At 42.1% G+C, this 124,858-nt stretch overlaps 2 protein-coding genes, 1 long non-coding RNA gene and 1 pseudogene across 3 annotated transcripts; 2 read left to right on the forward strand and 2 right to left on the reverse strand.

The window, feature by feature from the left end:
- Nucleotides 1-3,539: 3,539 nt before the first annotated feature.
- LOC133061819 (uncharacterized) lies at nucleotides 3,540-12,585 on the reverse strand. The gene is made up of 2 exons (XR_009694042.1): nucleotides 10,235-12,585; nucleotides 3,540-6,089 (listed from the first exon to the last, which is right to left on the reverse strand). It is a non-coding gene; the product is annotated as an uncharacterized LOC133061819 (long non-coding RNA).
- Nucleotides 6,342-7,197, forward strand: LOC133061818 (protein SET-like; annotated as a pseudogene).
- A 3,628-nt stretch (nucleotides 12,586-16,213) lies between the features above and the next one.
- Nucleotides 16,214-75,519, forward strand: LOC133061813 (adhesion G protein-coupled receptor E2-like). The gene is made up of 18 exons (XM_061150031.1): nucleotides 16,214-16,324; nucleotides 16,631-16,684; nucleotides 17,000-17,119; nucleotides 17,658-17,813; nucleotides 22,525-22,788; nucleotides 22,875-22,921; nucleotides 23,035-23,112; nucleotides 23,517-23,694; nucleotides 39,882-39,989; nucleotides 40,172-40,392; nucleotides 40,583-40,762; nucleotides 42,366-42,563; nucleotides 42,838-43,073; nucleotides 60,208-60,274; nucleotides 60,540-60,631; nucleotides 61,519-61,687; nucleotides 61,768-61,872; nucleotides 73,572-75,519. The coding sequence occupies exons 1-18, from the start codon at nucleotides 16,258-16,260 to the stop codon at nucleotides 73,578-73,580; spliced, it is 2,349 nt and encodes a 782-aa protein (XP_061006014.1). The 5' UTR covers nucleotides 16,214-16,257; the 3' UTR covers nucleotides 73,581-75,519.
- A 22,032-nt stretch (nucleotides 75,520-97,551) lies between these two features.
- LOC133061817 (zinc finger protein 333-like) lies at nucleotides 97,552-106,161 on the reverse strand. Its single transcript, XM_061150046.1, has 5 exons — nucleotides 105,995-106,161; nucleotides 105,391-105,479; nucleotides 104,021-104,116; nucleotides 103,255-103,331; nucleotides 97,552-102,153 (listed from the first exon to the last, which is right to left on the reverse strand). Exons 3-5 carry the CDS (start codon nucleotides 104,091-104,093, stop codon nucleotides 101,056-101,058), a joined length of 1,248 nt encoding a protein of 415 aa, XP_061006029.1. The 5' UTR covers nucleotides 104,094-104,116; nucleotides 105,391-105,479; nucleotides 105,995-106,161; the 3' UTR covers nucleotides 97,552-101,055.
- Nucleotides 106,162-124,858: the final 18,697 nt, after the last annotated feature.

Here is a 124,858-nt window from a genome sequence, read left to right on the forward strand (position 1 = left end):
AATTTGCTGTCCTGAATGATGAAGAAAATTCTGAACTGTCATCTTTGTGGGGGAAAAAAAGACACTTTTTCATGTTTTTTACAAGTAACTCTTCATGGAACCACTGTGGAAGAAAGCATGAAGGGAATGTCTGATATTCAGATTGCTAGAGAATTTTAGTTTTCTGCTCCACATGGTATGCTCACTTCACTCCCAGCATAATCAAGGACTCATGACCCAATTCCCCAGTTTCCTTGGATTAAATCACTTGCTTCAATCTTTTTTCCTACAAAGTTCCTGTAAATGAAGGTATATGACAAGGAAATTGAGCTTCAGAAGTCTATCTTAAAATGCAGTAAGATAGGAAATAAGGTCAAACCCTACATGGAGGGTAAACAACTAATATGGTTTCCTGAGATTTTTCTGGATTATGTTCTAAAAAAAACTTGAGTCACAGGCAACCTAGGGCAGTTGGTCTGCATACATGCATGCTTCAACTTCACTCTCTATTTTTAAAGATTACTAGCATTTTCATTAGAAATATATATTCTACTATTCACCATGCACTGCACTAAATTAAGAGAGATTAAGATCCTAATTTCACAGAGCTTACATGATAAATAAAATGCTTTATCAGAGCAAAATCAGAACCCTGTGATTCTTACATCTTATAAGCTGAACTGGATAAAGAAATTATATATTGTTACTGCAGTTTTGTTTCATTTACATGTATAACAAATTATTTCTTTCTCAGAATGTTACCTAAGCAAGATCTAAAGCAAAAGATTTCACCTACAATAAATGTCCTACAAACACCCACTGACCCCTTTGTATCTCTTTAAACCAAATGGAAAATGACTGGAAATGATCATAACATAATAAATTTTAAATGCCCTTCAGTTGTTGTTTGTCACTAAGTCGTGTTCAACTCTGTGGACTGCAGCCCACCAGGTTCCTCTGTCCATGGGATTTCCCAGGCAAGAATACTGGAGTGGGTAGCCATTTTCTTCTCTGGGGGATATTCCCATCCCAGGGATCAAACCCATATCTCCAGCATTGGTAGGCAGATTCTTTATCACTGTGCTACCTGGGAAGCCTCATCAATGGGTATATGTTGTTCAATTGATATGTCATGTCTGATTATTTGTGACCCCACTGACTGCACACCTCACCATCTCCTGGAGTCAGAAGATGTCCCTCACCATATCCTGGAGTTTGCCCAAGTTCATATCCATTGAATTGGTGGTGCCATCCACCCGTCTCATCCTCTGGCTTCCTCTGCTCCCTCTGCCATCAATCTTTTCCAGCATCAGGGTCTTTTCCAATGAGTCAGCTCTTCACATCAGGTGACCAAAGTGTTGGAGCTTCAGCTTCAGCATCAGTCCCTTCACCATCAGCATTCAGGGTTGATTTCCTTTAGGATTGACTGGTTTGATCTCCTTGTTTTCCATGGGACTCTCAAGAGTCTTCTCCAGCTCTACGGTTTGAAAGCATCAATTCTTTGGCACTCTACCTACTTTGTTGTCCAGTTCTCACATAGGTACATGACTACTGGGAAGACCATAGCCTTGACTATACACACCTTTGATGGCAAAGTGATGTCTTTGCTTTTCAACATACTGCCTAGCTTTCCTGCCAAGTAGCAGTCGTTGTCTAATTTCATAGCTGCAGTCACTATCCACAGTGATTTTAGAGCCTAAAAAGAGTAAATATGTCACTGCTTCCACCTTTTCCCCTTATATTTGCCATGAAGTGATGGGACTAGATACCATGATCTTAGTTTTATAATATTGAATTGTAAGCCAGCTTTTTCACTCTCCTCCATCACCCTCATCAAGAGACTCTTTAGTTCCTCTTCGCTTTCTGTCATTAGAGTGGGTATCATCCACATATCTTAGGTTGTTGATATTTCTCCCCCAAAACTTAATTCCAGCTTGTAACTCATCCAGCCTGGCATATAGCATGATGTGCTCTGTGTATTATTTAAGAAAACAGAGTGACAATAAGCAGCCTTATAAAATGTTGCAATCCTTTCTCAATCCTGAACCAGTCAGTTGTTCCATACAGAGTTCTAACATTTCCTTCTTGACCCGCATTCAGGTTTCTGAGGAGACAGGTAAGATGGTTCGTTATTTCCATCTCTTGAAGAGTTTTCCAGTTTGTTATGATCCACACAGTCAGAGGCATGGTCAATGAAATAGAGGTAGATGTTTTTCAGGAATGTCCTTGCTTTCTCTATGATCCAGCAAATGTTGGTAATTTGATCTCTGGTCACTCTGCCTTTTCTAAAACCAACTTGAACATCTGGAAATTCTTGGTTCACATAATGCTGAAGCCTAGCTTGGAGGATAGATATTAGTAAAATACCAGCCAATAAATATAGAAGATATGACAGAAATAGATCATGATAACTTTTCTGTATTTTGTAAATGGCCACTAAATGCACTGGGGGAAATTTTCTTGAAAGACAGGTCAATCCCACAAAATTTCCCAAGAGATTACTGATTAATTACAAGGGACAAAGTGATTTTTTTTATAATGTTAGATTAGACAGCCACCAAATGAACTAATGATCAATCTCAACATTAAAAGTATCAGTGTGACATTGAATATTTCCTGATAAGACATGCATTTAAAGCATCTCATTTGTGATAAATAAAGGATTGTGACAAATACATCTATCCTAAAGCTAATCCAGCCTTTACCCCAAGGTTTGGCAAACTACAACTTTCAGGAAAAATCTGGAAAGCTGCCTGTCTCTGTAAATAAACTGTTATTGGATCCTAACCACACCATTCACTGGTTCATTGCCCATAGCTGCTTTCAGGTTACAATATCAAGTTGAGTGCTTGTGAAAGAGAATGCAAGACCACAAAGCCAAAAATATTTACCTTCTGGCCCATTCTAGAAAAAGCTTACAGGAACCTGTTCTTTGAGACCAGGTTTTGAGTATACATGAAATACAGGGGAAAGGCACACAAGCTAAATGACATCATGAGGAAACAATCAGGCAATTACAGATCATAGGAAACTCTTCTAACGTCAGTATCCTTGTAAAAGATTCATAAGGCTATTCTAGACCAAAGTGACAAAAGTGACGTGACAATCAAATTCAATGTCAATTTTAGTAGGACTGGTTTGGATATATGCTATAAAAATATTCTGGCGACAGTTGGGATAACTTGAGTATGCATCAGATATTTAAAGTTACTTATGAAGCTATTGGTTTTTTTGGGTGAAATAACAGTATTATAAGTATATAGAGCATATTCTATAAATTCTTCAATATTTCATGAAGCTGTATTAAAGAATAAAGTGCTGCAATGTCTCCACTGAAAATCAAGTATTAGCGGGAAAATATACATATGTGTATATGTATTGTGAAATATTTCATAATGTGGCACTATGTTGAAAACTGTGGTTTCAAGGTATAGCTTATACAAGATTTTAGTCTGTCATTGTACCAAATTCTCTCCATTTAAAATTGTAAATTAAATCTATCATAAAAATAAACAAATTTATAATCAGTTATTAACTCCTTAAATATATACTCATGAATCTTTTTTTAATGTTTTTTTTTTTATTAGTTGGAGGCTAATTACTTCACAACATTTCAGTGGGTTTTGTCATACATTGATATGAATCAGCCATGGATTTACACGTATTCCCCATCCCGATCCCCGCTCCCACCACCCTCTCCACCCAATTCCTCTGGGTCTTTCTTTTTTAATAGAAAACTAACTTAGTAAATAGATACCTTATAAATATATGCATTTGCATGGCTATATGCTGATGATTTAAAGTTTAAAACTTAGAAATGAAACAAAATTATTAAAATATAGAAGAAAATAGAGAATACTGACATTTCTGGCTAGAAAATAGAAAATGGAAACGGGTAACACCAAACTAGTAATGAGAAATAATCATAGAAACTACAAAGTCATGCCTTTCCTTGAACCCAGAGAGAGCTGATATACAACAAAGAAGCCTAAACTCTAAGAAAAGATCATGCACAAAGATACTATCAGGAACACTGGTTCACATATACAGTGCACACACAAACACACACACACAAATGATATGACTGTTACAGAAATGGTTAAGAGGATTCATCTAAATTTTCTTAATTAAAGAAAGTGCTCTCAGCTTTTCACTGTTGAGTATGGTGCTAACTGTGGGTTTGTCTTACATGGCCTTTTTCACAAAACTAAAACAGAAAAAATTTAATTTGTATGAAATAGCAAAAGCAATCTTGAGAAAGAAAACAGAACTAGAGGGATGAGGGTCCCTGAAATCAGACTATACTAAAAATCTAGTTACTAAAAGCAGTATGCTACTAGCACAAAAACGGAAATATACACCATATTTCTGGGTAGAAAGTCCAGAGATAAACTCACACACACGTGGTTGTGTACTCTATGTCAAAGGAGGCAAAAATATACAATGGAGAAGAGGCAGTCTCTTCAGTAAGTGGTGCTGAGAAACTGGACAGCCACGTGAAAAAAACACCATGCAGAAAAATAAACTCAAGTGGTTTAAACACCTAAATGTAAGGCCAAATAGTATAAGACCCTTAGAGAAAAACATAGGCAGAACACTTCTTGACATAAATTATAGCAATATCTTTTTTGATCCCTGGTAGTCCAGTGGTTAATGCTGGAGAAGTGCGTTCAATCCCTGGTCGGGAAACAATGATTTCACATGCTGGGGGAAACTGAGCCCACGTGCAACTACTGAGCCCACGTTGCAGTGAAATATCCCACATGATGCAATAAAGATCCCACATCCCACCACAAGTTATAAGATCTGACCTAGCCAAATAAACAGACAAATAAACATTTTTCAAAAGAAAGACCATTTCAGAATGGGAGAAAATATTTTCCAAAGAAGCAATCAACAAGGCATTAATCTCCAAAATATTCAAACAGCTCATGCAGCTCAATACTAAAATAAAAGAAAAACAAAAATGGGCAGAAGATCTACATAGCTATTTCTCCAAAGAAGATAAGCTCAGGCACTTCAGTCATGTGGGACTCTTTGCACCCCCATGGACTGCAGCCCACCAGGCTCCTCTCTCCATGGAATTCTCCAGGCAAGAATACTGGAATGGAATGCCCTCCTCCAGGGGATCTTCCCAAATTGGGGAGTGAACCTGGGACTCCTGCATTGCAGGTGCATTCTTTACCCACTGAGCCACCTGGGAAGCCTACCCCACACACCCCACATAGAAATTGCAAAAAAGGATATGAATGATCCTCAACATCACTAATTATTAGAGACATGCAAACCAAAACTATAAAGAAGTATCACCTCACATAGGTCAGGATGGCCATCACCAAAAATTCTACAAACAACAAGTGCTGGAGAGGATGTGTAGAAAAGGGACCCCTCCTACATGTTGGTGGGAATGTAAACTGGTACAGCCACGATGGACAACAGTATGAAGATTTGGGGGTGTCAGTGGCACTAAGGAGCAGCACAGAAGCACTTCATCAGGGGAATGGAGGCCAAGGGAAGAGTGAAGGGAATAGAACATCGGTGTTGTCATGTCCGAGAGATGTAGCGTGAAGAGCTTCACCTTTAGAACTAGAGGACACCAGTGATCACTACCTTTCCACATAGCTGGGAAAGGGTCATATGAGGACACAGTGAGAATGGGGCCAGGTACAAGCCCAGAGAGAGCTTTCATCAGAAACCAGCCCTACCAGTACTTGATCTTGGACATCCAGCCCCAGAACTGTGAGAAAATAAGTTTCAGCTCTTTGAGACACTCGGTCTATATTTTGTTGTGGCAGCTCTAGCAGAATTGATAATCATGGCCATATAGAAAACAGTAAAAGTTAAAAAGTGCAAACAAAGAAAATTATCATAATTCTGTCACACAGACTTCCAGAAAATTTGAGGGATATATTTTTCTTATCTTTAAAAACATATTAAGAATATTCTCTTTCATCATCAAATATGGATCTCAGAATATGTTGAGCTTTGTAGAATAATAAAATCCTTAGTTTTAGACCTGCCATGGTTTAGGGATGCTGGAGTGACATGACGGAAATCTTTGTGGTGTTGGAATACTGAGAGATCTTGGTTGCACTGACAGTTGCAGGAATCTACAAATATGAAAAAGACATGGAATTACACACACACATCGTACCAATGTCAGTTTCTTCATTTAAATATTGGACAATCATTATATAAAAATGTAATCTTTGTGGGGAAATGACTGAAGATTACACAGGACCGCTTGGCACTATTTTGCAACTTCCTCTTAATCTATATTTCAAAATAAAACTTAAAAATAAAAAAGTCTGAGTTCTCTGAGCTTGCAGTACCTCTCTCCTCCCCTGGGAGGATTCTTGGCTTTTTTTTTTCCCAGCATGGCCCCCAAACACCAGTCTTCACTTCCACCACAAGCTAAGAAACCAAAGAAAGCAAGGCGGATTCCTGTCTCCAGGTCAGATGAAGCATCTGCTTCTTCAAATTTGCTGAAGAAAGAAAAAGAATAGCAAGAAGCAAGTGAACATGTTGATGAAGTGCAAAGTGAGATAGACTTAATGAACAAGCCGGTGAGGAGATTTTGAAAGTAGAATAGCAATATAACAAACTCCACCAACCATTTTTTCAAAAGAGGTCAGAATTGATGGCAAAAATCCCAAAATTTGGGGTAACAACATTTGATAACCATCCACAAGTGTCTGCACAGCTTGGGGAGGAGAATGAAGAGGCACTACATTATTTGACAAGAGTCAAAGTGACAGAATTTGAAAACATTAAATCAGGTCACAGAATAGATTTTTACTTTGATGAAAACCCTTACTTTGAAAATAGAATTTTCTCCAAAGAATTTCATTTCAGTGGAGGTGGTGATCCATCTTCAAAGTCCACTGAAACCAAATGGAAACCTGGAAAGGATTTGATGAAACGATCAGATCAACACAGAAAAAGGCCAGCAGGGAGAGACAGCATCAGGAACCAGAAAGCTTCTTCACCTGGTTTACTGATCATTCGGATGCAGGTGCAGATGAGTTAGGAGAGGTAATCCACAGATGATATTTGCCAAATCCATTACAGTACTACTTGGTTCCTGACATGGATGATGAGGAAGAGGAAGGAGAAGAAGACAACAATGATGAAGAGGAAGAAGGATTGGAAGATATTGATGAAGAAGGGGATGAGGATGAAGGTGAAGAAGATAAGGGGGAGGAAGATGAAGAATAAGATAGATGACTAATGAAAGGAACACTAATGGATTCCAACCTTTTTTGATTTTCACCAGTCCTTGGGAGCAAGTTCCAGTCTTTTTTTTTTTTTTTTTTTTTCCTTTTCTCCTCTTGTTCTCTGTCACCCTGTTTTTAAAGTCTCTTTTCTCCTTTATACCACAGTTCACAACTTATTTGGCAGGGGGAATGCCTTGAGCAGAATTCAACGGGTAAAGAATCTCTACCCACTTCTGTTCCAAATTCATTTTTATCCCTTGTTGCCTCAACAAAATCTTTATGAAATCAATACCACCATGCTCTGTGGGAAAAAAACAAAAACCTTCTGCTCCCTTAGCTCTGCCGGAAACTGGAGGGTGCTAGGCTCCTGTGTAGTAATGCATAGAATTCTAGCTTTTTTCCTCCCTTCTCTGTATAATGGGCTCAGAGATTACACTGTGTCTCTATATGAATATGGACAGTTAGCATTTACCAACATGTATCTGTCTACTTTCTCTTGTTTAAAAAAAGAAAAAAATACTTTCAAAATGGGGTTTATAGAAGGTTAGCAAAGGGTGGGTTTTGGACATTTTTTGGCATGTTTAATTGTGATGTTTAATGGAAATCCTTGCAGTTTAAGATGACACTTTCAAAATAAAATTATCTCCCAATGATGACTTGAGCCCTGCCACTTGATGGGAGAATCAGCAGAACCTGTAGGATCTTATTTGCAATTGAAATTCTCTATTGTAATTTTGCTCCTGTTTATTTGTAAACTTTTCTTTCTGTTTCACTGGAAAGGAAAGATGATACTGTTTTAAATGTTAAAAGTGTACAAGTTGCTTGGTTACAATAAAACCAAATGTGTACACGAAAGAAATTTTTTAATCTGTTAATTTTATGCCCGATGTCCGAATCCCTGAGCTCCGGGAAGAGAGAAGGCCTCCAAGACAATGCAACTCGCAGGAAGGGAAGTTTATTACTGACTCGAGCCAGGACTCTCTGCCCGCAACCAACGCAGTGGTGAGAGTCAGAGAGCCCCGAGCCCAGGCTGTTACACAATTTTATAGGGTGAGAAGCGGATTGGTTACACGTTTGCAAAACAATTTCATTGGTCAATACTTTCGCACGCAAGGGACTTTCCTGGGGGTTTCCCCCGGTTCCTAATTTCCTAATTGGCAAACATCGGTGAAAGCTAATTGGTCCTAATTGGCAAACAGTGGTCATTGTTAAGCGAAAACTACCTGATAGTAGGAAGGCCTACTCCTAATTTAAGTTGTGTTACTTCTGCTCGCCTCACATTCCCCCCTGTCTGTTGTTCAAATAGAGGAATCTTCCTCTTTTCCATCTTGGGCCGCTGACACTATAAGTGGACCCAGGAGGGTGGAAATTAAGGTAGTTGAAAACAAGACTCAAACCATCTCTGCTGGGCTTCCCTTTCTCTTTCTAATCAAGACCATCTCAGACAAAGAAGTCAAAGACTTCTCTAAATGACTGATTGATTCTCTTACCACTCTTGTATGGTCTGCATAGAAACCTCACAGACCCTACCCTGTTGAAAAATCAAGTCATCTACAGCAGCTCGTAGGGAGGAAAGCCCTTGGCCTTGCAGAGATAGTAAAGCTTGGTTCACCCATATCTGAGGTACTTGGCCCTGCGGGTTGCGCCACACTCGGATCTACCAAAACCACTGTAGTGCAGTCAGAACCCTTCCATACACCTCTAAATCCAAGTCTCTTGAGGATCTGAGAGGCACTGCTACCCTTCTCCTTATTCAACACAGACACCACGGAATCGGCAAAGCAGGCAAACTTCATGGTATCTGTCTCATCCAAAGAGGAGCAACCCCCTTGTAGAACGCCTTTAAGCCTTCTTCCTTATACATTTTGGGAGCTGCATCCCTCAGAATGTTACCATAACCTGGTTGGGTTTGAATTCGAACTTTAGCAGCTTCCATAGCCTCACTCAGAGCCTCATTAGGGGAGTTCTTGAACCCCTGTGGGAGGCGGGTTCAAGTTAATTGTCAGCAAAGAATTCAGTACTGGCAGAGGCAGCCAAATACAGTGATGTGCGCCACAGATAGGCATTTTCCTCTCTAAGTATGTACTTCATAAAAGCCAAACTTGCAGAGCCCCTGCAGGGAGTAGCCAATGAGGGTTGGGGCCCATCCTTTGGCCAAACCACAGAAACCATTCTCTTTGAGTGTAACTGAAAATCCATTAAGAATACCCTTGTACTTCTGTGGGTCCACCTGCATACGGTATTTCACTAAATCCAGAGGAACAACAGCAGTGTGTGTCAGACCACAACTTAAGACCCCACCAAAGCCACACAATGCACAAAACTTCACGGAGCCATATTCGGCAGCTCCAGCTTTCCTTTGCCCATCTCTTACATAGCGGCTCCCATCGGTGAACCATACTAGCTCACTGTTGTCTAGGGGTACATCAGTTAAGTCTTGTCATGCCGCCAGGGCCTCAGCCAGTATCTTGCTGCAATCATGGAGCTACAAACAGCTGGAATGGCTTATTTGGGTTAGGCAGGGCAAGGGCTGGGGCTTCTAGTAGGGCCCGTCTGAGTGTCTGGAAAGCCTGTTTCATTGGCTCAGTCCAAGTCCAGTTTGGGGTCTCTTTACTTCCCTCATACAAGGGCCGGGCCTTCTCAGAAAACCCCACGATCCACAGTCTGCAATATCCAACAGTCCCCAGAAACTCTCTCACCTGGCGGAGGGTCTTGTGCCTTCATGGCCTGGGTTAGCCACCTTTGCCCCTGCCTGATCTTATACCCCAAACAGGTGACCTCTTGCTGGGCTATTAATTGTGTAGCAGAAGGACCTCTGGGTGGCAGGTCCTCACTCAGAGCCTCTTGAACCTCTTTGGGATTACCGATTGGCCTTCCCCCTCAGTCCACTCAAAGGCAAATATCTCCTGGCTCTGGGCCGCCAGGGGTAGGCTGAAAAAGGCATCTTTCAAGTCCAACACAGTGTGCCAAGTGTACTCAGGCAGCAAACTGCTCAGGAGGGTATACGGGTTAGAGACAGTGGGATGTATGTAACTCACCCATTTGTTGACTTCTCGCAGGTAATCTGTCCCCCCTGGCTTCTTAGTAAGGGGGTGTTCCAAGGGGATTGACACCGCTTGAGAATTCCGGCATCCATGAGACGTCGAATGTGGGGAGTGAATCCCCGCCGAGCTTCCTGGCTCATGGGGTACTGTCTCACCCTCACAGGAGTTGCCTAGGCCTTTAGCTCGATGACAACCGGATGTCTGTTTGGCCAGTCCCATCCCTGCCGTTTCAGCCCAGGCCAATGGGTATTTATTCATCTCTTAAGGCTAGGGATCCAAGTCCATCCATGACTGTCATTCTCCCAGCTCTGTAGGCTTAACTGAATAAAACCCAATGGCCTCTCCTTTCTTCCACAAAATCTTAGCTATGACACAGGAATGGGATCTCATTTCTCTCCATTTCCTGCTTTAACCACTCTCTCCCCAAGAGTGCTCACCTGCTTAAGACCCTCTCTAGAAGGGACAGATGTTTTCACAATATAGCCCACCACTGATCAGCAAGGTAAAGTGCCACAGCTGTGAGTAATCTTCAGCAGAATTTTCCAGTTCCTCATGACTGCAATTCTACTTTTCGTTACCCAGGACTTGGGGAGGGATGCCAAGTCTTGACTCCCCTAGTCACTGTCTTCCCCCGCATATAGAACTCGAGTTCCAGGGGAGATTCTCTCTCTCTTGGTTGTACCTCTCCTCAGGTCCCTCTTAGGGCACTCATTTTTCCAGTGCCCCTGTTCTTTGCAGTAGGCACACTGATCTTTCTTTAGGGCCTGCCTTTTTGGTTTCTGTTTTTCTCCCGTCCAGGGGTCTCGAGGTTCCCTCAATTCTGTTCTTGCTTTTATCCCCGCAAAAAGAATCTGGGCTAGCTCCCTCTGGTTCTTCCGGTTTTCCCTCATTCTATCCTTCCTGATCTTCTCAGCTAATTCCCTTTCCTCCCGTCGAATTCGTTCTTCCCTTTCTTCTGGGGTCTCCCTATTATTAAATACCTTTTCAGCTGCTTTCAATAAATCCTGTAACATCTGTTCTCCCAATCCCTCTATCTTTTGTAATTTCTTCCTAATAGCTGGGGCTGCCTGATTTACAAATGCTAACAGGACTGCAGCACGTGACTCCTCAGCCTGGGGGTCCATAGGTGTATATTGCCTGAAAGCTTCTATCAGCCTCTCTAGGAAGGCTGCCGGGCTCTCAGTGGGCTCTTGCCTCACTAAATCGGCTTTCTTGCTGTGGCCCGCAGGCCAGCCATCAGAGTCTGGTGGTACACTCGGAGACGCTCCCTACCTTCCGCTCGCTCAAAATCCCAGTTAGGCTGCAACAGAGGAAACCCCTTGTCCACGAGATGAGGCTGGGCAGTTGGCCTCCCGTCGGCCCCTGGGACCCGTTTCCGCGCTTCTGCCAGAATTTGCTCCTGCAACAGCTGCTGACAATTGTAGTGAAAGGAGAGTTTCACCTGGTTGGGCTCTAGTTACTGAGGCTCACTTATTGTAGGGCCTTCAGAGTCCGCCAGAGTGTAGCCCTGGCTGGGACTCATCAATTGCCCCACAACCATTCGCCTGTTCACTGAAACTCCTGCCTGCCTGCCTGAAAAGAGTCTAATTAAAAACCAGAGACAATGCCGGCACACACACAAACACGGACAAACACGGAGAGCCGAAGACAAACACACAGACAGACAAACGTCGGCCAACAACACAGCACTGGGTTTTCGGGCCCCCTGACCAGACCAGACTCGGGATCAGGAGAGGAACTCTCCTTCCCACAGAGCCGGCTGCCTTCCAGCGTGCTCACTGGCCTCGGCCTTACGGCGGCTAGAGAAAGCTTTCTCCTGTGCCAGATACCTCCCTGCTTTACAGCAGGGCCCCAGAATTACTCTGGGCTTTTCCTGTGCCAGATACCTTCCTGCTTTGCAGCAGGGCCCCGGAATTACTCTGGGCTTTTCCTGTGCCAGATACCTCCCTGCTTTGCAGCAGAGCCCCGGTTTTACTCTGGACTTCCTGTCCTGCCTGAGACAATGCCGGCACACACACAAACATGGAGAGTCAAAGACAAACACACGAACAGCTGACAACACAGTGCTGGGTTTTCGGGCCCCCTGAGTTTTCCTGAGCACCGGTGCTATTATCTATCCTTCCCCTCTGTCCTGGAAGTGTTCTCTTCCCCCGGTAAAGGGATCCCAGGCGAGCCCCCAAATGTTATGCCCGATGTCCGAATCCCCGAGCTCCGGGAAGAGAGAAGGCCTCCAAGACAATGCAACTCGCAGGAAGGGAAGTTTATTACTGACTCGAGCCAGGACTCTCTGCCCGCAACCAACGCAGTGGTGCGAGTCAGAGAGCCCCGAGCCCAGGCTGTTACACAATTTTATAGGGTGAGAAGCGGATTGGTTACACGTTTGCAAAACAATTTCATTGGTCAATACTTTCGCATGCAAGGGACTTTCCTGGGGGTTTCCCCCGGTTCCTAATTTCCTAATTGGCAAACATCAGTGAAAGCTAATTGGTCCTAATTGGCAAACAGTGGTCATTGTTAAGCGAAAACTACCTGATAGTAGGAAGGCCTACTCCTGATCTAAGTTGTGTTACTTCTGCTCGCCTCACAGTTAATATATAGCAAATAAATAATTCTATATTCACTCTGAACCAAGGTCTTCATACATGCAAAAAGACCAATAAAATGAGTCTTCATGTTTGATATAGGAGGTCTTCATATATCAAAACAGTATAAAAACCACTTTTGAAGAGTCTTGCAGTACAAATACCAGTAATGCTATGCAAATGCTTAGAAATTTAAAAAAAAAAAAAAATGCTTAGAAATTTCAGAGAAGTAATCATCAGGCAAAACAGGGGAAAGAAACATCCAGACCAGTGATTTCCTGTTAGATTATGAAAAGCAGCATGCGTGTGTGCCAAGTAGCTTCAGTCATGTCCCACTCTTTGTGACCCTATGGGCTGTAGCCTGCCAGGCTCCTCTGTCCACAGGATCTTCCCGGCAGGCCATGCCCTCCTCCAGGGAGTCTTCCCAACACAGCTATCGACCCCATGTCTCTTCAGTCTCCTGCATTGGCAGGTAGGTTCTTTACCACTAGTGCCACCCAGAAGAGCCCCGTGAAAAGGAGAAGTCATACTGAAAGCCAGAAGTCCCTCCCCCACACACAGAGGAAGATAAGACATCTTCTGTGGCTGGGCTTGCTGGTCTCTGCATCATGAGAAACAGGTATCTAAGTCTGCTTTCAAGTAAGTAGAATTATAACGATGGAGTTAGACAACTAAAGCTGCCTGAGAATTTTCTCTGTTCTTTACTTTTAGAGGCTTTTGCTTTGTTTCTGGTTTTCCCACTATCTTTACAAAGGAAAGCAAGGAAGGAATTTAAGAAGGGTATTAACTCAATTATGTTAAGTTCTCAAAGGAGAAAATTGGTGAAACTTTTAATTAGTTAATTAATTTATATTTTTGGTTGTGCTGGGACTTCGCTGTTGTACATGGGCTTTCTCTGTTTGCTGTGCACGGGGGCTCCTCTTGGTTGCAGTGCACGGGCTTCTCATTTTTGTGGCAACTCTCTCTTTTTAAAAACTTCTTATTTTGTATTGGCATATAGCTCATTAAGGGATAGGCTAGCCACTCCAGTATTCTTGGGCTTCCATTGTGGCTCAACTGGTAAAGAATCACAAGCAATGTGGGAGACCTGGGTTTGATCCCTGGGTTGGGAAGATTCTCGGGAGAAGGGAAAGGCTACCCACTCCACTATTCTGGCCTGGAGAATGTCAGGGACTGTATAGTCCATGGGGTCCAAAGAGTCGGACACAACTGAGCAACTTTTACTTTTACTTTTACTTTTCATAGCCGATTAAAAATGTTCTGATAGTTTCAGGTGGACAGCAAAGGGACTCAGCCATACATCTATACGAACCCACTCTCCTCCAAACTCTGGTGGCTCCTGTTGTTGCAGAGCATGGGCTCTAGGTGTGTGGGGTTAAGTAGCTGTGGCCCATGGGGTAAAGTTGTTCCACAGCATGTGGGACCTTCTGGACCAGGAATCGAACCTGTATCCCCTGCATTGGGAGGCAGATTCTTGCCTATTGGACTACCAGGAAAGTCCCAAGTTGGTGAAATGTATTCCTAGTGGAACTTAACAAAGATTTCTAATTTTACCACCTGTATTAGCCCAGGTTCTCAAAAGGAACAGAACCAATAGGATGAATCTACACAGGTGAGAAAGGATTTTATTTAAGAAACTGATTCATGAGATTGTGGAGGTTGAAAAGTCCAAAAATCCCAAGGACCAGCAGCACACTGGAAACCCAGGATGACCTGATGTTGCATCTCATGTTTGAGGGCCTCCAGAAGTGATTTTTTTTTTTTCTTCAAAGAGGTCAATTTTTTTTTCCTCTTTGCCCTTCAACTGATTAGATGAAGTTCACCCAGATTATGGAGGATAATGTGCTTTATTCAGAGTCTACTGATTGAAATGTTAACTCAGAAACAGACTCACTGACTTAGGAAATAAGATTATGATTACGGGTGGAAGTGGGGGATGAGAGATAGATTGGGAGTTGGGGATTCACATGTACCCACTGCTATATTTAAAATAAATAATCAACAAGAACCTACTGCATAGCACAGGGAACTCTGCTTAATATTCTGTAATAGCCTAAATGGGAAAAGAATTTGTAAAAGAATAGATACATGTATATGTATAACTGAATCACTTTGCTATACACCTGAAAGTAACACAACATTGTTAATCAACTATGGTCCAATATAAGATAAAGATGAAAGAAATGATTTTTCCTACCAAACGATGCTAGTTCATGTAACACCTTCACAGCAATGTCTAGAATAGTGTGGGACCAAATATGTGGGTACGCCCAGCCTCATTGCTATGTAATATTAACCATAATATCAACTAAACCTTATTAGTCTTCAGTCATCTAAAACTGTAGTAAAGCTCACGCTATTATGCTATTACTGCCATTGCAGTAGACCAAACCAGTCAGTTCTAAAGTATATCAACTCTGAATATTCATTGAAAGGACTGATGCTGAAGCTGAAGCTCCAATACTTAGGCTACCTGATGCAAAGAGCTGACACTCTGGAAAAAAACCCTGATGCTGGGGAAAATTGAGGGCATGAGGAGGAGAGGGCAATAGAAGAGGAAATGGTTAGATAGCATCATCGACTCAGCGGATGTGAGTTTGAGCAAACTCTGGGAGGTAGTGGAGGACAGAGGAGCCTGATGTGCTGCAGTCTACGGGGCCACAAATAGTTGGACCTGACTTATCAACTGAAGAACAACAGCTCATTTTTCATTGGGGAAATTGTGCTTCAAAGGACAGGTGGCATTTCCAAAGACACATGGCCACCAAGTGAAGGTTTGTATGCAGACTTGGGTCTTCAAATCCATTCTCCACCAGGATCCTCTGTCACATAACAGTGTTGAAATGGCAGTACCACCTGAAAGAGGAATTCTTTTTTATCTTTGCCCAAGAAGAAAGATCCTGTAAGGCACACAGCTCTGAAAAGAATTTCTTAGGATTCATCTGCTCACTTGGATGGGATGACAGACTGGGTACTGACTGTAGGGTAGACTTCAACACTTTACAGCCACACTGGTTTCATATCACAAAGCCTACTGCTGCCAGTGATTCATTTCAGGGTTGGACTGAGACAGAGGGGAGGAGCTGTGACCTCAGTGCACTATGGAAAGGTCAGGAGCTCATCTGCAGGGAACCACAGCAGCCACGGCTGCTGAACCTAGAGAGGCCGTTTATCCAGGGGAGACTGGATCTGCCTGCAGAGACCTTAGTTCTCATATCTACCTGTCCTCACCCTCTTCTGATTCCAAGGTTCCATGTCCTGCTGACATCATCATGAGGGAGGGCTTGGACTGTCTAACTCCAAACTTGGACTGTCTAACTGCAATATCCATGCTCTTCCTATGTGTCCTGAAACATGTAACTTCAACAGGAGAAACCATCCTGGAGAGAAATCCAGAGAGATTTCGGCCACTGCCAGAGGACAAAGAACCTGAGTATGGGCAAAGGCACCCCACTCCGAGGACTTTCTTCCCCCTTCAAATGTGTCTCCTCATTTGCGAGAGGTTGGAGTTTCTAAGATGTGTCCTTGTCATCAGCTCTCTGTGTATACTCTGTCCCTTTACATCTAGCACCTGCGGTTCCATGAGGGCTGTGCCTGTCAGTAACTGACTCCTTGGGGGGTCCCAGGAGATGCAGGGGAAAGGCAGAGTTCTCAGTTCTGTGCAAAGCACAAGAACCTTGAGGAAGCTGCTGGAAAGTGGTGGGCAGCAGGGACACCACCATCTCCCCAGGAGGCAATGGCCACATGGAAAGAGTTGAAATCGAAGCTCCATTTTCCTATCTTTGTCATCTCTGTCTTTCTGCCCCAGGACTCTTGGTGCTGCTGCTGTTTCCAATGGGACCTACAGCCCAGAACAGTAAAGGTGAGTTTGGGGGAAGGTGGAGAATGCATGCCAGGGTCTGGGTTCTCTCACCAACAAAGGAGAGAAGGAGACTTATTTTTCAAGTGAGGTTCAGAAATGGTTCTCTGGGAACAAGAGAAGTTATTTTTTTACCCAAGTGCCCAGAGTGTTCTGAGCTCTTCCCCTTTGGATAGCATCATCTCTTCCCCTTCCTCCCTTCTTGCCTCCATTCATGCTTCCTTCCCTTCTTCTGCCCATGGACCCCCAGATGATAGCTTTCTTTCATTCTCTGGAACTTCTGATGATGGTCTCCATCCCCATCTCTGCCCCCCACAGCCTGTGCTCTGCAGTGCCCTCCGAAATCCTCATGTGTCAATGGCAACGCCTGCCGCTGTGATCCAGGATTCATTTCTTCTTCTGGGGAGATCTTCACGGACCCCTTGGAGAGCTGTGATGGTACGGAGACTTGGGGTGGTGGCAGGACATGCAGAGAATGTATGGTACAGCCCGTACCCATGGGAGACATGGGTATTCAATGGGTGCCTCAGGCTTTGTCCTCAGAACTGTCAAGCACAGAAAAAATAAAAACAAAAAGATATAAAGGTGGAGAGATGAGACATGAATAATCCTGGCTTCATGGAGAGGAGCTAGATCTCCAGGAGTCTGAAGTTTGAGCCTTGGTTTGTCCTTTCAGGACTGAGGAGGGAGATACAGAGCTTCTACCCACTCCCCACTTCAGCACTGCCCATTGTGTCCCAATCTGGGGTGCCAGTCAGAGGGCTAGGAAGATCAGAGCTGACTGCACAAGCATCAGGGATGGCTTGTTCCAGCTGCATTCTAGACTCAGCAGTATTGACCAAGAGTCTAAATCTTTCCAAAAAGACATGGATTATGTATCAGGCCCAGTGCTGCAGAGTCAGGTAGGGGATGGGGATCTCTGTCTTGAGGGGACACACATCTTTGGGAGGTGACCCTTTGCCTTGTTGTGTTCCAGACATCAATGAGTGTGGACCACCCTCACCAGTGTACTGTGGAAGTTCAGCAGACTGCCAGAACACAGAAGGGGGGTACCACTGCACATGCAGCCCAGGATTTGAGCCTACTTCTGGGGCAACAATATTCCAGAATGAGAGTGAGAACACATGTCAAGGTAAGAATGATGCTGCATTTTCTGCCTCTCATTCTTGAGGTTTCAGGGCCAAAATGCTGAGTCATATCTGAAGCATCCAGGAAACAGGACCTTGGTTACAGGTGTAGCACCCAGGTCTGAGTTGGGACAGTTTACAGGTACCTGTCCCACCTGCACAGAGAGACAGATGATATGAGCCAGGGACCCAGGTCCTGGCTTTGCCACCTGAGAGCTGCATGTATGACACTGGCCAGGATACTTATTCAGAAATCACTGTTAACATGGGAAATGTGACAATATTATTGTGATTTTCTGTTTCCTTTTTTAGGTATTCCTATCTAGCACAAATAAAACCAAAAGCAGCTTTGTCAAGATCACTATGCGATCTGGACAAGTTACTTCACCTCTCTCTGTGCCCCAGCTTACCTAACTATAATCTCTGTGCCCCAGCTTATCTAACTATAAAAAGTTGGGAGGGAATTATGGTGTTTACCTCATAGAATTGCTGAAAGGTATATGAGGTCACAAAGCACAAAACACTGATGGCTGCTGGGCTTTTAAATTATGGTCATCATGATCTAACACACCCTCTCCAGGATGGGCATCCCTGAGGGCTGTGCCCAGGGTGGGTGCTCAGGAGCAGCTGTCCTGGTCCATCCCCTCCTTCACCAGGACCAGGAGGAGCATGGCCTCCACACATCACCAGGCTTTTCCCCACTTCCAGGGGGAGCAGGCAGGTAGAGAAAGGGGCAGGGGGTCAGAAGTGGGTCAGACAGGACTCCAGAGAGGGGTCCATGAACAGGGATAGACCTGAATACTGCGGATGGGGAGGGGAGGAGAGTGAGGGTGGGAGGTGAGAAGGATGCTGAGCTCAGGGTTCAGAGGACTCTGAAGAGTGTTCTTTGACCCACCCCGCTGCAGGGAGAAGAGCCAGCAACCTTGGGGCCCAGTCCCTTCCCTCCTGCCCTGCAGACAGAGGGCAGTGGAGCCTCCCTGGTGGGAGGGAAGAGGGGACCTGCACCTGTGTGGAGTCTCTGCTAACCCATAGCAGCCTCAGTGGGTGGCTGTTGTGCTTGAACTCGTGACCTGGTCAGAAGACAGAGCCTTCAGTAAATTAGTAAAGGTCTCTCATCTCCAGGCCGACTGTGTGTTTGTGGAATGGAGATTGAGTCGACGTTCTTCCCCCAATTTGCGTCATTGGCCAGATACTCTTGTGCAGTGAGCAACCTGCACAACTGCACGTGGTGATCATTGATCCCACTCAGTGGGTCTGCACTAAGCGGGCTGCTCACCCATTGTTATGAGACCCTCCAGAGACATAGATGTAGAAGACTGAAGTGGGAGGGGACCTCAACAGACCTCAAGGTGGATGACAGGGAGATAGCCGCCTGCTGGTTTGCATCAAAACCTTCTGCCTGAAGACCTAGATCTGAGACAGGCTTAGCTGGATTGTCTTGCACTCCCCACCTAAGCATTCCAGCCCTCGCTGCACCCAAGTACATGTCCATCCATGTCCAGGCTGTGAGGTCTGCTATGAGAAGACCTAGGCTGGGTCCCTGGGCCCCTTGTTCAACTTTTCCAGGCATCAGACGGCTGTCTTGTGTGCGTATCTAGTCTCCCAACCCTCTCTGAACCCCAACACTCAGGACCTCTGCAGAGGGTCTCTTCTGGATGTCCAGAACATCACACTGTCACATGGCATCTTATCTTCTTAAAACAAAAGAGGAAGTGACATTCACACCATACTCAGTGTGGTCACAGCACCGTGTGGTCCAGAACACTATCTGTCCTCATTGCCATTGTTAGTGCTGTCTGGGAGAAGACCTGCTGCCACTGGGGCCTCTGAGACCCTGGGTCATGGTGTCTGGGGCCCCATTCAGAAATGTGAGAGGAGGAAGACTCAAAGAATGCTCCACTGTCCCCAGCCATCAATGACCCTTCAGGAAACTGCCTGGAGAAGATGCCTGCTTGGCACCCTGACGCAACATCTCAACTGCTCAGCTTCCATTTATTTCCCCACCCAAGTCTCCACCTGACCCTCTCCCATAATTTCAGTTCATGGACCTAAGGTAGCTCTGATGACTGGGACCTGGGAGGATGTTGTGTCAGGGGTGTGGCAGGGAGACATCAATCCCCAACCCACTGGAAGAGTCAGGTAAATGAAGAGGTTTCCATCCGGTCTCAATGATAGGTTGTCACCAGAGACCATTTCCTCTACTAAGGAGGTCAACCCAGACTGCACAATGACCCAGACCATGTGAGGAGAGAAGGTGGGGGCTGAGCCCCACCCAGCAGTGTGCACATGTCCACATCTCTAGTGGGAGGCCAAGTGTCAAGATGGCAGAAACACCTGCCACCCTTTGCCCATGAGCACCTGTTCCCTGCTCCAGCCACCCAGCCCTCGCCCATCACAAGCCTTGCTCAGCTGCAGATTCTCATCACTTCCTGCCAGTCTGGGGGACGCCTTCATGGAAATCACATAAAGGCACCTTCACAGCCCTAAAGCTGACTAGCCAGACATCAAACCCACTGTCCAGCACAGCCTGGTGTCCACTGCTCGGGTGGCCTTGGCCTTTTTATCATCATCCGCATTTTCTGTGGAACTGCCCACAAGCCTCATCCTTGAGCTGCATGACTCAGGGGTGGGTCTTTGTCCATGTCCACGGAGCTGGAGTCTCAGAGTTAGCATGGATGGAAGAGCACTGTCCTGCCGGGGTCAGCAGGATTCAAAGAGAACTCAGCTGGCAGCATTCGCTCTGGGGAAGTCAGGAAAAATGCATCACCGGGAGCCAAGATGGGCCCTGCTCAGGGAACACAGCTGTACTTGGTTCCCAAGAAGACCCACCCAGGCCTTTGTCCAAATCTTTAGCCTGGGACACGAGCAGCTGTGATGTCATCATCCCAGCTGGGAGCTTCCCAGGGAGGCTCACAGAGTCAGAGATGGCAGACTGGGTAACTTGGGCCACTTCTGGCCACTTCTAGACAACGGAAATTCCGGGTCACCATGCTCATCCATAGGATACCTCCATATGAATGAGGAATGGCCCCCACTTACCAAAGAAGAGAGATCAGGCCCTTCTGGATGCTTCTATACCAAGAAACGTGGATGACACCCAGGCTGGAAGTCTGTCCACAGCCACAGGCATCCGCAAGGCTCTCCTTCCCCTTGCAGACGTGGACGAATGTCAGCACAGACCCAGAGTCTGTAAAGGCCGCAGCATCTGCATCAACACCCAGGGCAGCTACACCTGCCAGTGCCCACCTGGCTTGGAGTTCAACCCAGAGGACCCGAGGGATTGCACAGGTAAACCCTCGGAAGACAGTGTGAGGTGGGCCTGCAGCTAGGGAAGGAGCTGAGGTGGTTCAGGGACCCCAAGAAAGAAGGAGACAAGACTCAGGTTTCTGTGACACCAAGGGCCTGCCGGGGCCCTGCCCAAGGATTGTCTCCATGAATGGTCCCACCACAGACCAGGGACCTAGTCTGAACATCCCAGAACATCCCAGGCCTCATCCCTTCCTCATCTGTCACATAGGATCAGAGGGAAGTGTCACCTCTGGCTTTCAGAGGGGGAACCTCAGTCCAGGGCTAAGGAGAATGTGAGTAAGAACCTTGATGGGGGAGTTGAGCTTCCATGACTCAGTTTCTATCTTTGCCTCATTTTTCTTCTTAAAAATAGGGACAATGTCCCAGCTGGAGTCATCTTAAGGGTAGCTGCCATGACAAGCTTTGGCAATGAAGAGGCAGCAGCACTATGAGGAGAGGTGTGTCCTCAGTGCAGACAGTGAGGAGCTGGGAGACCTGGACTGGACAGGACTGGTCCTCTGAGTTCTGTTCTAATGAAGGCAGGGATGCAGTTACGGATGGCAGTGGTGCCTCCCCATCACTCACCACATCACCCGTGGGCCATGATCAGTGCTACAGCCTCCCTGGTTAGGAGCCCATCAAACGTGCCCCCACAGAGCCTCCTGCACCAGATGTGAAGGGACTCAGCTTGGTCTGGAATCACACCTGCACCCACAAAGTTGTGCCCTGTCCACCCTGCAGGGAGGATCTGAGCTTATGGAACTTTAGAAAATGCCATCACATATTTGTATCCCAGCAGGCCAGGTAGCTTGCAGAGAGAGGGTGTCCCCAGAGAGCAGTGCTAAGAAATCTGAGAAGGGGTATGAAGAATGGGTGCAGTGAGTGAAGAGGGGTAGCTCTGATCTGGCTTTTTCCTCAGAGAATGAATGCACCTCTGGGAGAAACCCATGCCACTGCTCCGCCCACTGCCTCAGCTTCATGGGCAGCTTTGAGGGCTGCTGCTGCCCCTGCTGGAAGCCTATCCCTGGGTCCCCCAAAGGCCCAAACAACACAGCCTGTAAAGGTCTGGAGATCAGATGCTACACTCTTGGAGACCCACACTCAAAACATCTTGTCACATACTCACTGGTACCCACACAAACCAAACAGAAAGATCACTGGGGGTCCCCTGCTGTGTAAGGTGTTAAGCATTTTGAGGTTAAATGTGAAAAGATCTTGGAGGGGTGGGGGGTCCTAGAGAAGGAGCTGGGGTACCAAGCGGAAGGCTCCCAGGGACCCCAGGCAACAGCTAATTACCAACTGGAAAGAGGATATTTCAGTGTTTTCACAAGCTGTACTTGTCTCATCTGCTGTCTGTCAGAACTCTACACACTTCCTATATATATTCACAGCATCCACTACTCAAGGATATGCTGTTCTTGATTCTAGGAGATGGCATCACCTCCTGGGAGGAAGGAAGCACTAATTGGAAAGTAAGGGGGCACAGCGAGGAGAGGAATCTCATCAGACCGGGGCAGAGCCTGACTCCCTTCTTCGTGTCCCCAGATGTGGACGAGTGCAACTCCGGGAAGCATCAGTGTGACAACTCCACTGTCTGCGTCAACACTGTGGGTTCATACACGTGCCACTGCCGCCAAGGCTGGGTGCCCAAACCTGGATTCCGGGATAAGCAAATGACCACCATCTGCGAAGGTACTTGTCCTGCCCTGATCTAAGACCCGCCCACAGCAAACACAGACGCTGCCACACCTAATGAACTGCTCCCCTGTCCCCTGCAGAGATCCTCTTCCCCACCTGGACTGCTCCTCCTGGAATCAAGAGCCAGGTGAGTGGCTCCAAAGGGACAGGCAGCAGGAAATCTCTCCACAAAGCCCGTTCATTTCCCCCAAGCTCCCACACTCACATGAGGCTCTCTGACCACCTTGTCTTCTCCCCCAGGCACCCTCTCACTTCTTTAAAAGAATCCAGGATCTGGGCAGAAACTTCAGTTCGGCCTCTGTCCTGAACACTGTGCGGGTAAGGGCAGGACCCAAGGGAGGCAGGGGGAAGCATCCCAGAGAAGCCTTGGGAAACTTTGGTCTGGAAGGGGACACCCTAACAACAAAGGTGCTCTTTCCGAGGCTCCGCCCCTCCCACAGGTTGGGTGGGAAGAGTGGACAGGTGTAGTGACTATTGAACACCACGGCACACCTACTAATGCCCTTTCCTTTCCCTATTTCTGAATATTGGGTTTACATCATCCTTGACACTAATGAAAAAGCTTGACTTCTGAGTGGCTGGATTGCAGGGGCAAAAATTACCCAGGGAATCGCATCCCGTACCACCTGTATCACCCAGTCTCTTTAGTCTGTTCTCTGTGACTGGGTCATACCTTCACATGGCCTCTCAGATGCATGGGCTTTGTGTCCCCATCCCCCCAGGACCTCCTACAGGAGATGGGTGATCTGCTGGAGAACCCCAGGGACCTGAAAACCCTGCCCTTATCAGAGCAGCGCTTTGTGGTCACTAACCTGCTCTTTGGCCTGGAAAATGTCCTGAGAGGGGTGAGCAAGGCACTTCCTAAAGGGTCATGGACCTTCAGTTCATCTGCAGGCATAGGTAAGTCAGTACCTGAGCCTGACCCCAAGGTCCTGCTTTGCTTGTTCCCTGCCTCCTTGCTCTTCCAATGTCACTAGAGCAAAGTGACCATGCTTATATCTCCCAGTTAATCTCATAAACAAAATAAAAGGTTAACGGCAAAATAGTTGAGAGGGATTAATAGGGACAAACTTGTAGTTGTAAAATAAATAAAGGGATGTAAGGTACAGAATCTGAAGAAGGAAATGGCAACCCGCTCCAGTATTCTTGTGTGGGAAATTCCATGGACAGATTAGCCTGGAGGGCTACAGTCCAGGGGGTCGCAAAAGTCAGACACGATGTAGTGACTAAACCACCACCCAAAATGTTCAGCATAGGGAATGTAATCAATAATATGTGGAAATGAATGGTAACGAGAGTTAGTGTGGTGATCATTGTATAATGTATGATAATATCAAATCTTTGTATCGTACACCTGAAACTATTATAATATTCTAGTTCAATTGTACTTCAGTGAAAAACAGAGAGAAAAAAAGGTTAAAAAGAAATGAAAAACCAAACTGTCATTGTAAAATGAAGTATCAGCAAAGGAAATAATTATACGGAAGAATTTATGACAAAATATAAATGGCTTCAAAACAAGACCACCTGGTAGCTCAGATGGTAAAGAATCTGCCTGCAATGCAGGATACCTGGATTTGATCCCTGGGTCAGTAATATCCCCTGAAGAAGGAAGTGGTAATTCACTCCCAGTATTCCTGCCTGGAGAATTCCAAGGACAGAAGAGTCTGGTGGGCTACAGTCCATGGGATTGAGTAGAGTCAGACAACTGAGTCACTAACACTTTCACTTTTTTTTTTTTTTTTTCAAAAGAAAACAAGGTATTAAGTTTGGAAGTGTATAAATCTAGTATTATTTGCTATTTAAGTCTGATTTGTTTTATTAAGTTGAAATGCACTTAATATAAATTCACCATTTTAATCAGTGTGTACAATTTGGAGACATGTAGTAGTGTATTCGCAGAGGTGTATAACCTTCACCTCTATTTCTAAAACATTTTCATAATATCAAAGGTATTCTCTGTCCACTAAACAGTCACAAATTTCTCCTTTCCTTCAGCCCTGGCAATCAGTTATTGGTTTTCTGCCCCTATGGGTTTCCATCCTGGATAGTTCTTGTAAATAGGAATAAATATATTATATTTCCTATAAACATTTGGGTTGTTTCTACCTTTTGACTGTTGTGAACAGTGCTACTGTGCATATTGATGTATAAGTATTGGCTTGAATATCTATTTTCATTCATTTGGGTCACAAAGCTAGGAGTGGTATTGCTGAGTTATGTGGTAGTTCTATTTTCAACTTTTTGAAAAACTACCTATTTTCCCAAAGCGGCTATTTTTCTATTTTCCATTGTCAACGGCAATGTACAAGGGTTCCAATCTCCTAATTGTCAGTGACACCTGTTGCTTCCTTTTTTTTTTTTTTTTTCTTTCATTATAGCCGTTCTAGTAGCTGTCAGGAGAGATTGCATCATGGTTTAACCTGCATTTCTCTAATACCTAAGGATGTTTAATATTTTTTTATGTCATTGTTGAACAATTTTGTATCTTTCTTGGAAATATGTCTATCTATTCAAGTCCTTTTGTCTAATTTTTTTTCTTTTGGCCATGACATGCAGCATGCAGGATCTTAATTCCCTGATCAGGGATTGAACCCAGGTCACCATAGTGAAAGTACAAATTATAAGCAATAGATGGCCAGCAACCCTCCATCATTTGCCTATTTTTAAATTTAGTTATTTGGCATTTGTCTGTTGAGCTGTAAGAGTTCTTTATATATATCATATATATATACTCATATATGAGTATATATATATATATGTAAGAATTCTTTATATATAAGACTTCTTTATTTATATAATGTATTTCATATATTCTACTAGTAGACCATGTGATATATGTGAATTGCAGATATGATCTCCCACTCTGTAGATCATCTTTCCACTTACTTCATAGTCTTTTCACTTTGATGGACATATGCTTAAATATACTTTCAATTTTGATAGAGTCCATTTTATTTATTGTTTCTTTTGTTGCTTGTGCATTTTTAACACATCTAATAATCCATTTCCAAATCAAAGATCATGCAGATTTACCCTTATGTTTTCTTCTGTTCTAGTTTTAGCTTATAAATATACATTTTGACCCATTTTGAACTCATTTCTGTGTATTGTGTGAGGTATGGGTCCAACAGCCTTTTTTTCTGGATATATAGCCAGATATTATGGAAGAGACTATTCTTTCTCCCACTGAATGGTTTTGGCATCAATTGTTGAAAATCAGTTAACCATAGACCTATGTGTTTATTCCTGGACTCTCAATTCTATTGTGGTGGTCTGTATGTCTATCTTTATGCCAGTATCATACTGTTTTGAATACTGTAGGTTAGTAGTCAGTTTTCATATCAGGAAGATGAATATTCCAACTTTGTTTTTCATTTTCAAGATTGTTTGAGTATTTGTGTTTCTTCAATACCATACAAATTTGGGGATGAAATTTTCCATTTCTGCAAAAACTAATTAAATGCTGTCATAGCATTATTAGTATTGCATTGAGTTTGCAGATCACTTTGGGGAATATTGCAATCTTCAAATATTATCTTCCCATCCATAAACACTGGATGTCTTTCCACTTATTGAGTGTTTTCAATTTCTTTAAACAATCATTTGTAGTTTTCTGTATACAAGTTTTGAACCTCCTTGAGTAAATTTGTCCTTAATATTTTGTTAAAGATTTTTGCATTTATGCTCATAAGAGATACTGATCTATAGTTTTATTTTCTTGTGATGTCTTTATCTGGTTTTGCTTTCTGGGTAATGGTGGTCTTATGGAATTATTTTGATTGTGTTTTTTCCTCTTCTATTTTTTGTAAGAGTTTGCAAAAATTCATGTTAATTCTTCCTTAAATGCTTCATAGAATTCTAATCTGGGCTTTGCATTTGGGGACATTTTGATTTCTTATTCAGTCTCCCTACTAGTTATAGGTCTGTTCAGATTTTCTGCTTCTTCTTCAGTTACTCTTGTAGTTTGTGTGTCTGTAGGAATGTCCATTTCATCTAGATTGTTGCTTGTGCTGGTCTCACCCTATTGTAATCACTGTTGTGGTTGGACTGGTCCTTGTGGTTCTGTTATCTAACCAGACTTGAGTCACCTCCTCCTCTTGCAGTTAAGCCAACCTACTGAAACTGGATTGCGGTGGAGGAAAATGCAGTGTTTTGGGAGCTTTTTTGTTTTTCTTTTTTACTTTTAGACAGTGAATGATTTTATTGTGTAAGTATACATCATGAAATACTTAGAATATATGTGTGTGTGCTCAGTCATGTCCAACTCTTGTAACCCCATGGACTGTATCCCACCTGGCCCCTCTGTCCATGGGATGTCCCAGGTAAGAATACTGGAGTGGGTTGCCATTTCCTGATCCAGGAGATCTTCCCCACCCAGGGATTGAACCTGTGTCTCCTGCATCGGCAGGCAGGTTCTTTACCCACGGAGCCTCCTGGGAAGCCTACTTAAGTTATATTATACTGTACTTATACTAAAATACTACTTTAGTTTTTTTTTAATTTATTTATTTTAATTGGAGGCTAATTACTTTACAATATTGCAGTGGTTTTTTCCATACATTGGTATGAATATGCCATGGGTGTACATGTGTTCCCCTTCCTGAATGCCCCGCCCACCTCCCTCCCCACCCCATCCCTCTGGGTCATCCCAGTGCACCAGCCCTGAGCACCCTGTCTCATGCATCGAACCTGGACTGGTGATCTGTTTCATATGTGATAATATGTATGTTTCAATGCTATTCTCTCAAATCATCCCACCCTCGCCTTCTCCCACAGAGTCCAAAAGACTGTTCTGTACATCTGCATCTCTGTTGCTGTCTCGCATATAGGGTTATGATTACCATCTTTCTAAGTTTCATATATATGTGTTAGTATGCTGTATTCATGTTTTTCTTTTTTTTTTTAATTTTATTTATTTATTTTATTATTATTATTATTATTTTCCAGTGGGTTTTGTCATACATTGATATGAATCAGCCATGGATTTACATGTATTCCCAATCCCGATCCCCCCTCCCACCTCCCTCTCCACCCGATTCCTCTGGGTCTTCCCAGTGCACCAGGCCAGAGCACTTGTCTCATGCATCCCACCTGGGCTGGTGATCTGTTTCACCATAGATAGTATACATGCTGTTCTTTTGAAATATCCCACCCTCACATTCTCCCACAAAGTTCAAAAGTCTGTTCTGTATTTCTGTGTCTCTTTTTCTGTTCTGCATATAGGGTTATCGTTATCACCTTTCTAAATTCCATATACATGTGTCAGTATGCTGTAATGTTCTTTATCTTTCTGGCTTACTTCACTCTGTATAAGGGGCTCCAGCTTCATCCATCTCATTAGGACTGGTTCAAATGTATTCTTTTTAATGGCTGAGTAATATTCCATTGTGTATATGTACCACACCTTTCTTATCCATTCATCTGCTGATGGACACCTAGGTTGCTTCCATGTCCTGGCTATTATAAACAGTGCTGCGATGAACATTGGGGTACATGTGTCTCTTTCAGTTCTGGTTTCTTCAATGTGTATGCCCAGGAGTGGGATTGCTGGGTCATATGGCAGTTCTATTTCCAGTTTTTAAGGAATCTCCACACTGTTCTCCATAGTGACTGTACTAGTTTGCCTTCCCACCAACAGTGTAAGGGTTCCCTTTTCTCCACACCCTCTTCAGCATTTATTGCTTGTAGACTTTTGGATAGCAGCTATTCTGACTGGCGTCTAATGGTACCTCATTGTGGCTTTGATTTGCATTTCTCTGATCATGAGGGATGTTGAGCATCTTTTCATGTGTTTGTTAGCCATCTGTATGTCTTCTTTGGAGAAATGTCTGTTTAGATCTTTGGCCCATTTTTTGATTGAGTCATTTATTTTTCTGGAATTGAGCTGAAGGAGTTGCTTGTATATTTGAGACTAATTCTTTGTCAGTTGCTTCATTTGCTATTATTTCTTCCCATTCTGAAGGCAGGTCTTTTCACTTTGCTTATAGTTTCCTTCGTTGTGCAAAAGCTTTTAAGTTTAATTATGTCCCATTTCTGTATTTTTGCTTTTATTTCCATTACTCTGGGTGGTTGGGTCATAGAGGATCCTGCTGTGACTTATAGGCATAAAGTGTTTTGCCTATGTTTTCCTCTAGGAGTTTTATAGTTTCTGGTCTTACATTTAGATCTTTACTCCATTTTGAGTTTATTTTTGTGTATGGTGTTAGGAAGTGTTCTACTTTCATTCTTTTACAAGTGGCTGACCAGTTTTCTCAGTACCATTTGTTAAAGAGATTGTCTTTTTTCCTTTGTATATTCTTGCCTACTTTGTCAAACATAAGGTGTCCATAGGGGCATGGATTTATCTCTGGACTTTCTATTTTGTTCCATTGATCTGTCTTTCTGTCTTTCTGCCAGTGCCATACTGTCTTGATGACTGCAGCTTTGTAGTAGAGCCTGAAATCAGGCAGGCTGATTCCTCCAGTTATGTTCTTCTTTCCCAAGATTGTTTTGGCTATTCGAGGTTTTTTGTAGTTCCATACAAATTGTGAAATTATTTCTTCTAGTTCTGTGAAAAATACTGTTGGTAGCTTGATAGGGATTACATTGAATCTATAGATTGCTTTGGGTCGTATACTCATTTTCACTACATTGATTCTGTCAACCCATGAAAATGGTATATTTCTCCATCTATTTGTGTCCTGTTTGATTTCTTTCATCAGTGTTTTATAGTTTTCTATATATAGGTCTTTTGTTTCTTTGTGTAGATTTTTTCCTAAGTATTTTATTCTTTTCATTGCAATGGTGAATGGAATTGTTTCACTAATTTCTCTTTCTGTTTTCTCATTGTTAGTGTATAGGAATGCAAGGAATTTCTGTGTGTTAATTTTATATCCTGCAACTTTACTGTATTCATTGATTAGCTCTAGTAATTTTCTGGTAGAGTCTTTAGGGTTTTCTATGTAAAGGATCATGTCATCTACAAACAGGGAGAGTTTTACTTCTTCTTTTCCAATCTTGATTCCTTTTATTTTTTGAATAGTACTGGTGAGAGTGGGCACCCTTGCTTTGTTCCTGGCTTTAGGAGATATGCTTTCATTTTTCACCATTGAGGATAATGTTTGCTATGGGTCTGTCATATATAGCTTTTATTATGTTGAATATGTTCCTTCTATTCCTGCTTTCTGGAGAGTTTTTTATCATAAATGGATGTTGAATTTTGTCAAAGGCTTTTTCTGAATCTATTGACATAATCATATGTTTTTTTTTTTTCATTTATTTTCATTAGTTGGAGGCTAATTACTTTATAATATTGTAGTGGTTTTTGTCATACACTGACATGAATCAGCCATGGATTTACATGTATTCCCCATCCCTATCCCCGCTCCCACCTCCCTCTCCACCCGATTCCTCAGTGCACCAGCCCTGAGCACTTGTCTCATGCATCCAACCTGGGCTGGTGATCTGTTTCATCATAGATAATATACTTGTTTCAATGCTGTTCTCTCGAAACATCCCACCCTGGCCTTCTCCCACAGAGTCCAAAAGTCTGTTCTGTACATCTGGGTCTCTTTTTCTGTTTTGCATATAGGGTTATCATTACCGTCTTTCTAAATTCCATATATATGCGTTAGTATACTGTATTGGTCTTTATCGTTCTGGCTTACTTCCCTCTGTATAATGGGCTCCAGTTTCATCCATCTCATTAGAACTGATTCAAATGTATTCTTTTTAATGACTGAGTAATATTCCATGGTGTATATGTACCACGGCTTTCTTATCCATTCGTCTGCTGATGGGCATCTAGGTTGCTTCCATGTCCTGGCTATTATAAACAGTGCTGCGATGAACAATGGGGTGCACGTGTCCCTTTCAGATCTGGTTTCCTTAGTGTCTATGCCCAGGAGTGGGATTGCTGGGTCATATGGCAGTTCTATTTCCAGTTTTTTAAGGATTCTCCACACTGTTCTCCATAGCGGCTGTACTAGTTTGCATTCCCACCAACAGTGTAAGAGGGTTCCCTTTTCTCCACACCCTCACCAGCATTTATTGCTTGTAGACTTTTGGATAGCAGCCATCCTGACTGGCATGTAATGGTACCTCATTGAGGTTTTGATTTGCATTTCTCTGATAATGAGTGATGTTGAGCATCTTTTCATGTGTTTGTTAGCCATCTGTATGTCTTCTTTGGGAAAATGTCTGCTTAGTTCTGTGGCCCATTTTTTGACTGGGTCATTTATTTTTCTGTAATTGAACTGCAGGTATTGCTTGTATATTTCTGAGATTAATCCTTTGTCTGTTGCTTCGTTTGGTATCATTTTCTCCCAATCTGAGGGCAGCCTTCTCACCTTGCTTATAGTTTCCTTTGTTGTGCAAAAGCTTTTAAGTTTAATTGGGTTCCATTTGTTTATTTATGCTTTTATTTCCAATACTCTGGGGGGTGGGTCATAGAGGATGCTGCTGTGATTTATGTCGGAGAGTGTTTTGCCTATGTTCTCCTCTAGGAGTTTTATAGTTTCTGGTCTTATATTTAGTTCTTTAATCCATTTTGAGTTTATTTTTGTGTATGGTGTTATAAATTGTTCTAGTGTCATTCTTTTACAAGTGGTTGCCCAGTTTTCCCAACACCACTTGTTAAAGAGGTTGTCTTTGAAAACACAACAACCCAAAATCTATGGGACACTGTAAGAGCAGTGCTAAGGGGAAGGTTCATAGCATTACAGGCTTACCTCAAGAAACAAGAAAATAGTCAAATAAATAACCTAACACTACACCTAAAGCAATTAGAGAAGGAAGAAATGAAGAACCCCAGGGTTAGTCGAATGAAGGAAATCTGAAAAATTAGAGCAGAAATAAATGCAAAAGAAACTAAAGAGACCATAGCAAAAATCAACAAAGCTAAATGCTGGTTTTTTGAAAAAATAAACAAAATTGACAAACCATTAGCAAGACTCACTAAGAAACAAAGGGAGAAGAATCAAATCAACAGAATTAGAAATGAAAATGGAGAGATCACGACAGACAACACTGAAATACAAAGGATCATAAGAGACTACTATCAGCAACGATATGCCAATAAAATGGACAACTTGGAAGAAATGGACAAATTCTTAGAAAAGTATAACTTTCAAAAACTGAACCAGGAAGAAATAGAAGATCTTAACAGACCCATCACAAGCAAGGAAATTGAAACTGTAATCAAAAATCTTCCAACAAACAAAAGCCCAGGACCAGATGGCTTCACAGCTGAATTCTACCAAAAATTTAGAGAAGAGCTAACACCTACCTAACTCAAACTCTTCCAGAAAATTGCAGAAGAAGGTAAACTTCCAAACTCATTCCATGAGGCCACCATCACCTTAATTCCAAAACCAGACAAAGATGCCACAAAAAAAGAAAACTACAGGCCAATATCACTGATGAACATAGGTGCAAAAATCCTTAACAAAATTCTAGCAAACAGAATCCAACAACATATTTTAAAAAATCATACATAATGACCAAGTGGACTTTATCCCAGGAATGCAAGAATTATTTAATATCTGCAAATCAATCAATGTAATACACCACATTAACAAATTGAAAGATAAAAACCATATGATTATCTCAATAGATGCAGAAAAAGCCTTTGACAAAATTCAACATCCATTTATGATTAAAACTCTCTAGAAAGCAGGAATAGAAGGAACATATCTCAACATAATAAAAGCTATATATGACAAACCCACAGCAAGCATTACCCTCAATGGTGAAAAATTGAAAGCATGTCCCCTGAAATCAGGAACAAGACAAGGGTGCCCACTCCCACCACTACTATTCAACATAGTTTTGGAAGTTTTGGCCACAGCAATCAGAGCAGAAAAAGAAGTAAAAGGAATCCAGATATGAAAAGAAGAAGTGAAACTCTCGCTGTTTGCAAATGACATGATCCTCTACATAGAAAACCCTAAAGACTCCAGAAAATTACTAGAGCTAATCAATGAATATAGTAAAGTTGCAGGATATAAAATTCACACACAGAAATCACTTGCTTTCCTATACACTAACAATGAAAAAACAGAAAGAGAAATTAAGGAAACAATACCATTCACCATTGCAACAAAAAGAATAAAATACTTAGGAGTATATCTACCTAAAGAAACAAAAGACCTATACATAGAAAATTATAAAACACTGATGAAAGAAATCAAAGGGGACACAAACAGATGGAGAAATATACCGTGTTCATGGATTGGAAGAATCAATATTGTCAAAATGGCTATTCTACCCAAAGCAGTCTATAGATTCAATGCAATCCCTATCAAGCTACCAACGGTATTTTTCACAGAACTAGAAGAAATAATTTCACAATTTGTATGTAAATACAAAAAACCTCGAATAGCCAAAGTAATCTTGAGAAAGAAGAATGGAACTGGAGGAATCAATCTGCCTAACTTCAGACTCTACTACACAGCCACAGTCATCAAGACAGTATGGTACTGGCACAAAGACAGAAATATATATCAATTGAACAGAATAGAAAGTCCAGAGATAAATCATATGGTTTTTATCTTTCAATTGGTTAATGTGGTGTATCACATTGATTGACTTGTGGATATTGAAGAATCCTTGCATCCCTGGCAGAAAGCCCACTTTATCATGATGTATGATCTTTTCATATGCTGTTGGATTCTGTTTGCTAGCATTTGGTTAAGGATTTTTGCATCTATGTTCATCAGTGATATTGGCCTGTAGTTTTCCTTTTTTGTGGCATCTTTGTCTGGTTTTGGAATTAGGGTGATGGTGGCTTCATAGAATGAGTTTGGAAGTTTACCTTTTTCTGCAATTTTCTGGAAAAGTTTGAGTAGGATAGCTCTTAGCTCTTCTTTAAATTTTTGGTAGAATTCAACTGTGAGGCCATCTGGTCCTGGGCTTTTGTTTGTTAGAAGATTTCTGATTACAGTTGCTATTTCCGTGCTTGTGATGGGTCTATTAAGATCTTCTATTTCTTCCTGGTTCAGTTTTGGAAAGTTATAATTTTCTAAGAATTTGTCCATTTCTTCCAAGTTGTCCATTTTATTGGCATTGTTGCTTATAATAGTGTCTTATAATCCTTTTTATTTCTATGTTTTCTGTTGTGACATCTCCATTTTCATTTCTAATTCTGTTGATTTGATTCTTCTCCCTTTGTTTCTTGATGAGTCTGGCTAATGGTTTGTCCATTTTATTTATCTTTTCAAGGAACCAGCTTTTAGCTTTGTTGATTTTTGCTATGGTCTCTTTAGTTTCTTTTGCATTTATTTCTGCCCTAATTTTTAAGATTTCTTTCCTTTGACTAACCCTGAGGTTCTTCATTTCTTCCTTTTCTTGTTGCTTTAGGTGTACAGTTAGGTTATTTATTTGACTTGTTTCTTGTTTCTTGAGGTAAGCCTGTAATGCTATGAACCTTCCCCTTAGCACTGCCTTTACAGTGCCCCATAGGTTTGGGGTTGTTGTGTTTTCTTTCTTTTTTTTTTTTTTTTTTTTTGGTTTCTATGCAGTGTTTATTTTAAGGTACCATACAAAGAGTCCAGGGCAGCTATTCCTCAAAGAACCTAAATGACACAGCACGCTTGAAGCCACACAGTGAAATTACAAGGGGGAGACAGAGGGGGGCTTGGAGTGCTGCTTTAATTGCCATGGAGGGTGGAGGGTGGGGGCATAGGATTTGGGCGGATCACTCTTTTTTGGTGAATTGAAAACATAAGAGCCAGAATTTAAAGTATGGGTAGAGATAAGAACAAGCAGCATAAGTGGTCAGTTATTGAAGTCAATGAAGATTGCTAAAAAAAGGAGCCTTAGAAGGGGGAGGTGGCCTCTTTATCTAGCCCCCTCCTCCCCTGACCAGCAATGTGTTAACTGTATTTGAAGTGGGTGCCTCTTTGAAAAGAATGTGTGGACAATTTAAAACTTAAGTCAGGCACGGAAAGTGAAAGGGGCTCAGTCATGTCAGACTCTTTGCTTCTCCTGGACTATTCAGTCCATGGAATTCTCTAGGCCAGAATACTGGAGTGGGTAGCTTTTCCCTTCTCCAGGGGATCTTCCCAACCCAGGGATCGAACCCAGGTCTTCCACATTGCAGGCCAATTCTTTACCAAATGAGTCACAAGGGAAGCCCAAATCAGGCACTAGCATTATATATAATTATATATTATATATTATATGTATTATATATTATATAATATATATATTATATATATTATATATTATATAATATATATATATTATATATATATATTATATAGCATTATATATATTTTTTTTTTTCACTGTCAGGGATTATACTATAGTTAAGTAATTTGTTCATAATTTCTCAGTTCAGTTCAGTTCAGTCGCTCAGTCGTGTCTGACTCCTTGCGAACCCATGAAGGCCTCCCTGTCCATTGCAAACTCCCTGAGTTTACTCAAACACATGTCCATTGACTCTGTGATGCCATCCAGCCATCTCATCCTCTGTCGTCCTCTTCTCCTCCTGCCCCCAATCCCTCCCAGCATCAGGGTCTTTTCCAATGAGTCAACTCTTCGCATGAGGTGGCCAAAGTATTGGAGTTTCAACTTCAGCATCAGTCCTTCCAATGAACACCCAGAACTGATCTGCTTTAGGATGGACTGGTTGGATCTCCTTGCAGTCCAAGGGACTCTCAAGAGTCTTCTCCAGCACCTTAGTTCAAAAGCATCAATTTTTTGGTGCTCAGCTTTCTTCACAGTCCAACTCTCACATCCATACATGACCACTGGAAAAACCATAGCCTTGACTAGACAGACCTTTGTTGGCAAAGTAATGTCTCTGCTTTTTAATATGCTATCTAGGTTGGTCATAACTTTCCTTCCAAGGAGTAAGCGTCTTTTAATTTCATGGCTGCAGTCAACATCTGCAGTGATTTTGGAGCCCCAAAAAATAAAGTCTGATACTGTTTCCACTGTTTCCCCATCTATTTCCCATGAAGTGATGGGACCAGATGCCATGATCTTAGTTTTCTAATAATCCTCTAAATGCAGATGGTGTACATGTTACCAAACTCAAGTTCTGTGTTCACTGCTCAAAAACTAATACTCCAGAGGCAGCTGCTTATAGAAAGGAAATGTTACTTTAATCAAAAGATTGGCAATCTTGGGAGAAAATGTGTCCTTGCATCCCCACAATCTGCTTCCAAGATTCTGTTCAGTCATGACAGTTTGGTTTTTTTTTTTTTAATTAACTTTTTATTTTATATTGTACTATAGCCACTTAACAGATTTCCCTGGTGGCTCAGATGGTAAAGAATATGCTTGTAATGTAGGAGACCTTGGTTTGATCCCTGGGCCAGAAAGATATCCTGGAGAAGGAAATAGCAATCCACTATAGTATCCTTGTGTACAGAATTTCAAGGAAAGAGGAGCATACAGGCTACAGTCCATGGGGTCGCAAAGAATCAGACATGACTGAGTGACTAACACACACAGACATAGCCAGTTAACAATCCTGTAAAAGTTTCGGTGAACAACAAAGAAACTCAGCCATATGTACACACGTCCATTCTCCCCGACTCCCCTCCCACCCAGGCTGCCACGTAACATTGGGAAGAGATCACTGTGCTATACAGTGTGTCCTTGGTTACCCATTTAAAATATAGCAGTGTGCTCATGTCCTTCCCAAATTCCCTGACTATCCTTTCCCCTCATCCTTCCCCTCCAGCAATCATAAATTCATTTTCTAAGGCTATGAGTCTGTATATGATTTGTAAATAAGTTCATTTGTATCATTTCTTTTTAGATTCCACATATAAGAGATGTCATATTTCTCCTTCTCTTTCAGACATACTTCACTCAATGAATGAATGAGTATGACAATCTTTAGATCCATCCTTGGTGCTGCAAATGGCACTGTATCGTTCTTTTTTAAATTCAGCCATGGTAGTTCTTTATGTGGGATCTGTTGCTCAGTTGGTAAAGAATCTGCCTGCAATGTAGGAGACCCAGGTTCAATTCCTGGGTCAGGAAGATCCCCTGGAGAAGGAAATGGCAACCCTTTTCCAGTATTCTTGCCTGGAAAATCCTATGGACAGAGGAGCCTAGCACACTACAGTCCATGGGGTCAAAAGAGTCAGACACAGCTTAGCAACTTAAACCAATGGTAAATTTTAAAGGACAAAAAGGAGAAGAATCTCAGTGAGTCATCAAGACAAGAAGTTAAGCTCTGCATCATTTTCCATTACCTACAGGCTGGCTGACTCTTTGTGGTCTTTCTTCAGATAGTATTAAATATCTCATCCATGTGGTCTGCTTGGAGAATTGTTCAGGGCATTCCTGGGGGTAGAGAGCTAATCATACTTTAACTTAATTCTTCATTCCTACTTCTTTTAATCTGAGGAAAGAATCAGAACAGGTTGGGCAAGGTATTGTGTGTATTCACTAAAGCACAAGTCAGGAGTTAGTTCAATGTTACATAATGAATCTCATTTTGTAATTTCATAAGGATTACTTTATGTAACCTCATAAAGTAAGTTTTCAAGGGAACAGAAACTGGCAGGCAGGAAAGGGTTAAAAAGCTGCTTACTAATTTCTTTATCGGTAAACATCATTCCATTTCTATGGGGTAAGAGGTGAAGGTTCATCTTCTGCAATTGCTTCATGCTGACATAGGGACATGTTTGACCAGAATATGTCAGTGGGAGTCTGTAGAATCACTTTGCAGATAATTCTAGTTGCTCACTTACATATGTGGGCAGAGAAAGCTACAATTATTTTGAGGCCCACAAAAATGTAGACTGTGAAGAGCAATACTGTTAAATCTATTCTGTTGAGGTCAGTTCTTGGAATTTTACTAGCCATCAATGGAATAGCTTATGTCATAGCTACAGTCTGGTCATCATGCAGTTAGCATTTTCCCTCTGGTGGCAGTTATAGTATTTACAAAACAGCTCAGGAATGTGCGTCAGACACAGACAGATTCTGTGACTCTATTGTTCTAATCATTAACTGCTTCAGCCTGATCATCTGTATCTCAGGGAGGCTTGAGAAACCAGCTTTCCTACAAGAGGCAGGGAACATGGAAGAATCACTGTTCTTGTGGGCAGGGTTTGGGGTTCTGCTGGTTTTCATACCTATGTGTACCATTATCATGCATGTGTGTGCGTGGAAAGTCGCTTTAGTCCTGTCCAGCTCTTTGTGATCCCATGGACTGTAGCCCTCCAGGCTCCTCTGTCCATGGGATTCTCCAGGCAAAAATATTGGAGCTGGTTTCCATGGCTTCCTCCAGGGGATCTTCCTGACCCAAGGATTGAACTCATATCTCCTCCACCTCCTGCATTGCAGGCCAATTTTTTACCACTGAGCCGCCAGGGAAGCTCCATTATAATGTATAACAAATATTATGGGTAACGTTATACTTCAGTTCAGTTCAGTCGCTCAGTTGTGTCCGACTCTTTGCGACCCCGTGGACTTCAGCACACCAGGTTTCCCCATCCATCACCAACTTCCGGAGCTTGTTCAAACTCATGTCCATCAAGTTGGTGATGTCATCCAACCATCTCATCCCTTGTCATCTCCTTCTCCTCCTGTCTTCAATCTTTCCCAGCATCAGATTTTTTTCCAATGAATCAGTTCTTCGCATCAGGTGACCAAAGTATTGGAGTTTCAGCTTCAGCATCAGTCCTTCCAATGAATATTCAGGACTGATTTCCTTTAGGATTGACTGGTTTGATCTTCTTGTTGTCCAAGGGACTCAAGAATCTTCTCCAACACCACAGTTCAAAAGCATCAATTCTTCGGTGCTCAGCTTTTTTTATAGTTCAACTCTCACATTTACACATGACTACTGAAAAAAACATAGTTTTGACTAGAGGGACCTTTGTAGACAAATTAATGGCTCTGCTTTATAATATGCTGTCTAGGTTTGTCATAGCTTTTCTTCCAAGGAGCAAGCATCTTTTAATTTCTTGTCTGTTATGTTATGTAATGTTATGTTATATATGTTGTGTATGTTATGTTATGTGATGTTATGTCATATAAAATTATACCATTATGGTATATAATTATACCATTATTTGATACACATAATAAGATTTCACATAATGTATATCTGATATACAATATATATGATATGGTATATGCTGTATATAATAAAACATAGTATATACTTATCTTATGTAAGCCTTACCAAAAGTTATAGAAACATTAAGCATGATGAACCACCTGTCTTTGTAGCCACTTTTAATAGTCTTCTGTTTTCACTCTTACTAAATAAGCTTGTAAAATTGAGATTGTACCACCTTTAGCTGTTGCTATGCCATCATTTTAAATTAACTGAATGAAATTATTGAGGTAGATATTGCAATAACTGTTGTCCAGCCACTCGGTCATGTCCAATTCTTTGTGACCCCATGGACTGCAGCATGCCAGGTTACCTTGTCCTCCACTATCTCCGGGAGTCTGCCCAAACTCATGTCCATTAAAGGTCGCAATATAATGTCTGAAACAATGCACAGCCTGAAAGTTGAGTATTATGCTTTATTCAGTGGACTTTCTGAGAACTTCAGGCCTCAGAGATAGAGGATAGGCCAGGATCTATAGAAGTTTCACAACAAAAACCAGATAGTTGGAACATCAAAGAATTACTATTAATTAAAGAAAAGCAGAAATCTCAATTTAGTGAATTTAACACTTTTTCTACAGATGGCAAGGTGCAAGAGTTGGGGCTTATTGAAATCACTCCTTTTACATGCACCTTAGCTCTCCAGGGCCAGTATCCTCTTTCCAATCCTGAGTCCCCTCAGGTGCATTTTTCACCCATAATAATTAAACATATATACTACATAAAAATTTGTGTCATATTTTTAGGTCATTGAAAAACACCCTGATGCTGGGACAGATTGAAAGCAAAAGGAGAAAGAGGCAGCAGAGTATATGTATGTTATGTTATGATAGAAATCACTGACTCAATGGACATGAATTTGATCAAACTCCAGGGGTTAGTGAAGCACTGGGAAGCCTGACATGAAACAGTCCATGGGGTTGCAAAGAGTTGGACATGACTTAGCAACTGAACAACATGGTGTTATAGCCATCAAAACAATCACAATTACTAACCTAACTCCCACAATTCATAGAAGTGTCACTGGAGGTGCAGGCGCCAAGCTACAGGAATATCACCTTGACTCAGAATAGGACTGAGATGATGCTGACCTGGGATACAGTGCATGATCCTGGTGACTCAGGTAATGGCTGAGACAGTGGGTAAGTCTTCACTGTGTGTCAAGATGCCCAATGATATGACAAATGGAATATTGAAGTTTAAAGGGAAGTGTGGACTATCGTGGGTCAAAAGGAAACAGTTCATCCGTAGAAGAAGAGGTCCTTTCGGGTACTGCAAGATGTCAACCTTAGTCTTGTCCTGCAGGTCTTGCTGTGGTGGGCCTCCTGTCCACTCCAGGGATGCACAGATTCCTGGCTGAAGCCCCTTTGGTCCTGGATGCTGAGGAACCGGCAAATCTACATGAGACACACAGGGGTTTGCTGCAGGAAACCTCCCACATACTGCTGTCAGATGTCATATCTGCCTTTATCACCAACAAGGATGCTGAGAACCTCAAATCCCCAGTCACCTTTGTCTTCCAACATGTGAGTCCAGGTGGGGTGGAGTCTTGGGTGTGGAACAGGCCTGAGTCCTGGGCCCAGCCTTGGGCTTCAGCGGGCTCTACCATGGGTGCATAAACTCTTTAGGAAAGCCCTTCACAAGCCAGATTTGGCTCAGCATTTCTGAGCAACAGAACCCCGAACTCACACCTACTTCCTCTTCCTGTTAATACAGTCAGTGACCCCTGGGCCAAGACAGAAGGTGCACTGTGTTTACTGGGAGCGTGGCCAGAATGGAAGTGGTCACTGGGACACCAGAGGCTGCTGGGTGACCAGCACCAGAGACAACAACACCACCTGCCAGTGCACCCACCTCAGCATCTTTGCCGTCCTCATGGCCCACTACAGTGTTCAGGTGAGAACCTCAGAGAGGCAACATTCAAGGGCTACTGCTGTGTAACAAATTCCCACACACAGCAGCTTTAGAAACATAAGTTTATTATTATCTCATTGTTTCTTCAAGCTAGCAAATAGTCGTGGTTCAGATGAGCTTTCTGTTCAGGTTCCTACAAGTCTTATAAACCTTTCCTCAGAAAGTTGGGGTTGTCCCCTAACTCCCTGGTTTCTGACAGATTTCAGTTCTTGGTGTTAGTAGGACTGAGGTAGTGTTTTCTTTATCTCTGGCAGCAGAGAACCAGGCTCAGTTCCATGGTTGCCTGCTTTCCCTCTCATCTGTTGCTGTTGTTCAGTTGCTAAGTCATGTCCCACACCTTACAATCCCATATACTAAAGCATGACAGGCTCCCCTGTCCTTCACTATCTCCCATATTTTGCTCAGATTCATAACCACAGAGGCAGTGATACACCCAACCATCTCATCCTCTGTTGCCCCTTCTCCTTTTGCCTTCATTCTTTCCCAGCATCAGGGTCTTCCCCAATGAGTGGACTCTGTGCATCAGGGGCCAAAGTATTGGAGCTTCAGCATCAGTCCTTCCAAAGAATATTCAGGGTTGATTTCCTTTAGGACTGACTGGTTTGATCTCTTTGCTGTCCAAGGGACTCTCAGAGGTCTTCTATATCACAATTCAAAACCATCAATTCTTCAGTGCTCAGCCTTCTTTCTGGTCCTAATTCTCCTCTGGGACCTCTCACAGTGCACCAGTGAATCTGTCTGGAGATCAGCAGGAGAAACTCCCTTATGACAGAACTCTCTGAAACTCTGAATCGTTTTCTTCAAGAGGAGCCTACCTCTTCTGAGGGCTCTTCTGGTTACAACAGGTCCAACCAGGATAAACTCTCTAAGTCAGCTGATGGAAGACATGAATTTCACCCGCAACACTCTGTTCACAGCACCACCTGGGTTGGCTTCTGACTGAAAATCTGGCAGAAGATGGGGATGAGGATGTGGTTGCCAAATTAAAATTCTGTGTACCCCAGGGGTCTTTACAGCAGGGTGCTGAGGGGCTGCAGAAAGTATGAATTTTATTCTACCATCATTGCCAAAATACAGTAGATTTCCTCCATCAAGGGTTCAGTTCTAATCTATAATCATTAGTTCCCTTCCAAGAATGGATATTTCAGGGGTGGGTGAATGGCGTCCAGGGCAGGTGGTTAATACCTGGACAGAGAGCCTCAGGTACAGACTCTGTCACACACCACCACTGGTGGGAATGGAGGGTGATGCTCAGCATGAAGTTTCATGCCTCTGTGTACCTATTGTGGTAACTGGGAGGCTGAGTCATGCTCAGAAGCCTACAGGAAAATAAACCCTTGTGAGTTCCAGAGTTTGTTCTTGACTAAAGAGTCTCCTGTCCCTCTGTCCTTCCAGGGACTAAATTAACCATTCAGATCCCATAAAATTCTAACATTCAGAACCTGGAGAAAGCTATCCACAAATATACCAACTCTATCTGGGTCTTCTCCTCCTGATTTTTCTATGTCTGAAAACAAAAATGGTGGAAGGGTCATTACTCAGAGCAGGAAAGCGTGACTGTGGCCTCCTCTCTGCTGGGTCCCAGGAGGAGGATCCCGCACTGACTGTGATCACCTACGTGGGACTCAGCCTCTCTCTGCTGTGCCTCCTCCTGGCGGCCCTCACCTTCCTTCTGTGCAAAGCCATCCAGAACACCAGCACCTCGCTCCACCTGCAGCTCTCGCTCTGCCTCTTCCTGGCCCACCTGCTCTTCCTCACAGCCATTGACAGAACTGAGAACAAGGTTCGTATATGTTTCCAAAATACTCCTGCCCCAGGGGATTGTGAGTTCATGGAGACACACTGCTTTGGACACTTTAATAAAATGACTTGGATTCCAGGTAAGGTTAAGTTGGTAAGTAACCAGTTTCACATTGACTGCCACAACTAGAAGACAAACATTCTGTTGACAGCCCCTTCATATACATGAAAATTCTCTCTAGTGGCAAGTTATAGAAGTGCTGGGGCCGTGCTCCACCCAGACAGTCCCTCCTGGTGACACCTTCCTCCTCCCCCAGGTGCTGTGCGCCATCATCGCGGGTGCCTTACACTATCTCTACCTGGCCTCCTTCACCTGGATGCTGCTGGTGGGCCTGCACCTCTTCCTCTCTGCACGCAACCTGATGGTGGTCAACTACTCCAGTGTCAACAGGTTCATGAAGAAGGCCATGTTCCCTGTGGGCTATGGAGTCCCAGCTGTGATTGTGGCCATTTCTGCAGCATCCAGGCCTCGTCTTTATGGGACACCCACCAGGTAAATTAAATTCCTGTTGGTCCTTTAATGGACCAGAGCCTGGTGGTCCGGAGAGTAAGAGAGAGAAAGAGGCTGTTATCCCCTGGTTTACGTGGAAAGCCAATAGAGTCCTGATCTTAGGGCTCGCGCTGCTGCACGTAGGCACCAGGCGCCCTCTCGAGTGGGTGAAGGCACAGTGCGCCTTCTCGAGAGGGTCTTAGAAGCCTGGGCAAGAACGTGAGCTCAGCGGGCCTCTGCCCTCCAAGGAATTAGCCAGAAAGAGAGAGAGAGAAGGAATAGAAAGAAAGAAAGACACGGGGACCAAAGCTCTGATGAAGCAAAGGTGTTTTAATCAACATGGCGTGGGCATATATACTGTAGTTATTCTCAGTAAAGATAAAGATTAAAATTCCAGGCTTACAAAACATAAGATGATCCCTATCAAAGAGAGAGTTGCAAACAATCACCTTTTACCATATGGCTCATAAAAAGGAAGAGGGTACTTATCACTGTAATGAGAAATGCCGGGATTCCTCAGCCCCGGGAAAGGCGTGCCTCTCCTCTTAATTCCTGAATATTCAGGAATCAATAAGGGCCAGAGGGTTCCCGACAGATCCAAAACAGCACACAGGAAGCATTTGCTTCCTGACAAATTCCATCTGTTCTTATCTCTCCAGCACAATCATGTGTTGTAGAACAAATGTAGTATTTGATTATGACAGATCATATTGTACAGACACTAAGTAAAAATCCCTAGGGCATCTTTGGTGGAGGATAATAATTAAGGAGAATGCCTTCAACCTCTGTTCATGAAATAAAAAAGAGGAAATCAAAGGAAGTGCTTAGGGCATCATTTAGAAAAATATAACCTGTTTTTTGTCCTAATTCTGTAGGATGTTTCAATCTTTCATTTGTAATAGTAGAACTGATATAAATAATTAAAATAATAGACTGTATCATAATTTAGCATTTACAAGGTGCTTACTTTGTCCCAATGCATTTTTCTAACCATTTTTTAATGTATGGTAATTCAATTAATCCTCATACCAATACTATGAGGTAGACACTGTAATTCACCCCACTTTACAGATAAGAAACCTGAGGCACAAATAGTTTAAGTAAATGCAGAAATGTGCACAGTTTAATTCAGTTTAGTAGGTAGCTGAGCTGATTTCAAATTCAGATTCAAGCTTCTTAGTTTACACTTTTATATTCAGCTTTTAATACTAGACAATGTTTTTGCATTTTTATTGACATATACTACATATACTGTAGGGCTTCCCTTGTGGTTCAGCTGGTAAAGAATCTGCCTGAGATGTGGGAGACCTGGGTTCGATCCCTGGGTTGGGAAGAAACCCTGGAGAAGGGAAAGGCTACCACACCAGTATTCTAGCCAGGAGAATTCCCTGGATTGAATAGCCCAGGGGGTCACAAAGAGTCAGACCTGACTGACTCACTGCAATTTTCACTCACTCACTGCAAAATTCACCCTTTGAAAGTGTACAAATCAGTGGTTTTTAGAATAGTCACAGAGTAGTGCAGCTATCATCACATTTTTGTTTAATACATCACATTTTGTTTAATCACATCAATGTTTAATATTACATTTTCAACTCCCCAAAAAAACCTCATGCACAGTAAAATTCACTTCTCATTCCTTCTACCCACTCCTCTGCCCCAACCCCTGACAAATGCTTATCTACTTTCTGTCTCTATTGGATGTTTCATGTAAATGCAATTATGCATGTGGTCTTTTTACTTAAAAAACATGTGGATGTTTTTACTTAGCCTGAAGATTTCAAGGTTCATTCATACCATAGTGTGTATCACAACCTCACTTTTTGTTGTTGTTTTTGTTGTTATCATTTTGCAAATAATATTCCATTATATGGATATGCCACATTTTGTTTATCCATCCATCAGCTGATAGACATTTAGATTATTTATCTTTTTGTAAAGCTATTATGAATGAGATCACTACAAACATATATGTACAAGTTTCATTTTTCCTGGTTATATATCTACTCTACAAGTAGAATCCTGGGGTCAAATGGAAGATCTGGTTAGCCTTCTGACAAACCACCACTTGTTTTCCAAAGCTTCTGGACAATTTTACATCCCAACTGGCAATATATGAGGGTTTCAGTTTCTCCATGTTATTATCAATAGTTATATCCTATGTTTAAAAATTTAGCTATCCTAATGAGAATGGAGTCAAATTTCATTGTGGTTTCAATTTGCAATTTCTCCAATGACTATTGATGTTGAGCATCTTTTCACCTGCTTATTGACCATTTGCATATTTTCTTTAGAGAAACACATATTCAAATATTTTACCTTTTTTTGAAACATTTTATTTTATTAATATTGGCATTGAAAATACCAGGTAATGCCTTTTCAGAAAAAATGGCATTGTATTATCATAAAGTCATGACATGAAGCCAACTTTCAAGGAAGAAAAGTCTATAGGGTCAAGATGATACTACAAAGCAGAACAAAGCAGGATGTTACTGCAGTCAACAGGCAAAAATTTAATAACTTCTAGAATCCACTCCTTGGGCTCCTTAGAACTATGTACATATTTCTACACATATTTGAAGAAGATATCCATATATCCATCACTAACAGCAATATACTTTTTGTATCTACCTTATGGGATGCAGTCATCCATCTTAAGTGAAAATGATTTTCACTCTTCTCAGAATAAAAAAATCACATCCTCCCAAAGGGCATTATATTAATTACTGGCCTATATCAAGTATTTCATCATTTCTTTGGTTTATTTTCAAACTTAAATATAGTTGATTTACGATGTTGTGTTAATTTCTTCTGTACAACAGACTGATTCAGTTGTATATGAACAAATGCATATATATTCTTTCTAATATTCTTTTCAATTATGCATTTGTTTAAATTGGAGGATAATTGCTTTACAATGTTGTGTTGGTTATGCCATACAACAGTGTGAATCAGCCATAATTACATACATATATGCCACCACCCCTCCTTGAGTCTCCCTGCCTTCCCCCATCCCACCCCTCCAGGCCATCACAGAGCACCAGGCTGGGCTCCCTGTGTTATTACAACAACTTCTTATCAGCTATTTGTTGTACAGATGGTGGTGTATATATGTCAACGCTATTTTCTCAGTATCCCACCTTATTCTTCCCTCACTGTATCCACAATTCCATTCTCCACTTCTGCATCTCCATTCCTTCCCTGCAAATAATTCCATCAGTACTATATTTCTAAATTCCATATAACTGCATTACTATATGATATTGGTTTTCTCTTTTTGACTTACTTCACTCTGGGTAACAGCCTCTAAGTTCATCCACCTCACTACAACTAATTCAAATTCATTCTTTTTACAGCTGAGTAAGATTCCATTGTACATATATATCCCAACTTCTTTATCTATTCATCTGTCAGTGGATATCTAGGTTGCTTCCATGTCCTGGCTATTGTAAATAGCACTGCAGTGAACACTGGGCTACATGTGTCTTTTTAAATTATGGTTTCCTCAGGGTAATTGCACAGTAGTGAGATTGCTGGGTCATATGTTTGTTTTATTTCCTAGATTTTTAAGGAATCTCCATACTATTCTCCATAGTGTCTCTATCAATTTACATTCCCACCAACAGTGCAAGAAGGTTCCCTTTTCCCTACACCCTCTGCAGCATTTACTGTTTGTGGAATTTTGATGATGGCTACTCTGACCAGTGTGAGCTGATACCTCATTGTACTATTGATTTGCATTTCTCTAATAATGAGTGATGTTGAGCATCTTTTCATGTGCTTATCAGCAACCTGCTTTATCATAGGATATTGAATAGAGTTCTCTGTGCTATGCAACAGGGCCTTGTTGTTTATCCATTCCACATGTAATCACTTACATCTGCTAACCTGGCCCTCCCACTGCATCCCTCCCCCAACCCCCTCCCCCTTGGCAACCACAAGTCTGGCCACTACATCCACGACTCTGTATCCATTTCATAGATAAGTGTATTTGTGTCATATTTTAGATTCCATAGATAAGTGATATCATATGGTATTTATCTTTCTCTGTCTGACTGACTTCTCTAGTGTGATAATTGCTAGTTGCAGCCATGTTGCTGCAAATGGCACAGTTTCATTATATTTGTGGCAGAATAGTTTTCCACTGTGTATATGTACCACATCCTCTTAATCTGTGCCTCTCAGAGACACTTCCTTTTTTCTTTTTTCCTCTGTAAGTAGCATATTTTCCTGTTTCTTTGTATGTTGCTTAGAAGTAGTGAAAGTCTCAGTCGTGTCCATCTCTTTGCAACCCCATGGACTATAGAACCCATAGAATTCTCCAGGCCAAAATACTGGGGTGGGTAGTGGTTCAGTTCTCCAGGGGATCTCCCCAACCCAGGTACTGAACCCAGGTCTCCCGCTTTGCAGGCAGACTCTTTACCAGCTGAGCCACCAGAGATATTATAATTATTGTTTAAAACTAGCTGTTTTAATAATACATTGTAACATTCCAGTTATCAGATCCCTCTGCCTTCCAATGTTTCCTGTTTTTAGTTTGCTGCTGTTTGTTTGATAGTTTAATGACATTCCTAGACTAATTCTATGTATTGATAATTCCCTGCAGTGTGTGGCCTTTTAGTTCTAGTTTAGGTTCTTGTTTTTATTTTTAGTTCTAGGTGCCTATGAGCTCATATCTGGTTCAGTATAATCTAGTGGCCATCCAGTGTTTGATCATAAGATTTCCTTAAATGCCTTGCCTATATGTTTTGCACACTTCCACAAAGGCATCTGAGTGAAAAGTCACACCTTCAGACTTCAGGAAGATTCTTTAACAGTCTGGGCTTTCACTACCTGACTGCACAAGCCTCAAGGTCAACCAGAGATGAGAGACTGTTGTCTTCTTTCTCAGGTCTTCACTGAGAATGGGCATATCCTTGTGAATCCACGGATTTCTGAGAATATTTCAGAGCTTTTCAAAATTCCCCATGTCCCTGATTTTCTCCAATACTTCCTTCTAAATTCACAACTAGTTGACTCCACCTGAGATCATATCTTTGAGGAACTGGAGATGTGATGATAATTTGTATTGTTTTGGTAATGTCCTAAAGGTGGGCTTTTGTTATGTCCCTCACTAAGATGAGCTGTCACCCAAATCAAAAAACCACCAAATTTGGAGACCAAAGAGTTCCCAGGGAACCAAAATTGAAAAGAACAAAAAAAAAAAAAAAAAATACATTTATTCCAGTGTTCATTGCAGCACTATTTACAATAGCTAGAACATGGAAGCAATCTAGATGTCCATCGACAGATGAATGGATAAAGAAGCTGTGGTACATATACACAGTGGAATATTACCCAGTCATGATAAGGAATGTATTTGAGTCAGTGCTAGTGAGGTGGATGAACCTAGACCTTAGTATACAGACGGAAGTAAGTCAGAAAGAGAAAACAAAAATCATGTATTAACATATATACATGGAATCTAGAAAGATGGTAGTGATGAACCTATTTTCAGGGCAGCAATGGCTTCCCAGAGTCCGCCTACCATTGAAGAAGACACGGGTTCTATCCCTTAGTCAGAAAGATCCCCTGGAGAAGGAAATTGCAACCCCCTCCAGTATTCTTGCCTTCTAAATCCCATGGACAGAGGAGCATGGTGGGCTACAGTCCAGGGGATCACAAACAGTCAGGCACGACTGAGTGACTAAAGAGCAGTGGAGACACAGATATAGAGAACAGATTTATGGATGGTGTTGGGGGAAAGGAGGCAAGGGTGGAATGTATGGAGAGTGCAACATGGAAACCTATACATCACCATGTCAGACAAGTATATGCTCCTCGTTTCTGTCTCGTCACAACAAAGATTTGGAGTGATGGACATTAAAGCCTTCAGCGCGTCACAGCTGTTGGATCTTGGACAGACCATGTTATAGCTCTTAGACAAATCAGTGTTACAGCTCTTTTATTTAGAAGATAGCAGGCGAATCCCTCCTCGAAGGGTGAGGGCATGCCAACCCAAAGAGGCTAAGAGAAGAGAGTGGAGGAGTGCTCCAGTGCACTGGAAAGAGAGAGTGAGAGAAAGAAAAAAAAAGAGCACATGTATGTGGAGGGGGGAGAGAGAGAGAGAGAGAGAAAATGAGTACACGCACGCAGGGGAGAGAAAGAGAGAGCATGCAAGAGGAAGAGAAAGAGCGCACACACTCAGAGCAGGGAGAGAGAGAGAAAGAGCACACACACGTGAGTGGGAGAGAGAGAGAAAGAGCGTACACACTCAGAGCAGGGAGAGAGAGAGAAAGAGCTCACGCACACAGGGGAGAGAGAAAGAGAGAGAGGACGCGGGGGAGAGGGAGAGCAAGAGAAAGAGCGCACGCATGCGGGGGAGGGAGAGGGAGAGAAATTGCTTTAGCCCCTCCTTTTATACGTTTTTTCCTCCCCCTGGGCCTGCCCTATGCAAGTTGGGCTTAGCCAGGAGTGCTGTTTGCTCTACCTGAGGTCCTCACTCCATTCCTCAGACCTTCCTTTCACCTTCCTTTGTTCTATTCTCGTGGGCTTTTCCCTTCCTTGTCCTTTAGCCACCGCCATTTTTGGACCTTTTCCCTATTCTAACTACCTAACATTCCCCCCTCAAGAGATGGAAGGCCCAATTCTTTGGGAATAGGGGCATCGAGGTCTTTCTGGCTACTTCGTGCTGAACTGGGATGGCCAGGGGTATTGGGCCTCCCCCTCTTGCTAGCCTCAGGCCTCGGAGTCCTCATAGCAGTGTCCATCTAAGGGTGAGTGATATTTTCGATGGTCGGCTGTAGTTTTATATCTTTGTTGAACTGGCACCGCATGTTGTACCTTGTTGACCTGAGCAGAGACAAAACAGGTTAGACAACTGGTAATGCATGGAACAATCATAAGCAGCATCAGTGTGGTGTAACAGGGGCTAGGAGGGGCATTAGCCAATTCTAGATTCCCATCGCCAGGGTGGCTCAAGTCCCTCCTTGTTCAGGGATCAGAAGATTTGTCTCCTGCCTGTTTTGGAGTACAATCTCTACCAAGCTGTGTTGGCTCTTTAGAGATATCCTGAGAAATCCTGTATGCAGAAACCAGATTTTGGGGGTGTTCATTAGACTGGCACTCATTTGTAGTTCTGAATAGGTATCTGAGATCTCCCAGGGGCTCACAGGTGTATTCAGTGTCCTCTTCTGTTTTCTTCCATGGCTTGACTCATGAGTACTGAATCCAGGAGTCATGTCCTGGTACCTTGACTGCTGGCTCTTCTTTTCCCATCTAAGACAAAGCTGCTTCCATCAGTGTACCAGGTTTCCTCAGGATGGATCAGAGGATCTTCTGACAATCCTTCTCAGGGTTTTGTCCAGTGGTCCAAGGTTTCTAGACAAGAGTAAAAGGGGAGAGAGCCCTCAGGGGTAGGCAGGAGGGTGGCTGGGTTAAGAACCTCACAAGGGGATATAGTGAGGCCTGGATTTTCCATCAGCATTACTTGATATTACTTGATTCTTTAATCAGACATCCATAAATGGCCTTTCCCATTTAGGAGTTGTTTTACTCGGTGGCTGGTAAAAATAGTTAGTTTGCCCCCAAAGGAGAGTTTTAAAGCATCTTCTATTATGATTGCAATAGCTGCAAGATTTCGAAGGCAGAGGGGCTAGACTTGGGCAGTTGGATCGAGTCTCTTGGATAAGTAAGCTACAGGCTGGGGCTCAGATCCTAACCTTTGAGTTAACACTCCCAAGGCTATTCCTTCTCTTTCATGGACATAAAGTTGGAATGATTTTTCTGCGTCTGGCAACCTCAAGGCAGGTGCCTGAGTTAGGGCCTGTTTTAGTGTAGCCTCTGCCTTCTTTTGAGGAGTTCCCCACATCAGTGGGATTGAATCATCCCATCCCTTTAAGCTTTCATATAAGGGCTGAGCAATTAGACCATAGTTGGGTATCCAGATTCTACAGTACTCAGTTAGCCCCAGGAAAGCTCACAATTGTTTTCGAGTCATGGGGGAGGGCAACTGGAGGATTCCTTGTACCCGATCAGAGGACAGCCTCCTGGACCCGTGTGTAATCTGAACTCCCAGGTAAGTGACCTTTGTCTTGATCGTTTGTGCCTTAGCATGGGAGACTTTATATCCTCTTTCTGCCAAAAAAGTTTAGAACCTGAATTGCATGTTTTGGGGCATTTCCTCATCTGGAGAGCAGATTAGTAGGTCATCTATGTATTGTAATATTTTCCCATTAGGTCCCAGGTCCAGATCTAGGAGATCCCAGCTAAGGGCCTGTCCAAACAAATTGGAGCTATCTCTAAACTCCTGAGGTAATGCTGTCCAAGTCATCTGTTGGTGTTTTTTCCTGGGGCCTCCCAGTTCAGTTCGGTTCAGTCGCTCAGTCATGTCCGACTCTTTGCGACCCCATGAATCTCAGCATTCCAGGCCTCCCTGTCCATCACAAACTCCCAGAGTTTACTCAAACTCATGCCCATCGAGTTGGTGATGCCATCCAGCCATCTCATCCTCTGTCGTCCCCTTCTCCTCCTGCCCCCAATCCCTCCCAGCATCAGGGTCTTTTCCAATGAGTCAACCCTTCGCATCAGGTGGCCAAAGTATTGGAGTTTCAACTTCAGCATCAGTCCTTCCAATGAACATCCAGGACTTATCTCCTTGAGGATGGACTGGTTGGATCTCCTTGCAGTCCAAGGGACTCTCAAGAGTCTTCTCCAACACCACAGTTCAAAAGAATAAATTTTTCGGCGCTCAGCTTTCTTCACAGTCCAACTCTCACATCCATACACGACCACTGGAAAAACCATAGCCTTGACCAGACGGACCTTTCTTGGCAAAGTAATGTCTCTTCTTTTTAATATGCTATCTAGGTTGGTCATAACTTTCCTCCCAAGGAGTAAGCGTCTCCTCAGTTCTGTCTCATCAAAGCAAAGATTTGAAGTGGCGGACATTAAAACCCTCGTTGCGTCACAGTTGTTGGGTTTTGAACAGACCATGTTATAGCTCTTAGACAAATCAGTGTTACAGCTCTATTTTATTTAGAAGATAGCAGGAGAATCCATCCTCAAAGCGTGAGGGCATGCTAACCCAAAGATGTGAAGAGAAGAGAGTGGAGGAGTGTGCCAGCTCGCAGGAGAGAGAGAGCGAGAGATAGAGAAAGAGTATACACACACGGGGCGGGGGGGGGGGGGGCAGAGAAAGAGAAAGCGTGCACGCATATAATATAAGACCAAGAGTGATTTCTATCACTGTCTGTCTGTAAAACCTTGAGCAATAGACTTAAGTTCTCTATGTGTCAGTTTCTAATCAGTTACTCGATAAGAGAACTTTGGCTTTTCACTGTTGTTAAAATTAAATTGACTAACTCGATAAGAAAAGACAAATAACCCAATTTAACAATGGACACAACCTTTGGGAGTTGGGAGAGGAGAAAGTCCTAGGACCTCATGAGAACCTCCCCTGCCAAGCCGTGACTCTCCACCCAGATTTGCCACACAAACTATCCCAGGATGGGCTCACTCACCAGGCTCATAGTGGGAACAGCCTCTCACTCCAGACTTGACAGTGCTGGAACTTGAGATAGACTAACCCAGCAGTCTCTGTGGACGTGCTCATTTTTAAAAATTTATTTATTTTAAATGAAACAAAGATTAATATTTTTAATTGTTCTGCCCTTAGTCCGAGTCCCCGGTCGGGAAAGAAAACTTCTTGAAACAATGTGACTTGCAGTAGGGGAATTTATTACTGACTCGAGCCAGGGCCTCTCACCCTCACCAAGTGTCTGAGGATGAAAGGCCCTGAGCCCCAGTTCTCTCGGGTATTTATTAGGTCAAAAAAAGCAGCAGGTAGTTGGCGCAAGCGGATTGGTTACACAGTAGGTAGTTGGCACAAGCGGATTGGTTACACAGTTGCAAGGTAATTTTTGTTGGTCCATCGTGGGGCTTTCAGCTTTCCCCTGATAGGTTCCCTTTTTTCTGGCTAGGCATATGTTGATTGGCTGGCTCCAGGAGGCCTGATAATTATGTTACCCCAGGAAACCAGGCCTACACCTAATCTAGGCTGCCTGTCATGGCATTAGCCGTGACAGCCTCACATTAATGATAAAAGGTACAATTCACAAAGACAGTAGACATCATAAACCATTACACACCTTACCGACAAAGAAACAAAGACACATAAAGCAAAAACCAGAAGAAATATAAGGAGAAAGAAAAAATATATAATTATAGTGAGACATACTAATATTTCTCTGAGAATATTTTATCAATTGCAGAAAAATAATATAGAAGCATCTTGAATGATGTCTTAATAATTTAAATAAAATAGATTCATATTTAATTCATTTATATTAATCATATGCTACACACATATATTTAAAAGTTTGAATCTTATACATTGTTCTTAGATGTCCATAAGACATAGAAAAACTGGCAAAAAGATAAACATTACTAAATTTCAAAAAGTAAAATTCTTTTTTTTGTGTGTGATTCAGTTATACATGTACACATATAATATTTTTGAAATTATTTTCCATTATAGGTCATTATACAAGATATTGACTACAATTCCCTGTGCTATACAGTAAACCTTTGTTGCTTGTTGCCTATCCATTTTTTTAAATTAGAGATCTAGCTTTCTATTCATACTAAGTCAAGCAAGTGGAATCAAAATGTCATAAATTTTCTAGTTGGGCAAAAATTAATGTTTTTGAAAATATATGTTATACATATCATTTATATATATGTATACAAAAGCTTTTGTACTACACTTGATAAGGGCTTGAGAAAGAATGTCAAAAAAAAAAAAAGAAGAGATGAACAAATTGGAAAACATAAACTAAATGAAATGGGAGCCGTGAATATGAAATAGAAAAAGTGAAACAAACTAGATAAAAGTAAAAGATCCTGATATAGTCCAGTTGTTTTTAAATATAGCTGCTTATTAGAAACATATCTGGAGCTCTGGCAAAAAAAAAATGCAATATCTGGGCATTTGTATTTTCCAAATATTCCAAGATAATTCTGATATACATTTGGACTTTGAAAAGTGATTACATCACTCTGTATAATGGGTCAATGTATGGCAAAAACCACTACAGCATTGTAAAGTAATTAGCCTCCAATGAATAAAAATAAATGGGGGGAAATATGATTACAGATTTTTCTAATAAATGCTAGTTTTGGTGATATAGAATTCTATAATTTTTCTGTTGACCAATCATGATACAATAATATTAAGTGAGTAATAGTTGAGTTCAGTCGCTCTGTCATGACTGACTCTGTGACCCCATGGATTGCACCATGCCAGGCTTCCTGTCCATCATCAACTCCTGGAGCTTCCTCAAATTCATGTCCATTGAATCAGTGATGCCATTCAACTGTCTCTTCCTCTGTCTTCCCCTTCTCTTCCTGCCTTCAATCTTTCCCAGCATCAGGGTCTTGTCCAATGAGTCTGTTCTTCGCATCAGGTGGCCAAAGTATTGGAGTTTCAGCTTCAGCATCAATCCTTCCAATGAATATTCAGGACTGATTTCCTTTAGGATGGACTGGTTAGATCTCCTTGCAGTCCAAGGGACTCTCAAGAGTCTTCTCCAACACCACAGTACAAAAGCATCAGTTCTTTGGCACTCAGCTTTCTTTATGGCCCAACTCTCACATCTATACATGACTACTGGAAAAAGCATAGCTTTGACTAGAGGGACCTTTGTTGGACTCGTAATGCCTCTGCTTTTTAATATGCAGTCTAGGTTGGTCATAGATTTTCTTCCAAGGAGCAAGTGTCTTTTAATTTCATGGGTGCAGTCACATTCTGCCGTAATTTGGAACCCTAGAAAATAAAGTCTGTCACTGTATCCATTGTTTTCCCACCTATTTGCGGTGAAGTGCTGGGACCAGATGCCATGATCTTAGTTCTTGAATGTTGAGTTTTAAGTCAGCTTTTCTCTCTCCTCTTTCCCTTTCATCAAGAGGCTCTTTAGTTCCCCTTTGCTTTCTGTCATAAGGGTGGTGTCACCTGCATATCTGAGGTTATTGATACTTTTCCCTGAAGTCTTGAATCCAGCTTGTGCTTCATCCAGTCTCGCATTTCACTGGATGTACTCTGCATATAAGTTAAATAAGCAAGGTGACAATATACAGCCTTGAAATACTCCTTTCCCAATTTGGAACCAGTCAGTTGTACCATGTCTGGTTCTAACTGTTGCTTCTTGACTTGTATACAGATTTCTCAGGAAGCAGGTAAGGTGGTCTGATATTCCCCTCTCTTTAAGAATTTTCCACAGTTTGTGTTGATCCACACAGTCAAAGGCTTTATCATAGTTAATGAAACAGAAGTAGATGTTTTTCTGGAATTCTTTTGCTTTTTCTATGATCCAACAGGTGTTGGCAATTTAATAGTTACAGAATCACAGAAGTAATAGATGATCATCAGTTTTCACAATCGATAGCCAGACAAAATATAAAAGATGATTACAATTGCAAACCATAATTGAAACATGATTAATCTAACAATATAAAATAATTACATACAATTTGGGGGGTCAAGCAGAGTGATGTGGTAAGTGGAAGTGTATACCTGGACATGTTTTCATCTGCTCAGCCAGTCTATGTCTTTTGGTTGGTGCATTTAATCCATTTACATTTAAGATAATTATCATTATATATGATCCTATTACCATTATCGTAATTGTTTTGGGTGCATTTTCTCTAGGTAGGGCTTTTCCTTCTGTTTCCTGCCTAGAGAACTTCCATTACCATTTGTTGTATAGCTGGTTTGGTGGTGCTGAATTCTCTTAACTTTGGTTGTCTGGAAAGCATTTGACTTCATCATATCTGAAGGAGAGTCTTGCTGGATACAGTATTCCTGGTTATAGGTTCTTCTCTTTCATCACTCTAAATATGTCATGCCATTTCCTTCTGGCTAGTAGTTTCTGTTGAGAAATCAGCTGATAGCCTGATGGGAGTTCCTTGTATGTTATTTGCTGTTTTTCCCTCATTGCTTTTCATATTTTATCTCGGTCTTTAATTTTTGCCAATTTGATTCCCATGTGTCTCAGTGTGTTCCTCCTTGGGCTTATCCCGCCTGGGACTCAATGTGCTTCTTGGACTTGGTTGACTGTTTCCTTTCCCATGTTAGGAAAGTTTTCAGCTATTATCTTTTCAAATATTTTCGCAGGTCGTTTATCTCTCTCTTCTCCTTCTGGGACCCCTAGAATGTGAATGTTCATGTATTTAATGTCCCAGAGGTCTCTTAGGCTGCCTGCATTTCTTTTCATTCTTTCTTCTAGATTCTGTTCTGTGGCGGTGATTTCTACCGTTCTGTCCTCCAGGTCATTTATCCGTGCTTCTGCCTCAGTTATTCTGTTATGGATTCCTTCTAGGGTATTATTCATCTCTGCTTCTTTGTTCTTTAGTTCTTGTAGATCTTTGGTAAACATTTCTTGTATCTTCTCAATCTTTACCTCCATTCTTTTCCTGAAATCCTGAATCATATTCACTATCATTATTCTGAACACTTTTTGTGGAATATTGCCTACATCCACATCATTTAGCTGTTTTTCTAGGACTTTATCCTGTCCCTTCATCTGGGATGTAACATTCTGCTTTTTCATACTGATTAAATTTCTGTAATGTGGTTCTGTTTTAGTTGCTGTGAGATTTTGTTTCTTCTTGCTTCTTCTGTCTGTCCTCTGATGGAGGAGGCTAAAAGGCTTATGTAATCTTCCTGATGGGAAGGACTGGTGGTGGGAAAACCTGGGTCATGCTCTGGTGGGCAGGGCCTTACTCAATAAAGCTTTAATACAATTATCTCCTGATGGATGGGGTTGCACTTCCTCTCTGGTAGTTTTTGGCAAGGTGACCCAACCCTCAGGTCTATGGGCTCTATGGTCAGGTTAATCTCCAAGAGGGTTTACACCAAAGGAGACATTTCCAGACAGCTGATGCCAGTCCCCTCTGTCCCTGTGATGAGCCCCTGCTAACCCACAGCTCCACAGGATATCCTCCAACACTAGCAGGTAGTTTTTGTTCAGTTTCCTGTGGAGTCGCAGCTCTTTTCCTTTGAGTCTTGGTGTATGCAAGGTTTTGTTTGTGCCCTCCAAGAGTAGTCTCTGTTTCCCCCAGTTCTGTGGACGTCTTATAATCAAATCCCACTAGCCCTCCCCAGTCAGAGTCCCTGAGGATTCCCAGTTCATTTGTTGGGCCTCCAGGCTAGAAGCCTGATGTGCAGTTCCAAACCTTCACAACAGTGGGAGAACTTCTGTATTATCGTTCTCCAGTTTGTGGTTATCCACCTGGTGGGTATGGGATTTGATTTTATCATGATTGTGCCCCTCCTACCATCTCCTGCAACAACTTCTTTGTCTTTCGGTGTGGAGTATCTTTCTTTGGTAGGTTCCAGAGTCCTCCTGTCTGTGGTTGTTCAACAGCTAGTTGTGATTTTGGTGCTTTTGCAGGAGGAGATGAGCAGAATCTTATCCTCCTCCATCTTGAACCAGAAGCCCTGGACATGCTCCCTTTCACTTGTAGGTCTCTTTTTGGTTGTGACTCACAAAGGCCAAGTCCATTTTGGGTTTGATTCCAGGTCTGCCTCTTCAATTTTTATGCCTGTTTGCTAGTTATGACCCTCTCCTCAATCTGGTTAAGTATTCATGTCATGTATTGTTCTTTTGAAAACAGAATTTCTGTCTCTAATACCAGGTTCAACAGCGATTCCTTGCCTGCTTGCTTAGTCACTAAGATGTATCCAACTCTTCGCAACCCCATGGACTGTAGCCTGCCAGGCTCCTCTGTCCGCGGATTTCCCAGGCAAAAATACTGGAATGGGTTGCCATACCCAGGGAATCTTCCTGACCCTGGGTCAAACCTGAGCCGCTTGCATCTCCTGCATTGGAAACCAGATTCTTTACCACTCACCACCATTCCCCAAAAACAGAAACTAGTTTTGAATAAAGATTTCTCCAAAGATAAGTAAATGACAATAAGTGCATGAAAAGGTGTTCAACATCATTAGTCATTAGGAAATACAAATCAAAACCCACAAAAGGACATGTCACTTCATACTCATTCACTTAAATGATTAAAGGAAATAAAGACTGACAATAAAAAAAAATGAAAAGTTATGGAAAAATTAGAACCCTCGTACATTGCTTGTTGAAATGACATTAGTGCAACCACTTGTAGAAAACAGTTTCTCAAAAGTTTTGATATGTAGGTACCACGTGACCCAGCAATTCCGCTCTTAGGTATATATCCCAAACATATAAAGAGACATATCCACACAAAAAATTACATCAATGTTCATTGCAGCATTATTCAGAATACCCAAAGCCTGAGAATGACATAAATGTCCATCAACTGATGAAGGTATACCAAAATGTAACATAGCCACATAATAGAATATTATCCAGCTATGAAGAAAGACTAAAAATGAATTTTCAGCCATAAAACCAGGTTGCAACATGAATGAACCTTGAAAACATTAAGTGAAAGAATCTAGTCACAGAAAACCACATACTGTATGATTCCATTTATGTGAATATCCTGAACAGGCAGATCCATAGTGACAGAAAGTTGATTAATGGTACCCTCGGGCTAGGATCAGAGTTGGGACTCATGGAAGCGAGAATGAGGATTTCCTCATGCTAATGTGAATGCAGTTTCTTTTTGAGGAGTTGAAAGTGTTCTGAAGTCAGACTGTGGTGATGGCTGCACAACTCTGTGACTATCCAGAGATCACTGAACTGTACAGTTTTAATGGATACATTTCATTGGATGTGAAGTCATATCTCAATAAAACCATATATTTTTTTAAAAAGCAGTGGGTGAGTTTTAGAGCAGATAAAAAACTAAATTGAATAATGCAAGAAAGGCTCTTAAAACTATGTTAGGTTCAGAGGACTCTCAAAAACTAACACATTTACAGACATCCCTGCTTCAACCCTGTTTATCTCAGGAACGTCTACTCATTGGTCTTGTTTCTACTAAAACATGGTTTCTTTGGGAATCTTCCTTAACCTTCTACTTCCTTAGACCCAAAACTGAGCATTACATTCAAAGATACATTGTCATCACCTCCCTTTTTTATCACTAAATTGTGTATCTCCTGCCAATATGGGATTTAAGAACATGTATAGTCTCTTCACCACTGTATTGTCAGAAACAACCACAGAACCTGTCAAAATAGAGACACTCAATACTTTTTGAGTAATGAGTGAATTATAAATGTACTTTTTAATTTTTAAGGGAGTCACTTTTTAAATATCTGTTCTTAATTGGACACTGCCTTGCAGTGTCCTGTTTGTTTCTGCCGTACAACAATGTGAATCATCCATAAATATGCATATATTTCCCCCTCTTGATACTCGCTCCCACCCATCCCCATCCCACGCCTCTAGGTTGTCACAGGTCTGACACAAGGTTGAGCTCCCTGTGTTATGCAACAACTTCCCACTAACTATTTTACACTTGGTAATGTATATGTTTCAATGCTGCTCTCTCGATGCACCCCACATTCTCCCCTCATTGTGTCCACAAGTCTGTTCTCTATGTCTGTGTCTCTATTCCCAATCTACAAATAAATTCACCAGTACCATTTTTCTAGATTCCATATATATGCACTAATATGCAATACAAATTCATTTTTAAACTAATTCTAATTGGAATAGAGTTGACTTACAATGTTGTGTTAGTTTTTGCTTTACAGCAAAGTAATCAATTATCCATATACATATATTCAGTCCCTTTTCAGATTCTTTTTGCATATAGGTCATTTCAAAATATTGAGTACAGTACCCTGAGCTCTATAGTAGGTCCTTATTAGTTACCTGTTTGAAATATAGTAGCGTGTATATGTCAATCCCAGTCACAGAATTTATCACCCCCTTTCCCCCTTGGTAACTATAAACTTGTTTTCTATATCTGTGACTTTATTTCAGTTTTGTAAATTGGCTCATTTACACACTTTTTTTTGATACTGCATATAAGCAGTATCATGTGATATTTGTCTTTCTCCATCTGACTTACTTCACTCAGTATGACAATCTCTAGGTCCATCCATGTCACTGCTGATGGCATTATTTTGTTCTTTCTGACTAATACTCCATTGTAAATATGTACACATCTTCTTGATCACAAATGCATTTTTTATTCTCTTCCTTCCCAGCTGCTGGCTCCACTCAGAAAAGGGATTTAAATGGGGTTTCCTTGGACCAGTCTGTGCCATCTTCTCTGTGAGTGATGACATTAAAGCATTGTTAATACTCAGCTAAGCATCATTTAAAGAGAACTAAAAGTGGGGGGCATGGTGACAGAGGTGACAAGAACAGGTGTGTTCCTGGGTTATCATGGGTTTGGTTGCATTTTCTAAGACCATTCTTAAAACTTAACACACTAATATGGTTAAAAATAGAAACTACCTAAGTGCGGAAATGATGTTGGACAGGCTGGACAATGGACTGAAATTTTATGCAATAACTCTTTTCTGGTTTCCTGAAGGTCAATTTAGCTTTCTTTCTGATGACCCTTTGGATTTTGAAAAGCAGACTCTGTTCCCTCAACAGTGAGGTGTCCACCCTCCAGAACACGAGGTAAGATGGAAAAGAGACTGACAACTCTGCAGATGTGTGGTCACAAGAGTGAAGGCGTGTGCCTGAAAAGTTCCTTGTGTCCATCCTCAGGTTTTCTAAGGAAACCCAGAGTTAAATGGATGGAGGTGTCCTAAGGCAGCAAGTTCAGACCTAGTGGTGTTTTCTGTTCATCTCTAATTCCAGTTTGTGAACTTGTGACTCCCTCAGCAACATTCTCTGGGCTTTGTCAGCAGTCTTATGACAAATGTGCAGAGAACAATTATGTTCCCATGAAGCACTTAGAGGAATCTGTGACACTTCCACAGTCTACTACACTTTCACACCCCACATTTCAAGCTCATTCTCACCTCTCTCCCACTCCTCTTCCTGGTAAAAATCCCAGTGAACATTAAATCTTCTAGGAGGTTTAGGCAGTCCTTTGTTCCAGAAAATCTTGTGCATATCTGATGCTCTTTCTTTTGCATTTCTACCATTATCTTTTCCAAATTACACATCTTACTGTTTTGTTGTTTCAGTCATTTGAGTAGATCATGAGCTTTATGAAACTAGAAATCTCACCTTTGTGATATTTAATGCCCAGGACACAACACAGAGCATGATGCATGGTACTTCCTCAGGAACATTGGTTGAATGAAATTAGATATCTCCACGGAGGATCATAAAGCTTTTGCAACCTATGAAGTGTCGCTTCCCTTTCCATCCAAATCAAAATGTCATTCTAGATCTCAGTGGCATTTCTATTGTGGAGCATCATTGACAGCAAAGAATGAAACCAATCACAACCCAGTCTGAGAAGTCATTAGCAACAGGGAAAGGAAGGAGCATCCATGGGTGAAGATGAGGGTGGCTCTGGTTGTATCAGGAACTTACTTTCTCCTCCTACCCAGGATGCTGACATTCAAAGCCACAGCTCAGCTCTTCATCTTGGGATGCACATGGAGTCTGGGAATCCTGCAGGTGGGACCAGCTGCCCACGTCATGTCCTATCTCTTCACCATCATCAACAGCCTGCAGGGTGTCTTCATCTTCTTGGTGCACTGCCTCCTCAGCAAGCAGGTACCACTGTCTTGACTCCCTCTCAGGACTCGTCCATCCTCACTCCTCTCAGGTGAGCTGACTCAGAGCATGCTTTGCAGGTCCGTGAGCAATACAGGAACTGGTTGAGGATCAAGAAAACCAAAGCCGAATCTGAGAACTACACGCTCTCCAGCAGGACCATGTCTGATTGCAAACACAGTGAGGTAAGATCATGAACTGCCCCCAGAGCACTTCACTAACCAATTCATTGACCAGCACATGCCTAGCACACTGGACAACTGCATATGAGCTGTTGATGTCTTAGGATGGCTTACCCTTTGTTTACTGTTTGACTCATTCTCAAGTGGCATTGGTGGTAAAGAATCCGCCTGTCAATGCAGGAGATGCCAGATACCTGGATTCGAACCCTGGGTCAGGAAGATCCCCTAGGTAGAAAATGTCAATGAACTCCAATATTCTTGCCTGGAAAACTCCATGGACAAAGGAACCTGGCAGGTACAGACCATCGGGTTGCACACAATCAGACACCACTGAGCATGTGTGCATACACACACACACACACATACTCACACTAACCATTAGCAGTGGTCTCAGTTTGTTTACAAAATGTATTTCACGTGTATTCCTTAGTGAACTGAGTCCATCTTGACTCATATCAGTATTATTGAACACTTACTATGTGCCATGCATGGTTAACTAAATAAGCAACTATCAATGATCTGAAATGGTGAGGCACATTCTATTCAGAGTCACATGATCCTACAATTTTGTTGTACACCTGTCTCTGCATAACACTCAGCAGCACCCTCAAAAATGCAGGAAATGGGGGAAGAGTGTGTACTTATCTGTGCACCAAAGAGAAAGGTGCCAGCTGGAGTTTTAGACTGTCTTAACCGGACCGCCTGATATTTTGGGTACTCTCTGCGCTGTGCCGCGCTGAGCTCAGCCGCTTCAGTCATGTCTGACTCCGTGCTATCCTTGCACTGTAGCACGCCAGGCTCCTCTGTCCATGGGATTCTCCAGCAAGAATACTGGAGTGGGTTGCCATGCCCTCCTCCAGGGGATCTTCCCGACCCAGGGATCGAATGCAGGTCTCCTGCACTGCTGGCACCCCTGAGACACTGGGGAAGCCCCTTGGTACCCTCTACCCACCACAAAACCAAAAAAGATAAGCAGTAGTGACAATGATGGCAGTGATGACCAAGAAACAACACTTACTGGTTTAGACTTACAAACTTATTTTCCTTATATTTTCTGACCTCTTCCATCTTCTATTTAATGCCTTCAATCTTCCATCTCACTGAAAGGAAACTACTATATGCCTGGAAGCCCTTCTGCATTTCTCACATTACCTGTCCCCCCAACCTCCATAAGGACTGATTTCACCACTGAATCTTCTACCACTTCTCCCTTTCTCAACAAATGTTCTCAGCACTTATTTCACAAAGAAAATCAACATTGTCATGATGATACTTTGTGAACTCTACACCATAACAAATATCAGCATGCATCCTCTTGTATCATTGAGACAATGATCCTTCTCCTCTCTGAAGACAATTATTCCACCTATGCTTTTAATCCCATTATCAGTGCTTATCAATTTTCCTTACATTCTTTTTCACACATATTCTCTCTTCCACTTACCCTTCTTCCCTCACTCTTTCCTCTCATTTACAACAGTATTTTCCCCATAGCCATGGATACATGTTTGGTTCTCTTCTGTCTTACAAACATGTACTACTTGGCCATCTTCTAGCTACCAGCCAAGAGTTGAAATTTCTGTCTTTATTTCCCTGCCTTAAACTCATGCCTTCAGCCCATGCAAATTATAGTTTCCTTCCCCTGTATTTCACCAAAACAAATATCTCTTAGATTTACAATGATCTCCATCTCCCAGAAAGTCTCAGAATTTCTGATCACTCTCCACTGTTTTCTCATAAAACGCTCCATCCTTATGCTCACTAGATTCTACTTATACATTCCTCTTTGTCTTTCTTCTGTTCTCTCTTGCTATTCTCTCTTTGTCTCCTTTGTAGTTCCCTACAAGGGATTGGTTCCAGAACAACTTTAATTCCTGTTTTATTCTTTTCGCCTAGACAACAACATTTATTCCTTAGATTCAGTCACAATAGCTGCAAATGATGGCCATTAGTTTCTTTATCTCTGACTTCTCCTCTGAAATCTAAAGGAGTACAGAGTATTTAACATTTTTGGTATCTCAAAGTCATCTTCAACTCAGCTTTCCAATTTAATGCTTACAATCTTTACCCTAATCCAGTTCTTTCCCATGGTGTCCTTCTCAATCTTCATGATACCACATTCATCCTGTGGCACAAGTTTGGATCCTGAAAGCTACTCTCAACAGTTATCTTATTATTATCACAACCTACCACCCTTGATCTTTTTGTTCTTATCTTTTCAATATGTCCACAATCTCTCCTGCTAGCTCAGCTTCCATCACCTTCTCCTTAGCCAGGCTGCCAGCTTGCCTAAACACCTGCTATGCTCACCTTACCTGACTATTCTTTCTATCCTTGTCACCTCCCAAAACATCCTTCACCCAGAAATCAGAAAGATCTTTTCAAAACACAAATAAAATCATTGCACTCTTTGCTAAATCCATTACATATAGAGTCAAAACCAAGAGCCATACATGAGTGAGAATTTGTTTGATTCATCTCCTGCTTTCCTCTCCAGCTTCATATATCATGTACTCACCATTATTCCAACCACATCAAATTTCTTTCAGTTTTGAAAATTCAGTGTGCCTCTTTGGGACAAAGGCTTTGCACATAGTCCTTCCCTTTAAAACACTCTTTTTTATTCCTTGACTCAAAACTATATATGCCTTCAGACATATCTCTATATGTCGATTCCTCCATGAAGCCTGTACCTGCTCAGATTAGATCAGATTCTTCCATGTTTCTCTCCAATAGCCCCGAGAGAGTTTTGTCAGAATCATCTTACTCTTGGTTTTCTCTATTTGATTAATATCTGTTTCCTTCTAGATTTAGCGTCTCCAGGCACCATTTTGCTTTTCCTGTCTGTTATATCTTCAACATTTCACACAGCGCCAGACATGTAGAAATACTCAATACATAATTGCTACATGATTGGTTAAGTTAATCAGTGATTAATCTGCAACTGCAAGAAGGGGCAGAAACTGTCTTATTCATCAATCTCTCTCTCCAGTGTTTAACATTTTCCAAATGATCAGCAATTATTTACTAAACAAAGATGAATGAATGAATGAACTCCCTAATCATTAAGGGGATAAAATATCAAAAAAAATATATTGATTATTTTATGGTGCCTCTTTCCTTTGGAAACAAGATAATTCTCTGTCCTACTATATTTTTTTAATTATTAACCATCCTGTCTACCAATTAACACCCAAGTATTTCCTTATGATACCAGAGCATTGTGTAGATCTTAGTTCCCAGGCTGAAACAAATCTGGAATGAAATATTAGCTCAACCAAGTGTTTGCTGTGTAAGCTTGGTCAAATTGCTTTTCAAGCTGTGAAACAATTTAAACCTTCAGTTGCCTCATTTGTCTCCTCCCTCCAAATTAAGACCATTTTCTTAGATTAACTCAGTCAGGACTAACCATGTGCAAAGGGAACTTTGCAGACTCTAAGTGGGTCAAGTCTTGGTGGGAGGGGCTGAACATCCTCCTTACACTAAATTCTGATTCAGCCAAGGTTGCAGAGTATAACCTAGCAGGAGTTAATGTGGCTTCCCTCATACAGCTGATGCTGTCCACATAGGGAGGACCCCACAGACCTGAGAGGTTCAATGCCTTGCTCTACCACAGCCCTGTCCCACTCATGGATTACACTCATTCAGGCAGAACGGAACAAATAACCCATGAGTGTCTGCTTAAGGGAATGCTAACTCTCCATGTTCTTGAGTCAACTCACCCTCAGCAAGGGTATAACCCTGTCCCTGGGAGACCCAGAAGAGGATCTGAGCTTCCCTCACTTCAGAACCCAAGAAAACTTGCACTTCCATAGTTTAGTTTCCTACTGTTGCTGTAAAAGGTTACCACACACTTGCTGCTAAAAACAAACAAATTTATCTTACAGATCTAGAAGTCAAAAGTTCAAAATGGATCTTATGGGACTAAAATCAAAATGTCTGTATCCCTTCTGGAAACATTAGGGAAATATGCATTTCTTAACCTTTTTTTAACTTCTTGGTGCCGCCTGCATTCCATGGTTAGTGGCCTCGTGATTCACCCAGTCTTCAAAGTCTGTTTAGTGTAGCTTTTCAGATCAATCAGCTCACCTCTATCCTCCTCCTTCTTCCTCTTCTTCTCCTCCTCCTTCATCGCTCTCTCTCTCTCTTCCTCACCTCCATCATGATATCTTTCCCCACCTCTTACTCTCTTACTTCTCTCTTTCCTTTATGAAGACCCTGATCATTACATTGGCTCCTCAGGGTAATCCAGGATAAATTTTCCATCTCAAGATCATAAAAATTCATTTTCCCATGTAAGCTAATAAATTTGCAGCTTCCAGAGTTAAGATGTTGACATCTTTGTGGGATCATTTTTCTGCTGGCACATCTATTGTACATGGGTTTCATTTATAGTTCAGTTCAGTTCAGTCACTCAGTCGTGTCCAACTCTTTGCAACCCCATGGACTGTAGCACTCCAGGCCTCCCTGTCCATACCAACTCTTGGAGTTTACTCAAACTCATCTCCATTGAGTCAGTGATGCCATCCAACCATCTCATCCTTTGTCGTCCTACTCCTCCTTCTCCTCCTACCTTCTCCTCCTACCTTCAATCTTTCCCAGCATCAGGGTCTTTTCAAATGAGTCAGCTCTTTGCATCAGGCGGCCAAAGTATTGGAGTTCCAGCTTCAACATCAATCCCTCCAATGAACACTCAGGACCGATCTCCTTTAGGATGGACTGGTTGAATCTCCTTGCAGTCCAAAAGACTCTCAAAAGTCTTCTCCAACAGCACAGTTCAAAAGTATCAATTCTTTGGTGCTCAGCTTTCTTTATAGTCCAACTCTCACATCCATACATGACTACTGGAAAAGCCATAGCCTTGACTAGATGGACCTTTGCTGCCAAAGTAATGTCTCTGCTTTTTAATATGCTGTCTAGGTTGGTCATAACTTTCCTTCCAAGGAGTAAGCATCTTTTAATTTCATGATTTATAGTAGAAACACTGAAGTCTTCTTCATATTATATATATTTGAATAAATATTTGCCACTGTCCCCTACTTCCTGCAGAGATGATAGACATGGTGAAGAAACAAAATATACTTTCTCTATAGAGAAACACAGTAATGGCATCAGATAGTCATTGAAGGATTCTAAACTTCAAGTAATCTGATCAGCTATTTCTACTATCTATGGGCCAAGGACCAAACAAATCCATGGCATAATGTAATTACAACTTCTACTATCTCCTAAAATTTGGTGTCTCTTGTGCTTAAAAGTTAAGTATGTCTTTCTTTCATCCTGGAATCTCTCCTATGGCTTCCTGTTGTCTTGTTCAAGAAAAACAAAATAATTTATCTGTGTTCCATTGTGTATAATTTCCTGGAGCACAATATTTGAAACCTTCTTGAGTAGAGATAATCATGTGAAGTTGCCCATCCCAAACACCAGAATTTTCCCTGAGCTTTCTATAGACCTAGGAATAAATAATTGGGGGTGGTAAGGATTGTCCAAAAGGACTTCAGTGTTTTTGCCTTTACATCTCAGGTGATTAACAACAGATAACATTTCTAGACTTTTATCAATTTTCAAACTGCCCTATTTTATCACTCCATGAAGAAAACAATTCCCAAACTCTGAGCAGAGAAATCGAGACATACATTTAGAAACAGAGAGTTGCGGGTTTTTTGTTGTTGTTGTTGTTGTTGTTGTTGTTTTGTAGGACATTTACCCGTTATTATATTATATAACTTCAGGGTTAGTAAATTTAGGGAGATGGGACTTCTGAGAAAGACCAGGCTCAACCAAATTTCATCCAGTCTGATAGGCATTTTGATCTTATCCTGAGAAGTCCATCTGACAAGGAGATTTTTTTGACTAAAGGCTTCTGAAATTTCTTTTCTTTTTTTCAAAGGAAATATTTATCTTTCTATGGTCTCATGTATCATTTCTAAAATATTACCTTTCCAAGTTACTTTAAAAGATCCTTGATTTTTCACAGAACTAGGACAAATAATTTCACAATTTCCATGGAAACATAAAAAACCTCGAGTAGCCAAAGTAATCTTGAGAAAGAAGAATGGAACTGGAGGAATCAACCTGCCTGACTTCAGACTATGCTACAAAGCTACAGTCATCAAGACAGTATGGTACTGGCACAAAGACAGAAATATAGATCAGTGGAACAAAGTAGAAAGCCCAGAGATAAATCCATTCACCTATGGACAACTTATCTTTGACAAAGGAGGCAAGAATATACAATGGAGAAAAGACAATCTCTCTAACAAGTGGTGCTGGGAAAACTGGCTGGCCACCTGTAGAAGAATGAAACTAGAGCACTTTCTAACACCATACACAAAAATAAACTCAAAATGGATTAAAAATCTAAACATAAGACCAGAAACTATAAAACTCTTAGAGGAAAACAGGCAGAACATTCTCTGACATAAATCAAAGCAGGATCCTCTATGACCCACCTCCCAGAGTAAAGGAAATAAAACAAAATAAACAAATTAGGCCTAGTTAAACTTAAAAGCTTTTGCACAACAAAGGAAACCAGAAACAAAGTGAAAAGGCAGCCTTCAGAATGGGAGAAAATAATAGCAAATGAAGCAACTGATAACAAAGATTTAAACTCCAAATTATACAAACAGCTCATGCAGCTCAATACCAGAAAAACAAATGGCCCAATCAAAAAATGGGCCAAAGAACTAAACAGACATTTCTCCAATGAAGACCTATAGATGGTTAACAAACACATGAAAAGATGCTCAACATTGCTCATTATCAGAAAATGCTAATCAAAACCACAGTGAGGTACCATCTCACACCTTTCAGCATGGCTGCCATCAAAAAGTCTACAAACAATAAATGCTGGAGAGGGTGTGGAGAATAGGGAACCCACTTATGCTGTTGGTGGGAATGCAAACTAGTACGGCCACTATGGAGAACAGTGTGGAGATTCCTTTGAAACCTGGAAATAGAACTGCCATATGACCCAGCAATCCCACTGCTGGGCATACACACCAAAGAAGCCAGAATTGAAAAAGACACATGTACCCCAGTGTTCATTTCTACACTGTTTACAATAGGTAGGACATGGAAGCAACCTAGATGTCCATCAGCAGATGAATGGATAAGGAAGTTGTGGTACATATACAGAATGGAATATTACCCAGCTATAAAAAAGAGAATGCATTTGTGTCCATTCTAGTGAGGTGGATGAAGCTGGAGCCTATTATACAGGGTGAAGTAAGTCAGAAAGAGAAACACCAATACAGTATATTAATGCATACATATAGAATGTAGAAAGATGGCAATGATGACCCTGTATGCAAGACAGCTAAAGAGAGGCAGATGTAAAGAACAGACTTTTGGACTGAGTGGGAGAAGGTGAAGGTGGGACAATTGGAAAGAATAGCATTGAAACATGTATATTACCATATGTAAAATAGATGACCAGGGCAAGTTTGATGCATGAAACAGGGCACTCAGAACCAGTGCTCTGGGCCAACCCAGAGGGATGTGGAAGGGAGGGAGATGGGAGGGAGGTTCAGGATGGGGGTACCCATGTACACCCATGGCTGATTCATGTTGATGTACGGCAAAAGCCATCCCAATACTGTAAAGTAATTAGCCTCCAATTAAAGTAAATTAATTAATTTTAAAAAGATCTTTGGAGGGATTCCCTGGAAGTCCAGTGGTAAGACTTGGCACTTTCACTGCTCTGCGCCCAGCTTCAGTCCCTGCTCAGGAAAATAAGATCCCTCAAGCTGCACAGAGTGGCAGAAAAAAGATCATTTGAACTGTATCTTCTTATCCCTTGGAAAACCTGAAGTGTTATTCTTTGAGCCATTAAGTAAGGACAAAAGATACTTAGTTCTGTGTGTTTCAAGAAATTCATCATGTCATCAGTGTGAAAGAAGTCGTGGTGGTGGACTTCTTGGTTACTCAATTCCTGCAAATCTGGAATTTTACTGTGTCTGACAGGGCTTTCAAAAAAACTTTCAACACCTATGATAAATCATGATGGAAAATAATATAAAAAGAATGTATATATGTGCATAACTGAGTCACTTTGCTGTATCTAATTATTAGAGAAACCTTGCCCCACTCACAGCAGCCTCTTGTGGCCACTAACCAAGAAACAAAATTAAAGTTTAAAAGGAATTGCATATTATGATGGGGCTACAAAGAAAGAGTCCATCTAAAAGAGGGGTTGTGTTGGGCACTCCGAGATGTCAACTTTGTTCTTGTCCTGCAGGTCCTATAGTGGTAGGGCATATCTCCACACCTGGGATGGGAAAGTTGCTGGATAAAGTCCCCTGGTCCTGGATACTGAGGAACAGGCAATTCCACAAGAGACACACAGGGGTTTGCTGTGGGAAATCTCCCCCACCCTGATGTCAGATGGCGTATCCACCTTTATCAGCAACAATAACACCCAGAACCTCAGCTCCCCCATCACCTTGGTCTTCCAGCATGTGAGTCCTGCTGGGTTGGAGCTGTGGATGTGGAAGAGTCCTCCTGGGTCCTGGGCAGAGCCTTGGCTTTCAGGGGGCTCCCCCATGAGTGCATCACATCCCCAGGAAAGCCCAGCATAAGTTAGCTTTGGGTGAGCATTTCCGAGCAATAGACCCACCAGCTCACACCTACTTCCTGTCCCTATAGCCAGTGATGCTTGAGCCAAAGGAGAAGGTGTACTGCATCTTCTGGGAGCGTGGCCAGAATGTAAGTGGTCACCGGGCCACCAGAGGCTGCAAGATGGTGGGAACCACAGACATCAGCAGCACCTCAGCAGCTTTGCTGTCCTCATGGACCACTGTGAAGTGCAGAGAGGAACCCTCAGAGTGGCTACATTCAATGTGAGCTGCTGAGTAACAAATTCCCACACATGTAAAACCAGAAAAAATTAAATCTTGCATGGTATAGCTGGAATGGCTGCTCAGATTTTTACAATGCTGAAATCTTTCTGTCCGCCTGGACTGCATTCTTATTGAGGCTTGGAGTCCTCATTCAACCCTCTGACTTCTGGCAAAGTTCAGCTCCTTGTGTTTGTCAGACTGAGGTCTCATTGTCTTCCTATCTATCAGCAAGGGAGGTGGTATAGCTCTCAGGGCCTGTATGTGTTCCTTCTCAGGTGGCCTCTCCTGGACCCTCTGACAGTGTCTCTATCTGGAGGCCACCAGGAGAAGCTTCCTTAGATGAAAAATCTCTAAACTTTGAATCTTTTCTCAAAAAAAAAAAAAAAAAAAGCAACTCAGTTTGTATTTTTGCTTATTTTGTAGAGGGAGTTCCTTTTTTTGTTTGTTTTTTTCTCAAAATGGAGGATAATTGCTTTACAATTTTGTGTTGGTTTCAGTGATGAAACAATGTGAATTAGCCACGGTGGTTTAGTCTCTAAGTCATCTCCAACTTTTGCAATCCAAAAGGCTGTAGCACCCCCCCCAACCCACAGACTCCTTTTCCATGGACTTTCCCAGGCAAGAATACTGGAGTGGGTAGCCATTCTCTTCTCCATGGGATCTTTCAAACCCAGGGATGAAACCTGTGCCTCTTATGTCTCTTGCGTTGTTTACTGCATTCTTCATCACCATGTGGGAAGCCCACCCAGATTCACATTTGACTTCAAACCTGGAAGTGGTTATGTATACCACAGGGGACAGTGATATGTTTGTCAACAGAATTCTCAATACCATGAGAGTCTTCTGGAATGGAGTGCACAAGGGCTTATAGAAAGAAAGATTTGATGATGGCAGAGGTCAGAGGGGACCAGAAGAACCAGTGAGTACAGGTGAGTCAGGAGAAATCTTTGCCTCTTCACCTGACCAGGTGAGCTGTTTACTTTCTCTAGCTCATCAAAACCAAGACTCTCTGGCAACCTGAAGTATTGGGGAATTTACTGAAATAAAAGTGGCACTCACATGAAAGTAAGCATGAAATGACTGCAGCACAAAATGCCTAAGAATCACAGGAGCCCCCAGAAGTTTGAACAACAATCCAAGGCCAGGTTTCCTACAGCCATGTGACTAGATGTCAAAATATCCATACTTTATATATCATTTTACATTTAGTGAAGAGTTAAAATATTTGGGCTTTGAATGCCAAGAGAATAAGAAAGGAACCATCTTCATCTCATTTTGAACCCTAGACACTGAGTTCCTCTTGGTCCAAAAACCAAAGTTGTTTCTCCTGCACGTGTCAATAGATATTTTACATAGTAAATACAATCTATGTATTTCTTATTTGTTCCTTCTTTTTCCACACATCTGATAGATTATTCTCTTGAGACTACAAAAAGATCCTCCATTATTTTTTGACCATGTGGCCTTCTGTTGGATAAATTACATATCAAGTCTCTTATAATGAGTGTTTTTGTTAGGTCATTTGCTAATACAAATAATGTTGCAACTGTTTACACTTACTTCATTGATCTCATTTTTCATTATGCAGTTAGGTTGGATACTGCATCAAATTCACAACTCCATGTTTGTAGATACTTCCATATTTCAACATCTTGAGGTCACTCCAAGGACCCTGTCACCAATAATGTGTGTGTGTGCGTGCTCAATTTTGTTGAACTCTGTTGCGACTCCATGTACTGTAGCCTGCAAGCTCCTCTATTCATGAGATTTTCCAGGCAAGAATACTAGAGTGGGTTGCCATTTCCTCTTCCAGGATCTTGCCAACCTAGGGGTCAAACTCACATCTCTTGCATTCCTTGCACTGGCAGGCAGATTTTTATCCTGAGCCACATGTTTCCCTACAGCCTCACCACAAGGTTCTCATCAAGTTTTACGCATCTGAGAGGTAAATAGCATATCTAGGGAAAGATTTGTATCTTTGCATCCTTTTTATTATTAGTGGAAGGGAACATCTTTCTTTATGAGTCAGTAATATTTCAATCTCTGGAAACAACTTGTTCACATCCTTGGCATATTTTTCTATTAGCTTGTAGTACTTCTCCTATGGATTGGGGCACACTCTTTATTCTCCTGGTGAAACTAAGACTCTCAAGTTTTACAGTGCATAAAAATCATCTGGAGGGCTTGTTATTTATTCAACATTTTACTGATAAATGTCATACCTGACCCAGGACCCAGCATACCAATTCATGCCCATATCTTTATTCATGCGCTTCCCACTACTCTCATCCACACTACTGTACCTGGTGAAATCAGGTTCATTATCTACTTATCACATCTTCTAAGAGGCCAGGGAGGTCCATTGCTTTCTTTTCATTTACACAAAGAGAATCATCTGGACAGAGAATTTCATGGACAGGAAAAAGATAGGGACATCATTGGAGGGACCAGGGCAGAGGGACCTCCCATTTCACAAATATAATTGACCATTTGTATTTATCTTCCCACCAGATGATAAGGTTTGTGAAATCAGAAATCTTGCCCATGTTATTTTTAATGCACAGGGTCAGCACAAGACCATGTGCAAAAAACATTCAAAGTAACATCAGTTGATTGAAACTGGGGATATTTATGCAACATCATAAGGTTACTGAGATGTTGATAAGGATTGTATTAAGTCTATAGATCAATTTGGTGGAATGCTACCATATTAACAATATTGTCTTCCAATCCATGAATGTGGCCTATTTATCCATTTCTTTGGGTCTTCTTTGACTTCTTTTGAAAATCTTATTTAGTTTTCAATGTAAAAGTTTTGCACTTTCTAACAAAGTGTCATTTTTACATATTCCTTCTCAGGAGACTTAAATTAACGGCTAAATCAGATGATCTTGTATCCTGGTCGGCAAGGAAAATTCTGAACCGTCATCTTTGGGAAAACTTTTAAAATATGTTCTCATGTTTGCTACAAGAACTCTTCACAGAACCATTATGTAAGGAAGTATGATGGGAATTCTTGATATTTAGATTGCTGGGAGAATTTTGCTTTTCTACTCCATATGGGATGCTCACCTCACTCTCAGCATAGTCAAAGGACGCTGATGCACTTCCTCAGTTGCCTTAGATTAAATCACCTGCTTCAACCTTTTTCTACAAAGTTCCTCAAGTTTGTAGGTATATGAAGATATTTGAAGGTATATGATAAGGAAAACGAGCTTCAGAAAACTGTCTTAAAATACCATAAGACAGGAAAGTGAGGTTCAAATACCTACATGAAGGGTAAACAATTGCTATGATGTCCCAACCTTTTCCTGGATTTTGTCCTAAAAACACTTGAATTACAAGCAACGGAACAGTTGGTTTCAATACATACATGCTTCAACTTCTTCACCCTCCATCTAAAGATTAATAACTTAGGCATTAGAAAAATATATTTTACTACTCACCATATGTGTGAGTGTTTGTAAGCCACTCAGTAGTGTCCGACTCTTTGTAACCCCATAGTCCATAGCCCACCAGGCTATGGAATTATGGAATTAGAACATATTGATGTTCTAATGTCAGTATCATTGTAAAAGGTGCATAAGGTCATCTAGATAAGTGACAAAAGTGACATGGCCATCAAATTCACCGTCAACTTTAGTAGTGAGAGGGTAACAGGCAAGAAGGCCAGGGCTCTCCAAACGGAGGGAATAGACTGCAAGTGTCAGACATTTTTTATCTCTTTCTTAAGTGGCAGGAGGAAACAAACAAGGGCTAGATTCTTTTCCCCTTCTCTATACAAATTTAAAAAGAGTTTTTTCTTAAAATTCTGTGTTACCATGATGACACCTGTCTCCACCTGAGCTTAACTTTTCTCAAACCTTGAGCTAACCAAAGCGTTTCTTACGGAAATGTTTGTCTTAAGCTATGTTAATGAACTATGTATTTACCCTAGACTCCCTCTTTCTTCAAGTCGGTTCGCTTAAGACTCAGAACAAATAAGGGCTCAACAAACCTGTATGTTTTACTCATAGATTGTTCTCCTAATCTATATTAATGAATCCATATATTTACTTGAAAACCTTTCTTCCCGATTCATGTTAATCATTTTATGGCCCGGGATGACTCATCTGGTGCTAATGTTATCTCAAAATGCATGTTGTGGGTGAGGGGCTTGGTGCCACTCTGAGTTTTGAGACATCTCCTTTCTCTATAATTAACAGATTGCTGATAGGTATAGAGCATGCAGCTACAGGCCAGCAGGGGGCACTCTTTCTGCCCCCTTCTTATGTCTATGTCAGAAGCTTTCTCTATCTCTTTTATACTTTAATAAAACTTTATTACCCAAAAGCCCTGAGAGATCAAGCCTCGTCACTGGTCTTGGATTGAATTCCTCTCCTCCGGAGGCCAAGAATCCTGGTGTCTTTCACGGCTCAGCAACAGCCTTTCAGTAGGACTCCGATTTGGATATATGCTATAAAAATATTTTGGAAATAATTGGGATAAATTGTATTTGCATGAGACATTTAAAGTTATTATGAAATTATTTTTTGTATATAATAGTATTATAATTATGTAGAGCATATTCTATACATTCTTCAATATTTGATGGAGATATAGTAAAGAAAAAGTGTTACAGTATGTTCCCTGAAAATCATGTATTAGCAGGAAAATATATGTATGTGTAAATACATTGTGAAAGATTTTTCATATGGCATTATGTGAATAACTGTGGTCTCAAGGTAGAGTATATATAAGACTTTAGTGTGTCATTACACATAATTCTCTGTTTAGACTTATAAATAAAATCTGTCATAAAAGTAAATGCATAATTAATTATTAATTACTAAAATATATATGCTAATGAATTTTTAGGTTTACAAAGCTAACTTTGTGTATAGATATCTCATAAATATATGGAATTTTATTTCTACATGGTGATACTATGAAATCTAAAAATTAAAAATAACATTATTATAATACAGAAGGAATAAAGGGCATTTCCACTTCTGCTTCAGTTCAGTTCAGTTTAGTCGCTCAGTCGTGTCCGTTCTGCTTAGGAAATAGAAAATGGCAACCAGTAACAGAAAACTCATAAGAAATATCCTAATAAACTACAAAGTCATTCATTTTCTTGGACTCAGAGAGAGCTGATATACAACAAAGTAACCTAAACTCTAAGAAAAGAGTATCATCCACAGACAGACCATCAGGAAGGAACACTGATACACATACGCAAAGCACAAAAAGCAATGATCTAGCTGTCACAGATGATTAGGAGGAATTCATTTAAATTTTTAACCAGAGAAAATGCTTTCAGCTTTTCATTGTTCAGTATGATGTTAATTGTGAGTTTTTCTTATATGGCCTTTTCCACAAAACTAGAACAAAAAATTTTTAATGTGTGTGGAATTGCAAAAGCAACCTTGAGAAAGAAACACAGAGCTAAAGGAATCAAGCTCTCTAATTTCAGACTACACTACTAACTATAATTATCAAAACTGCATTGTACTGACACAAAAAAACAGAAACACAGATCAGTGGAATAGGATAGAAATCCCAGAGATAAATTCATGCACCTATGGTCACCTAATCTATGACTGAAGAAGGAATTCATAGGGCCTGGACTCCATCTCAGGCCTGTCTGTGCTGGCCGTGCTCGGCTGCCTCTCCAGCGGACTCTGAACTCTCTGCTTAGTGCCTGTGGGGACGACAATGGAAGGATAAGACCCCCTCCAGACAGGGGTATCTTGAAGATCACATCCAGGCTACTCATTGCCTAAGAGGAAGCATACCGTAATCACCCCTGTCTCCGGACAGGTCATAAACTTTTTTCGTATCTATCCGGATGTAATCACAGGCTTATTGGTTATTAACTGGTTGGAATGTAACCGCGGGCTTATTGATTATTAACTGTTTGAACACATAACACGTGAATGATGGGGTTATTGTGATTGTATTTACCCTTCCTTTGTAAGCCTCAAGGGATTTGGGGTAGTGGGTTTAGACACGTACACATGGGGTATAAAAGATTTTCACAAATGCTGGACGGGGTCCTTGGCTAAGAGGAGACTCTGCCTTGGGCCCGCTGGCGTAATAAACTGCACTCCACTATCTGCATTGTCCTTCTGAGTGACTCTGTTTCCTGGAAAGCATGGCTATAACAGGACAAAGGAAGGAAAAATGTACAATGGGGGAAAGACAGTGTCTTCAATAGTGGTGCTAGGAGAACTGGACAGCTACATATAAAAGATTGACATTAGAACACTTTTAAACACCATTCAAAAAAAAGAAAATCAAAATAGATTAAAGACCTAAATGTAAGACTGGGTATTATGAAACTCTTAGAGGAAAACAAAGGCACAACACCCTTTTACAGAATCACAGCGGTATCTTTTGGGGTTCATCTCCTAGAGTGATGGAAATAAAAACAAACAAAGGAGACCTAATTAAAATCAAAAGGTTTTGCACAGCAAAGGAAACTATGCTGCTGCTGCTGCTGCTGCTAAGTCGCTTCAGTCGTGTCTGACTCTTAGCAACCCCAGGGACTGCAGCCAAACAGGCTCCTCCGTCCATGGGATTTTCCAGGCAAGAGTACTGGAGTGGGTTGCCATTGCCCTCTCCAAAAGGAAAGTATAAATGAAAGGAAAAGACAACCTACAGAGTGGGAGAAGATATTTGCAAATGATGCAACAAACAAGGAATTAATTTGCAAAATAACAAACAGCTCACAGAACTCAATATAAAAAAAGAAAAACACCCAACTGTGTGGACACAGTTGGAGAAGGAGAGGGTGGGACAAATTGGGAGGGTAGCATTGAAACATAGACTTTGTGTGTGTTCATACTAAGTCGATTCAGTTATGTTTGACTCTGTGTGACCCTATGGACTGTAGACCCCCCAGGCTCCTCTGTTTATGGGGATTCTCCAGGCGAAAATACTGGAGTGGGTTATGATGCCCTCCTCCAGGGGACTTTCCCAATCCAGGAATCAAAACCACGTCTCTTGTGTCTCCTGCATTGGCAGGCAGGTTCTTTAGCACTAGCGCCACCTGGGAAGCCCCAAAACATATACTTTACCATATGTAAAATGGATGGCCAGTGGGAGCTTGCTCTATGATACTGGGATCTCAAACCCAGTGCTCCGTGACAACTTAGAGATACTGCATGGCGTGCGAGGTGGGAGAAAGGTTCAAGACGGAGGAGCTGTGTGTATACCTATGGCTGATTCATGTTGATGTATGCCAGAAACTAACACAATATTGTAAAGCAATTACCCTCCAATTAAAAAATAAAATTAAAAACAGACTAGTAGAAGCAACTCAGAGAAGGCAAGGGCACCCCACTCCAGTACTCTTGCCTGGAAAATCCCATGGACGGAGGAGCCTGGTAGGCTGCAGTCCCTGGGGTCACGAAGAGTCAGACACGACTGAGCGACTTCACTTTCATTTCTCACTCTCATGCATTGGAGAAGGAAATAGCAACCCACTCCAGTGTTCTTGCCTGGAGAACCCCAGGGACGGGGGAGCCTGGTGGGCTGCTGTCTATAGGGTCGCACAGAGTCGGACACACTGAAGCGACTTAGCAGCAGGAGCAGCAGCTCAGGTAGAAGAAATAAACAAACAAAATGCTCTATCGCCACCTACCGGAAACAAAAGAGAGGTCTTTAATGTCTGATGCATTGAATCATTAGAAACAAGCAGAAAGGTGTTCCATACTTCAAATGTGCAGAAGTACAACTCATCAAACACTATAAAGAACCAGAATAATGCTATCACAGAAAGAAAATGATAATCCTCTAGAAACCAAGCTTAACGTCACAGAGTATAGAGACTGAACAGACAGAGAATTCAAACAGCTGCCATGAAGAAACTCAACCAGCTATGAGAAAATTCAGAAAGGTAGTTTAATGAGCTCAGAAATAAAATTAATGAAAAAATAGGAATACTTCAAAAAAGATTGAACCTCTAAAAAAGAACCAAACAGAAATTTTGAAGCTTAGGAACTCAATAAACAAGGTGAAGTATGCACTACACAGCACTGGAAATTGAACAAGGTGATAAGCACAGAATCAGGAAATTGCATCTCTTTATTGGAATAGGTTTATAACAATTTAATACAGCAAAAAGGCTCAAGGGGGAAATAAAGCAGAAAAATAACTATAGTTACCTCAACTTGGTAACAAATTCACAATATATAGGGTTATCATTACCATCTTTCTAAATTCCATATATATGTATTAGTATGCTGTAATGTTCTTTATCTTTCTGGCTTACTTCACTATGTATGACCCTATATTCAAAACAGAAAAAGAGACACAGATGTACAGAACAGACTTTTGGACTCTGTGGGAGAAGGCGAGAGTGGGATGTTTCAAGAGAACAGCATCGAAACATGTTATTATCTATAGTGAAACAGATCACCAGCCCAGGTTGGATGGATGAGACAAGTGCTCGGGCCTGGTGCACTGGGAAGACTCAGAGGGATTGGGTAGAGAGAGAGGTGGGAGGGGGGATCGGGATGGGGAATACATGTAAATCCATGGCTGATTCATGTCAAGGTATGACAAAACCCACTGCAATACTGTAAAGTAATTAGCCTCCAACTAATAAAAATAAATGAAAAAAAATTCACAGTACAAAATCAGATGATTTGAGACAACAAGAACACAAAATAAAAAAGATGGAATCCATGTAGGTAGGTGTAGATAAGATGTTACCAACAGAAAAAAGGACTATTTAATCTGAGACACTGTATGCAAACCTCATGGCAAGCAGAAAACATACATCTAAGTCAGAGAAGCAAAACATTTAAAAAGAGGAAACAGAAAAACATCTAACAAAATCACCAAACCAAAATTGGCAGACAGAAACACTTGGAAAAAGGAACAGTGAATATATAGAATAACCAGAAAGCAAAAGATAAAATGACACTACTAATTCTTTTCTCTACCAATAATCATCCTAAATGTAAATGGATTGAACTCATCCAAGAAAAAGAGAGTAGCTAGATGGATTAAAAACAAGACCCAACTATATGCTGCCTGCAGGAGACTCACCTCAGTTCTAAAGGACAACATGGGCTCAAAGTCAAGGGATAGGAGATGATACTTCAAGCAAATGATAGCCAAAAAAATGTGTGTGTGGCCATACTTATATCACACAAAATATGCTTCAAGCCAAAAAAGTAACAAGAGATAAATACAGATAGTATATAATAATAAAGAGGACAATTCATCAAGAAGACATGATAGTTATTAATATTAATATTTACATACTTAATATATGAGCAGCAAAATATATTAAGTAATTATTAAGAGACCTAAAAAAAGAAAATACCCTTTTTGTCACTCTTTTTTTATTTCTTCAATTTTTGAAATAATGAAATTATGATAACACATTTACAGGAGATTTGGGGAATACAGAACAAACTTACATATAGTTTCATTATATATTACAATTTTTTAAGTAGATAAATTAAAATTTTTAGTACTATAAGCCAATTCAACATAATTAAGACTTATACAATTTTCACACAACAGCAAGATACAAATTCTATTCAAGTTCCCATAGATTATAAGCCAGTAGGCAATGAAACATTTCCAGGAACATAAAACAAGGTGTAAAAGTTTCATGGTCCAAAGGTATTAAGATCATACAGAGTCTCTTCTTTTATCACTGGGATAATGTTAGAAATCAATATCAAAAGATATTTGAAAATGATGCACATATTTTCAAGTGCTATGTGACATTTACCAAGAGATTTGATTTAGCCATTGAAACCCTCAATAAGGTTAAAAGACTGAAAAAGCACAGAGGAAGATTGCAGAGAAGAAAGTATTTAAATGAGAAAATAATATCACAGGTACTTAAAAAACCACATGCATTTGGATATTAAATGTCCACTTTTAAATCATAGGTGTACCTAAGAAGCCATAACAAGGAAAATTAGAAAATATTTATAACAGAATAAAAATGAAAAGAAAATATATCAGAATTTGCTGCAGTTAGCTGAAAATATATCAGTGCAACACAATACAATAAAAAATCTTGAATAAGGTATGAAAACAAATAATGGATGCAACACTAGCAAAAAATACTGTGAAATTTGATAAAAATCTGTACTTTAGTCAATAATACTGTTTCACATGTTAATTTCCTGGGGGTTTTTTACAGCATAGCTTCTCTTTTATTCTCAGAAGTGGATCAGAAATTGCAAGCTTCATCAAATTTCTTTTTAAAATCACTAAAATAATAAGCTTTCTAGATTTTTAGCAGTAATACTAAATGCCAGAACAAATGGAACTATACAAAGTTTTGGGTGAATATAAGTTAGAAAACTAGCATTCTATTCATATTTAGTCGAAGTATGAAGCCAAAATGTCATATTTTTTAACTAAGCAAAAATTTGTAAGTTTTCTAAAATATAGATATTATATATATATATAATATAGATGTTTTTATATATATATTATATATATATATATATACACACACACACATATATTTGTAGTTCAGTCACTAAGTCACATTCTCCTTTTTGCGACCCCATAGACTACAGCATGCCTGGCTTCCCTTCCCTCACTGTCTCCAGAGTCTGCTCAAACTCATGTCCATGGAGTCGGTGGTGTTATCTAACCATCTTATTCTCTCCCGCCCCCTTCTTCTCCTGCCTTCAGTCTTTCCCAGCATCAGGGTCTTGTCCAGTGAGTCAGCTCTTCGCATCAGGTGGCCAAAGTATTGGAGCTTCAGCTTCAGCTTCACTCCTTCCAATGATTATTCAGGACTGATCTCCTTTAGGATTGCCTGGCTTGCTCTCCTTGCAGTCCAAGGGACTCTCAAGAGTCTCTCCAGCACCACAATTCAAAAACATCAGTTCTTTGGCACTCAACCTTCTTTATGATCGAACTCTTACATCTGGACATGACTCCTGGAAAAACTATAGCTTTAACTATACAGACCTTTGTTGGCAAAGTGATGTCTCTGCCTTTTAATTCACTGTTTAGTTTTTTTTTTTCTTTCGGTTTTTCTTCATTTATTTTTATTAGTTGGAGGCTAATTACTTTACAATATTGTAATGGTTTTTGTCATACATTGACATGTCTAGTTTTGTCATAGGTTTTCCTCCAAGAAGCAAACATCTTTTAATTTCATGGTTGCAATCACCATCCACAGTGACTTTGGAGCCCAAGAAAATAAAATCTGTCACTCTTTTCACCTTTTTTTCCAACCCAGCTAAGCCAGCTTACCAGATTCCTGACACAGAGAAAGTCATATAATAAATTTGTGTTGTCTTAAGCTGGTAAGTTTGGGGGGTAATTTGTGATAAAGCCATTAAAAACTAATACACCCCATGAGAGAATTCTCCTTGATGAGGCTTGACATTATCTTCTCAGCCTTATCTTCCCCTCCACACCAGACAGAGCTCCTCTGACACCTGGATGTTGGAAGGCCAGGGCTTATCTTACACTGCTCCTGCCTCAAGAAGCCTCCAACTCCATCTAAGAAATGATCCTTTCTATGTATTGTACAAATGGGTAATATAGCTAATATTTTGTAATAACTGTAAATGGACTGTAATCTTTAAATGTTTTACATTTTTATGAAGTAAAAATTATATAGACTTATAGATTGAATAGATTTATAATGCTGTGTTAGTTTCAGGTGTAAAGCAAAGTGAATCAGTTATTCAGTTGTGTGTATATATAGATAAAGATATATATCCAATCTATTTCATTCTGTAATAACCCATATAGGTTATTATAACCTATATAGTATATAACCTATATAGTATATATAACCTGTATAACCTATATAGTATAACCTATATAGTATATATATAACCTATATATAATAACCCATATAGTAGTGTGTATGTCAATCTAAATCTCCTAATTTATTACTTCTCCCCACGTTTCCCCTTGGGTACATTTGGCAAGTTTGGTTTTTATCTTTTATAATTTTTATTGGGGTATAGTTGATTGTGTTTCCCTGGTGGCTCAGAGGTTAAAAAAAAAAAAAAAAAAAACCCACTTGCCAGTTTAGGAGATGTGGGTTTGATCCCTGTGTCAGGAAGATACTCTTGAGAAGGAAATAGCAACTCACTCCAGTATTCTTGCCTAGAGAATCCCTTGGACAGAGGAGCCTGGTGGGTTGCTGTCCATAGGGTCGCACAGAGTCAGACATGACTGAAGCGACTTAGCATGCATGCATGCATTGGAGAAGGAAATGGCAACCCACTCCAGAATTCTTGCCTGGAGAATCCCGGGGACAGAGGAGTCTGGTGGGCTGCCGTCTATGGAGTCACATAGAATCGGACACGACTGAAGTGACTTAGCAGCAGCCAGTATTCTTGCCTAGGAAATACCATGGCTAGAAAGAGCCAGGTGGGCTACAGTGCAAGGGGTCATGAAATAGTCAGACATGACTAAGTGAATAAACAACAATAGTTGACATAGAGTGTTATGTTAGTTTCAGTATACAGCAAGGTGATTCTGACATTTTTTATTTTTTTAATTGATGACCATAGTGGTGCCCAGGACCCCAGCTCCAGTGAGGTATCTGTCTGCACATCCATGATAAAAATATACTTTGCATTGAACAATAACAACAAGAAAAGATCCTTTCTAACCAAAGCCTAAATGTAGCTCTTGAGTAAGGAAAAATCTTGCCGGATCTAAAAGTCCTCCTCAGATTCAGCTGCCTGTGCAAAGCCCTGAGGTTGCCCTGTTGGGGTGAGTTCCCGGTGGGATACAGTGACAGGAAGAGAATGAGTGGAGTGACCATGTGACTAACTCAGTCTGTGAGCCCCCCTAACTGAAGGTCACCTGTGAAGTGGGCTGAATAGTGTATTAGTCAGATAAGACTGCTATCACAAAACAGCAGAGACAAGAGTGTTGCCAAAACAGAAATTTATTTTCTCATAGCCTGGAAGTTCAGGATTAAGGTGCAAGCAAGGATGGTTTCTGATTGAGCGCTCTCACTTTGGCTTGCAAATGGCCACCTTCTTGTCATGCTTTCATTCGTCCCTACCTCCAGGCACACACATGTACACTCCTGGTATCTCTTTCTCTTCTTATATGGACACTAGTCCTATTAGGCACCCCACCCATATGATCTCATTTTATCTTTTGTTGTTGTTTAGTGCTGAAAGTCATATCCAACTCTTTTGTGACTCTGTGGACTGTAGCCTTCCAGACTCCTCTAACCATGGGATTTCCCAGGCAAGAATACTGGAGTGGGTTACCATTTCCTTCTCCAAGGTATCTTCCCAATCCAGGGATCAAAGCTGCGTCTCCTGCATTGGCAGGCCGTTTCTTTACCACTGAGCCACCAGGGAAGCCCCACTTGACCTTAATTACTTCTTTAAAGGCACTACAGTTTTGCAACCCACTCCAGTATCATTGCCTAGAGAATACTCATGGACAGAGAAACTTGGCAGTCTACAGTCCATTGGGTCGCAAAGAATCAGATCATCTAAAGCAACTTAGCACATGAGGCTTCAGCATGGGCTTCCTAGGTGGCGCTAGTGGTAAAGAACCTGACTGCCAATGCAGGAGACAAAAGAGAGACAAGGATTCGATCCCTAACTTGGGAAGCTCCCCTGGAGGAGGGCATGGCAACCCACTTCAGTATTCTTGCCTGGAGAATCCCATGGACAGAAGAGCCTGGTGGGCTAAGTCCATAAGGTCACAAAGAGTTGGACACCACTGAAGCAACTTAGCACACAAGCACGCAAGTGTTCAACATAAGCATTTAAAAGGGATGCAATTCAGTGGATAACAGTAGTTTCCTCTGAAAATTCATATCTATGCCAAATATCAGAATGATATCTCATTTGAAAAAAGGGCCTTTGCATGTGTGATTATTTAAGGATCTTGAGATGTAGTCATCCTGGATGAACAAGGTGGACCCTGAATCCAATGACTAGTGTCCTTATAGGGAGAGGAGAGAACACATTGAGACCCAGAAAAAGGGGAAAGGCCATGTGAAGACAGAGGCAGAGAGAGGAGTGCCATAAGCCAAGTAACATCTGGGGCCACCAGAAGCTGGAAGAGGTGATAAAGGATTCTCCCCTAGAGCTTTCAGAGGCAGTATAACCCTGCCAATATCTTGATTCTGGTATGGAAATGTGAAGATAAATTTCTGTTTTTTAAAGCCATCAGGTTTGTGATAATATTATACAAGCTGCAGGAAACTTACAAGCTGGATCTGAATCTAGGATATAGGCTCTGGAGTCAACCTATTTCCAGTTGCTAAGACATGTCCTACACTTTGCGACCCCATGGACTGCAGCACGCCAAGCTTCCCTGTCCAACCAACCTGCCTGGGTTTTAATATGGCTCCAGCACTTCGTGTGTGTCCTTAGGCAAGTTACAGAGCTTTCCTTTGCCTCAGTTTTCTCATCCATAAAGTTGGAATAACAACAGCACTTGCCCCATAAGACCGGTGTGTGGATTAAACGAGTGAGACTCATAAACTACTTACTAAAGTAACTATCACAATAGTATGTGCTCAATAAGTGTTAGCAGCATGGCAACCCACTCCAGTACTCTTGCCTGGAAAATCCCATGGACAGAGGAGCCTCGTAGGCTGCAGTCCATGGGGTCACGAAGAATCGGACACGACTGAGCGACTTCACTTTCACTTTTCACTTTCATGCATTGGAGAAGGAAATGGCAACACACTCCAGTGTTCTTGCCTGGAGAACCCCAGGGACGGGGGAGCCTGGTGGGCTGCTGTCTATGGGGTTGCACAGAGTTGGACACAACTGAAGCGACTTAGCAGCAGCAGCAGCAGCATTAATATACTCATTACACTATTACTATGTATTATGTATAATGGTTTGAAATCAGCTTTTCCACTACAAGTGAAATCAATCATGAGCGGATTTGTATTCCAATTTGTTGTTGTTTTGTCGCTAAGTCATGTCTGACGTTTTGACATCCTATGGACTGTAGCCCACCAGTCTCCTCTGTCCATGGGGTTTCCCAGACAAGAATACTGGAGTGGGTTGTCATTTCCTTCTCCAGGAGATCTTCCCAACCCAAGGATGGAACTCATGTCTCCTGCATTAGCAGGTAGATTCTTTACTGCTGAGCCACCAGGGAAGCCCTTGTATCCAGCAATCTATTCCAAATTTTCCCTTTCAATATCGAAATTCTAAGCTTCTCAAGCAATTCCCTTTTCATTTTCTCATTATGCCCTTTCCTAAAATGTGGCTCCCAGAGTAAGAAATGAGTTCTGGTATCAGATATGTGATTTTACATATTAGTTCACATCATGGATTTTTTTACTGTATTATATATGAACATCTAAAAGCTTTCTACTACAGATAAGGAAGCTGTGGTACATATACACCATGGAATATTACTCAGCCGTTAAAAAGAATTCATTTGAATCAGTTCTAATGAGATGGATGAAACTGGAGCCCATTATACAGAGTGAAGTAAGCCAGAAAGATAAAGATCATTACAGTATACTAACACATATATATGGAATTTAGAAAGATGGTAATGATAAGCCTATATGCAAAACAGAAAAAGAGACACAGATGTACAGAACAGACTTTTGGACTCTGTGGGAGAAGGCGAGGGTGGGATGTTTCGAGAGAACAACATGTATATTATCTATGGTGAAATAGATCACCGGCCCAGGTGGGATGCATGAGACAGGTGCTCGGGCCAGGTGCACTGGGAGGACCCAGGGGAATCGGGGGGGGGGGGGGGGGGAGGTGGGAGGGGGGATCGGGATGGGGAATACATGTAACTCCATGGCTGATTCATGTTAATGTATGACAAAACCCACTGCAATGTTGCAAAGTAATTAGCCTCCAACTAATAAAAATAATTGGAAAAAAATAAATAAATAAAAGCTTCCTACTTCTTTTACAGTCTCCATAGCAGGTAGGTGTTGGTTTAAAAATATTCAAAACCTAAAAATTGAGAGTTATGTTTTATTCAGTGGAAGTTTTTAGGACTTCAAGACCAGGAAGCAGCATTTCAAGTAGCCCTAAGATAACTGCTCCAAAGAGGTGAAGGGAAGAGCCAAGCTATATTTAAGTTTTACAACAATGGACAGGCAGTCTGAACATAAAAGATTATTGTTAATTAAGTAAAACCAGATACCCCAAATTAAGGAATTTAGCACTTTTCTTTGGAAAGATGCAAGGGTCTGAGCTCACTGAAATCATTTCTTCCCTATGCATCTCTACTATCTGGGGCCAGTATCCTGTATTTTCACATCCTGAGCTTCCTTTTCTCAGAGCTCACCATAGGGTGTGGCTATAGCCTGGTGGCTGATAGATTGGAAGTATCCTTCTCCTTCCTATGTTCCCTTAGGGCTCACATTAATGAGGTCACTCAGTCGTGCCCGACTCTTTGCGACCCCATGGACTATAGTCCTCTAGGCTCCTCCAGCCATGGGATTTTCCAGGCGCGAATACTGGAGTGGGTTTCCATGCCCTCCTCCAGGGCATCTTCCTGACCCAGGGATCGAGCCTATGCCTCCTGCAGCTCCTGCACTGCAGGAGGATCTTTATCACTGAGCCACCTGAGAACCCATGTTTACTGACATGGCAAGAAATACTCGATTTCTCATAGGCCAATGTTTTATATGCAGAAGTTGGCCAAGAAAAGTGGCTACTGGTCAGATATTGCATTTCCCACAGCAAACTAAGAAGAATGGTGTATACATGAGTGACAAATATTTCCTCACAATCAGGAAACAACTTAGCATGTACTCAACACCTACACACTCACTGGCCACCTGAGATAAAAAAAAACAATAAAGAAATTGAAGTTGACATCTCAAGGAAGTCCTCCTCCATTCTACACTATTGTACCTCAAATTATCCAATCGCACACAAAAAGTCAATAGATGTACTACTTATGTTTCTTTCTCATCTTTCTTAACACATTTGGGGAGGGAAAGGTAACAGATTCATGGAATTTAAGCCAAAGCAATAATCCCGTGGGTGGAAAAATTAAAAATCACCTAGAACTTCCAAGTCCTTCCTTTAACCAAGGTGTCATCGTCTTCTCTCTGAGAAATTAATTAACATAAAATCCTATTTTCCCATTTATTCTTTCATTTCTCCAGATACTGCAAAAACAAGTCAAGGGGAAAAATGCAAGAAAAAAAAAATCCCAAACTGGGCAAATAGGTCCCACATCATATTGGGGTGGGGGGTATAAAACTCATTTAAGGATGTGCATGAAATGCACTTAAGCTCACAGCTCAATAAATTTTTATATGTGTGTAAACCCATATAATCAAGATGTAAAATATTTCCAGTCCCATAGAAAGTCCTCTCAACATCTTCCCAGTTGATAACTCCCCAAACTAGACACTATTCTGACTTCTCATTAAACAGGAGGGAAGGGGCAGGGCACAACATTTGACAGAATGACATAGCCCAAGGACACAACATAAACCAGTTAGAATCAAATGAGTCCTAGTTGGCAGACAAGTCAACTTCAACTGCACCTTGATCCTCAACCAGCAAGCTAAATGACACACCCAGGGACACCACGACAGTTTCAAGGCACTGTCAAAAGATCAAAAAGGGGGCAGTGGCCCACTTCCTGGAAATCTCCACCTCTTCCCCAAAATACTTGGAATCATTATTATTGTATTATATTAATATATAATATTATTTGATTATTATAATCAGTTCAGTCGCTCAGTCATGCCCGACTCTTTGAAACGCCATGAACCACACCAAGCCAGCCCTCCCTGTCCATCACCAACTCCCAAAGTCTACCCAAACCCATGTCCATAGTATCGGTATGCCATCCAACCGTCTCATTCTCTGTCGTCCCCTTCTCCTCCTGCCCCCAATCCCTCCCAGGATCAGGGTCTTTTTCAACGACTCAACTCTTCACATGAGGTGGCCAAAGTAATGGAGTTTTGGCTTCAGCATCAGTCCTTCCAATGAACACCCAGGACTGATCTCCTTTAGGATGGACTAGTTGGATCTCCTTGCAGTCCAAGGGACTCTCAGGAGTCTTCTCCAACACCACAGTTCAAAAACATCAATTTTTTGGCACTCAGCTTTCTTCACCGTCCAACTCTAACATCCATATATGGCTACCGGAAAAACCATAGCCTTGACTAGATGGACATTTGTTAGCAAAGTAATGTCTCTGCTTTTAAATATGCTGTCTAGGTTGGTCATAACTTTCCTTCCAAGGAATAAGCGTCTTAATTTCATGGCTACAATCACCATCTGCAGTGATTTTGGAACCCCAAAAAAATAAAGTCTGACACTGTTTCCACTGTCTCCCCATTATTTGCCATGAAGTGATGGGACCAGATGCCATGATCTTAGTTTTCTGAATGTTAAGCTTTAAGCCAACTTTTTCACTCTCCTCTTTCACTTTCATCAAGAGGCTCTTTAGTTCTTCTTCACTTACTGCCATAAAGGTGGTGTCATCTGCATATCTGAGGTTATTGATATTTCTCCTGGCAATCTTGATTCCAGCTTGTGCTTCTTTCAGCCCAGTGTTTCTCATGATGTACTCTGCATATAAGTTAAATAAGCAGATTGACAATATACAACCTTGACGTACTCCTTTTCCTATTTGGAAACAGTCTGTTGTTCCATGTCCAGTTCTAACTGTTGCTTCCTGACCTGCATACAGGTTTCTCAAGAGACAGGTCAGATGGCCTGCTATTCCCATCTCTTGAAGAATTTTCCACAGTTTATTGTGATCCACACAGGCAAAGGCTTTGACATAGTCAATAAAGCAGAAATAGATGTTTTTCTGGAACTCTCTTGCTTTTTTGATGATCCAGCAGATGTTGGCAATTTGATCTCTGGTCCCTCTGCCTTTTCTAAAACCAGCTTGAACATCTAGAAATTCACAGTTCATGTATTGCTGAAGCCTGGCTTGGAGAATTTTGAGCATTACTTTACTAGTGTGTGAGATGAGTGCAATTGTGCCGTAGTTTGAGCATTCTTTGGCATTGCCTTTCTTTGGGATTGGAGTGAAAAGGGACCTTTTCCAGTCCTGTGGCCACTGCTGAGTTTTCCAAATTTGCTGACATATCAAGTGCAGCACTTTCACAGCATCATCTTTCAGGATTTGAAATAGCTCAACTGGAATTCCATCACCTCCACTAGCTTTGTTCGTAGTGATGCTTTCTAAGGCCCACTTGACTTCACATTCTAGGATGTATGGTTCTAGGTGAATGATCACACCATCATGATTATCTGGGTCATGAAGATCTTTTTTGTACAGTTCTTCTGTGTATTCTTGCCACCTCTTCTTAATAGCTTCTGCTTCTGTTAAGTCCATGCCATTTATGTCCTTTATTAAGCCCACCTTTGCATGAAATGTTCCCTTGTTATCTCTAATTTTCTTGAAGAGATTTCTAGTCTTTCCCATTCTGTTGTTTTCCTCGATTTCTTTGCATTGATCACTGAGGAAGGCTTTTTTATCTCTCCTTGCTATTCTGTGGAAATCTGCATTCAGATGGAAATATCTTTCCCATCAGATATTCAGATATCAGATGGGAATATTTTTATAATACCTCCCACTAATTGGCCCATGAAATCACCCAGCTCATAAAAATCAACCACGCCACATTTCAGGGCCATAGCAGTCACCCTCTGCAATGGCCCACATGCTGTCTGTGGATTGTGTTTCTCTATGAATAAATCCACTTCTTACCTATCACTTTGTCTCTCACTGAATTCTTTCCTTGATAAGACATCAAGAGTGTGGATATTTCTTTAAAAACTGGGAAAAAAACTGCCGTACGACCCAGCAATCCCACTGCTGGGCATGCACACTGAGGAAACCAGAACTGAAAGAGACATGTGTACCCCGATGTTCATCACAGTACTGTTTACAATAGCCAGGATATGGAAACAACCTAGATGTCCATTGGCAGATGATTCGATAAGAAAGCTGTGGTACAAGACAAAGATGCCACAAATAAAGAAAACTACAGGCCAATATCACTGATGAACATAGACGCCAAAATTCTTAACAAAATTCTAGCAAACAGAATACAACAACATATTAAAAAGATCATACATCATGACCATGTGGGCTTTATCCCAGGAATGCAAGGATTTTTTAACATCCACAAATCAATCAATGTAATACACCATATTAACAAATTGAAAGATAAAAACCATATGATTATCTCAATAGATGCAGAGAAAGCCTTTGACAAAACTCAACACTCATTTATGATTAAAACTCTCCAAAAAGCAGGAATAGAAGGAACATACCTTAACACAATAAAAGCTATATATGACAAACCCACAGCAAACTTTATCCTCAATGGTGAAAAATTGAAAGCATTTCCCCTAAAGTCAGGAACAAGACCAGGGTGCCCACTCTCACCACTACTATTCAACATAATTTTGGAAGTGTTGGCCACAGCAAACAGAGCAGAAAAAGAAATAAAAGGAATCCAGATAGGAAAAGAAGTAGTAAAACTCTCACTGTTTGCAGACGACATGATCCTCTACATAGACAACCCTAAAGAGTCTACGAGAAAATGACTAAAGCTAATCAATGAATACAGTAATGTTGCAGGATATAAAATTAACACACAGAAATCTCTTGCATTCCTATACACTAACATTGAGAAAACAGAAAGAGAAATTAAGGAAACAATACCATTCACCATTGCAACAAAAAGAATAAAATACTTAGGAGTATATCTACCTAAAGAAACAAAAGACCTATACATAGAAAACTATAAAACACTGGTGAAACAAATCAAAGAGGACACAAATAGATGGAGAAATATACAGTGTTCATGGATTGGAAGAATCAATATTGTGAAAATGAGTATATGAACCAAAGCAATCTATAGATTCAATGCAATTCCCCATCAAGCCACCAAAGGTATTCTTCACAGAAATAGAACAAATAATTTCACAATTTGTATGGTAATACAAAAAACCTCCAATAGTGAAAGCAATCTTGAGAAAGAAGAATGGAAGTGGAGGAATCAACCTGCCTGACTTTAGGCTCTACTACAAAGCCACAGTCATCAGGACAGTATGGTACTGGCACAAAGACAGAAATATAGATCAATGGTACAAAATAGAAAGCAAAGAGATAAATCCAGGTATGTATGGACACCTTATCTTCGACAAAGGAGACAAGAATATACAACGTCAAAAAGACAACATCTTTAAAAAGTGGTGCTGGGAAAACTGGTCAACCACTTGTAAAAGAATGAAACTAGAACACTTTCTAACACCATACACAAAAATAAACTCAAAATGAATTAAAGATCTAAATGTAAGACCAGAAACTATAAAACCCCTAGAGGAGAACATAGGCAAAACACTCTCTGACATAAATCACAGCAAGATCCTCTATGACCCACCTCCCAGAATATTGGAAATAAAAGCAAAAATAAACAAATGGGACCTAATTAAACCTAAAAGCCTTTTCACAACAAAGGAAACTATAAGCAAGGTGAAAAGACAGCCTTCAGAATGGGAGAAAATAATAGCAAATGAAGAAACAGACAAAGGATTAATCTCAAAAATATACAAGCAACTCCTGTAGCTCAATTCCAGAAAAATAAATGACCCAGTCAAAAAATGGGCCAAAGAACTAAACAGACATTTCTCCAAAGAAGACATACACATGGCTAAAAACCACATGAAAAGATGCTCAACATCACTCATTATCAGAAAAATGCAAATCAAAACCACAATGAGGTACCACTAAACGCCAGTCAGGATGGCTGCTATCCAAAAGTCTAAGAGCAATAAATGCTGGAGAGGGTGTGAAGAAAAGGGAACCTCTTTCACTGTTGCTGGGAATGCAAACTAGTACAGTCACTATGGAGAACAGTGTGGAGATTCCTTAAAATCTGGAAATAGAACTGCCATATGACCCAGCAATCCCACTCTTGGGCATACACACCGAGACCGAGGAAACCAGATCTGAAAGAGACACGTGTACCCCAATGTTCATCGCAGCACTGTTTATAATAGCCAGAACATGGAAGCAACCTAGATGCCCATCAGCAGACGAATGGTTAAGAAAGCTATGGTACATATACACAATGGAATATTACTCAGCCATTAAAGAGAATACATTTGCATCAGTTCTAATGAGATGGTTGAAACTGAAGCCAATTATACAGAGTGAAGTAAGCAGAAAGATAAACACCAGTACAGTATGCTAACACATATATATTACATTTATAAAGATGATAACAATAACCCTATATGCAGGACAGAAAATGAGACACAGATGTACAGAGCAGAATTTTGGACTCTGTGGGAAAAGGCGAGGGTGGGATGATCTGAGAGAATAGCATTGAAATATGTATATTATCAAGTGTGAAACAGATTGCCAGCCCAGGTTGGATGCATGAGACAAGTGCTCAGGGCTGGTGCACTGGAAAGATCCAGAGGAATGGGATGGGGAGGGAGGTGGGAGGGGGGTTCAGGATGGGGAACACATGTAAATCCATGGCTGATTCATGTCAATGTATGACAAAAACCACTACAATGTTGTAAAGTAATTAGCTTCCAATTAAATAAGTAAAATTTTTTAAGAGAGAAATCAAAATCAAAATAGGAAAAAAAAAAAAAAAAAGAACCTGAACTTAAACTAGGTCTGTGATCTCAGTTGGAAGACCATGGGTTTTAGCTGGGTTTGAATCCCAGCCATGTGGGTTAGAGTCCCAAACAGCGTTTTGGCCTGGTTTGAGTTCCATCACATGGTTTCAAGTCCTAATCTGAGGTAAACTGTTTCACTGTCACCACTGATTATTTTTTCCTTAAACAATTAAAAAATTATTTTTTCCTTTCCTTCATTTCCTTAAATTTTTTCTTAAACTTTCCCAAGTAGTTTGAAATGGACCATACATGTGATTATAATCCTACGGATTCTTTACCAGCTGAGTTACCAGGGAGGCCCAAGCTTCCTGGGAAAAACGGTAAATAGCCATTTCTTAGGGTGCACAGGCTCTCAAGCTAAGCTATGGAGAACTTTCTGCTTTTAAGTGATAAAAATACTTCTTATTCAAATAAATCACATGAGAATTTATATGCATGTGTTCCGTAGATGAACTGACAGGAAATATCTAACATACATGCTTCCTTCCTCATGGGTTATTATGAGACCCACAGTTCTGCTCTGTATTCCTGGCATTACCAGTAAAAGCACAGCCTGCCTGCTTGGTGGTGGCTCAAGTTTCCTACTAATAAGGGAGCAAAGGATGCAACTGCCCCCAGCTCACCTGCAAAAGAAAGCTTTGTGAATATCTCACTAAAGGATTCCCTCAGCTCTAAAACTGGCATCAATCTACTGGTCATTCAATGAGGAGACAGGTCTGATATCACAAAACTAGTGACTGGCAGGGACAAGAATCAGAGTCTGTGCTTGTTCAATGGCAAAGCTTGTGCTCTTTCTACTAAATTGCTCTCTTGTCTAATTAACATAACTGGAGTGGATACAAAGAAAAACAGAAAATGAAAAAGAAAATGGCTGGGATAGAACCTAGCCTGGTGCCTGGCAATGCACAGGATAGTCATCACATGTGAGCTTTATGGCATCATTTGTAAGTGAGGCCTGAGGGATAGATAAGCAGTAGGCACTGTGGGCTGAGGGATAACAGGATGGAGCATCTCAGGGGTGGATTGTTTTCCAGATAAGTAACTGGGATGATGGAACTACTATTCTCCAGGGCTAGGCTAGGAAATGTGAACTTCTTTCTGAGAGCAGTAGAGATCCATGAAAGAATCTTAGGGGAAAGATGTTTGAAAGTCCAGAATCTATGGGAAGCAGTGGGGAGGGCAGTAAGTTGGACTCAGCACAAGCACCAGACTGCTCTAGGATGAGGTACAAGAGTCTAGCTGGCATTCACCCTAAACTAGGGAACTCCCTGGGCAAGTCTATTCCTACACAGAAATCAAACAGGCACCCAAATGCCAAAAAAGAGGGGGTTTCTTTGTTAAGCTACCAACATTGGGGTGGTCATGAGAGCATCATTTGCATCTCTCCCGTTACTAGGTACAGCTGTCAAGCAGCAAGTTGATGTAGGAGAAACACAGTCTCTACTTGCCCCCTTCCAAGGAGGCATGGCATTGCATGTACATCCTACATTTAGGAGCATTTGTCTATGTGAATTCATGTAGACTTAGTGAGTACATTTAAAGTTTATTTTCTGTCAGGAGCAGTGCTAGGTTTAAAGGAAGTAACACTGAGCAGGCTCGATGTGGTCTCTAATCTCAGGGACCTTACAGAAAAGAGGAAGATAAAGTCCAGTAAACAATTCCCCAAAGCAGTGTGACTTAGGAAGTAAAGAACTCCGTTTCTGGCTTCCATCGTGGATATAGAAAACTGGCACACTTTGCTGCCACCACAGCAACAAGAAAAACCTGAATAACTGGCAGAAACATAATTTCCTGGAGGGAAGGGATCGTTAGGGATGGACATATACACATTGCTATATTTTAAATGGATAGGACTTCCCTGGTGGTCCATGGGTTAAGAATCTGCCTGCCAATGCAGGGGACATGGGTTCAATCCCTGGTCCGGGAAGAGCCCACAGGTCACGGGGCAACTAAGACTGTGAGCCACAACTACTGAGCCTGCTCTCTCTAAAACCAGCGTTCTACAACAGGAGAAGCCACCACAGGAGACGTCTGTGCCTCTGCTCATGGCAGTTAGAGAAAGCCCACATGCAGCAACAAAGAACTGCCACAACCATAATTAAACAAAAATTTCAGAATAAATAAAAAATAAAATGGATAACCGAGGACCTACTGTATAGCACAGGGAACTCTGCTCAATGTTATGTGACAGCCTGGATGGGAGGGGAGTTAGGAGGAGAATGGGTACACGTATATGTATGGCTGAGTCCCCTCCCTGTTCACCTGAGACTATCACAACATTGTTCATTGGCAATGCCCCAGTACAAAATAAAATACAAAATAAAAAGTCTAAATAAAATATAAAAAGAAACACACACACACAAAAAAAAAACACCCCACATTACTTTCTTGAACCCAGAAGGTGTAACCAACTAACCTGAAATCTAGGGGAAGAGATACGCACAGAGATATGGATATGAGCACTGGATGAAGACACGAGAGTAAGGTGCCTGCTAAAATTTGTAACCAAGTGCTGAATGCCAGATGTGTGTATGATAGAGAATCTGGAAGCCTCACACACAAGACAAGTTCTAACCCACTCAAGATTCTTCTTGCACCACCAGGCACTCATAAGGAAGATTATGGAGAGGGCCAGAGATGGGGAGAAAGTCTCCCTCCTCAGCCAGATCCACAGCATCACTAAGTACATGTTCCATCTCCTAAGTTACTACAGACAACATTACCACCAGTGATTTCCCTACCACGTAACCACAAAGCCTTTTCCAAACCTCTCGCGGCAGTTTTCTCACCATATTTCCAGCCACTAAGTTTCCTCACCCTTCTCATCTGCTTTCTTGCTGCAAAGTTCTAAAGTCAATGCCACACTTTAAGCTTTTGTTTCAGCCACATCTTATTTCTGATACAAACGTCTGTGTCAGTTATGTATTGCTGCCTGACCAGCTTATATGCTCACAATTCTTTGAGTCAGCATTTGAGATGAACTCAGCTGGGCAGTTCTGATACCCAGGGTCATTCACAAGACTTAATTCACCTGATGGCTTGTCTGGAGTCAGATGGTCTAAGGAGGCCTCACTCACCTGTCTGAGGATTGTTGCTGACCGTCAGGAAATCCTCTCTCTCCATGTGGTGTCTAATCCTAGAGGAAGCTGGCCTAGGCTTCATCACACTGTCCTCAAGAATCTAATCTTGAGCTAAAAGATGGCAAAGGCTAATGTGTTTTTCTTCTTTAATTATTTACTTTTGGCTGCACTGGGTCTTCGTTGCTTACTCTCGTTGCAGTAAGGAGGGGCTCCTCTCTAGTGCAGTGCACAGGCTTCTCATTGCAGAGGGTTCTCTTTGTTGCAGAGCACAGGCTCTAGGGTGGGCAGTTTTCAGTTCACTGCAGCTCCCAGGCTCTAGAGCACAGACTCAATTGCTGTGGCTCACAGAGTGAGTTGCCCCATGGCCTGTGGGATCTTCCTGGACTAGGGATCAAACCAGTGTCCCCTACACTGGCAGGTGGATTCTTAACAATTGGACCACCAGGGAAGACCCCCAATGTGTTTTTCTAGCTTCTATTTCTATTGTGTTTGATAATGTTTCACTGGCCAAAGAAAGTCACGTGATCAGGTTCATCTTCAAAGGGTAGAGAAATAAACTCCACCTCTTGATAAGAGGAGCATCAAAGTCACACTGAAGAGAGGTGTACAAAAGAGAATGGATGAAATTACCGTGCAGCAATCTACATCACTATTCACACACACAAAATAAAGCAAGGTAAAACATAAGAAATCACTTACCCACTAATACAGCTATAAATAAATTGACAGTAGCATGTGCTGTCAAGGATATGAAGCAAATGAAACTTTAATCTACTGATGTGGTGGTTGGTTGTTTAGTCGCTGAGTTGTGTCCGACACTTTCTCAACCCCACGGACTGTAGCCTGACAGACTCCTCTGTCCATGGGATTTCCCAGGCAAGAACACTGGAGTGAGTTGCCATTCCCTTCACCAGGGGATCTCCCCAGCCCAGGAATTGAACTTGCATCTCCTCCACTGCAGGTGGTCTCCTCCTTTACCACATTACCAGTCACCAGGGATTCCCAATTGATGATGGAAGTATGAACCATTTCAACCACTCTGGAAAACTGTTTACCAATATCTACTGAAGCTAAAAATATGCCTATGCAATGACCCAGAAATACCATGTCTAGGTTTTATACCCAGAGAAATAAGGAGATATGTTCCCAAGAAGATATACACAAGAATACTCATAGCAGCTTTATTCATAACAGCATTGGGAAAGAACCCAGATGTCCATAAACAGAGTGAAATTTTTTAACTGTAGTGTATTCAGACAATGGAATATTACACAGCAATTTTAAAAGAGATCTACTGGTAATGTGACAAAGATAAAGTTCATAGGCACTATATTAAGTGAAAACATCAGACACAAGAAGGCGTACTGTGTGGTTCTATTTTTCTGAACAGGAAAAACAAATCTATGGTGACAGAAGTCAGAATACTGGTTAACTCTGGAGATGGGGCTTACTGACCTGGGTCGGGCCCAAGAGAACCTTCTGGGAAGATAGAATTTTTTTTTTTTTTTATGTGGGTGGTGTGAAAGTGTCACTCAGTCATGTCCAACTTTGTGATCCTATGAACTGTAGCCCACCAGGCTCTCTGTCCATGGACTTCTCCAGGCAAGAATACTGCAGTGGGTAGCCATTCCCTACTCTAGAGTAGCAGAGATAAATATATATAATTTACTGAGGTGAACACCAAGACTTACGGACTTTTATGTAAGTTATGTCTCAATTAAAGAACTTTAGAGGAATTCCCTGGCAATCCAGTGGTTAGGACTCTGCACTTTCACTACCAAGGGTGTGGGTTCAATCCTTTGTCAGGGAACTGAGATCCCACAAAGCCTTTCAGTGTGGGGGAAAAAAAACAAAACTTTAAAACACAAAAACAGAACTCTGTGAGTTCAGGCGAAATGGACAACAGCTCCCTGCAGTGAAGTTCTGTATCGAGAGCCAGACTGTCACTTACCACCTACAGGACCTCAGTTAACTTATCAGGACTCAGTTTCCTCATCTGTGAATTGGGGATAATAACAGTACCTTCCTCAAAGTGTCATTGTAAGGACTAAATAACTTAAAAGATACAAAGTTCAGGGTAGTAGCTATAATACTATCTAGCAATAATAAGCACTAAATAATTACTTGCTATTATGATGATGAATGGCTGAATATTCACTGCTAGGGAGAAAGACGGCCACTAGGAGAATAAAAGGAACAATTAACTGAAAGCTTACAAGATGTCAAAAATCTTTTAATTCCATTGCTTCAAAATATATGAAATTTGAATTAAAAGACTCATTCAGCAATTCATACATATGGTAGGAGTGTTTAATGGAACTTTCTCAGTAAATGATAGACTGGCAACTGCTAAGGACTGAATGTTGGTGCTCCCTGGAGTTGACATGCTGAAGTCTAACTCCCAAGGAGATGGTTAAGAGGTGAGGCCCTTGGGAGGTGATTAGGTCATAGGGATGGAGCTCTGATGAATGGGATCAGTGCCCTTACAAAAGAGACTCCAGGGAGCTCTCTTGCTCCCCTTCTGCCATGTGAGACATGGCAAAAAGATGGCCATTTATGAACTAGGAAGTGGGGCCTCCCCAGACATCAAATCTGCCAGCTGTGATCTTGGACTTCCCACCTCTAGAACTGTGAGGAATACATTTCTGTTCTTTGTAAGCCACCCAGTATTTTCGTTATAGCAGCCCGAGCTAAGACAGAAACCAGTATTTTAAAATGTGTAAAAGACTTTTATACACAAAGAGCATGCTCCATCTAGTGGACATTTATAGGATACCATACATTGACTTCCACCATCCAAGAAGCATTTATAAAAATGAACCATATATTAAGTGCATCAGTTAGAGACTGCATTCAGCCACAATAAATCCATCCCTGCCCTCCCCCAAACTCCCCTCCCCCCAAAAAAGACAATGTCATGTACCAGTAAGAAGTGCATCTTTTTCGTGTAAACAAGATGTCCAGAAACAAACAACCCAGGGCTGGTACACCCACACAAGGATACCAACCGGGGAACCAGGATGGTTGTAGCTCTGGCCACAAACTATTATTTTTTAATCTATTATTTTTATATGTTTAATTTGGCAGCACCATACAGCTGTGGGATCTTAGTTCCCTGACCAGGGATCACACCCTCAGCCCTGTATTGGAAGCTCAAAGTCCTAACCACGGGACCACTAGGGAAGTCCCCCACGCTCTCTTTAGACTGCTGCTTTCGCCCCTGTGGTCACAGGATGCCTCCTCTAGCACCAGATATGGTGCCCGCTTGTACAAAAGGCAAGAAGGAGAGAAAGTGAAAGTGTTAGTCGCTCAGTCGTGTCTGAAGACTCTTTGTGACCCCATGGACTGTAGTCCGCCAGACTCCTCTGTTCATGGAATTCTCCAGGCAAGAATACTGGAGTAGGTAGCCATTCCCTTCTCCAGGGGATCTTCCTGACCCAGGGACTGAAGCTGGGTATCCCGCATTGTGGGCAGATTTTTCACTGTCCGAGCCACCAGGGAAGAAGGAGAGGGATCTGGCTAAATGAAACCATTCCTTTGTGACATCTTCCCCAGGACTCACACTCAAAGATGCCTCTTGCTGGCCAGGACTGGAGAACGTGGCCTCCACTGCCAGCAAGAAGGACGGGGAGGTGGAAGTATTTTAATCATGCGCACTCCCTGATGGTGTAGTGGTTTGAATGCGGCCCCCACCACCACCATCACCGAAAGATATGTCCACCTAGAAACTCTGGTTGTGAACTCAGTTGGAAAAGGGTCTTTGTGGATGTCATTAGATTAAAGATCTTGAGATGAGGCCATCCTGGATATCTGGGTAGACCCTAAGTCCAATGATGTGTCCTTATAAGAGACACTTAGAAGACACAGAAGAGGACACAGACACACAGAGGAGAAGGCCATGTGAAGATGGAGGCAGTGATGGGGGCGATGCTGCCACAAGGCAAGGCACACCTGGGGCCACCAAAAGTGGAAAGAGGCAAAGAAGCCTCCTCTCCTAGAGACTTTAGAGGGAATGTGGCCCTGCAGACACCTTGATTTCAACTTCTGCCCTCCAGAAGTGTGAGAGAATAAAATTCTCTTGCTTTAAGCCACAAAATATATATGTACATTGCATAGTCCCAATCTGAACAAAAATACCTAGGTGCTTTTGCAAGTAAGAAGGGGCAGTTTTGGCAGGCAACTACCAAGACATGCCATTTTCCAGGCAAGAGTACTGGAGTGGGTTGCTATTTCCTTCTCCAAGGGTTCCTTTCCCAACCCAGGGATCGAACCCAGGTCTCCCGCACTGCAGGCAAACGCTTTACCGCCTGAGCCATCAGGGAAGCCCTAGACCTAAAAGCAAATCTCCATAAATACTTAACATTCAACAACATAAAGATCACACACTCTGCTTGTGGTGTGTTACGTGTGTGTACACGTGCTCAGTCGTGTCTGAGTCTCTGTGACCCCAGGGACTGCAGCCCACCAGGATCCATGGGATTTCCCAGGCAAGAATACTGGAGTGGGTTGCCACTTCCTTCTCCAGGGGATCCTCCCAACCCAGGGATAGAACCCTCCTCTCCTGCATCAGCAGGCGATTCTTCACCACTGAGCCACCACAGAGGATGTCGCTAAAGGAGTACTAGGAGAGATGATTACCGTCCCGGGTGCTTAGTCTGTAGAAACAGGAGGTTAATCAGCAAGGGGCCCTTCCATGGGCAGAGACACAGATAAAGGCAGGTCGCTGGTCCTGACATTTTCTCCCCTGGCGTGAACCCTCTTGTGCACGCTGAGTGAAGAGCTGTGTCGGAAGGCTTTGTCACACTGAGTGCATTCGTAGGGTCTCCCCGTGGTGTGGGTTCTCACGTGGACGATGAGGTGCGAGGACTGGCCGAAGGCTCGCCCGCACTGCGGGCACACGTAGGGCTTCTTGCCGGTGTGGGTCCTCGCGTGCTTCCTGAGGGATGAGGGCTCCCCGAAGGCGCGCCCGCACTCCGGGCACGGGTAGGGCTTCTCTCCGGTGTGGATCCGCATGTGACTCTTGAGGGTGGAGAGCCGACTCAGGACCTGCCCGCAGGTGGCGCACTCGTAGAGCTTCTCGCCGGTGTGGATCCGCTTGTGCACGTTCAGGTTGGTGCTCGTGCGGAAGGGCTTCCCGCAGTGGTTGCACTGGTAGGGCTTCTCTCGGGTGTGGGTCCGCACGTGCGTCTTCAGCGACGAGTGCTCCCGGAAGGTCTTCCCACAGTGGCCGCACTCGAAGGGCTTCTCTCCAGTGTGGGTCCGCATGTGGCTCCTCAGGGAGGACGGCTGGGTGAAAGCCTTCCCACAGTCCTTGCACGAGTAGGGCTTCTCGCCCATGTGGTTCCTCTGGTGCAGGATCAGGTTGAAGTTCCTCGTGAAGGTCTTCCCGCACTGGCTGCACTCGAAGGGCTTCTCGCCGCCGTGGGTCTTCAGGTGGCGCCGCAGGTTGGAGAAGTACTTGAAGGCCTGCCGGCACTCCTGACACTCAAAGCATTTCTCCGCGGTGTGCGTCTTCTCGTGCCGGATGAGCTCGGAGCTGTACCGGAAGGATCTTGCACATTTGTCGCACGTGTAGGTTTTGTCCCCGCTGGGGACTTTCTCAGGCACGATGAGGCGGGTGGTCCGGAGGAAGGATTTTCGGCTCTCTCGGCCTTCAAAGGGGCTTCCTTCAGTAGGAAATCGCGGGTACTGAAAAAGCGGTTTGATGCTGTCAAAGGGCTTCCCAAGCTCATCATATTTATAGAGGTTTTCTCCGACCTGAGGTGGCTCCTGTCAAGTGAGGAAAATGGGAAGACCAGAGGCTTTACTGCAGTCACAGGTATTCTCCCACAAGCAAATTGTGTGTAGGAGAGAGGCAGTCCTATGGTTCAAACTTATACCGTCCTAGTGTATCTCTGCCATTTCTACCCTGACTTCCTTCAAGAGGATACTCTGCCACAAAGAGCTATCATTTTCATTACCTTCATGGGACTTCTTAGAAGTAGATTTTTTTTTTAATTGTTAAAGACTAAATTAAGTCTTGAATGTTCTACATCTGTGTCAGATTTACAAAAATGGTCAACTTTGCACTGTTTACAATAGACAAGACATGGAAGCAACCTAAATGTCTATCGACAGAGGAATGGATAAAGAAGATAAAGTAATGGAACACTACTCAGCCATTAAAAGAATGAAATAATGCCATCTGCAGCAATATGGATGGACACAGAGACTGTCACATGGAGTGAAGTAAGTCAGAGAAGGAGAACTATCTTATGACATGCCTTATACATGGAATCTAAAAATAAACGATATTAATGACCTCACTTGCAAAACACAGTCTCACAGACTTAACAGTACAAACTTATGGCTGCTGAGTGGAGGGGAGGTGGTGCGGGGTGGGGGGGGGGTGAACAGGAAGGGACAGTTAGGGAGTTTGGGTTGGGATGGACATGTACACACTGCTGTATCTAAAATGGATAACCAACAAGGACCTATTGTAGAGCACAGGAAACTTTGCTCAATGTTATGTGGCAGCCTAGATTGGAGGGGAGTTTGGGGGAGAATGGAGACATGCATATGTATGACTGAGTCCCTTCACTGTTCTCCTGAAACTGAACACTTACCTGAAACACATTATTAATCAGCTATACCCCAATACAAAATAAAAAGGTTTTAAAAACGATTAGCTTTGGGAACTCTGTGAGATACATCTTGATCTACATTTAGAGTTTTTTTCCCCTAATTGATGACATTCACAGACTCTCTCCCAACAAACTGCCTTCTCCTAGGTGAGTACCACTTGCCTTGAATCTCTCTCTGAGCTTCTTGAGTTTCTAGCCTACAGCAATTCCCACTGTAGAGGACCAAGAATAATCCCTTATGCCTTACCCTTTTCATGCCAATGGATGGAATCGCTGCCAAAATATCTTGATTAGGAATGGAGTCTTGGTGTTGAAGGTGAGGACCTGGAATGAATTAAGGGGGAGAAAATATCAAGTGCACAGGGAAGGAAACTCTGGAGTCAAAAGGACCAGTAAGCTAGATACATGCAGATTTTTTTTAATATTGATCCTAAATATGTGAAGAAACTGAATAAGAGGAACATATCAGGACTTCCCTGGTCCAGTGGTTAAGACACCACACTTCCAATGCAGGGGGTCCAGGTTCGATCTCTGGTTGGGGGACTAAGATCTCACAGGCCACGTGATGTAGCCAAAAAATAATTTTTTTTTTAAAAAAGGAACATATTAAGGAGCAAAAAAATTTTAAGCTGTTTGGCTATGTGAAGAGTTAAGTAATCACAGGAACAAGGAGTGGAAATAGTAGATAATTTTCTAAGAAAGGATTCCATGAAGACTGAACCTGATGTTGAGAGAAAGTATTAGTTAAAAACATAGTGGGGAAGAACTGGATGAAATATACACATCAAAGTGCTGAATGTAAAAAGGAGGTAGGATAATTTACTCTATGCTCTATGAAGCCAGAGTAAAGTGTTAGAGGTAAAAAAGCAAGGGAAAGAGTAAAGAAAGTGAAATTTACTGAGGAAGCTCAACCCAACTGCCTTCCCCATCAAGGATACTGAAAGTGTTTCTAAATCTTACACACTCATCTTAGCACCCAGAGCTGGTGCTCCCCTCGCCTGCCTAGTGCTCACCTAACTGGGCTCCTGGGAAGACCCCTCTCTCAGTGACGCACAGCTCTTCTCTTTGCTCCATATGGGAAGACATCCTGGTTTTGCAGAGTTGATCACCTGCTTATGGGAAAAGATGCAGGGTGTGAGCAGACTGTGCCTGCCATGCAACAGGGGCTGATACTCTGAAGTCTTCAGGGTCACTGGAGATGGAAACAGCAAAAAGGGCACACCTACATTCTGATGTAGGCTTCCTTCACAAAGGAACTAAGGTACAAGCTCCCTCAATGGGTCCCAAAGAACAGTAGGACTCTCTAATCCCCACAACCCAGGGCCCGGCTCAGGAAGGCACTTAAGAAGCCCAGGAAGAGCAGACAAGCCTTCATTTCCATGAGGAAGCCACAAGACTATCATAAGCACCATGAGGGCAGGACCTCTCTGTCTCTTCACCTCTGGATTCCCCAGACCAGCACAGTTCTGGGAACCCACAGTGGCTGCATGAATGTGTGCATGAAGCAGCAAGGCTGGCCTTGCCCACAGAGGCCAGGTTCCTGTAGTTCTCCAGCATCATGTCTCTGTATAGGCTTTTCTGGGCAGAGTCTAGAAACAGCCATTCTTCCGGTGTGAATAGCACGGCCACATCCGCGAAGGTGACTGGCTCCTAAAATGCACATCCAGGAGCTCAGCCAGAGGCCAGCCCCTCCAGGACTCAAGAGGACAGTGAGGGGCTTGCAGGCCTGGGGAAGGGAGACTCCCATGCACAGGATGTTCAGATATAGTTCTAAGGTCCCTCAGCTCAGGCCTCAGAACTGCAACTTTTCTCCATCTATTCTTCCCTCCAAAAATGAGAGCGTCCTGAAGTATGGCAGCCAAGGACCTCAACTTCATGACAGGACTTAGCTACTAACAACTAGCCAGGACTTCCCTGGTGGCATAGTGGGTAAGAATCTGCCTGCCAATGCAGGGGACACAGGTTCGATTCCTGGTCCGAGAAGATCCCATATGCCACGGGGAGACTAAGCCCATGTGTCACAACTACTGAAGCCTGTGTGCCCAGAGCCCATGCACCACAAGAAGAGCAGCCACTGCAATGAGAAGCCCATGCACTGCAACGAAGAGTGGCCCTTGCTCGCTGCAATGAGAGAAAGCCTGAGCGCAGCTACAAAGACCCAGTGCAGCCAAAAGTAAATAAGTGATTTAAAATAAAACAAAAACTAGCGTGGAAACCCTCGCCCCTAACCCCAGGGTCCAGCAGGTGAGGTCGCTGCTCACCCACCACTAGAGGCCCAGTGCCTGGAAGCCTAGAAACCAGCCCTGTGGGATTGAGAAGCTCCCAGACAAGGGGAGGGGACAAGGAGGCAAAGCAGGAAGAAGAGCAAGGACTTCCAGCTTACCTGTGGACAGGTGGCCAGTCCCCCAGGAGTCATGGCTGCTTCTTCCATGCTCTCCTTCTGGAGCCAGGCAGGGCCCTGAGCAGACAGAGCTGCAGAAGAACAGGGGAGCCGTAAGGGTCTCAGCAGCAGGGCTGAGGCTGCCCACCGTGACTGTGCATGACTACAGGTGCACACACACCCTTGGACAAACACACACACACATACTGTACACTGAGATGTGCATGCACATATGCTTGCACACACCCACAGCTACTTGGGCACGTGGGCACACTCACCCACACCAGTACCCACACATGCATACACTATGTGCAGAGACACACACACACACACACACAGATACCACTAGAGGCCCAGCACCACACATACACAAGCACACACACAAACACACAGAAATATACAGAAACACACACAGCTCTTTCATCTCGGCCGCCAATATGCCAACCAAACTAAGGAAGACCTGAAAACTTGGAGGCCACATGAGCCATGGCCGCATCATGGGAAACACCCAGGAAGCTGAGCTAACACTGGTGGCCTACTTCACCACAGGATCAGCTTGAACGAATATCACCCAGGAGACGTTGGGAAAGTCGGTACAAGGCATTACCATTTAAAGGGGAACCAGAGCTTCTGTGCAACTGTCAGCCTTGATAAACTGTTGACCTTAGTTGGTGAGAAGATCCAGATAAGTGCTGTTGAGGATAAGACTGAAGCTGTCCTATCAATGATGTGATCAGAAAGATCTGGGGAACAAAAAGCTCCCAAAGCAGCCTGTCATCATGAAGGCCAAATTCTACAGCAGAAGAGCCGAGAAGAAGACTAAGGGTGGGGGGACGGGGCTTGCAGAGAAGGAAATGGCAACCCACTTCAGTATTCTTGCCTGGGAAATCCCAGGGACAGAAGAGCCTGGCGGGCTACAGTCCATGAGGTCAAAAGGGGTTGGACATGACTTAGCAACTGAACACCACCACACCAGCTGGAAGCCACATGGTGGGAAATTCATTAAATGTCAAGTGCTTCTGCATGGAACTCTGTTCAATGTTATGTGGCAGCCCGGATGGGAGGGGAGTTTGGGGGACAACGGATACATGTATGCATATGGCTGAGTCCTATATATATGATTCAGCTTCACAGTTCACCTGAAACTATCACAACATCATCAACTGGCTATACCCCAATAAAAACTAAAACATTTTTATTTTTACTGTTAACAAGTGCTTTAAAAAAAGAAACACACACACATTTCCTCCATTCCAAATCTCTGGAGTCACAGTCTTGATCCACCAACAGATGCTGAGGTTTCTACAGTGCCCCTTTCTCCCCCTTGACTCAGCCCTGAGTCAGCTGTTCCTCCCTGACTGCAGGGCCCCTTCCTCTGCCCCAACTCTGCAGGGTTGGTACCGCCCAGGACTTACCACAAGCAGAGCACAGAAACCACCACTTCCTTGGGAGCCTGCCTGAGAAGAAAGTGTCCTTCCTTTCCCATCTTCAAATCGATAACATTCCTCCCCTACACCAGGCTCCTCACTCTGGCCTGTTATAGAGAAGTGATGCCCCACAATCCCATCTCCCGATACCCCCACTTCCCCTCTCAGTGGGACCTTTCCCTTGGTCATTAAATCTGAACCACGTCCAATCCCTGATCCCATGGTATTAGTTTCCCAGGGTAGGTATTAAAAAAAAAAAAAACCCACAAGAGGGTGGCTTAAAACAACAGAATTGTATTCTCTCAGAGTTCCAGCAGCTGGAAGTCCAGGATCAAGCCGTTGGAGGGGCCACACTCCCTCTCAGACTCCAGCTGAGTCATTCCTTGCCTTTTCTTGGCTTATGGTGGTGGTTGTTATTCAGTCCTTAAGTCGTATCCGACTCTTTGCAACCCCAAAGACTGCAGCACACCAAGTTCCCCTGTCCTTCCCTACCTCCCAGAGTTTGCTCAGATTCACGTCCATTGAGTCAGAGATGCCATCTAACCATCTCATTCTATGTCACCCCCTTCTCCTGCCCTCAATCTTTCCCAGCATCAGGGTCTTTTCCAGTGAGTCAAGTCTTCGCATCACGTGGCCAAACTATTGGAGCATCAGCTTCAGCATCAGTCCTTCCAATGAATATTCAGGACTGATTTCCTTTCGGGTTGACTGGTTCGATCTCCGTGCAGTCGAAGGGATTCTCAAGAGTCTCCTCCAGCACCACAATTCAAACGCATCAATTCTTTGGCACTCAGCCTTCTTTATGGTCCAACTCTCACATCCATACATGACTACTGGAAAAACCTTGGTTTCTGGTGGTGAAGGTCAATCCTGGGCTTATAACTGCGTCCCTCAAATTGCTGCCTCTGTTGTCATGTGACCTTCTCCCCCATGTGTCCCTGTCTTCACAAGGCATCTTCCCCTTTTTAAAATGGCACCGTTCATATGGGATTAGGGTCCACTGCCATGACCTCATCTTAACCTGATGTCATCTGCGAAGACTCTATTTCCAAACAAGGTCATGTTCACAGGTACCAGGGGTTAGAACTTCAGTAGAGTCTGGGCGGGGAAGCACAATACAGCTATAATACCCCACCTCTCCCTCTGGCTACTGTTTTATCTCTCCATTCCCCATCATGGGCAAACTCTGTACTCATTCCCTCACCTCGTATTCAGTTCCAAAACACCACCATTCAATGACCAGCACCTCACTAGAGTCCCCTGTGACCTCCATCTCCAGGGAGGATCTAGTAGAAATGTTCAGTCGTCCAGTCCCCCTATGTTAAAACCCACCCCACCTAGGCTTAGGAGGGCTTCCCTGGTGGCTCAGTTGGTAAAGTATTTGTCTGCAATGCGGGAGACCTGGGTCAGGAAGATCCCCCTGGAGAAGAGAATGGCAACCCACTCCAGTATTCTTGCTTGGAAAATCCCCTGGACAGAGGAGCCTGGCAGGCTACAGTCCATAGGGTCTCAAAGAGTCGGACATGAAAGAGTGACTAAACATTTCCACTTTGCTGGGCTTCGGCACCCAACCCCAGCCTCCTCCACTCCTGTGCAAGTTCCTGCCCCGTCACTTGCTGGTGTCCTATCGGGACGCCAGCACGCTTCTCCTGCATTGGCAGGTGGGTTCTTTACTGCAAAGCCACCAGGGAAGCCCCCAGTCCCCTTCCCATAAGTGCCCCCAGTTGTCTGGTAAATGAATGTATACATGACCCACCAAACTATCTCAACTTGACCTCCTGAATACATCTTACATAGTTCCATGCTTCCCTCGGAGAAGGCAATGGTAACCCACTCCAGTACTCTTGCCTGGAAAATCCCATGGACGGAGGAGCCTGGTAGGCTGCGGTCCATGAGGTCTCGAAGAGTCGGGCACCACTGAGCTACTTCACTTTCACTTTTCACTTTCATTCACTGGAGAAGGAAATGGCAACTCACTCCAGTATTCTTGCCTGGAGAATCCCAGGGACGGGGGAGCCTGATAGGCTGCCATCTATGGGGTCACACAGAGTCAGACACAACTGAAGCGACTTAGCAGCAGCAGCAGCATACTTCCCTACTGTACAGACATAAGTTAACACAGCCCTCCTGACTGCTCACCTTAGCAAGGCCAGCTGGCAAGGCTGGCCCTTACCAGGCCTCTGGGAACTTGGATTTCTTTTTGCTTTTCTTTTCTTTCTTTCTTTTTTTTTTTTTTGGCTGCACTGCACAGCATGTGGAATCTTAGTTCCCTGACCAGGGATTGAACTCATGCCCCCTGCATTGGAAGTGTGGAGTCTTAACCACTGGACCACCAGGGAAGTCCCACACCTTGGATTTCGAGACAGTTCCCCCGACCCTAACTGGTAAGAGGGGCTCACTCTGCTTAAACTGTCTGTACAAACAATGAGGTCCATGTTGGATGCATGCTTTCTTTCCAGAAGCCTGGAGTTTAGGTATGTGCTGGGCAGATGGTGCCTACACGACCAGCCCCCAGGGAAAACCCTGGGCTCTGAGTCTATAATGAACCTCCCTGTAAATTTCACTGTGCACATGTTGTCACAGCTTACTGCTGAAGGAATTCAGCATGTCCTGTGTGGCTCCACTAGGAGAGGACTCTGAAAGCTTGTGCCTGGGTTCCTCCAGGTGTCATCCCAAAAGCCTTTTCCCTTTGCTGATTTTGCTTTGCATTCCTTCACTGGAATAAATCAGAGCCATGAGAACAACATTAAGCTGAGTTTGGGGCGTGGCCTTACGGATCCCTGAAATGCCTACACCATACGCACTCCCCAGTCAGACTGGGAGCTCCCTGAGGGAGGGCGTCAGGGGTTTGTCTGCAATTGTTTCCCAGTGCCCTTCTCACCACGGGATGACAGTCTAGAGCACTTCCAGAGTACTTTAAGAGCAAAGAGTACTCCAAGTACTCCATGAGTACTTTATAGTACAGATGGCCAAAAACCACATGAAAAGGTGCACAACATTGCTAGTCATCAAAGATGTGCAAATCAAAACTACAGTCAAGCATCACCTCACACCTGTCAGGATGGCCATGATCAAAAAATCTGCAAACAATAAATGCTGGAGAAGATGTGGAAAAAAGGGAACCCTCCTTCACTGTTGGTGGGAATGTAAATTGATAACAGTCACTGTGGAGAACAGTATGGAGGCTCCTTAAGAAACTAAAAATAGTACTACCATATGACTTAGCAACCCCTCTCTTGGACATATACCTGGAGAAAATCATAATTCAAAAAGATACATGCACTCCAGTGTTCACTGCAGCACTATTCACAATAGCCAGGATACCGAACCAACCTAAATGTTCATTGAGAGAGAAACGGATAAGACGACATGGTATATGTATACAATGGAATACTGTATGTGCTACATTTTCAGTTGTATCCAACTTTTGTGACTCCATAGCCTGTGGCACGCCAGGCTCTCCTGTCCATGGGATTCTCTAGGCAAGAATACTGGAGTGGGTTGTCATGCCCTCCTCCAGGGGATCTTCCCAACCCAGGGATCAAACCCACATCTCTTTTGTCTCCTGCATTGGCAGGCAGGTTCTTTACCACGAGTGCCACCTGGGGAGCCCATAAATGATGAGATGACTTTATATATTCTCTCCCTAAGACAACGACTGCAGTCAGAAGAAAGGAAGGTGTATCCAACTTCCCACACACAGCAGAACATAACACAGCAGGGCCCTCTGGCTGTAATTCCACCAGGCACTCACTCACCAGCACCCCCAGCCCTCCACAGTCTGGGGAGGCCCAGCGCAGGCTCCGGCGTGGCCACCCTCTGCATCTGCACAGCCACCTTCAGCCCCTGGACAGAGTGACAGGAACAGATTATAGAGTCACAGCGTGGGTGGGATCCGCTCACACCTGCTCACCTGGACTGAACTGGTGTGACTGGCCCTGCCTTGGGAAACACGCTGAGGAGGGACAAGTCTCATTCCCCATATCCAGGTTGACAACTCCTCGACACAAAGCTAGTCAGTGTCATGGAATTTCAAGCCCGAGATGGGACGGAGAGAGGGGGCCCGGGTAGGGAAAGCCTCATCTAAGCAGCCTCTTGGAGCGGGGGACATCCTGGGGCACGGAGGAGCAGTGGATGGCCAGTAGACTGAGGGGTGAGGGAGGAGGCATGGGCGGAACCCTGCAAATGAGGGGGTGTTAGTAAACTATTCCCAAGGGGAAAATCCCTGCTGTGGGAGAAAGGACGGGAACCCTCCTACACCAACGGCCACTCCCTCGGGAAAGGTGCTTGAACCAACTTGTTTTGTTTTTTTTTTTTTAATTTACATTTGGCTGTACTGGGACTTTGTTGCTAGGCCTAGGCTTTCTCTAGTTGTGGTGGGCAGGAGCTACTCTCTAGTTGCAGTGAGGGGATTCTCACTACAGTGGCTTCTCTTTTTGCAGAAAACAGGTTCAACAGTTGTGGCTTTTAGGCTCTAGAGCTCTGGCTCAATAGTTGTGGTGCACGGTCTTAGTTGCCCCGTGGCACATGGAATTTCCTGGATGAGGGATCGAACTCATGTGTCCTGCATTGGCAGGTGGATTCTTAAACCACTGGACCACCAGGAAAGCCCCTGACTTACTTTCTAGAGGATATCTCTGGCCTCCATGTCCAGCAGGAGGCTGGGTCCAGGAGAACTAACAGTGGCTCTGGGCAAGGTGGTGGCACCAGGGCCAGGAGCAGCAGTCAGAGGCAGGTTCATATTTTGGAGGAAAAGATGGCAGGACTTGGTGGAGGATGGGAAGCAAATGTGGCTGGTCCTCAGGGCAGGTGATGGGTGGGAGACAGGGGAGAATAGGCCCCTTCTCCTCAGGGCAGGGCTCCAAGCACACCTTAAAGTGTTCTTCTCTGTAACTCTCTCCACCTCAGAGCCAGAACATAAGGCCCCAAGCCAAGAGCATGGTGACCAGGTTGGACACTCTCCACACAGCCCTTGGGTCACAGGACCTGCTCATTCCTGCAGGTTTCCTGGCCATGGAAAGGGTGGAAGGACTGAAGAAGAAAATCTGGACCCAGAGAGGCAAGACCTGGACCCTGGGTACCACCCCCTCCCCTAGGACTGCCCAGGGCCTGACGTCAGGCTGGAGATATTTACACTCAATGCAGAAACACCAAGGCCTGTTCAGTAGTTCTCACCAGGAGCTAAGCCTGGGCCTCCAGCATGTTCCCAATTTCCAATCTAGTTGGCCTTCCATTTCTCCCTCCCTCCTACCTCTCCACTTACAGACATATCCGGAACCTTGGGCCTTCTTGACAGAGGCTGGGGCCCTCCTGGCAGACCACCTCCCAGGCTGACTGCATATTCAGAAGACTGCTGGAGAGCTGACCAGTCCTCTGGAGCCGGAGGCATCACCTCCTCTTCCATCTCAGACTTGATCTCTATCTTCAGGCCCAGCTCTGGCCCCTGGGAAAAGGAGTGGAGGGTGCTAAGCAGGAAGAGGTGGTATGGAGGCTGTCCTCACCCTAAGAGACCCAAAGTTTGGGGGTAGTGCCATCAGAATTTGGGGTTTGTGGGACTTCCCTGGTGGTCCAGTGGCTAAGACTCTGCACTCCCAATGCAGCAGGCCTGGGTTCTATCCCTGGTCAGGGAACTAGATCCCACTTGTCACAACTAAAGTGTTAATTGCTCAGTCTGACTCTTTGTGACCCCATGGACTCTAGTCTACCAGGTTCCTCTACCCATGATTCTCTAGGCAAGAATACTGGAGTGGGTTGCCATTCTCTTCTCCATGGGGATCTTCCTGACCCAGGGATCAAACATGGGTCTCCCATATTGCAGGCAGATTCTTTTTACTGTCTGAGTGACCAGGGAAGCCCATGTTGCAACTAAGACCTAGCCAAATTAATTAATTAAAAAAAGAATTTGGGAAACGTGGGTCTGGCAATTTCAGACCTGGCAACTCTCCCTACTTCACTGTGGGCACCAGCCACTGAGGGTCTCTGAGAACCGACTGCACCAGAGACTTGGATGCACACAGCTGGTCCTTTTCTGGTTCTGGGGAGCCTGTGGCTGGAGGGTAGACCACCAACCCTCAGAGGCACTAAAAGATATTTCACTAGAAAGGTTTTTGCTTTGTTCCAGGCAGCACTGCACAGCTTGTGAAATCTTAGTTCGCTGACCAGGGATTAAACTCGAGACCCTGGCAGTGAAACTGCAGAGTCCTAACCACTAGACTGCCAGGGAGTCCCTAAAAAGGTTTTTACAGAAAAACTGGGAGCACTTAGTTCTGAGTATGAACACGGTTCTGTGTTTTCCTAGGTTCTGTATCTGCCTATCTGGCATCTGTCAACCACAGGGCCACAGTTAGTTATCCACATCTCCCGTGACCCACAGCCCACACTCTGAACCGCCTCCTTTATGGAGTTCTCACACACCAAGCCAATATTCCTCCCACCCTAAATCACCCACTTCATGTCCTGGAGGAAACATCTTGGCTCAAGTGTCTGCCTGGCCCTGATGTGTGCATCCAACTCAGCTATTCCTCACCTTTTCCAATGAAAGGAAATGAAGAATTGTCCCCCATCAATCTTACCATTTGCAAATCATAGGATGAGTTTTCCTCTGAAATATCCTGCAGAGGAGTAGGCTCGTTGGGTGTAAATTGAGATTCCCAGTCTAAAATGAATGGGGAAGAAAAAAAATTACCTTATTTCATAAAAAAAGTCATGGTATGGAACTGACACACTCATTTTTTTTTTTTCTAATATTGACCCTAAACTTAGGACAATACTGAAAGGTAGAAGGTATCAATGAGCAAGCTTGCGTTCTGCCGTGTGCTCAGTCATGTCCAACTCTTTGTGACCCCATGACTATAGCCCGTGAGGCTTCTCTGTCCATGGGATTCTTCAGGCAAGAATACTGCAGTGGGTTGCCATTTCCTCTCTCTGATCCTGGGGAGAGTCTCTTGTGTCTCCTGCATTGGCAGGCAGATTCTTTACCACTGCAGTGAGCAAAGGGAGATTCTAAAGAGTAGGGCTGTGTGTAGAGTCAGGCAGTGATGGCATGAGGTGGATACCAGAGGCTTGTCCTGGTAAGAGAATTCATGGAGGCTTTTTTAATATTTAGTAATTTTTGGCTGTGCTGGGTCTTCACTGAGGCCCGTGGGATCTTCACTGCAGTGCGTGCACTTATCTCTAGTTGTGGTTCACAGGCACATGGGCTCTGTAGTTGCAGCTCAAGGGCTCTCTAGCTGTGGCGCTGGGGCTTAGTTGCCCCTCGGTATGTGGGATCTCAGTCCCCTGACCATATATGGAGCCCGCATCCCATGCACTGGAAAGTGGATTCTTAACCAATGGACTACCAAGGAAGCCCCCTCCATGGAGATTTAGACTGATATTGCCAGAAAGTGTGTTATCAGGGAAACAAGAAGCAATCAAACAAGAAATATATATAGAAATGTTCAATATAAAGATGAACGTGGTTATACCACAATACAAAATAAAAAGTTTGAAGAAGAAAAAAATTTTTAAAAAAGACAAACTTCTGACTTCCCTGGTGGTCCAGTGGTTAAGGCTCCACACTCCCAATGCAAGGGACCTGGGTTCAATCCCGGGTCAGGGAACTAAGATCCCACAGGCCACTGCAAGTAAAGACCCTTTGTGCTGCAACTAAGTCCTGCCGCAACCAACTAAATAAATATTTTCAAATTTTAAAAAAACTAAACAAAAAGTGTGTGTATCATATGGAGAAATCAGAATCCTCACCCACCACTGGGGGAAAGGTAAACTAGTGTCCTTAATCTCAAAAGAGGGCAACAGAGGATCAGACTGTTGGATGGCATCACCAAAACAACAGACATGGACTTGGACAAACTCCAGGAGATGGTGAAGGACAGGGAAGCCTGTTGGGCAAACTCGGGGATATCGTGAATGACAGGGACGCCTGGTGTGCTACAGTCCATGGGGTCACAAAGAGTCAGACATGACTTGGCAACTGAACAAGAACAACAACAAATCTCAAAAGCAGTTTGACTGAAATTGAAGCTGTGATCAAAAACCTCCCAAAAAACAAAAGCCCATGGCCAGATGGCTTCACAGGAGAATTCTATCAAACATTTAGAGAAGAGATAATGCCTGTCCTTCTAAAACGCTTTCAAAAAACTGAGGAGGAAGGAACATTTCCAAACACATTCTACAAGGCCACCATCACCCTGATACCAAAACCAGACAAAGACAACACAAAAAAAGAAAACTACAGGCCAATTTCACTGATGAACATAGATTCAAAAATCCTCAACAAAATTTTAGAAAACGAAATTCAGCAACACATCAAAAAGACAAACCTGTGACTTCCCTGGTCAAGTAGAGTTTATTCCAAGAATGCAAGGATTCTTCAACATACGCAAATCAAACAATGTGATACACCGTATTAACAAATTGAAAGATAAAACCATATCATCATCTCAATAGAGGCAGAAAAAGCCTTTGACAAAATTCAGCACTGATTTATGATTAAAACTCTTCAAAAAGAAGATATAACAATTATAAATATATATGCACCCAACATAGGAGCACCTCAATGTGTAAGAAAAATGCTAACGAGTATGAAAGGGGAAATTAACAATAACACAATAATATTGGGAGACTTTAATACCCCACTCACACCTATGGATAGACCAACTAAACAGAAAATTCACAAGGAAACACAAACTTTAAATGGCACAATGGACCAGCTAGACCTAATTGATATCTATAGGACATTTCACCCAAAACAGTCAATTTCACCTTTTTCTCAAGTGCACACTGAACCTTCTCCAGAATAGATCACATCCTGGGCCATAAACCTAGCCTTGGTAAATTCAAAAATAAATGAAATCATTCCAGTCATCTTTTCTGACCACAATACAGTAAGCGTGGTTCTCAATTACAGGGGAATAACTATTAGAAATTCAAACATATGGAGGTTAATTAACACAGTTCTGAATAACCAACAAATCATAGAAGAAATCAAAAATGAAATCAAAATATGCATAGGAATGAATGAAAATGAAACCACAACAACCCAAAACCTATGGGACACTGTAAAAGGAGTGCTAAGGGGAAGGTTCATAGCATTACAGGCTTACCTCAAGAAACAAGAAAAAAGTCAAATAAATAACCTAGCTCTACACATAAAGCAACTAGAGAAGGAAGAAATGAAGAACCCCAGGGTTAGTAGAAGGAAAGAAATCTTAAATGGTAGGGCAGAAATAAATGCAAAAGAAAGAAAAGAGACCATAGTAAAAATCAACAAAGGTAAAAGGTGGTTTTTTGAAAAGATAAACAAAATTGACAACTGGTAGTCAGACTCATTAAGAAACAAAGGGAGAAGAACCAAAAAACAAAATTAGAAATGAAAATGGAGAGATCACAACAGACAACTCTGAAATACAAAGGATCATAAGAGACTACTACCAGCAGCTCTATGCCAATAAAATGGACAGCTTGGAAGAAATGGACAAATTATTAGAAAAGTAAAACTTTACAAAACTGAACCAAGAAGAAATAGAAGATCTTAACAGACCCATCACAAGCACAGAAATTGAAACTGTAAGCAGAAATCTTCCAGCAAACAAAAGCCCAGGACCAGATGGCTTCACAGCTGAATTCTAACAAAAATGTAGAGAAGAACTAACATCTATCTTACTCAAACTCTTCCAGAAAATTGCAGAAGAAGGTAAACTCCCAAACTCATTCTATGAGGCCACCATCACCCTAATACCAAAACCAGACAAAGATGCCACAAAAAAAGAAAACTACAGGCCAATATCACTGATGAACATAGATGCAAAAATTGTTAACAAAATTCTAGCAAACAGAATCCAACAACATATTTAAAAAATCATACATCATGACCAAGTGGGCTTTATATCAGGAATGCAAGGATTCTTTAATATCTGCAAATCAATCAATGTGGTACACCACATTAACAAATTGAAAGATAAAAACCATATGATTATCTCAATAGATGCAGAAAAAGCCATTGACAAAAACATCCATTTATGATTAAAAAAAAAAAAGAACTCTCCAGAAAGCAGGAATAGAAGGAACATACCTCAATGTAATAAAAGCTATGTATTACAAACACACTGCAAACATTATCCTCAATGGTGAAAAATTGAAAACATTTCCCCTAAAATTAGGAAAAAGACAAGGGTACCCACACTCACCACTATTATTCAACATCATTTTGGAAGTTTTGGCCACAGCAATCAGAGTAGAAAAAGAAATAAAAGGAATCCAGACGGGAAAAGAAGAAGTGAAACTCACACTGTTTGCAGATGACATGATCCTCTACATAGAAAACCCTAAAGACTCTACCAGAAAATGACTAGAGCTAATCAATGAATACAGTAAAGTTGCAGGATATAAAATTAACACACAGAAATCCCTTGCATTCCTATACACTAACAATGAGAAAACAGAAAAGAAATTAAGGAAACAATACCATTCACCATTGCAACAAAAAGAATAAAATACTTAGGAGTATATCTACCTAAAGAAACAAAAGACCTATACATAAAAAAACTATAAAACACTGGTGAAAGAAATCAAAGAGGACACAAATAGATGGAGAAATATACAGTGTTCATGGATTGGAAGAATCAATGTTATGAAAATGACTGCATTCCCCAAAGCAATCTATAGATTCAATGCAATCCCCATCAAGCTAAAAACGGTATTTTTCACAGAACTAGAACAAATAATTTCACAATTTCTATGGAAACACAAAAAAACCTCAAATAGCCAAAGCAATCTTGAGAAAGAAGAATGGAACTGGAGGAATCAACCTGCCTGACCTCAGGCTCTACTACAAAGCCACAGTCATCAATACAGTATGGTACTGGCACAAAGAAAGAAATATAGATCAAAGGAACAGAATAGAAAGCCCAGAGATAAATCCACTTACTTACGGACACCTTATCTTCGACAAATGAGGCAAGGATATACAATGGAAAAAAAACAACCTCTTTAACAAGTGGTGCTGGGAAAACAGGTCAACCACTTGTAAAAAATGAAACTAGAACACCTTTTAACACCATACACAAAAATAAACTCAAAATGGATTAAAGATCTAAATGTAAGACCAGAAACTATAAAACTCCTAGAGGAGAACATAGGCAAAACACTCTCCAACATAAATCACAGCAAGATCCTCTATGACTCACCTCCCAGAATATTGGAAATAAAAGCAAAACTAAACAAATGGGACCTAATTAAACCTAAAAGCTTTTGCACAACGAAGGAAACTATAAGAAAGGTGAAAACACAGCCCTCAGAATGGGAGAAAATAATAGCAAATGAAGCAACAGACAAAGGATTAATCTCAAAAATATACAAGCAACCCCTGCAGCTCAATTCCAGAAAAATAAATGATGCAGTTAAAACATGGGCCAAAGAACTAAACAGACATTTCTCCAAAGAAGACAGACAGATGGCTAACAAACACATGAAAAGATGCTCAACATCGCTCATTATCAGAGAAATGCAAATCAAAACCTCAATGAGGTACCATTACATGCCAGTCAGAATGGCTGCTATCCAAAAGTCTAAGAGCAATAAATGCTGGAGAGGGTGTGGAGAAAAGGGAACCCTCTTACACTGTTGGTGGGAATGCAAACTAGTACAGCTGCTATGGAGAACAGTGTGGAGATTCCTTAAAAACCTGGAAGTAGAACTGCCATATGACCCAGCAATCCCACTCCAGAGCATACACACCAAGGAAACCAGATCTGAAAGAGACACGTGTACTCCAATGTTCATTGCAGCACTGTTTATAATAGCCAGGACATGAAGCAACCTAGATGCCCATTAGCAGACAAATGGATAAGGAAGCTACGGTACATATACACAATGGAATATTACTCAGCCATTAAAAGGAATTCATTTGAATCAGTTCTAATGAGATGGATGAAACTGGAGCCCATTATACAGAGTGAAGTAAGCCAGAAAGATAAAGACCAATACAGTATACTAACGCATATATATGGAATTTACAAAGATGGTAATGATAACCCTATATGCAAGACAGAAAAATAGACACAGATGTATGGAACAGACTTTTGGACTCTATGGGAGAAGGCGAGGGTGGGATGATCTGAGAGAATAGCATCAAAACAGGTATATTATCAACCTGTTGCTTGTGAAACAGATCGCCAGTCCAGGTTGGATGCATGACACAAGTGCTCGAGGCTGGTGCACTGGGATGACTCAGTGGGATGGGATGGGGAGGGAGGTGGGAGGGGGGTTCAGGATGGGGAACACATGTAAATCCGTGGCTGATTAATGTCAATGTATGGCAAAGACCATTAAAATATTGTAACGTAATTAGCCTCCCACTAACAAAAATAATTGGGAAAAAAATAAAAATAAAAAGAGATGCTTCCTCATACTGACTAAATAAATAAATAAATAAAATAAAAGACACTTGCTTCTTGAAAGAAAAGCTGTTACAAACCTAGACAGTGACCTAAAAAGCAGAGCCCAACTCTCATATCCATACATGACCACTGGAAAAACCATATCCTTGACTAGACGGAACTTTGTTGGCAAAGGAATGTCTCTGCTTTGAAATATGCTATCTAGGTTGGTCAAAACTTTCCTTCCAAGGAGTAAGCATCTTTTAATTTCATGGCTGCAATCACCATCTGAAGTGATTTTGGAGCCGAAAAAAATTAAGTCTGACACTGTTTCCACTTTTTCCCCATCTATTTGCCATGAGGTGATGGGACCAGATGCCATGATCTTAGTTTTCTGAATGTTGAGCTTTAAGCCAACTTTTTCACTTTCCTCCTTCACTTTCATCAAGAGGCGTTTTAGTTCCTCTTCACTTTCTGCCATAAGGGTGGTGTCATCTGCATATCTGAGGTTATTGATATTTCTCCCAGCAATCTTGATTCTAGCTTGTGCATCTTCCAGCCCAGCGTTTCTCATGGTGTACTCTGCATATAAGTTAAATAAGCAGGGGGACAATATACAGCCTTGATGTACTGCTTTTCCTATTTGGATCCAGTTTGTTTTTCCATGTCCAGATCTGGACATGTTGCTTCCTGACTGGCATACTGGTTTCTCAAGAGGCAGGTCAGGTGGTCTGGTATTCCCATATCTTTCAGAATATTCCACAGTTTATTGTGATCCACACAGTCAAAGGCTTTGGCATAGTCAATATAGCAGAAATAGATGTTTTTCTGGAGCTATCTTGCTTTTTCGATGATCCATTGGATGTTGGCAATTTGATCTCTGCTTCCTCTGCCTTTTCTAAAATCAGCTTGAACATCTGGAAGTTCAAGGTTCACATATTGCTGAAGCCTGACTTGGAGAATTTTGAGCATTACTAGTGTGTGAGATGAGTGCAATTGTGTGGTAGTTTGAGCATTCTTTGGCATTGCCTTTCTTTGGGATTGGAATGAAAACTGACCTTTTCCAGCACTGTGGCCTCTGCTGAGTTTTCCGAATTTGCTGGCATATTAAGTGCCGCACTTTCACAGCATCACCTTTCAGTATTTGAAATAGCTCAACCGGAATTCCATCACCTGCACTAGCTTTGTTCGCAGTGATGCTTTCTGAGGCCCTCTAGATTTCACATTCCAGGATGTCTGACTATAGGTGAGTGATCACACCATCATGATTATCTGGGTCATGAAGATCTTTTTTATACAGTTCTTCTGTGTATTCTTGCCACCTCTCCTTACTATCTTCTGCTTCTGTTAGGTACATATCATTTCTGTTCTTTATCGAACCCATCTTTGCATGAAATATACATAGTTGAGTGTAGAAAAAGCAATTTGAAATACAATGGGCATAGTATTATTGAGTTAATTCTTATAAAGGGTAAAATATTCTATTTTTACAGGTGCAAAGCAAAGAGCCTAAGTTTGGGGCAGCGATTAGAGGCATGGTAACTTCTGTAATGTCTGAGATGTTTCAGCAAGATATATTTTACTAATGTGATTAACACAGGTTATGTGTTAAAAAGCAGAGACATTACTTTGCCAACAAATGTCTGTCTAGTCAAAGCTATGGGTTTCCCAATAGTCATGTAGAGATGTGAGAATTAGACCAAAAAGAAGCCTGAGTGCCAAAGAATTGATGTTTTCAAACTGTGGTGCTGGAGAAGACTCTTGAGAGTCCCTTGGACAGCAAGGAGATCAAACCAGTCAATCCTAAAGGAAATCAACCCTGAATATTCAATGGAAGATCTGATGCTGAAGCTGAAGCTTTGATACTTTTGCCACCTGATGCGAAGAGCCAAATCATTGGAAAAGACCCTGGTACTGGGAAAGGTTGAAGGCAAATGGAGAAGAGTGCAGCAGAGGGTAAGGTGCTTAGATAGCATCACTGACTCAGTGGACATGAATCTGAACAAACTCCAGGAGAGAGTGAAGGACAGGGAAGCCTGGCATGAGGCAGCCCATGGGGTTGCAAAGAGTCAGACACAACTTAGCAACTGAATGACAACAGCAAGTTTCGTCTTGAATTTAGAACATAGAATACACATCCTAGCCATAAAAAATAAGAATTCTGCTGAGGGCACTGGGATAGGGACAGTGTTCAAGAAGCAATTTGACACAATTTCTCAATTCTAGTAAGTTATTTAAAATTACAACATAAGCACTCAGTGCCTGTATGAAGTGAAACTCAGTCACTCATCATATCCAATTCTTTGGGACCTCATGTATGTAGCCCACCAGGCTCCTCTGTCCAAGGGATTCTCCAGGCAAGAATACTGGAGTGTGTAGCCATGCCCTTCTCCAGGGATCTTCCCAAACCAGGAATCGAACCCACATCTTCTTAATTGCAGGCAGGTTTCTTACTGTCTGAGCCACCAAGGCAGCACCAGTGCTTGTGTGCTTCACAATAAATATAGTATAAAGAATAAGAGAGAACTTATGAGGGTTTGGATAAATAACTCAAGTGTTCTCGGTGACTACTGGTGTTTTGAAAGAAAGAGCAAAGAAAATGCAAAAATGAAGAAGAAGAAGAAGAATAGAATACTAAAATTTATAAGAAAAAGCAGTAGACTGGGAACACAGACATCTCTGGGGAACCAGGTCTTATCTGTCTGGTTGTGGGGAGCCACAATCCTCACCTAAGTGTGAGAGTCATGATGCTCTGGGAGGAGGGGGAACCATAAGATAATGTTACCAAAAGGAGGGTGTGGGGTCTGGCTGCTCACCACTCAAAAGCCAATAAACAGGCCAGGATGGTAGAAAGGAAAATTTGCTTTATTTCAGATGCTGGCAACTGTATCAGGGGAGGGTGGCAGACACCTGTCCAAAGGCCGACACCCCTCCCTCGACAAGCAGGAGGTAAGGCTTTTATAGACAGATTGTGGGGGTGGGGTGCTACATGCAGTCATCTCTAACAGTCACCTTCAGATTGATTGGTTATCAGTGGTCTGGCCAGCATCATCTTGAATGTTTTAGGTACAGTTCATCTTCAGCTCCAGGGTCCAATTGTTCCCATTTCTTTGTGGTCAATTCTTAGAATTGTGGCAGCTCATGTCTTGGGTACAGTCTGGTCATCGTGTAGCTAACTTCTCCATCTAGGGTTTTAGTATCTATAAGACAGCTCCCAGGATATGGCTCAGAATATTATCTATAGCCCTTGAGAAAGAACTAAAGGTCTTTGACTATGCTTAATGTCTACATGATTATAATTTAGTCTCCTTTGACTGTGTTCCTTTGTTTTATCATTTCTCATTTCTCTGATTAAACTTATTCTTTGACTAAAGTTTTCCACAGGCAAAAGAAAAGCAGAGGATGTGGGGGTTGGTGGAGGTGGGGTGTGGCAAGGACCATAGAGTTCTGCTCTGTTTCAGTAAGAGTGTCCATAGGATCACCCTTTCCCTGCTCCTTAAGAGGAATACTCTGCTGAGCCATTCAACTTTTTTCATCTCCCAGTACTTGAAGCCCTGTGTTCTACAGTTGATCATGGTCCTTATTTTTTGCATATCTCGGTAATGGCTCAAGGATTTCACAACCAGGTATGGGGTCTTTGCCCTCCTCCACTTTAAGTATCGTGTCCACATACCTATCAAATAATTAATCTTCACCCACTTCAAATGTGCAATTCTCCTTTAAAACTAAAATATTTACTAACAAGGCAGAGTTAAATCAGAGTTCAATTATAATAAGAAAATACATAGTGCTAGGAATAAAACCAGAAGGCATATATATTTTAAAGGAATATTTTTATGTAAAAAATGCTAGTCACATAATCCTACATATGGTTTGAAACAAATTTTTAAAAATATATAGATACATAAATCCAAGTAGATTAATATTTAGGAAGATTAATGGGTTATTGCAAAGTTTAAATCATAAGTGCCCTCATAAGTGAGAAAGAAAATGCATGTCCACTTGTGTTTTGGACAGGCCAGCTGTGGGTAAAGGAAACTTTTTTGTATTTTGCTGTATCAGTACATATATAACTTCTTTGAAGAGAATATTCATATATTGTAATACAACAAAAATTATAATTGCTATCAAAGTAAAAGAAACACATGTATGAATAATTTTTCACTTCTCAGTTTAATGTGTTCACATCTAACTAACATGGTATTTCTTCTTTGGACTATGGTGGCAATTTACAATTTTTCTCTTGGTGTATTTGTATTTTCCATACCAGTTGCTGCTTGCAATCTCTGTTCCTGGAATCCATTATTTTCCACAGGACATACATTCTTTGGATGTGGGATAAGGAGAAAGAGTAAATCAAACCCAGTCACCCCTAATATGCTACCTTCACCTCACTGCTTGAAAATTTCAAGCTGCTTCCTGAAGCAGACAGTACAAAGCACTTTTCTCAACAAGCAAACCCCATGGAAACAAGCCTTCATCCACTCCTCCAAAACGAACCCTACAAAACAATGTCTCCCAGGAGTGATCCCAGATTCACTTCCTCCCACACTCTTGTAACTTTTCCTAGCTGAGAAATTCATTCTGTACTGAACACAGTTTAAGCAATGGCTCAGCCCTTTGCTGTGTGTTTCCCTTTGAATATTTCATATCATATATCTTAGCTTCCTCAGTTCAATTCCCTCTCATTATCATCCCCGAATCGTCTCTGCTGCCACTCCAGATTTCCCTATCTAACTCCTTCAGGACATGATCCTCTTTGCTTGATCAATCTTTCATATTCTCTCATCAAGACTCCTCAACCACAGACTGCCAATCTGGGTGATCAATTTAGACCCACAACAGTCTCTCTCATTATGTGACACTCAGTTTGCTTTCAGGCTCTACAGTCGTCCAGTTTTCACATCCACCAAGAGTAGATGTACTCTCAGCATCTCCAATGTTCAAGTCCTAGATTCTTGAGTCATGCTCCTGGATTTCCGCACATACAAGGTTTCAATTTCCTTATTCTCGTGTTTCCATTGACAGGAAGTCGTGGTATGTGGTTTCCACTCTAGTCACAAACTTCTGGTTTCCAGATCTCCGAGAATACCAACTTCCGGCAATCAGCAGAAAAGAGGTGAATCTTAGCAAAGATCCCTTTTTATCTATCAGGTGATAGGAAGTCTCTGCTCTAAATGTTTCTGAAGTAGGGAGCTCAAGGAGAAGATTAGTTCATTGCAGCACTGTAAGAACACAAGCTACTCAAGTGAACCATTAATAAGCTAGCAAAATGAAAAGTCATCTCAATTTTAAGGAATGCCGCTCCACAGACCCAAAGGCTGAATTACTTCTACCTATATTGACAAGGAAAATTTTCCTTGTACGCTATAAAGAGTGGTCAAGTTTTTGGGTGATTTTCAGTAAATGCTTCATAATTCCAAAAGTATATATTTATTGATATTTAAATATTTAGGGAATCCTATATAACTGTCAAGATTAAAATATAGATTCTCTGTATACTGGAAAAAACTATAATTTTGTGATAGTAGATAATAACTATTAAAGGGAGATGAGATCAGGGTAGGAATCGATCATATATGTCTTGTGTTTTGGGTTTATTTTTTCAACCAATATTTATTCATGTTGTCCTTGTTATCAATTTTTTTTTCAATTTAAATAATGCAA

This window comes from Dama dama, chromosome 9 (assembly GCF_033118175.1).
Source record: "Dama dama isolate Ldn47 chromosome 9, ASM3311817v1, whole genome shotgun sequence".
NCBI classification, from domain to species: domain Eukaryota; kingdom Metazoa; phylum Chordata; class Mammalia; order Artiodactyla; family Cervidae; genus Dama; species Dama dama.

Coding starts and splice junctions, on each gene's coding strand:
- LOC133061813 (XM_061150031.1), top strand. CDS start 16,258: ATGGGCAAAGGCACCCCACTCCGAGGACTTTCTTCCCCCTTCAAATGT. Junction 22,789..22,874: donor AATGACCACCATCTGCGAAG/GTACTTGTCCTG, acceptor TGTCCCCTGCAG/AGATCCTCTTCCCCACCTGG. Junction 60,632..61,518: donor TCCACCCTCCAGAACACGAG/GTAAGATGGAAA, acceptor CCTCCTACCCAG/GATGCTGACATTCAAAGCCA.
- LOC133061817 (XM_061150046.1), bottom strand. CDS start 104,093: ATGTCTTCCCATATGGAGCAAAGAGAAGAGCTGTGCGTCACTGAGAGA. Junction 103,332..104,020: donor CTTCCCAGGAGCCCAGTTAG/GTGAGCACTAGG, acceptor AATTCATTCCAG/GTCCTCACCTTCAACACCAA. Junction 102,154..103,254: donor CATCCATTGGCATGAAAAGG/GTAAGGCATAAG, acceptor CTCACTTGACAG/GAGCCACCTCAGGTCGGAGA.